A 143,363-nucleotide genomic window follows, 5' to 3' on the forward strand; every position below is an offset into this window, starting at 1 on the left:
AAGTTTGTGATTTTAAACTCTGAAATTTTTTTTCTAATAATTTATAATTTGTGTAAATTAGGGCTGGGCCATATTATACCGTTCACGGTAGTACCGGTATAATGTTAGGCAACGATAGGAAAATGAAATATCGCGATAGAATGGGAGTAAAACGCACATGCGCAGTGGCTTTGTTTTCATACGCACATGGCCGATTGTTGAGTGAAACACATGAACCAGAATTGGTTTGTAAAAATGGTGCAACTTCAGTGATGTGGAACTGGTTTGGTGTTTGTCCGTCAGATACACAACAAAGCACATTTTTTTGCAGAACATGCAAGCGGCCGTTGTTATTGTCATATTTGTCGGACTAAGATGCTCTTAAATCTGGGAGTAATCTGGGTCCTAAACTCCGTATGCTTCAGGTCAAACAACACTGCAGCATCACTTAGAGTTAAAAACTGTCTAAATTCTTTCATCTTTAATAAAACGATCAGCATTGCTGCTTTACCAGGTGTAACTATAAAGTTTAACTTCCAGGCATCCATGAAAACAAAAGTTATTACATTTAACGGAGTTAGAAGCTAGCAGGAAGCTAGCGGAAGTTAGCTCGCTAGTTTCGCTAGTTACCTAAGCATGATATAGCATGTTCTGACTGAGAGATTTCTGAAAAAAATCAAACGTACAGCTCTGCTATCACTTCCAACATAAATGAAGACAGGAAACTAAACAGCAGTGACGTTTGTAGGGTTACTGAAGTTGGGCTAGCTGGTATATAATGATGTGCTACGTGATCGCTAGCGACACAGCTATGTTAGCATAACATAAACAGTGAAGCTGGAGGACGAACACTAACACTTTTCCACTTATAAAAGTTAACGTGAAGGTTCTTCATGGTTAGAGACAAATGCAATCGCATGGCAGGATGCTGTAAAAGGACCAAACTTCAGTCAGGAGAACAACTGAGATAATCCATCCACAATACCAGGTTAGTCATTAATATACTGCAACAACATGGGAATAGAGCCGCTGCCAGAGAATTCAACATTAATGAATCAATGGTACAGAAGTGGAGGAAGCAAGAAGAATGAGTTTAATAAAGTTTGATTTATCTGACTGCTTTGTTTCGCTTAATGTGCCTTATAATCCCGTGCACCTTATGGTCCGAAAAATGCGTACTGCACACTGCAGTTTAATGTTGCAAAGCACCTCTTTTTAACTTCAGTGGATATTATACACGGTTATGCTCAGGATATGTCAGCACATTTCTACTGGAAATGCCTTTTGGTTAAACTTTCAGCAAGGAATTTGCATTTGCACTGTTACATTTTTATAAAGCTTTAATGTTCATAAAAACCAGCTTCTTGTTTAAGTGAAAATAAATGGAAGGTTTTCTTTTTGTGCTAGTAATGTTGTGGAGTTGTATTTTGTCTCGCATCAATTATATCGTCAGTTATATCGTTATCGCAAATTTTCAAATATATATTGTGATAAATATTTTTGGCCATATCGCCCTGCTCTAGTGTAAATCACATAAAGTTTAATGCATCGCAGAAAGTTCAATCAGGTTTTGGAATTTCAAAAGCATAGTATCATAGTGGGACAGTTGAACAAGCTAGACATATTTCACTGTATTAAGAAATTGCCAATGTAACAAAATGAAACATTTCTGAAGTATTCTAATGTACTGAGACACGCTAGTATAATAACACAGGGAAAAAAATCTGATAAATTCAGTTAAAAGGCTTTATTTAATCAAACACTTCTGTGTTTGATTACATTTTTTGTAAGATATGCAAGTTGTTCTTGGAGTTAAAAAAAAGAAATAGGAAAAACCCACATAAATACAGGTCTCGCTGAATGCTTTTGTAAACCTTTGTTTGTAAAACAGATCTCCAAATTAATCAACGTGTTTGTTACAACACCTAATTAAAAGGAACAAGTTATTTTGTACAGTATGGTCTTTTGATTTCTTCAGGTAGAAAGCGTACACACTGAAAAGTTGACGGTAGTGAAACTATTTATATAAAAACTATGGTACTATTTTTTTCAATACTCATTAAAGTTGGTTTGTGACAATTAGTGTCAGTGGTAATTGTACCCACATCTAGCAGATGATTTTACATTGACTTCTAAAGTCCAGTCATATTTTTGAGTGTTATATAATTTTCAACTGCAGTAGTCCAGTTGACTGGTCGAGGGAGCTCACTCTGTCTTTCCAAGTTTGTGAAATGAACCTGGAGATTGTCGTCCCCACATAGACTGTACTGAGCAGGTAGAATGTCATCAAACTGGTGCAGGATGTCTTGAGGCACTTGGAATCCACACTCTCTTCCACCATACCTTAGGTCAGTCAGAAAAATGAACAAATTCAGTCACTTCTCCAGGTACTATCCTTCAAGGTTACAGCAAAAGCGCAAAGTCAATCTTATAATTAAAAGTCAGTTCTGGAAATTGTGATTTTAAAGAATCTTAATTATGCATATATCTACATTTGTCATTTTTAGCCAAGATGTGATCCAAAGTTAAAATATGATTGTCTAACTTTTTCTTTTTGGAAAAAATATAAAAATAAAACGTATGTGCATGAAGTCAGAGAACAGAACTAATGGCAAAACACAAGTGGCAGCTTTAATTTCTATTCAGCAAAAAGGTGAAAACAACAAAAAATACTATTCAATTGCAAAAGTGTGTGTAATACCTGCTGTGAGTAACAGTTAGGGCAAATTGTTAAACCTAAATGGCATACTGCTTACTTAACTCAAGTGGTTAGGTCAAGAAAGAAAAGAGTGCACATAAGGGATGGACTGTTCCTGAACCATTTATAAATGAACAACAGGTTTAATAACAGCAAGCTGGACAGGTATCCTGCACATACAATACACTATACTGAGGAAGAAAAATTTTAGTAAAACTATGAAATAAAATACATGGACTAAATACATACCTATGAGGCAGGTGATACATGGCTTCTGGTTTACCAGATGGACAACAAGATTGGCGCACAGGTCGGATGGTGCGAGTGTTCCAGAGATCTCTGTACTCGTCAAGCTCTTTTTGCAAGACATTGAGGAAGACATATCGTAGAAGGCATTTATGTTCATGACTGCCGTTGAAAAGATGCCTCTCCCTCAGGTCACTGAAGAGTTCAATCCAGAACTGAGTTCTAATGGTGGAATGACAAGGCATATAAAATTTAATAACACAAGTAATTCAATGTAATTGTCCTCTTTAAAAAAAAAGTCGTAATCTTAAGAATATTGAAATGTGCGCAATTTCGTTCAAAGAAAAGCTTATTCACATGTTCTGAAGTGTTTCATCAATGCACTGCAGGAAAAAAAAAGCAACTTCACACAAATAACAAAATTTAACAAAATGATTAATCCTTCTGTTATTCCTGCATTTGGCGGTTGAACTTAAGAAAAGTTGTAATATACAGGTCTGTCCAGATGTCACGGGGTGGAAAGGGACAAGTCATCTAAGTTTTTCTACTATGCATGTTTTGCTGCGTTTTACCTTTTTAATATTTTAATATTGTACACTGGTTTATTTTTATGAGTTTTACTGCATGTTTTAATGGTATTTATTTGGTGACTTGTCCTGGAAAGACTCCGCCCCTACCTGATAATAAACTGATCACACCTGCGAGAGATCCCAGAGAGGCCAATAAGAGGGCCTGACAGACCAAAGGAAGGGGTTCGACCAAGAGGCTAGAGAGACGGCCAGGAGTAAGTGGTGCCAGGCGGCAGCGCCTGCAAGCCGAAGGGGCTGGTGGAGCTGGGCGTTAGAGGAGGACGGACAGCACCAGCGACTAGGGACGCGGAGCAAACAGGCGGACGGCAGTAGCAACGAGAGCCCAGCTTGTGCACTGCGGGAGAGCAGAGGCGGCGAGACAGCTGGTGCCGATTTGCAGTTTTAAAGAAGCGGCGGGCGGAGTTGAGAGCTCTGCCCACCCGGGGTAAGTCTTTGACTTAGCCCCTTTTATTGAATGAAAATTGCCGAAAAGAATAGTGACTGCCGCTCCCTCCCTTTCTTCAGCGTACCAGGACGCGGAATGCGGGGAGGAAGGCGAGGACTCCGCTGGGTTTCCCTTTTACATCACTTCGCTGGACTTTTTTAGTTCTTTGTGACTTTTATATCGTGGCGGATGCCACTGGACTTAATGTTGTGTTTTATTGCTTTTTATTGTGTTACCCCTTGGCCAAGGTTGTTTTAATTCATTTTACATTTTAACTATTTAAATATAATAAATTATATTTTTAACATTACAGTTTAAATTGTGTGCTTTCCCTTGGCGGCTCCACTGCTCTGCCCGTTTTGAGGAAGGTTTCCTTCCTTTTAAAAAACACAAAACATCTTGGAAATAAAATCAGCCTTTCCGCTCCGTTACACATATAAATGTACTATTTTGTTTCTCCATGAACACTGAAGCTGTTATCACTTGTTGGATACCACACAGAAATCCAAAAGCTAAACATCAGTATTTTTTTTTTTTTTTGGCACACAAAGTCGAAGAAATGTCTGAAACGAATGACCTCCTCTAACAAATTTCTGTCATGTTGGATCAATGTTCTTATATTACTCATATTACAGTTCTCAAATTTGAAGAAACCCTTGTTCTTTTATTTATGACTCCCTACAGGTAAACTATTTGATCTAGATGTTAGTTTGGTACTACGTAGGCACACAAATTTGAATAAATTTTACTCAGTTTTAAATACATCAATCTTTACTGATGCCATTGCCTCTAGGATTCATAATAATTTAAAATGTTGAATGTCAGTTTGTTTGTTGTTTTTTATAGTTCCTTTTTAGGACTTTTGTGGAATGTCTGAGTAGGATTTTCTTTTTGAGTGAGTTGTTTTAATACAAACAAATGTCACTGGTATACCAAACCATTTATTATATTTTTTGAAGCAGTTGTGCATCACATGAGAAAAATGTGTAGGTGACTGTTTTTCTTTCTTTGTTTGTGACTGTAATTTAATATTTGAGTATAAAACCCCACCCACAAAAAAAAGTATATCGCTGACCACGAAACACCTTCAGAACCATTCAATTTTAGTTTCAGAATATATTTTAAAAGCCATGTACCTTTGCTTTCTGAACGAAGACCACCAACTTTCAATCCGTTGATTTGTAGTTGAGGTACCATACATATGACTGTGGGCTCCTGCAAGTTCATCTCCATGGTCTGATCTTAAAGCACAGTGAATGGCTGCCATTGTGCCATTTTCTGTGCCACAGTCTGTACGAAGGCATGCTGGAAGTTGACCAAACCGTGACAAGCACTCCATATAATATTTTGCAATGATACCTGGGTATCATTTGAGCTGCCACAGCTGAGCCACATAACTTTCCTTGAAAATCCATCGACACATGCACTAATAGCAACACCAAAGGGCTTCAGCTTATCGTAACCATCCACATGCCACACTTGATTTGGTCCTTCTGAAAAATATCCTCTTCGAACAAACCTGCGTTTACAGCGACGCTTAACACCATATGGATCTAGTCTTGAGAGTATGTGCATTACATCATTTCTTTTAACTTTCAGATTATACTTTTGTCGCAGTGTCTGATACATGGATCTGTAACCCAGAAGCTGACCTGAGCCTCTCAGTTCTTGTGTAACAGTGGAAATGACAATGTCAGTGGGAGTAAAGTCTGTCCTTCTAGTCATTCCAGCATCTTTTAGCCTCCTCTTTAATGTTCTCAGACTCATACAAATATTATGCTTGTTTTCAAGAAAATCCAGGATCACTTCATATGTATGGCCCTCAGAGAAATACTTATTGATGATGTCTGTGACTGAGACTGGGCCTAAGGTTGAAGAGAAAACATGAAAAGATAATTACGACCGCAGGAATCCACAAATGCACTTAATAAGTGTTTTTAAAAAAAATACCACATCTGAAACAAGTCTCAATAAACATGACTCAAGTATTTAATCTTCTTGATGTGTGCTTAAATAAAGGCCAGCAAAAGCTCAAAGAACATGGACCAGGATTCAGGACTTATCACTCTCATTAAGACCTCTATGCTGACAACTCAAAATGAGCAAAATTAGAGAAGTTAGAAGAATTTCGTCACTGTGTACATATGCCCTATTAAGTCATAAACTAGTTTTTAAAATTATGCCGTAGAACCGGTGGCAGGCTTAAACCAGAATACAGTTCTTAGTACCTACCAGTTCATGCCTTTGCGTTTTTGGAATTCTGATTTATCTTTGCATACAGAGTCTTTAACAATACAAAAACCTTAGAATAAGCAAATGAATATAGTACTTTGGAATGGCACATCAAAAAAAGTTTAACACGCACTACTGAAGCTACTGTGGTGTATATAAGTCATTATGAAGCAATTAAAAGGTGAGCAATAAATACTAGAACTTAGGAAAGTGAAGTGCTTACCATTCTCTATAAAAGGTGCTAAAACTTGAATGTTAGTTCCACAGGACCCACAAAAAACTCCAATTTGCCCCACTAGCTGGATTCCACAATATGGACAATACATTGCCTGATGAAGACAATGCCAAATTAAAACCTGAACACATTAACTGCAATATTCTTTAATGACTTTGACTTATTAGTATTTGTTCTCGAGTTTAAAAAAGCTTCATTTCTAAGGCTACATTAAACATTATCTTTGTTAGAATTACCTTTGAATGTATATTCCAGATATCTGTAGTATTATTAGAATCATGAGATTACAACATATTTACCTCTCCTCCACTTCTTTGAAGTGTGTCCCAGTCCTAGCGCACTGGTTAGCATGTTTTGGTTCGTGCAACTGGTCCGTCGGGTTATTGTCTCCCCAGGAACATTTCCGTTGTCTTTTTTCCTATTTCCGTTGTGCTTCGTGTGCTTTTGCAGCATTTTTCTTTTTGCAAGTGTTTTCTGAAGTTGCAGTCCGTTTGGCCTCTCAGGGCCACCGTACTTTTTTGCACTTTGCAGAACACAAAAAACAAAAGCAAACACAAAAGAGTAGAGCATGTCTGCATGCATGCTGATTCAGCAGGGGTAATATTAAAGAAGGAAAGCAGAGAATATTTATTTGAAAGTGAAAGAGGATTCCTGAGAGCCTGACGACAGGAAGTTACTGATGCTCAGACTGTCGTGCCTGCTTACCATGTCCCCACAACACTAGAGCCAAAGCCACACTTATCAGAGGGCGAACAGGCACGTCCACGCCAGTTCACCCCAAATCACACGCGCAGAGCATCAAGCTGTGAAGACTGTTTGAAATCCGCTCGTGTGCAGCAGATTTACCACAGTGGAGAGGTGGGAGTGCTCAAAATGTGTACAGAAACAAAAGTGTGCCTGTGTGAGTGGAACGAGCGTGCTGGAGTAGTGCTGCAGGGCTGACAGTTTAAGGTGTTTTAGCCCCGCCTCCTGCTACACCTGAAATGAAGCCTGAGCTTCTGGCTCACATGGATTATGTGCACAGGTGACCTCGTTATCAGAACTGTGGCCATGTTTAATGCGAACATCCACCACGGCAGCAGGATACAGAGGAATAAATATATGTGAAAGGTTTACCCTCTTATGTGAACTCTGGCACTTTCTCTTCTTCAGTGTTCGGCTGTTTTGGACGTGTCATGAAATGTGCTCCCAGAACTCGCTTCAGGCCAGACAAAGTGAGAGCAGCTGGTGATCCCAGCAGATATATTGTATCCCAGTCTGTGAGCCATGGAGCAGTAAAATCCTCGCTGATTGCTCCTTTTAAAAGAGGTGGACGCGTTTCTGCTCCCGGAGGAGCTGCCGGCTGTTCTGGCAGCAGAGCGGCGGGTCGAGCGGTGAATAACAGCAGGACTCATTGTGCCTCGGCTCGGGCTCCACACCGCAGGCCAAATTAAAAATGACACGCAATGAAAGAGCAAAGGAAACGAGTTTCCCCCAGAGAACAATCTGGAAAATTACCCTCCATTCACACAGACAGGGAGAGTATTGACAGAGTGTCACACTCGCTCACAGCCAATCAGCTTTTGTTGCTTTCTATCAGAGCGGACTCAGAACATCTGCTGCTCCTCAAACGCAGCGCCTGTGTCTGCGTTACTGGAACAGGTGCTGAAGCGTGCAAACCCACAGCATGTTTGTCCTCGTGTAGCTCTACACAGGTAATGAAGTCACAGCAGCCATATTATTGTTCAGGTAATCGCGTTAAAAATTATCCAACAGGCTCCAGCAGCACAAACACAGTCCAGTTGTTCAGACAGCTAGCAGCTACAACCGCCTGTGTCGCCATCCACCTGTCAGTCAAAGAGGCCACGCCTCTAATAATGCAGAGGTCAGTTATCAGTTATAAAGAGAAATAGACTTTTAAGAGCAAAACAGTTTATCAGGCTGTAAACATGTTTATTTCTGCTGTAAAGTTTTCATTTGGGATGCGGAAAACGTCTCTATCGCCCCCTGGTGTCTGGCTGCAGTATAGGTCATAAACCCCGCCCCCTACATGTTAGCGGATGGGGCTGGGGTCAGACAAAAAAGTAATAATTCTCCTCAGATAAATTTTTTCCAAAGATTCTTTCTTTTGTTTTCAATAGTTCTCATCACGCTGATTTATGTCCAATGAGTCCTCTCTCATAAGTCTGATTCTACTTCCTACCGCGGTGATGTTAAATTGGGGTGGAACGTCATCATAACAGCTTTGACTTGCAGCTGCAGTCACGGAGAAACTTGCGTATCTCTGTTCGGCAATAGCAGATAGAGCGTAGGCTCTGAGAGGAGGGCCAGCGTTTACGCTACGAAAACACCACCGAGTGTTTTAACCTGACAGCCTGAGGTGTTCTTCAGTAAACTGGACTACCCGAGGCTGTTGGGGAAACTCATTTTGTAAAGTTTGTTTAGCTTCTTTTCTACAGTCACTGGGACCGACCTGCTGGAGCCTCTGCTGGACGTTAGAGGAACTGCAGTTTTTTGTCAGTTCCTGCATGTTTTCCCTGAAGCGCTGACGTTTGGATCCGCTCAGAGTTCTAAAATCCCGCACAGGCTTCTTTCTGTATGAGGCCTTTTTCCAAACAGCTGTTTGTTGCTTGAAGAAAACATTTTCTTACTTACTAAATATTTTGCAGAAAGATCTAAACGTGAACACACCTTTTTTTAAAGAATGTGGTGAAAGAAGCATGCAGTGCTTTTTCTTTGGAGGAAACTGGCACTTTATTGTTGTGGGTATACACACATCATGTGTTTTACATTCTTTAAAATGCTGTGAGTTTAAATGGCTGCTACCTTGGTCAAGCCTCTCTTCTAAGAGAGACGTGATATTTAAAAATAAATAATGGGAAGCACAGTTTGAAAGGATCGCTTCTGGCTGCTATAAAAAGGAAGAACCTGGCAGCACGTATTCGCGGCGTTGTATACAAGGAGCATCATTTCTACATATTTTAAGCTTTTCTCACGTCTCTCTCTGGGACTGAGGAAGCAGAGATGGGGAGATGCAGAGTTCTTTCTGATACAAATGACTCACTGAAGGAATAAACTGTCCTTCGTACCAGCACTAAAATAAGTGAACTGGAAAGAATTGGAAAGGTTTGCAATTCATATATACTTACATGTTTGTTGTTGCATGCTGTTTTCCTTCCTGAAACTTAGTGGAAACGATGATGCGTTCAAGGACACTGTCCATTTAATGCCTCTGTGTATATCTATGATGGCACAAAAGACCTCACAAAAACTGCAGATGAACATCGTGTTTGGAGTAAAGACGAACAGGCAGACGCAGTAAAACAATGGTGTCCACTGCTGTACAGAAACGTTATCGCTGTAGGATCATTTTAATGCTTAATGGACTGAAAGAGCACAGATGATACAAGCACAACAGACTGCACATCTCACAGCATCCACCAGGTCACTGGTCAACCATCCAGGGTTGGTTTGTGTTTAATGTTGCGGGGGGGGGGGGGGGGGGATAGCTCAGTAGGTAGAGTGGTTGCCCCATGATGGGAAGGTCGGGGTTTGACTCCACTGAACGGCTAACCTGAGGTACCCCTGAGCAAAGTACTGTCCCCACACACTGCCCTCCGGGCGCTGCATTGGTGGCTGCCCACTGCTTCACTGGGTGAACGGGTTAAATGCAGAGGAAGTAATTTCCCTACTGGGACTAACACATTATTATTACGTCCATCACACTCAGATAAAGAAATCTCTGAGACTTCATTGGACGTCTAACTCTGCACCTGGTGACCTGGTGGATGTTGACAGGTTAAACTATGTTTGTGAGAAAGTATTTTCCACATTATTTTGCATATTTGTCATACTTACATGTTTCCAATCAACAAACTATTTTTAATATTGAACGAAGATAAACCAAGAGAAGAGTTATCAAACCCACCTGCCCTGTGTGCGAAAGTAACTGCCCCCTAAATCTGATAACTGGCTGTTCAACCCTCGGCAGCAAGTCCTGCAGTCTCATGTTTGTGATCCATTCAGGGAGTCTTTCACATCACTGTGGAGGAATTTTGTCTTCTTTTCAGGATTATTTGAATTCAGACACACTGGAGGTTTTCCAGCATGAACGCCTGCTGAAGGTCACGCGGACGCACCTCAGTCTGACTGAAGTCCAGACTTTGACTCGGATGCTCTTGGAGTAATTTTGGAAGGTCGGTCACTCCTGGCTCGGCTCAGCCCTGTTCCAGGTTTTCTCCATGTGTGGATAACGGCTCTCACTGTGGTTCACTGAACTTCTTTGTAAGTGATTTCTGACTCAGTGTGGCAGAGAAACTCAGCTTTACAGAAATGTGGTTAATCACAGTTACTTCATGATGTATTAGGACAGTTACTTTTTCCACACAGGGAAGGTAGGTTGGGATAACTTTTTTTAAATAAAGTTATCATAAAACAAAGTTGTTTGCTTCAAAGCACAGGCTGCTTGAAACCAAATCAGGAACATCTTTTCAAAAAGTCTTAATTCAGTTCTTCAATCGGGATCCTCAGTTGGTTCTAGAAAAATCCAGATTTCTGTTTCAGTTTGGAGCAAAAGAGACGTCCAAATTTGTGAGTGTGGTTGATTACCGTAATTGTCGGGGTATAAGCCGCTACTTTTTGCACAAGCTTTGAACCCTGCGGCTTTTAGTCAGGTGCGGCTTTTCTATGGATTGTCCATGATTTTTGTCATATCGTAAGACGATTTTTGTTTGTTCCGCTGTTGTACGGCACTACGTTGCCTGGCGGAAGGGCATGTGATCAGACACACAGTATCGGGGTTCAAGAGTGGTATGTTGGTCACGTGTCCATCCGCCAGGCAACGTAGTGCCGTACGAAGTAGCGCGAAAAACAAACTTCAAAGTAGCGCTACGCGTTCAGCGGGAGGCGTGGATGATGAATAAACTTGTGAAAAGCAAGTTATGCTCAACTCCACCGGTGGATTCTGACAGCGTGGAAAAGTGAAAACATCCACGAACACCAACGGATTTCGAAGGGCTGGACTGCTGCATGATGGAGAGGAGGACACCGCCACGGCCCTTCTGAGGGTGTTCGACACTGACAACGAGGATTTGTTTGGTTTTGAAAGTGACAACGAAGGAGAGAAGCGGAGAGTGGATGACGAAGCCATCCTGAGCCTGTTCGTGTCCGACACTGGAGGAGAGGACTTTGGTGGTTTTAGAGCGCAGGAAGAAGAGAAAGATGGTGAATGACTGACTTTTCTTCTTGTTTAAGCTGTGTCACTGCACCTGAGCCTAAAAGGTAGTCCGAATCTATTTTTCTGGTGTGCTGCAGGTTATTGTTATGTACTACATTTGTTACTCATTTATGAAGCACAGTACATGTTTCCTACTTGTAATTACCGCTACTTGTACATATACCAAAAAAGTTGTGCAAATATGTACCCGTAACTTGTTTTGCAAAGTATTAATAAAAGTGATGTCTCCAAACAGCCATCTCTTTCCTGACAATTCCCTTTGTGCATATTCTCTTACATATGATAAGTCAACATTGAAACACCTGCGGCTTTTAGTCAGGTGCGGCTAATGTATGTACAAAACAGGATTTTCCCCTGATTTTAGCTTGTGCGGCTAATATTCAGGTGCGCTCTGTAGTCCGGGAAATACGGTATTTTTCAACAGTTTCTTTAAACCTGGATTTTCTGCTTCTCCAGCGCTGGGAGAACTGCCATCACGAACTAAACTGAAGAGTCTGAAACAACAATGAGGTCTGGAGCGGCTGAACACGTGTTTGATATAAGTGAGTAAATGTCCAAAGGTCACAGTGGGAATCCACAGAGGTTCAGTTCTGAAAAAAGAAAAGTACAGCAATGACATATCTCTTATTTGAAGGATAATTGTTTCTACGAGGACACGATGAGGGTGAAGTCAAAGCGCTGGGACCAAGACGTTGGTTTTCGGGTTGCACGTGAGATTTCTCCATAAATATAAAAATAGAGACACTCGTTCGTCCTGTCTTCCCTCCTTAGCTGAAGAAGTCTTTGGAAATGGCTTCCACAAAGTTGGGGGCGGACATGAGGATCCCGATGGTGCAGAGGATGGTGAAGAGCGAGAACGCCACCAGGCAGAGCCGGTCAATCACCGCCGCGGCGAACTTCCACTCGCTGCAGACCGTCTCCTCCTCGTCTTGGCCGCGGAAACGCCCAGCGATGTATCTCACCTCCTCCAGGATCTGGTTCAGCTCCGTCTCCAAGGCTGAACCCCCAGCTGCTCCCCCCGCTCTTCCTCCAGCTCCAACCCCTCCTCCTGCTCTCAGCACGTCTTCCTCAGCACCGACGGCGCCTCCAATGAGCCGTGAGCACAGGAGCTCAGGGTCAGTGGGGGATCCGTAGTGGAGTCCTTCCACACCCCTGAAGCCGACGTAGAGGAGGTTGCTGTTATTTACCTGTGGGTTGTGCCGCAGCGAGCCCTGGCTGACGCTGAGCTCCAGGCTGGACAGGCTGCCGCGCCGACGCTTGGCGGCATTGTGACACGCTGGACGGACCTTCGCTTCGCCGGGGCGCCGCATCCTCAGGAACCAGGCACACCAGTTCAACAAAATCACACGAGTCTAAAGAAGAAAGAGAAGAAAGTCATTATTTCAAAGTAAATTTGATTTATTTTTCTGTTATCAGAGTTCCAGTTTTGCGATTCTGTGTTTTGGTTCCTTGGAACTTACGATTAAGATGTCGCTTTGTGTGTTTGGCTTCTCATTCTCGTCTCCATGTTTAGTACGAATCCTTCAAGTTGTTTCCTGTTTTATCATTATTATATATTTCTTATATATTTTATCTGGCTTCTTGATTAGGGCTTCCTTCCCCTGTGCGTTCGTCCCCTACAGCTTCAAACCCGTTTGGATAATATTTGGACTTTTTGTTCACCTTTTGGATGTCATGACTTTAAACTTATAAATAACCTCATTATTGGAAACTCCTTTTCTGTTTGCGTTCTCTCTGAGCCTGCTATCTGTTCCCACCTTAAAGATTAAGGGTCATCATAACAAGTGCCTGAGGAAGTTTGTGTTACTTGGTCTGTATCATTTAAATGTTAGCTTAAAAGTGCTTGTATGAAACATGTATGAATGGGTGAATGAGGCTTGTGGTACGAAAGTGGTTCGAGTGCACAGACAGAGTTGAAAAGCACCATTTAGGTGCGAGTCCATTTACCAAGTAGGTGAAAAACATTTTCTTAGGATTTTCTGCAGCCCCGTAAAGAATGCATCCTACAATTCAGTAGCTTGTAGAACTTCCTTCAGCCAGTCAGCGGTCGGAAGGAGCTCAAATCATCATCCCTCCACCACGCTGACAGTTGCCAGGAGGTGTTTGGTTTCCTCCAAACGTGCTGCTGTGCACTGTGCTTTGTTCAGATGCAGCTTTCCAAACCTCAGCTGTTCTTTCTGTGTCTCAGGTTTCGTTTTTTAATTGAACCGTTCACAGTATTTTATTGTTCTCTGATCACAGGCATGAGGATGCTCACTAAGAGCACAACCCTGCATGCCCAGTGCGTCAGTCTGTCATTACACCGCCATGAGACTGTGATGGTGAAACAGAGCAGGGCGATATGGCCAAAAATATATATCACGATATATATTTGAAAATTTGCGATAACGATATAACTGACGATATAATTTCTGCGAGACAAAATACAACTGCACAACTTTACTAGCGCAAAAAACCCCCCATCCATTTAACAGTGCAAATGCAAATTCCTCGCTGAAAGTTTAACCAAAAGGCATTTCCAGTAGAAATGGGCTGACATATCCTGAGCATAACCATGTATAATATCCACTGAAGTTAAAAAGAGGAGCTTCAGTGCAGTTTCATGTCGTCATTAAGACGATCAGCATTTAAACCAGGAGGCGACTGCTGTTCATCGCTGGATCGTTGTCTACCACGCGTTAGTGAAGTCAAGCTACAGAAAGTCTAATTAAGAGTGTTTTCCTTTGTGCGTTAGGGCTGCTCGATTATGGCAAAAATGATAATCACGATTATTTTCACTGAAATTGAGATCACGATTATTTGACGATATTTATTTAACCCTTTAAGACCTACTATAGAACCAAGTCCACCAGAGCTTATATTATTTTTTTTACATGCTGTAGTGCCATTTGTGGGAGCATTTCAAGTTACTATACATCAATACAACTGTTATAGCCCATATTTTAATAATATGTATGCATTAAGTCCATAGTAATTACATAAATTGCAAAAAAGTGCAATAAACTACAAAAAAAATTGAAAATCGCTTTTGTTTTGTTTACATATATTTCTACTTGGAGAAGTTTAAGAGGTTTATCCCTCAAAACTTTAAATACAATAAAGTTGCAAAAAATAGTTTACAACAGGAAATTTATTTTGAGTGTCTTCATAGTTTTATTTTGGAGATACAGCAATTTTTATATACTGCAGGAAAAACAAAAAACAATCCTATGATGCAAATTTGCAAAGAAAACAGCAGGTGCATCATTTCACTGTGGGAAGTGTTACGAACAGCTGATCGAATCGGCAAAGCGTGTTTCTGGAATATTATGTTTTTGTTCCTGCAAGTGCTTTTTATGCAATTTTTGCAAAGCTATATGTGGAAGGAAACCGTGACCGAGGACAAGCTGATGGCATAAGATGTAAGTACAACTCCTCCGGTTTCATATGCAAAACAAATTATTGCGCTAGCTTACACGGTTCAGGTTCTACAGGGATTTAAAAATAGTTACGCAAAACGGAGCGTGCTGCTCTGACCGGCTTTAAAGGGTTAACAATGACTTTAAAAAAATAATATAACATAGTGTGCAACACCACTGAAGTTTTTTTTTTTAAACTCTCTTTTCAACCAACGGCAGTCACTCTCCAAATAACTTCTGCTTAGCTTTCCGAGCTTCCCTCGGGTCCTCTTAATCAGCGGTCTCCAACCTTTTTTGCGCCACGGACGGTTTATGCCCGACAATATTTTCACGGACCGGCCTTTAAGGTGTCGCGGATAAATGAGGGAGGGGCTAATAATCGGCTCAGTCATTTTTAATGATCGTTGAAAGCCCAGATCGTAATCGTGATTAAAATTCGATTAATTGAGCAGCCCTATTTTGCGTCGTACTTAACCCTGTCTCCCTGTCTACAGAGCTTCCTGGATTTTCCCCCGTGTGATTCCCGTGTGGCAGTGTCAGAGTGTGAGCCTGTGATCGTGTGTGTGGATGATCTGAAGAACGCGTGCTTTCCCCCTGGACTTCCCTGGAGACCCCTTCTTCCCTCACTCAGCTGTATATAGCACCCCCCGCACCTTCTTGTATATACACCTGGTGAATTGTAAATAAATCCTTCTTGTGAGCATCAGAACCGGAGTCCTGCGCTTGAGTCCTCCTCCAAACCGTAACATAAGTGAAACAAAGCAGTCAGATAAATCAAACGTTATTCATTCTTCTTGCTTCCTCCACTTCTGTACCATTGATTCATTAATGCTGTATTCTATCACAGCGGCTCTATTCCCATGTTGTTGCAGTATATTAATGACTAACCTCATATTGTGGATGGATTATCTCAGTTGTTCTCCTGACTGAAGTTTGGTCCGTTTACAGCATCCTGCCATGCGATTGCATTTGTCTCTAACCATGAAGAACCTTCACGTTAACTTTTATAAGTGGAAAAGTGTTAGTGTTCGTCCTCCAGCTTCACTGTTTATGTTATGCTAACATAGCTGTGTCGCTAGCGATCACATAGCACAGTGGTTCACAAACTTTTTTTGCTGGGCCCCCCTTTGTTTTAAAAATGTAGCCCCGCGCACGCACACACACTTCCTCCAACCACGCACGCCCATATTTTGCTCCATTGCGGTTTATTTCACACCTCAAACATTTAGTAAACAATCAAGCAAATACAAGTAAACTGCAGTAAATTACAGGTAGCAAGGAAATAAACCACTAACTCATTTACGCTGCGTCCGCACCTACACGGGTATTTTTGAACACGCAGCTGTTTCGTCCACGTAGATGGCGTTTTGAATCACTGAAAACGGAGATTTTTTTTTAAACTCCTTTTTTGCGTTTACATGTGGACGAGGAATACAGAGTTCATCACGCAACGTCAAAGGTATGTGCCTTTATTCACATCACGCTGTGGCCACGTTATTGTTTACATGAGATGAATTGCAGAATGGCAGATAAACAGTATTTTGTCTCTATCGGCAGGTTTTACACGCTTACATACACAGACAGCTACTGTCCCTCCATTTACAAAGGCAGTGATTATTTTACGTGTAGTTGTTTTTTCCTGTGTAATAATATTCAACATTGCGTCAATACATTTTTCAAAAAATGCCTGTCTGTGCAAAATAGGTTCAAAAACATAAACAGCTGTGGGATCCTGTTTGTCTGGTATTTGAACTGGGGGATAATTGTGGCAGGATCAGCCTGATGTTATTCGTATCCCGCTGTAACTTTACTGTATAAAGAGCAAACATCTCCAAAATGTCAGGAGTAGTTAGTCATTACAAGAAGTGTTTGTGAACTAAAAATCAAGAATGTGGGATCCTGTTTGTCTGTGATTTGAAGAGCCCAGCGCTGCTCCCGATGCAGGGAAAACCAACCCTGCAGGGAGACCTACCTCGGCGCTTGTGCAGGTGAAACCAAAGGGAATGCTTCATCTCCTGCTTTGCGTTTGTGTGGGAGCCCCGACAAAAACCTGTCCATTATGCTAGCAGTGTCCAAGCGTTGTTTTTTTCCCCCCTTTTCATACCGCGCCCCCCTCCCCCACTTTGGGAAGGTCTGACGTAGCACATCATTATATACCACCTAGTCCAACTCCAGTAACCCCACAAACGTCACTGCTGTTTAGTTTTCTGTCTTCATTCATGCTGGAAGTGATAGCAGAGCTGTACGTTTGAATGTTTTCAGAACTCTCTCAGTCAGAACATGCTACATCATGCTTGGCTAACTAGCAAAACTAGCGAGCTAACTTCTGCTAACTTCTAACTCCGTTAAGTGTAATAAATTCTGTTTTCATGGATGCCTGGAAGTTAAACTTCATAGTTACACCTGGTAAAGCAGCAACGCTGATCGTTTTATTACAGATGAAAGAATTTAGACAGTTTTTAACTCTGTGATGTTCGTTTGACTTCGGGACCTAAAAGGACGGAGTTTAGGACCCAGATTACTCCCAGATTTACGAGCACCTTAGTCCAACAAATACGGCAATAACGACGGCCGCTTGCATGTTCTACAAAAAAATGTGCTTTGTTGTGTATCTGACGGACAAACACCAAACCAGTTCAGTTGCACCATTTTTCCAAACCAATTCTGGTTCATCCGCTTCACTCAACTCTGCTTTCCCCATTCTCATTCTCGGTTACCGCTGCGCATGCGCGTTTTATCCATATTCTATCCCGATGTTTCATTTTCTTATCGTTGCCTAGCATTGTACCGATATAATATGGCCCAGCCCTATGGTGAAACGAGGAAATTTCTTCTTCAGAAGAAAAATGAACTCATTAACAAGCAGATCCTTTATACCAAAATGTTTTTCCTCATTTGTTAATTACTGATCGGTAGTTTGGATTTATTTGCTTACAGTGTAGAAGAGTTGCATAAATATCTGGGAAATCAGAAGCTCGTTAATATACAAATGCAAGCAGAGAGAAGCTCTGAAGTCTAATCAGATCACCTCCTCCATATGCATGTGAAGCGTCACATGTTCACACGTTCAGGAGAAGTCAGAGAGTAAAAGAGTCACGGAGAGGCAGAGTAATTACAGCGTGCTTATCTGAAAGTTGACTTTACAGGGTGCGTAAGTAAGGAAATATTTACGTGATTAAAATTCATTTATGCACAAACATGTTTATGCGGAACAAATGTGCACGAGTGAGAGAGATACGAGCTCCGTGTGCGACGCAGGAGGAGTGGGCAGATAAAAATAGAGCATGAATAAAGTGGGAGGGGGGCTGCTCGCCTCTCCGAGGAAATCTTCTCCAGCAGTCCAATATCTCACTGCACACACACACACTCATTAAATATTTAGCTGTCAAACGCAGTGTTGATGGACGGAGTCTGAACATCAGTCGGTCCTCAAACTGCTCAGTCTGAGTCATCCCGAGGAGCACGGACAGCACCTTAAATTACAGCCATTTCATTTCTTTCCTCTCCGCGTCCGTCACAGTCTGCCTGGATTTCCTTTCCTTTCACGTTCTTTAAACTTCTCTTCACTTCCCACAAAAGCACCGAAACCCTCCAGACTCAAACTTCTGCTCTGAAGCCGTTTCCTTCTCCCTGAGAGTGATGGTCACACAAACCTCCACAGCAGCCGCTCACATGGTTTGAATGTCAAACTTTCTGCAGGTTTAAAGAATAATGCAACATCTCGAACACCTCTTCTCGAAATCTGCATTCGTAGTTCTGCAAAAGCTGTATGAAATATTTTATTTCTAAATATCAAATCTGACGGTGCGTAAATATTTGTTTCTTCCTGATTTCTTATTTTTGTATTTGTCACATTTTCATAAACAAACTTTACGTTTTAGACAAAGATGATCAGAGTCATCATGTTTTCACACTATTAAAAAACGAATATGAATTTTTTTCCCTCATGACTCCATAACTACAGGCAGGAATATATTTAAACCAATTTTACTTCGACTCCTATCATACTGCTGACTGACAGCTGTGTTTGGATTTTAAATTCCTTCAACAGCGTTGGAATTGACCCTCCGGACCCCAGGAAGTGTCCCGGCGATCCCGAGAGGCAGACCGCCACTGCAGCCGTGTATATATGAACCATTTCTGTCCTGACGCCAGCCCTGTGCAACGACACCAGAGCAAAATGTTAACAAGTCTTAACCCTCAAACGAGTCTTTGAAGAGACAAGTTTTATAAAATGTCATCACTCTGACGGTCTTGCGTTCAGAGACATGATTCCTGTAGAGACCTGTACCCTCCTGTGCATATGGGGTCGTGCACAAGTTATGTGACCTGTGCTTTGCTCCCATCTGCTCAGTCCTCGGACCAGTTACAGAACAAGACAAACCAATAACGTCGGGTTGGGCTCGGCCTCAGTCCGTATCATAGGTCTGACTGTTACTGATGAGAACCTGAAACCTGTCAAGGATTTGACTTAACCTGGCAGTCCAGTCAGGACAGAGCCCAGCAGGACTACATGCTCAGGCTGAACGAGGCACAGGCTGTTTCTAGAAGGCTCTACTCCACCTGGAAACCAAGCAGGAGACCAAGACAACAGCAGCGCTGCATCCTCCTCTGTGGCTCTGAGTGTTGACCCATCACCAAGAAGGGCTTCACTGAATATGCGACATCTTCCATTCAGACCAGCGTTCAAAGACTGAGCTGCACAGAAGAACCGTTTGCAGAAACATCTCAGCACTTCAGATTGTTCCAGAAGAACATTTGTGAGAACACACGCTGATGTTGGACAAGAACACCTCAGTCTCCACTCTGATTTTATCTAAATGTGTTCTGTCGGGTTGGGGCCAGGACTCTTCTGCACCAAACTGACTCATGGACCTGGACCTTGCTTTGTGCTCTGGTGTGCAGTCATGTTGGAACAGGAAGGCAGCATCCCCAAACTGTTTCTACTTTCCACTGACTCTGCAGGAAGTTGGCGACCTCTGCGCCTCAGCATCTCCTCTGCGATTTACGTGGCCTACAGCCAGTGTTGGGAAGGTTACTTTTAAAATGTATTCCACTACAGATTACAGATTACATGCCCCAAAATGTATATTGTAACGTATTCTGTTATGTTACTCAATGAGAGTAACGTATCCTGAATACTTTGGATTACTTAATATATTATCATGCTTTTTACAACTACATGAATATCCTATTGCTGTGATTTATTACTGAAGGTTACTCTCCACACCAACACCAGCTAGATGCTTAAATCTTAATATAAATGAGTAACAGTAGGTGGACATTAGGTAAGGCTGCACTTTTTGCAGCGATCTCGTATAGAAAACTATTCGGCGCGTATATAAAACAGGCGGCGTCCTATCACGGTACCACACGGCACATGCAGTCTGCTCACCTAGTTTCTGATTTTATACACCTGTGGCCATGGAGGTGACTGGAACCTGAAATCAGTGATACTATTGGCAATATTTGAATATTATCTTTGGCATTCATGTCATCTGAGTTTGAGAAACCTGCAGCCAAAACTCTGGCTTTACTTTGAACACACGTTCGGTGAGTTCATCTGTGCAGCTTTTTGTTTGCCTGTGTGTGACAGCCTGTTCTCAGGTGTCTGTTCTCCTGCACGCTTCATTCATTCAAACTGAAACAAACAAACTGCTGGACTCCTCGTGTGATCGGAGCGGACAGCCTCGTCCTCCTCACAGCTTCTCCTTCACACCTCAGTGGTCGTCCCTCCTCTTCCTCAGCAGGAACATTCACATTCATAAGAGGCATCAGAGCAGGACTGTCACCTTCACACACGACCGTGACACACACACACACACGCACACACGCACACACACACACACACACACACACACACACACACACACACACACACACACACACACACACACACAGGTAAGAGTTCTGACCTTCAAACTAAATTCTGCTTTAATGGAATCTTGTTCAGAGCCCCAAGTGTGTGTGTGTGTGTGTGTGTGTGTGTGTGTGTGTGTGTGTGTGTGCTGTGTGTGTGTGCGTGTGTGTGTGTGTGTGTGTGCTGTGTGTGTGTGTGTGTAGTCGTTCTTTCTGAAGTTTCTGAAGGAAGCTGCTGTAAAATAAATAGGGTCTGTATTAATAGTCAATCAGTTCTTGGAGCGAAGCCTCTTCTTGTTCAGAGCTCGTTAAAGCACAGACCTCGTTAAGGACCTGCAGCTCATTAAAGCTGACTCGGCACAACGTAGAGACCAAACTGGACTCCTCACTGAGAAATCAGCGCATGCTGGAGCTACATAATTAAAATGCAGAAGAAGAAAAGAAGTGGAGTTACTGACCCACTGTGGCATGTGTCCTCCGTCGGGGTCGTGGTGGTGATACTGCAGAACCAGGACCGTAGCGATGACCGACAGACCCACAATCACCATGGTAGTGGCAAAGTACTGCGCTGAAAGACAGACGTCCAGAGGACACTCAGTGCTGCCCAGCTTTTACATCTGCAACATCCTCTACGCTTACGTTTGTCTTACTCGTGTGTTGGTTACTCGTCGTTTTTAATCTCCCATAAATGTGATAATTGGCAGAATTATCAGTGGAGCTGGTCCTGCAGGCTGCAGCGAGCCCTTTCTGTTCATTTTAGGAGCCAAGTGGGGTAGTGTTGGACCAAAAACACCCAGCCCAGAAGATTTTAAGCTGAATTTGGAACTATTTTTAGGTTTTCATATATATATGGTAGAGGACCCGAGCTTGAAGGATAAACCGCCCGCAGGGGCGAGCTGGGTGTTTATATATATATATATATTTTGTCCAGCATGAGTAAAATACATCATGGCTGTACTGGGAAACCGAAAGTAATGATGGAGAGTAAGTTTTCCTCAGCCTACAGCTCAGGATGGATTTTATATGGTGATTATGAGCAGCCAGCAACAGATTTCCTGTGCTGGCTTCCAATTATAACTCCATCACAGGAAGAGATGAGATGATGGAGGGATTAAGGATGAGCAGCATAATCTGAGTGAGGCTCACCTATGAGGGGAACGGAGTCCGAGGTTGCCGGCATGATCTCGGCCACGAGCAGCATGAAGACGGTCAGAGAGAGCAGCACGGTGATACCTGCAGGCACAAACCTGTCATCAGCTTCGTGTTTTTAGTGCGCTCATCAATTTCACAGTGTTCTGACATCTTTTATAATTTTATATTGAATACAAGCTTATTCGTTTGTTTCGAACCGTTTTGGAAATGTGGAGGATCTAATGTGCTGGTTTCCATTAACGAGGCTCCAGGTTAGCGTCTCTGTCAGACTCATCCACAGCTCAAATTCATCACTATTTGCTGCTCATTCATATAAGAAACGACTTTAAAGCTGGAGTAAGTGAAATCCATCATTACCTTTTCATGCCTTTCTGTTCTCACTTATGATGATGGGTTGGGATTGCAGCGATGGGCACAGATTATGACAAAGCGAATGAATCCCCTTGTAGCGCGGCCGCTGCTTTGAGAGGCTAAAACGATCTGCCGTGTCTCGCATGAATATTGTGAGAATTCTGTTTGGATCCTTGTTTCTTCTTATTAAACTCGGCCTCGCACCGTTTCCTCCCAGGTGGAGTCCTTCCTACAGTCTGCTTTTGCAGAGACGATGTGTGAACGGTCCTGTTCAGTCTCGACCCGCTGGCTCAGTGAAAGTCGGATGAACTTTGGGAGATGTGAAGAGTGATGGCCCTCTTGACATTCAAGTTTGATTAAGAGCGTAAATTAAAGTTCCAGGGGAAGATGCCGTGTCTGCCGTCAGTAGCTGGAGGCCTGCTGGCACCTCCAACTCCCTGTTCCAATACGTTTTATGGCTGATGAATATCGACTCTGAGACATCAGTCATGTCAGGTTCAGTGGACGAAGCAGGTGTCCAAAACACCCCCGCCATCCCCCTGAGAGACTGAATACTGCTAGGACGGATATTTGTAAGGACCAGCCTGAAAAAATGACAGAAACATATTTTCTGATTCTTCCAGCTGTTCAGAAATCTCTCGTTTCTGCTCTGATGTGAGGCCTTCAGAAAGCTTCACCTGAACACCATCATCTCACACCTGCAGAGCACTTTACTGCTCTTTGTGATTTGCTCTTGGAGTCATACCGTGTTTGCTGTCGTCCCTCTGTGATGGCTGCTGGATCTCCTTCTGTGAGTGTTTTTCGTGGCGGTGGTGACTGAAGGTCGTGTTAGTGTGATAGAAACCCCCGGCCCTTTCAGGCGTCTCCCTTAGATGCCGCGGGACATTACAGGAGAACTCCACAGCGACAGTCTCTCTCTGGGGGATAAATCCATGGTACACGACCTTGTGGATGTCAGGAAAAACGAAGCACACGCTTCTGGTTTCATTTGTCAGTTCAAGTGCTGCTTTCAACAGAAAGCTTTAAAAGATGCGCAGAGACGCAGCCCTCATCAGCGATGACCCTCCGGTTCAGTTCACACCAACGAGGCAAACTGGATCTGATGACATACATCGCTTCACGTGTTTCATGTCCTCCTGTGCTGACATCCTCTCTCCTGCATCCTTCTTTCCTTATCGTTCAATCAATGATTTAACGCGCAGATTCCCAGGGAGCGATTTACAGAGAGAAGCTCAGGTATGATTTTTGTCCCTTAGCCCTTTAAGACCTACCATAGAACCAAGTCTGCCAGAGCTTGTATTATTTTTTTACATGCTGTGGAGCCATTTTTGGGAGCATTTCAAGTTGCTATACATCAATACAATCATTATAGCCCAAATTTTAATAATATGTCTGCATTAAGTGCATAGTAATTACATAAATTGCAAAAAAGTGCAATAAACTACAAAAAAAAATGAAAATCGTTTTTGTTTTTTTAACATATATTTCTAGTTAGAGAAATTTAAGAGGTTTATCCCTCAAAACTGTAAATACAAAAAAGTTGCACAAAATAGTTTCCCACCACAGGAAATTTATTTTGAGTGTCTTCATAGTTTTATTTTTGAGATACACCAATTTTTATATACTGCAGGAAAAACGAAAATAAATATTATGATGCAAATTTGCAAAAAAGCAGCATGTGCATCAAAATAAACTATTTCCAGCAGTGCAATATGAGTCCTAAGCATCCCAGAAACGACACAGAAAGTCATAAAGTCAAAGATAACTTTTAAAAACACAAGTATAGGCTCATAAGGTCCTGATGGTAAAAAACTACATTTCAGCGAAAATGACGTCACTTCCGGTTTCGGGCAGGTCATGGCGGACATGGAAAAGTTTGCGCTGACGTCTATTCCAACCTAGGAAGTGTTACAAACAGCTGATCGGAGCGGCAAAGCGTGTTTCTAGAATATTATGTTTTCGTTGCTGCAAGTGCTTTTTATGCAGTTTTTGCAAAGCTTTATGTGGAAGGAAACTGTGACCGAGGACAAGCTGATGGCATAAGATGTAAGTACAACTCCTCCGGCTTTATATGCAAAAAAACTTATTGCGCTAGCTTACGCGGTTGCAGTGCTACAAGGATTTAAAAGTAGTTGCGCAAAACGGAGCGTGCCCGCTCCGACCGGTTTTAAAGGGTTAACTTTACTCATAAACAATCCTCCAGTCTCCAGTTATAGTTCTAGTGTTGGGACTGAGCGGCGTCTGTCTTTAAAGAAAGGTCCATGCAACATGTTCACAACAGAAGAAGGTGAATATCAGGTGGATGTGAACAGAATTAGCGGGCGACTCTCTTTTGTCAGGTAATCGCTGTTCCAGATGGGCGAGGGCCACTTCAGCGAGAGTATAATGGACCCGACTGTGCTAAAGTTATATTTATAGAATATGTGCAGTCTCGGGCTATTTCACAGAGTTTATCTTTCTACACAGGATGTTTAATTGTGACATCGTTTTCTGACTGGTGCAAATTTCAGCAAAACATCGAACTGAAGCTCAAACAGGAGAAGCAGAACATCTTACAGGTAACGACCTCGAATGAAAACACGTTACATCTATATTCCAGTAATGTATTCTTTCAGATCAGAGCACATTTCTGTGCCTTTGTGTGACTCGGTGTTTTGGCCTTATCTCCATCCTGCTTTGTTTCCTTCGTGTTGGACTGTTCCTGCTGCTCTGCTCACAATAAGGTGGAAGCATTGAGTCTGTTTCTGCTTCTTCCTGTTTAAAAGGACTTTTCCTCCCTGCTGCCGCCGGGCGCTGCTCATTTGGTTTTTCTCTGTAATCTTGTGCTTTTGCCTCTGTTCACACTGAACACTCTCACAGTGTGTGAATTTTACTAGTCTGGAAAGTCTTTGAGGAAGTACTTTAAGAATCGGAGTAACTGTCATCACCGATAAAGAGAGCTGAGCGCTCACCCAGGGAGATCTTCTCTCCGGAGTCGGCGGGCAGCAGGAAGACGAGGAGGGCGAGGGTGGAGATGAGGACACAGGGGATGAGGAGGTTGAGCCCGTAGTAGAGCGTCCTCCTCCTCATCACCACGGTGAAGGTCACGTCAGGGTACGGCTCCTTACAGCAGTCGTAGAAACGCTCGTTCCTCCGCCCAGGAACCTCTGCGCACAAACAGGAAAACACCGACGGTGACGTCAAAGAAACCATAAACCTCGTTCCTCTGAGGGGAAAATGATCTGCTGCCCCTCTAACATCAACATATCTCAGCATGTCTTTGAATTTAAACCCATGACAAAAATATTCAACTGGAAATGATAAAATAACTTGTTTTCTATAATCATGAAGCCAAACGTTTAATGATTACACTTAGCAGTTTAATGCTAAAATTTAATCATTTTTGTATCCACGTTTTTTAAAATGTACCTTTTTACAAAAAAGCAGAAAAATTCAAGTGCTTTGATGATGTATGTATTTACAGAACAAGAAACATCATTAAAACAGTTTCTCACAGGCTTCAGAGATATTAGTGTTTTCTTGTTTTTATCCCAGGTGATCTAATAAATGTGTTAATGTCATGTTTCTTGCTCATTGAACGCAACGTTTTGACTTTTCTTGTGCTTTGGTCTCTGTCACGCATCAGTTTAGTTACTTGTCTCCTCTCTGTGTGTCTCTGTTTGTGTGTCTGGGTTTTCCCCGTTTTCCCCTCCTCGTGTTTAGTCCACGCCTCCTCGATCTGTCGCGTGCGTTCGTCCATAGCCGTTTCCACCTCTCGTCTCGCACTGTCACTTCCCTGTTCCCCTATTCGTGCGTCTTAGTCTGCCCTTTTCCTGTTTTATTTTGACAGCCTTGTGGTCGATGTTCAGTGTGTTTAGTTTTGCTTCAGGTCTTTGTTCAGGTCTTATCAGCAGAGCACAATGATGGATGCAGCGCCTGTGTCAGAAAATGATAATAAAATTCCCAGAATACTAGGGCTGGGTATCGTCACTGATTTCTAGAATCGATTCAATTCCGATTCACAAGGTCCCGAATCGATTCGATCCACGATTCGATTTAAATCTGGGAAATTTTGACAGTCAGAAATATTATAATTCAGATCAGTACATTTACATATTTTTGTATCTATAAAAAGGAAGCTGACACACGCAAGACTTTATCACAGGTGTGAGCATCACAGCAGAGGCCTTTGTGTCAAAGTAGCTGAAGATAAAACACAGAAAAACATGAAGGTGGTTTTCCTGGCCTGGATTTTATAAAAGTATTCTGCAGTACATCAAAAACGAAAGAAAACCATTAATCAACACATGAACGTTACCTCTGAAGTTACAGCGGTTTTATTAGAGACGCGGTTAAGCGTTTTTCATTTTGAATAATTTTAAAAAGTTTAAATTTGTTCAGTATTGAACGGCAGAAATGAGGTTTTCTTTTCGGAAGAATGTTTTTGTTTTTTTTTTGTTTTTTTTTTGGCCTGTCCCGTTTGGCTCTTTTGCATCAGAATTGTTGTCTAAAGGCAAAGAAAGATGCCCAACGGATTTACTTTACCAAACTGACCATCCCAGCCTTGCCGTAATGGTCCATTTGATTCACCTTTTATTGTTTATTTTATTTTCACTTACTGAATACGGGACAGACTTGACTGGGGGAAAGAAGGGGAGAAAGAAAGAGGGAAAGAGAAACAGCTGAGAAGAGGGACGGGGGAGAAGGGCAAAAGACAAAAACCAACAGAACGGGCAGAGAAAAAAAAATGCATATATCAATCACCTGGATCACCTGCTGAGAAAGAAAAAAGAAAGCAAGCAGAAGAGAACAAGAGTAATAGAATAAACAGCATCACAATGATATATGGGAATATGACAGCAAATACTAAATATTAAACATTATTGTGCAGCACATAAGATCAACAGAACACAGTGTGCTTTGAGGTAGGAGCCAAAAAGGGTGTAGTTTGTGGGTGTGATCACCCGTGTGTACACCTGTGAGCATGGACGCGCTTGTTTTTTTAAAGGTTCCTTCATGTAATGATCTGCTAGAGGGTGTGGGGGGGCCACAGCCCCGTCCTCCAGGGCATGAAGCAGGTATGGAGGAGATCAAGACTCCAGACATCCAGAGGCCCCCAGAACACAAGAGACCAAGGAAGACCAACAGAGGGGCAGCCGCGCCACTGTCCCGGAAAGACCTGAGGAGAGTCCCAGATGAGGGCTCACTCAGCAGCCGCGGAGCAGAAGCCAGGGGGGTTGCAGTGACGCGCCCGTGAGCTCCGCCGGCAGCCAGCTGTGCCTGAGTGACCGAGCCCCAGGCCAAGAGGCCGGGGGCACCCCACCTCCGAAGTGGCCCGAGCGAGCCCCAGGCTCCAGGCCCCGATAAGCGGCCGCCAAGGAGTGAGCCGGTGTGTACCTGGACGCCCATCCCCGGACACAAAGAACCACCAACGCACCGATGTCTGAGGGGGTCCGCCACTGGCAGGGGAAGTGGTGGTAGGGGGAGATAGGCCTCCAAACCTTGGAGGGCCTGAGATGTCCCCAGAGAGGTGGCGCCTGACACCCAACCTGACATATAGACACAGACATACAGGCACACACAGACACAAACATCCATTCCCACCCTCATGCTCTCATATGCACTTACTCCACACTCAACCAACGTGGAGACAGACATAAAGAGACGCTGTACACACGATCACACTCCCCAAGCGTACTCTACAAACCGGGTCTAGGTGCCCCCGCCCCTGGAGGGGGGGACTGTACCCAGACCCAGGTGGTGTTTCCCTTTTCCCTGCGGTGGGGGGAGGCAGACCGCCCCAACTCCGCAGCAGCAGGAAGGCTCCACACTCCAGACCGCAGTCGGACGGCCAACTCCTCTTTTCGGAAGAATGTAAAAGGGAAAAAAACAGCGGCCGACAGCCTGTAAACAACGTTAGACTTGTGCGTAACAAGCAAGCGAATAATGAAGAAAGGGAAACTGTTCTTGAAGTACAGAGAGAGAGAGAGAGAGCTGTGCATCGCGGTGGAAGCAAAACAGTGAAAGTCAGAGTGAATTCATGACGATGTTTATGTGAAGCGTTTGGATCTTCTTTTGCTGCTGGTTCGGTCAATATTGTTTGGAGAGACATCAAACTAACAGCTTTAGAATCTGCTCATAAAGGGCGTGAACACAAAGCGCGGATCTGCCGACAGATCAGAGTCAGCGAGCTGTCGGCTTTCAGCCCCGACCGTGAGAAAGTCACATCTCACTGATTCTGATCTGCGGGTCGCGCTGTGTGTTTACGTCTTTGTGCAGAATCCCTGTACCTGCTCTCATTTACTGTCTTAGCTGTTTGGTGGTTCTTGAAATTTTGTGAGATGTCACCTGAGATTCTGGCATTTCGGGCAAAATAAATTTATATTAAAAAATCGATTCAGGAATTTAATGGTAAATGGCCTGTATTTATATAGCGCTTTACTAGTCCCTAAGGACCCCAAAGCGCTTTACATATCCAGTCATCCACCCATTCACACACACATCCACACACTGGTGATGGCAGCTACATTGTAGCCACAGCCACCCTGGGGCGCACTGACAGACACTGGCGCCACCGGGCCCTCTGACCACCACCAGTAGGCAACGGGTGAAGTGTCTTGCCCAAGGACACAACGACCGAGACTGTCCAAGCCGGGGCTCGAACCGGCAACCTTCCGATTACAAGGCGAACTCCCAACTCTTGAGCCACGATCGCCCACAATGAATTAATGAATCGATTTTACGTTATCCAAGCCAGAATCGATTTTAATCGATGAATCGATTATAAAAACCCACCCCTACAGAATACTTTATTTATTTAATAAAACATTGATATCTGATGTCGCTGTATTGGTACTGTGTACTGTGCTGTAGCCCCTCCTTCACTTCCTCCTCGTCCTTTTCTGCTTTTAGGTTCATCTCTGGAGGAAGTGGCAGATAAAAACTGGCGTGCAGTACGCCTGGCTGCGTTTCATTTGCCTATACATCGCAAACATTGCTCACTACATTGGTTTTAATCTCAGCTAGGTGATGGAGGAGAGTAAATGGGAAACATGATGTTGGACTTTTCAATTAAGTTCCCTTGCAACGGCCCATTGGCTGAGCAGGAAGCCTCCACGGAGGCCGGCATTCATCCTCAGCTGTCTCTCTCTTCAGTTTGTACCAAACAGAAGCTCTGAGGCTCCCCTGAGACTTTGGGTAACCCTGCGCTCATCCTCACTCTGCAACCACAGCTGTGACAGAGGACAGAGACGCTGCTGGATCACCTGCAGAAACAACAGCAGAGACAGAGAGCTCTGGACCAGAGGTCACCGAACAGACATGACAGCATCACTCAGGTCACCTGACATCAGATTTCCTTCATATTGACTGTATTCACTGTCGGGTCTCAGTCACGTGAAAAAGCCGACAGGCGTGCAGCGCAGACCCCGCCCTCGGGGTTTTGGCAAATGTGACGAGATTTGTTAAATTATTTTTAAACACATTTGAGGCGTGATCGAAAACCTAACATAAAAACTCCAGTGTGACGATCAAGCTGACCAGATCCCAACAAACTAAATGTGTAGAAGTAAATTTATGTCATTTGATACACAAAGAGGTGTTTATGAGGGTTATAGAGCTGCTGATGTTCCATATGGTGCTCACATGTTCTGATATTTACATGTGTACGCTCAGAGCAGTAACAAGTATGAGTTGAATATTCCGAGTTGGTTTTCCTGCATCTATCGTTGGAGCTGACTCCTGACTCTTGGTGGCGCTGTCACTTGGTGTTCGCTCGCTCTGTGGTAGAGTATCACTGGTCGTGGTATAATTCTCAAACACGTAGCCTAAAGCAGATGACTCGTAATCTGGAGAGGAAATGGCGTGTCACAAATTTAGAGGATCATCATTTAGCCTGGAGAAATAGTTTGCTGCTTTATAAGAAAGCCCTCCGCAAAGCCAGAACATCTTACTATTCATCACTGATTGAAGAATAAGAACAACCCCAGGTTTCTCTTCAGCTCTGTAGCCAGGCTGACAAACAGTCAGAGCTCTTTTGAGTCAACCATCCCTTTAATGTTAACTAGTAATGACTTCATGAACTTCTTCACAAATAAAATTTTTATCATTAGAGAAAAAATTACCAGTAATCATCCCACAGATGTAATATTATCTACAGCTACTCTTAGTACCATTGATGTTAAGTTAGACTCTTTTTCTCTAATTGATCTTTCTGAGTTAACTTCAATAATTACTTCCTCCAAACCATCAACGTGTCTTTTAGACCCCATTCCTACAAAACTGCTCAAAGAAGTCCTGCCATTAATTAATTCTTCGATCTTAAATATGATCAACCTATCTCTAATGATCGGCTATGTACCACAGGCCTTCAAGCTAGCTGTAGTTAAACCTTTACTCAAAAAGCATCTCTGGACCCAGCAGTCTCAGCTAATTATAGGCCAATCTCCAACCTTCCTTTATATCAAACATCCTTGAAAGAGTAGTTGTCAAACAGCTAACAGATCATCTGCAGAGGTTTATTTGAAGAGTTTCAGTCAGGTTTCAGAGCTCATCACAGCACAGAAACAGCTTTAGTGAAGGTTACAAATGATCTTCTTATGGCCTCTGACAGTGGACTCATCTCTGTGCTTGTCCTGCTAGACCTCAGTGCAGCGTTCGATACTGTCGACCATAATATCCTATTAGAGCGATTAGAACATGCTGTAGGTATTACAGGTACTGCACTGCAGTGGTTTGTATCATATCTATCTAATAGACTCCAGTTTGTGCATGTAAATGGAGAGTCCTCTTCACACACTGAGGTTAATTATGGAGTTCCACAGGGTTCAGTGCTAGGACCAATTCTGTTTACATTATACATGCTTCCCTTAGGCAGCATCATTAGAAGACATAGCATACATTTTCACTGCTATGCAGATGACACCCAGCTCTATCTGTCCATGAAGCCAGATAACACACACCAATGAGTTAAACTGCAGGAATGTCTTAAAGACATAAAGACCTGGGTGGCCACTAACTTTCTGCTTCTTAATTCAGATCAAACTGAGGTTATTGTACTCGGCCCTGAAAAGCTTAGAAATATGGTATCTAACCAGATTCTTACTCTGGATGGCATTACCTTGGCCTCCAGTCATAGCTGGACTGGTATGTCCGATGATGATTTTTCGTTTTTATGGGCCAAGGGTTTTTTGGGTTTTTTTTCGTTTTTTTCCGTAACGGTATAAACACTGAAAGGTGGTGGATTGGCCAGATGAAGGGAGATGTGAAAAAATAACTTGTTGTTTGGTGGTGGCTATTGTGGAGCTTCCACAGATTCAGTAACATTACCTTTCCTGGACTGCGCTGTGCACATTGAAGAGAACGGCAAACTCAACATCGAAGTTTACCGGAAGCCCACACACACGGACCAGTACCTCCTCTTTGACTCCCATCACCCTCTGGAACACAAACTTGGAGTAATCAGGACCCTACACCACCGGGCAGAACATGTTCCCTCTAAGCCTGAAGGGAAAAAGAAGGAACACACACATGTAAAGGAAGCACTCAAAACCTGCGGCTATCCTAAATGGGCGTTCTTAAAGTCAGCAAAGAGGCACAGAAAAGAAGACCAGACACCAGCGAGGGAGGATAAGAAGGACAGACGCAACAACATTGTCATCCCCTATGTAGCCGGTGTATCAGAGAAACTCAGGAGAGTTTTCTCCAAGCATGACATCCCGTGTTCAGACCCAGCAACACGCTCAGACAGAAACTGGTTCACCCGAAAGACAAAACGCCAAAACACAGACTTAACAATGTGGTGTATGCTGTACAGTGCAGCGAGGAATGCTCAGACCTCTACATTGGAGAGACCAAACAGCCACTTCACAAGCGCATGGCACAACACAGAAGAGCCACCTCCACAGGACAAGACTCAGCAGTCCATCTGCATCTAAAGGTCAAAGGTCACTCTTTGAGGATGCCAATGTTCACATTTTGGACAGAGAGGACAGATGGTTTGAAAGAGGAGTGAAAGAAGCATCTATGTCCACTGTGAGCGACCATCTTTGAACAGAGGCGGGGTTTACGACACCAACTCTCTGCCATCTATAATCCAGTTTTGAGATCCCTTCCCAGACGCCTTAACGCCCACTCACATCCTGGGCCATCTGACCTCAGGAAATCGCATGATAAGGTGGGGCCAGGTTTCACAATGAACTCACCCGAAACTCTGGCTGATTGGGACCCACGCCCAGTTTCCCACCTTGGCTCAGGCGATTAGAGGATCATCAGGGGTCCTTTTGTCCCTCTGTGGGGGGTCACTCCCACTAGGTTTATATCTGGGACTCTCCACCATTTGACCTTAGAACTGAAGAAGCTTCTCGGATGAGAGGTGAAACGTCTTCAAGCAACTTAAAGAAGTCCAGACGCTTTTCTTTGCAAGCTCCTTTGATTAGCAAGTGGTGGAATCCAGCATATGCAACACGCTGGCAGGTGGATGACGGAAAGGCAGGAGGAGCAGAGACCCGAGGCGGCAGTCTATCTGGGTCAGATATAGGGATGGGTACCGGTATCCGGTGCCATGATGGCACCGGTTCTGACATAAACGGTAGTAACCAGACCGAAAAGCAGCGCACATTTTGCTGCTTTTTTCCCCCCTGAGATGTCATATACTTTAGATTCTAGCCAATCATTTTACGTTTCCGAGGATAGTAGGCGGGCCCGGGTATGTACGTTCTTTTAGAGCTACAGATTAAAAATGCCCAAAGCGAAGCGGTCAAAGTCTGGCTGTACTTCACAGCAGAAGATGCAAACTCAGCAGCAACAAGTGCTTTAAGCTGATACTGTGATACTGTCAAAGGAGGTAACTCCTCGAATCTGATGAAACACCTGGAGACGCATAGCATTTTGTTAAAAGCCAAGAAATGCACCGTATTTGATAGCTTGCTGCGAGACCTCACACCGAGCACATCTACTGCGGGTGGGTTGCCTGTTATCTGACCCGGAGTTAGCAACATCCCCCAAGAACCCGAAGAGGAGAGTCCTGGCCCCTAGCCCTGCCAGTGTAGCAGAAATGATGAGGATGATGATGCAGCAGCAGCCGTTCTTCTCTGCGTGAGTAGCTTAATGTTGTTCGTGTGTAATTTACGTTGAGCAGGCTAACCACGTTATTACATTAATGCATGTAAGGTGAACTAGCAAACACCATCATAGTTACATGCGGCTGTCTTCCTGTTTGATGGCAGATACTCCCTTCACCCTGGCCAAAAAGGCTAAAATGACCAAAGAAAAAGTGGGAAACAGTTAAACATGAGAGGTTTTGGACAAAGTTTGTGTTTTCCATTGTTTAAGCACTGCTTCCAGCCAAGAGTGATACCATATATGTATGGGCAGAAATCTGTGCCATCAGAAACTGAATTTGAATAAGTTCAGATTGAATCTGAATTGTAACTTGAATAAATGCTTTTGAAAACTGAATTTGAATTAGTCTAATTTGAAATTGAATTTTATATTTTGAAAATGAATTGATTTGCTTTGAAACTGCATTTTATCCTTTAAAAATTCAGCTCTCGAATAATTTCAGTTTCACTTCTCACCATTCAGTTTCAGTTCCAAAATTCAGTTTTTTGGAACTTACATCCGGTTCCGGTTCAAGAGCAGATTAATAGAACTACGTTTTACTAGTGGACGGAAAGTGTTACTGACGGGAATCTACAGCGTCTTGAGCTGAATTAAGACTTCAGAAGTCATTCGTCATGTCGAATGACCAGCGGATAAACTCTCAGGTTGGTAATAAATGTACTACATGTATAAGAACAAGCGTCATGTTAACAAATGATAGCCGTACAGTAACTGTTATGCTTATTGTAGCTGTTAGCTAAAAACTGTAATTTAGCGTAGTTTGCCCTGAATTCAGCTTTGACAACAAATATGATCGACTGTTTCTAGTAGAATTCCAAAGTTGTCATCTTGGACCCTCTCAGAGTACCCCCTCTGTATGCTTGCAGAGACCCCTACAGTAGGGAAACATGCAAAACGGTGCCCAAACCTTTTGTATTTTAGCTTTATTTATGTCTTACACAGCATCCCAACTCTTTAGCTAACTTAATAACTTTAGCTAAAGGGAATAGTTAGTCTAATTCATTAGTGCAGCATTACTGGGTCACCTCTGTTTGAAGTGATATAATATGATATACAACTATCACTGAAACAGCAAACTTTGTAAATAAGCAAACAACACTTCTCATTCTCTAAACGTTTGGCCACAGCTGTAGATTACACTACCAGTGCTTGTTCACTCTTGACAATAATTACATTTCTAAATTTACTTTGTGCATTTACAGGTAAACAATATCTAATATTTTATCTAAATGACTGCTTTGTCTTTGAAAAGGGTGAAGAGCCTGAGGCCGGTGACAGTCCAGTTCTACTCTAAGTACATCCTTACAGTGGCTCACAGGACAAGGCCACATTCCTGTCCTGCCAGAAGAGAAGAGAAACTTCAGTCTTCATGCAGTTCAACCACACCTGTCATATTCCATATGACAGGGGTCTCAAACTCCAGTCCTCAAGGGTCAAAGTGTCATGCAACTTTTCCATGCCCTCGAGGACTGGAGTTTGAGACCCCTGCCGTATGGTGTTCATGCTGTTTTCTACCCCACAGTTACAGCATGTCTGACTGCCTGTTCAGCATATGCAAAAATATATGATGAGTTTAAGCATGTGATGACTAAGGCCTTCCATTATGGTGTTTGTCATCACATGTCACAGATATCTGGATGATCATTTGGAATAAACTAAAAACTAAAAACTTGTTACTTCATCTTTTATCTTTATTATTATTATTATTATTATTATTATTATTGTTGTTGTTGTTGTTGTTGTTGTTCTTATTTTACACTTTTCATTGTTAGGCATTGGGTTTATTTGTAGTAGTCCTTTCCAACGTCTTTCCCTCTTCCATGTTACTGTGGCAGCTTGTCAGCATCTATTTGGGTTTGGAAGTGGAACAGAAAGTAAGGAAATCCAAAGTGCCATTAAAACCAGGAGAGGTTCTTATATTTCAGAAGAAGGGATTAATTCAAAAGAAATGACCTCAATGCCATATTTTATTTAGGAACACTAGAGAGCACTTTGCAAAATAACACATTCTTATAATTTCACCCTCAGATGAGCCAAGCTACGACTGTCAGGGAAGGTGATGTAGGTACAGAGCATATGAGAGTGGTTAAGTTAATGTCTCTTGTCTAGATGAAGGCACAAGAGGGATCAATGGCAAGGCGTAGAGATTCAGTATCTTCAGTCTTCAGTGGACACTCCATTTCTGGCACAAAACACCTGTAAAAGATGGTCGATTTAGGAGGTGACCCGACAACTTCAGCCTGTCAAACATATTAATGGAGCAGTATGCTTTAAAAAAAAAAAAAATCTAATTAAGCATGCACTCAGTACCCTAAGAATTATTATGGTAGTTAAACACAGTGATAGTTGTATATCATATTATATCACTTCAAACAGAGGTGATCCAGTAATGCTGCACTAATGAATTAGACTAACTATTCACTTTAGCTAAAGTTATTAAGTTAGCTAAAGAGTTGGGATGCTGTGTAAGACATAAATAAAGCTAAAACACAAAGGTTTGGGCACAGTTTTGCATGTTTCCCCACTGTAGGGGTCTCTGCAAGCATACAGAGGGGGTACTCTGAGAGGGTCCAAGATGACAACTTTGGATAAAATGCAGTTTCAAAGCAAATCAATTCATTTTCAAAATATAAAATTCAATTTCAATTTAGTGATGATCATTTTCAAACCATAAATTCAATTTCAAATTAGACTAATTCAAATTCAGTTTTCAAAAGCATTTATTCAAGTTACAATTCAGATTCAATCTGAACTTATTCAAATTCAAATTGAACTTATTCAAATTCAAATTGAACTTATTCAAATTCAGTTTCTGATGGCACAGATTTCTGCCCATATATATGCCCCATAGCTGCAGAAAAGGCTAACATTGTTGTCTTTTTACAAAAAACACAGCTGAACATGAGAGGTTTTTGGACAAAGTGTGTGTTCTCCATTCTTTAAGCACCGGTTTGAGCTCCGTTTAAGCACCGGCACCATTTCAAAAGTACCGGTTTGGTACTGGTATCGGATAAAGCAGAGGTGTGGACTCGAGTCACATGACTTGGACTCGAGTCAGACTCGAGTCATTAATTTTATGACTTTAGACTTGACTTGAAAAAATGTTCTAAGACTTGTGACTTGACTTGGACTTTTACACCAATGACTTGGGACTTGAATTGGACTTGAACCGGTTTACTTGAAAAGACTTGATATTTTACCCCAAATATAAAATTTAACATGCATATTATATAGAGATTGAAAATGTGACGTCATTCACGGGTAGAACCGCAAAGGATTCTGGGAACTCGTGGCAAGCGGTCAAGCGGTACTAGCGCACGCAGGCTTTCAATTGAAATCAGTCACACAGCGATAAAAAGAAACACAAAAATGGCAAGAAGCTGTTGTATTATTAACTGCAATAGCCGGTCGCATGACAGCCACGGGAAGCCGACGGGTAAAGAGATCGGTTGTTATCGGATTACGTCGTTGAAGAGAAATTGTTCGAGCCATGTTTCCGAAGTAACAAAGACGCGACGGATGGCCTGGATTGCAGCCATTCAAAGATCAAATATAACGTCCCAGAACCCTCCAGCTCACAGGTTAGTCTGCTCCAAGCATTTACACGAAGGTCAGTCTGCTGTTGTAGTTAATGCGTCATTTTCATAACATAATTGGTGATATAGGTTACAAGCAAGTCTGGCGCTGAACAGAAATTGTCGCGCTATGCTCCTTTATTTATTGTGCATAAATAGTGAATTGTCCTGACACAATATTGCGTTTCGCTTCTGTTATTATGGTACACTGACAAAAGCATATACTTTTATTCACAGGATAAAACAGGTTTTTTGTATCACTAATTGCCCAGTACGATTACAGATTACAGTATTATTGTCACTGCTACATTTCTGTGATGGGTACCAGAAATTATTTCTACTACTAATTAATTACCGTTGAGCTCAAAGGTCCTATTAATAAACGGTTAACGAATGTGTATTTATGAAGACGATTTGTGAGACTGGTAAACTTATGATACGTACGATGGTCTTTACTTTCTACACGGTGCATTTCAAGGTCCTGCACCCATCCGTCGGTAAACTGTACCTGGGCTTGTTGCAGTGACCTGAAGTTACTAAACTTCATGAGTGTATGCACTCACTCCAAGAACCGTATGATTATAAATATGCATATAAATATGCTACGATGAGATAGCTGACTTCATCTAACTAGCAAATGTTGTCCAGGCTCCGTTGGTGATACAGTTTTTTTTAATATGTATGATATTTTTGTCATGCGATTTTAAAGCCGGTCCTACAACCGCATCCAAGAATAACATGCAGCTTATCTCAGAACTGTCGGTGAAAATTATTCTTGGAGCTAGGTTTAATTGAGCTGCATTTTAAAGAGGTGCAATTTCACAATTTGTGTATATTTTCTAAGTTCACTATTTTGTCATGTGTTGAGAAAAACACAGATTTTAAAATTACATGGTCTAATATTTACATTTAGCATAACTGCAACATTATTTTTTCTTTTTCTTTTTTTAAAGACTCGAAAGGACTTGAAATTCAAAATTTCAGACTTGTGACTTGACTCGGACTTTTACACCAGTGACTTGAGACTCGACTCTGACTTGCCTGACATTACTTGAGACTTGACTTGAGACTTGAGGATAAAGACTTGAGACTTACTTGAGACTTGCAAAACAATGACTTGGTCCCACCTCTGGGATAAAACCTAAACGATACCCATCCCTAGTCAGATATAAACCAAGTTAAGGTGGAGTTTATTTTCGTTGTGCTGACTTTTTACAGTCAGTTACAATAACTCGTACTGTGTACTAGCTAGCATGATGGATTTTATATACAGCTGGGTGGTGCTTTGATGTTACTGATGTTGAACTTGTTTTATCTTATTTTATTTATAAGGTTAGGTATTAGAGTTTCCAACCGTCCCATAAAAAACAGAATCGTCTTGCATTCAGAGAAAATATTACGCGTTTCTTATTGAGGTGAAAAGGAACAGTTTGTCCCGTAATTCAGCTACAATGAAAAAGACAAAGCTGCAGTTATTCTGTGTCTTTGCTGCACAGCTGCCTCTTCTTCTTTCATTCTCCCTCCTGTTGCTACTTCAATCATGAAACTGATCAATGATCAGCTGATCGGCTTTTCTCTCTTGTTTGTTTATCGCCCACTTTGTGCCAGAAACCAGCGGATGTCGCTGTTGTTAGAATTTATTTAATATTAATTTCTAGCATCAGCTGATGTTTGCTGGAGCCACAGCTGTAAAGCTGCTGGTCATGATATGGTTTGGTTATCTGGTGAGAGGGAAACATGAAGATGAAAGCAGGAGATGTCCTTACTGGATCATCAGAGCTGTGATGGAGAAACAGGTTTACCTTTTAGGTGACATGGATGAGTTGAAGTTATGAACTGTTTCTGAGAGACAAATAACACCAGGATCCTTTTCTACGTTTGCTCTGACCCAAAGTGCTGCTCATAGGGGGTCATATGATTGTTGGGTTTTTCTCTGTATTATTGAAGCGCCTTGAGGCGACTTTTGTTGTGATTTGGTGCTACAGTATATAAAATTGAATTGAATCCGAGTATAGGATTTCCAGGCTTCTGATTGGGCAGTGAAGTACCATGAGGGCCGTAAACAGGAAGTGTTTTTGTTGTTGTTGAGGCGTGCAGAGAGTAAAGCTGCTGCTGAGACAGTTATTGTCTCCATCTAATACTTCAGAGAGATTCAGAAACACATAACGAACCCTGACGTTAAACCTGGCTGATGCTCCGAACACCTGAAGGACGCGTTTTATTTCAACGTACACTAGAGGAAGCCCCGCCTTCCCCCAATAACCTTTAAAACTGTTACCTTTTGTTGGAGCTGATGCTTTGTAATCAGTTGTCTTCAGTAGAAATGAGTCCAGCTGAGCTGCAGATGTCCTGAAACACCAAGGAGCTCTCTGAGCATCACACTGCGGTTACTAGAAGGTTCCTGCTCTTCACTGTAGCTGCTTTTCTCTCATTTATGGTAATTATTTTACTGCATTTCACAAAAATCTGCAAAGACCTGCAGATTTCCACCTCATGTGACCCATCGACCGTTCTCCGCTGGCTGTGGTGACTTTCAAAAACTGTGATCCTGTTTTCTTTGTCCCACATGTTCACACAACGCTGTGAATTAAAGAGGGACTCCTGCTCACCCACTGGAGAAGTACAAGCACCTAAAAACAGGAGCTGTGCTGGAAGGCGTCTGCACGCCTCAGAGTCCAAGCAGGACATGAAGCGTTTGGTCAAATATCATGTGAGTCACAATATTCAACAGACTGGAGCTTTGGATCTGAAACTAAAGAACTTCACACAACTTCTCGGCCTCTTCCTTGGTTTTCCTTGGAATGCTTTGTGTACGGATCAAAGAGGCAGCAGGAGGAGGCTGCAGGCGAGACAAAGACATGGATTTGTAAACCTCCAGAGCTGCTCGGGTGATCCTGTGCGCTCTGCAGCACGCAGGCAATCAGGCAGCTTAAAACCTGAAACTGTGTCATCTGTTCAGGAGGAACCGGGACTCCCCACGTGCAGAGTGATGGATAAAATAATACAATGTCAATCAGTGCTCATGTGTGACCTGGTGTGTTGTGAGTATTGTGCGTTATAAAAATGAGCCAATTACAACGGAGGCTCTGCTTCAGGGTCATCGAGCTGCCTGCCCTTCAGGCCGCCGCGCTCGGAGGAGGATTTAATTACCAACGCGTTAATGCTGGATGGGAGCGCCGATATGAAACCCTGTTCCTCCGCAGCAGACAGCCGGTGGAGACACGCTGTCGCTGGCAGGAGGAAGATCCTGGATGTAAACTAATTAAAACAACTTGTCTGCGTTGCCCCGAACCTGCTGCTGCTCACTGTCTCAGTGGGAATCCTGCCGTGAAATGAGCTCAAAAAGTTTTATCCTCCAGCTGCTGCAGGTTAGATCAGGACCGAGGCTGTTTGCTCTTCCTCCATCCAGCTCATCTTTTACTATTACCTTAGATTCGTGCATGCAGTCCTGATCAAAGAGGCCTGATGGGGAAACATATCAGCAGACGTCTATCAGGACAGGACGGGTCTTTGTTAGTCTGCTTTAGGTTTGGTCTGACGGGAGCTGGACCCGAGACAGACGGCATCCAAAGCCACGCGAGCGTTGTTGTTCTACATGTGTGAAGATGCCGATGTGTCTTACCCACGAGGTCCCACTCTCCGTTGGCGATGTATCCGGTGATGTCAGCCTCAATCATCTGCAGGTCCAGAGACCAGCCGCCGTACGTCCACGAGCCAAACTTGAGGTCACAGCGCTGCACGTCAAAGGGAAACCAGCGGACGTCGATGTAACAGGTGCTCTTAAATATTCCTGAAGCAGAGACGGACATTCAGACGAGTGCTGTTAAAACAAGCTTCAGTCAAAGGTGGAAAAAAACAAGAAGAAGACTTGACAGGACAGCTGTTACTGTGCTCGAGGGAAAAGGAAGAGGGGGACGGTGAGCACAGCTGAGATTACAGTTTGTATTTGACACAAAATCTATTTCAAATCACACAAAGCAGCAACGAGGTCTCCAGTCAAAGAGGGAAACGCAGGAACAACAGAGACGGCAAACAGAAAGCAGCACATGTGAGCGCAGACGCCGTCACAGAGAAGACAAGCTGTGAAGACAAACCTCACCCACTGATTGATTTTACAGATGCAGAGACCTGAAAGCAATAAAAGGAAGTTATTTCTCATGTAAACAGGAAAAGGAGCGCAGCCTCCCTCGGAGAATCACATCGCAGCTGTTTGCTTTGCATTAACTCCGCGTGGATGAGCTGGAAAAAAGATGAATGTTTAATGATCCCGGGGAGGAATCAGGACGCCGCCGCAGCATGAGCTGACGCCTACAGCGAGGAAGAAACACCATTAAATATACAGAACACCTGAGGTTGAGACCCGGGGTAAAACACGGGGGCAAATATGGATTCGATTATTTTATAGGGCAGCAGGCTGGAGCTGAAGGTGCTCTGAAAGGTTTTTAATTTCTCAAGTTTGAGTCACACGTCCACAGTAACAAGAGGTTTGATTGGAGGAGTAAAGGTGAGGCTGTCAAACCCGAGACCAGCATAACAGCTGTCAGGCATGCTGGTGGGAGCATCGCGCTGCTTCACTGCTACATTAGACCAAGTGGATGGAACGAAGCAGGAGGACTGCCCGCAAGTTCTTCTCAAATTTTAGTTTCACATTGTAATCCTGGAGGTTTGCTCCAGGACACTCCAGCAGGACTGTGGTCTCCAAACAGCTGTTACTGATTTCTGATTGGACGATGGCTTTCCTTTCTGCTTCTGGATCATTACAGTTCAGCTTTGAATCATTTGCAGATGCATATTGTTTGTCTTTTACTGTAAAGCATCAGTTTTTCTCATTTCACGGTGCTCTTTGTGACTGAATCAATTTAAAAACAGGGACAAACATCCCAGAATCATCTTTCAATCAGCGCCGCGCTAAAAGACAACGTGAGTCTCGGGCTGTGAATCACGACCATAACTCCTCCAGATGACCTCGGGACCTCATGTTGAAGCCCCCACCAACACACACACACACACACACACACACACACACACACACACACACACACACACACACACACACACACACTTTGATAAAAATGCTTTTCACAGCCTATTCACACTTTGATGTCCAGAGTTTAATTATCTGAATCAAACATCGGATTTAAAATTGAAAATCCAGTCTTTGTGACGTCCTGCTGCTTCCACCATCACACTGTGAACAACAGTGAAAGACTCTGAAACAAAGGGATGCATTTTATTTTTATTAAAAATATTCACCCTGAATTATGAAATTAGATGGATGGAGAAGCTTTTTATAAATCTGTAGTCACTTCAGCATCATTGAATAAGTAGAACCACAAACTCCTGTTAATGTTAAACAGCTGTGATTACAGGTGAATTCAGGACTGTGTAGTTGTTGTTGATGGGAGGGGCTTGTGTGTGTTACCTGGTGGCAGGTACTGGCAGTAGCCTGTGGAGTTGACCAGGATGTTGGTGTGGAATGAAGCATCGAACCTTTCATCAGCGCTGTGGGCAGAGACAGATCCACAGTCAGGGTCCGTCAGCAGCCATGAGCGTTGAGCAAATCATAGTTTCATCAAGACGACAGCCGAACGCGCACACACGTGTTCTGTACACGTGCAGCCTCGGACACACAGAGCTGTGTATTTATACCTCTGACCTTCATTAGAAACTCTTCACTGAAACAAACCACATCTCCATCGAATAAAATTAATATTTAAATAATGTCCACTAATTCTTACAGATGTCGTCAGGGTTCATTTTACCTGCAGTGATGCTTATGAGCTGAAAAATATTATTATTAAATGACTTTATTGCTTCAGAACTTTCTCCTTTTTAATGTTTTGTTTACAAAACTCCTCTTGTTAAATGTCCTTCCTTGTCACTCTGTGTTCATCAGAGCTCAGCCCACAAGGAGCTCAGACTCTGGGAAGAAGCTCCAAACATGTCAGCTGTTCCTCGGCGGCGAGAGAAGCTCGCCGGGACGGCTCTGACGGCTGAAGAGAGAAATCTTTCAGGGCCTTCTGTGGAGGTTTTATTGTTGGAACTAATTGGAGGGAGAGCCCAGAGCAGACATAGAACATGCTGGTAGTATAAACCAATCAACCACAACAATAAAACCACCTGCCTAAATTGTGTAGGTCCTGCTCATAACCCAAAACACTCCTGACCCACAGGGGCGTGGACGTGGGCCTCGTGGACTGTCCAGTGTTTCAGGAACAGTTGAATACAAGTCGGGGCGTGGAGCCGGCTTGGATCAGGCTTGTCCAATATCCGCGTTGCTGCTTTACCAGGTGTAACAATTAAGTTTAACATCCAGGCATCCATGAAAACAGGATTTATGAAGTTTAACAGAGTTAGAAGTTAGCAGGAAGTTAACTCGCTAGCTTCTATCTAAACATGATATAGCATGTTCTGACTGAGAGATTTCTGAATTCAAACGTACAGCTCTGCTATCACTTCCAACATGAATGAAGACAGGAAACTAAACAGCAGTGACGTTTGTAGGGTTACTGAAGTTGGGCTAGCTGGTATATAATGATGTGCTACGTGATCGCTAGCGACACAGCTATGTTAGCATAACATTAGCACAGTGAAGCTGGAGGATGAACGCTAACTTTTTTCCACTGGATAAAAGTTAACGTGAGGGTTCCTGATGGTTAGAGACAAATGCAATCGCATGGCAGGATGCTGTGAGCCAGCGGTGTCAAACTCAAATACACAGTGGGCCAAAATTCAAAACTGGAACAAAGTCGTGGGCTAACATTAATATTTATTGAAGAAAAAAAAAATCTTCCTCCAGATATAAGAATGAAACTTTTCTTATGGACTCAAACAAGTTTTGCTGAAAAACTGAATATGGAACAAGCAAAGCTTAATACTAAACAATATATATATTAGCTGTATAATACCAGTAGGCCAGCTCTGATAGTAATTTGGTATGGCTTCGCGGGCCAAATTTGGCCAAATCCAGTAATGCTGCACTAATGAATTAGACCAGGGCTGCCCAATCCCAGTCCTCGAGAGCTACTATCCTGCAGCTTTTAGATGCATCCCTACTCCAACACAGCTGAATCAAATGAATGGCTTGTTATCAGGCCTTTGCCAAACACGATGGCATGCTGAAGAGGTAATCAAACCATTTGATTGAGCTGTGTTGGAGTAGGGATGCATCTAAAAGCTGCAGGACGGTAGCTCTCGAGGACCGGGATTGGGCACCCCTGAATTAGACTAACTATTCACTTTAGCTAAAGTTATTAAGTTAGCTAAAGAGTTGGGATGCTGTGTAAGACATAAATAAAGCTAAAATACAAAGGTTTGGACACCGTTTTGCATGTTTCCCTACTGTAGGGGTCTCTGCAAGCATACAGAGGGGGTACTCTGAGAGGGTCCAAGATGACAACTTTGGAATTCTACTAGAAACAGTCGATCATATTTGTTTGTCAAAGCTGAATTCAGGGCAAACTACGCTAAATTACCGTTTTTAGCTAACAGCTACAATAAGCATAACAGTTACCGTACGGCTATCATTTGTTAACATGACGCTTGTTCTTATACATGTAGTACATTTATTACCAACCTGAGAGTTTATCCGCTGGTCATTCGACATGACGAATGACTTCTGAAGTCTTAATTCAGCTCAAGACGCTGTAGATTCCCGTCAGTAACACTTTCGGTCCGCTAGTAAAACGTAGTTCTATTAATCTGCTCTTGAACCGGAACCGGATGTAAGTTCCAAAAAACTGAATTTTGGAACTGAAATTGAAATTATTCGAGAGCTGAATTTTTAAAGGATAAAATGCAGTTTCAAAGCAAATCAATTCATTTTCAAAATATAAAATTCAATTTCAAATTAGACTAATTCAAATTCAGTTTTCAAAAGCATTTATTCAAGTTACAATTCAGATTCAATCTGAGCAATTCAAATTCAAATTGAACTTATTCAAATTCAGTTTCTGATGGCACAGATTTCTGCCCATAGAACTGGAGCCATCTGCCAATAAAAGCTCAGATGCAGATGTATTGGTATCAATGAATGTGTCCAGCCAACATGTAATAAGACTGAAGTACAGCGATGCAAAGCTAAATGTTATAAGGTCTCATCCAACAGAAATGGCAGACAGGAAGTTTGCTGTAAAAGTGAACCCACTGGCTGATAATCATTCACCGTCAGGCTCTGGTCCTGTGAGCTGGGTCTGCCTCATTAAAACCAGCCGGGTCAATATTCCCTCTGACAACCACCCACCCCCTCCACTTCCAAGGATCAAACTTTGCAGCTCGGTTAATGAGCTGAAGCGCCACCAGCAGAGAGCCTCCCACAGCCCCGATGTTAACAGCGAGGTGTTCATGCTTACAGGAGAGAGCCTAACTTTAGCATCTATAACAGGATGGCTGACTCGGCAACAAAGAAATAAAACCTCAAACTGAGAGATGTCTTTGGCTTCCACCAGGAGACAAACTGATTTCTGGTTTATTGATTTCTTTCAGAAACTTTGCAGATCAACCAGAAGACGAACGATCGTGACGCTCCAGCTCCGTTCTGACATTTTTCATACTTGGGGCAGCTACACCAGGAAACTTTAGTCTGTACGTCCTGCTCTAAAGATCGGGTTAGAGGTTATCAGCTGTGCAGCTAACACACTGGGATACATTTAGAACAAAGATGGAGTAATCTCTTCCCGGCTCCGTTACCGAGTGGTTCGGCTGCTCTCCCGCAGCACACAGGTACCTGTTGTACAGCAGGATGTCGGGCCTCCAGATCTGGCTGTCGGGGAACCTGACGTTGGTCACGCCTGGATAGTCGGACGTGTTCCACTGCAGGTAGAAATCTGTCCAGTACTGCAAACACGCATACAAAAACCCCATGTTACCAATGGACCGACCCACCTCGTACCCACATGTGTTTGTGTGGAGTCGCAGACTTTATTTGGCGCTCTGTGCATTCAGTGAGTTACAAAGCAGGATCTCGACACTGTGATTGTCAGACTTCACATGAAGGTCATCCACGTCAACAGCAGTTATTTTTAGCCCCCTTCAATAGTTGGGTTGCGGTCACGTGGTTCTGATGACGTGCGGAGGCAGCGCGATTTTTGAGTGGAGGGCGGAAGTAAACATGGAGGACACTGTGGAGAGTCAGGAGAGCAGCTATTGTGCAACTTTAGACCCCGTTTCTCGGGAGAGATATAAATAGATAGTTAAAAAATATATCGGACGTGATCCGTATTCTTTGAAAATGTCCGAATACACCACAGAAGTAAAGGATTTGCCTACTATCGAGGCTGTGGATATCACCAACTACTTGGTCCTCCAGACTTCTTACTACACTAGGCAGCAAATGAAAGCTTTCAAGAGTCTGGAGGCGTACAATTTTTTTGTCAGCGGGTGGGTCCACAACCTTGGAACAAAACGTCTCCGTGATGGATACAGTTTGGTGTTTGCAAGGGTGAGTGTTTGTTCTTATATTGCTTTATCTTAAACACGCTAACAGTTAGCGGTAGCGGCTTTAACGTCAACAAACATGCCACATCCTTAGGACTTCGTTAGAGTGACAGTTGTTTGTTTCAAGGTAAACCATTCTCAGCGGTCTAACGAGACACCTCTGAAGACTTGGGTAATTGCAAAGGAGGATGGAGAAGTGATTGCAGCTCATTGCAATTGTATGGCAGGGTTAGTAGCCTGTTCTCCACTGTCACTAGGCTCAAATCCGGGCTCTCAGCCGTCTGTTGCATATCCAAAATCGCCTCTGCACATCGATGCTGTTCTGCCTTAAGCTTCATTCTTTTCTCTCGTTTGAGAACTGATTCCGATCTGGGTTTTCGTTCGTAGCCGAGATTGACCGTCGGAGCCCAGTCCTCCGACTCTTCGTCATCCAAAGCACTTGGGCAGCCTATAGTCCCAATCAAGTCAATATTAGACTACTAACTTAAAAGCACTAAGTAAACGAGAATTTAACGACAACCTAATGCTAATAAGTTCGTTTGCAAACATAACATTACCTCTGACGAAGTGGTCGCTGCAGACACGGGCATTGGCAGACTCTGCTCCTCCCGACTGTAAACGTAAATTTAAAATCCATTTTTTCCTACGTTTTTCGGTTAGAATTTTCCATTTTTCTCCTCTTCGTTGGGCTATTTTTGGTACCCTAAAATACCGTTTATCAGTTTCTCTGGTCGACCTACTGGAGCATCCGTAAACACAACAGGACATAGGCATTTTGCGTACTGTCTGTCTGTGATTTTGCGCTTATCTTTTTCACTTCCGACCGCCAGTCAAATTTCGCGCTTTACGTCGACGTCACGTCTACGTCAAATGAAACCTAGCTATAGCCAGTATTATAGTTTTCCTGCCATATTACCATAAAAGGCTCCAGTATGATGATGCTAACATTAACACGTGTTGGTTTCCATGCTGAAGAACGGAGCAGCTTTGCAATAATATTATTTTAGCTCAACATTTCTGCTCAGAGCCGAACGGATCGTTCGTGTTTTTCAGCTGAGCTAACGTGTACACTCTTGCTTTTAATCCTCCAGGTTTATAACCTGTTTGTTTGGGTTTAAATAATATGTATGTTGTTGGCTAATGTGTCCTGTTTTTGGGTCTTTCTTAAAAAAAACTTGTATGTAAACATTTGATGACATGAACACTCCACCGATGCTTAAAGTAACCGGGAACAGATTTATTAAGTGACCGACGCGTTTCGGCATCTTTAAATAAAAAACAGCAAACAGAAAAAAAATACACATGGACCAATCACACCTTCACAAATAAACCAGCTGAGGTGGTGACAGCTAATTGGTTGAGCCACAGCCCAAATAGATTCTGGACTGAACCATTGCAGATTAAAAGGGGGAGAAAATAAATAAATCAATAAAATAAAAGCATGTCTTAACATAATACGTACTCAAAATTACACAGAAAAATGCAAATTAGTTCAAATAAAAATAAACACGGTTTTCCACAAATTCACTGTATTTCTGTGAAACCTGCATAAATGATGGGCTAACAGTAAAATCACACAGATGTGATTCTTCTGTGTGATCAGCAGCAGCTGGCTCCTGTTTGCCTGACCTCCAAATCTCAGCTGGTGAAATCCAGATTACATTGATGGATCTTATGTAACAGCCATTGTTAGCTCCGGGTGTTTGAGAGAGGACGGAGCGCCGCCAACAATCGCCTCATTTGCATACTTGGCTCCCCGGCAGGCTCAGCCCTCGTTACGTCTCCGAGCTTCTCCGAGTTCTGTGGTCCGTGCTGACGGTTTGAGGCTGTGGTGACTGAAAGTCGCACATCCCTCTTCATCTTGTTTACTTCCTGTCACTGAGTTGAAATGTTTTTCCCGGAGGACTCCACTGAGAGCTGAACTGTTGCAGAGATATTTCCCCTCAAAAAGCCTCTGACTTTTGTAAAAAATGCAGGGCGCATCTGATGTTTGACAAAAACGTGACGCTGTGCATATAATAACTTTTAAGTTATGACACAAGAAACATAAAAGTGTCACTCCATTACCATTAATGTCCTTTCATCATCGCGTCTGTCAAAGACATGTCATCACTTATTTTGTAAGCATCACGTCAGAGTAAAGCAGCCTCACTGGTTGGACGCACTGATGGCGCGTAAACGCCCACAGGCTCAGTTACTGCTGCATCACTGCAGATTTGTTCATCTGACAGATCAATAAAAGTGTGTCACTAACAGTTAGACTTCACCAAATACACATTTCCAACCGTGTCATGGTGTAAAACGGGCTCTCTTCTCACTCTGTAATTACTCAGCATTATCAGGGATCACAGCTGGATTATTACATTCACACCAACAACAAAGCTGCGGATCTCAGCTCTTTTATCCGGTGTTAAGTGATGCCGAGAGTTTGGATAATGGGGTTTGGTATTGTGTCACCCTGAGTGTTAAAAACAAGGCTGAGAATTCTTGTTCTTTGAATGTGGTCGTGCTCCCCTCGTTTTGCTTTTGTTATGACAGTAGTTTACATCATTACATTTAGCACAGCGCAAACAGCTCGTTTGCTCCCATCTGATGTGGTGTTAAAGTGATATTTTGTTTCACCAGTAGGTGGCAGCGGCACAAAGAAACGCAGGCCAGCTATTGTAATGGAAGCCATCATTAACCCAGAGCTGCTGTTTTACTGTTTCAGGTGAGAGCAGTAGATACATTTATGTAAAGTTGATACTTATTTAGTTATAAGTAAATAACGTGACCAAATAATGCAGGAGGCTAGCTAAACGACGTTAGCTCGACTCGACTGTAACTGTCAGCAAAGCTGGAGAAACTGGGTCAAAGGGTCACAGACGCACGAGCGTGTAAAGCAGCAAAGCTTAAAGGTGATTTTCAGCCTGTTTTTGAGACGTACGGAGCAAACAGAGAAGCCTAAATATTTTATTTTTTACTAATTAAATATTAAGATTAATCCAATTGATTTTCCAGTTTGAGAGATTTGGTGATTTAGATCAGAGCGCTTTCATCCAAAGGCCTTCAGTTTTCATTTCACATATTCAATTCTTGCGACTGTTGAAATATTAAAAGAGTTGGGATGACGTTTTACTTCTTAGCTTTCAGGAGGAATATGTTGACTCCGTGAGGTTTGCTGAAATACGTAATAAAACACAACATTAACTCCTCGCTCCGTTAGCATTAGCATGGAAACCACTGAGACTACAACATGTGAGAAACTTCAGAACACGCCGAGGAAGCCGGTTTGATTCTGAGAGCTCACAGGTAATTTCAATGAGCAGGGAGGATGTTCAAAGCCTCCAAAGCTTCACAAGTCAGAGCTGCATAAGACCAACAGAAACCTGCACAGTACAAAGGGAGAGGCCGACTGATCCACGAGATAAGGTTCAGAAAGAAAGAGAGAAATGCAGCAGCTCAGAGACAAGGCCGGATATCACCGCTTTTATTCTGGAAGATTTCAGGGAGACTCTGGAACTCTGAAAGAGCCGCTGATTATTATAAGACCTCTCCAAACACTTTAATTATTTGTTTCAACACGACTAAACATGTAAAAGCTGCTGAAGAGCTGAAGATGATCCTGTCGTCACCACAGGCGGATGTAAGCAGTAAAGCAGTAAAATCGTGAGGTAAATACAATATTTTAGATATTTTATTTTAATGGTTTAACTTCGAGCTGCTGTTATTTTATTACAAGAAGAAGAAGAATTTCATGTTTATTACACTCGCTGGCCACTTCATTAGGTCCAGACGCTTATTAACACGAGTAGCTAATCAACCAATCACAGGGCAGCATGTGAATGCACACTTATGATAACAACTTTTACTTTTTTTGCCCTGAATATTGAATCAACTCTAAACATTTTTATCCTCATCAGTCATTTTGATGCAGTGATGTCATGACAGTCATCAGAGTCTGGACTAAATACCTGCGTGTTACATTGTTGCATTCATTGTGGAAACTAACTGATGTCATGTGGCTGTGTGTGTCATTAATCCCAGAGGACGTTCAGACCCAAACGCAGGACAGAGGCGTGGAAGTCAACGCGATCATTAAGGCTGATCACCCAGGAAATAACAAAATACCAGCGTCCCAGTTTCCAGCGACAGAGATGGCGACCAGCGGGGAGAACCATGCGTGATCGAGTACGGCTGTCTCCACTGTTGTTCGCCGGGAGCAACCGTGTTGAGGGTCGGCATGGCTATTAGCCAGGCCAGCTTCCCAAGCGATGGTTCTAGCCAGAATCTGTCTGTTGTCAGGGCGATGACACGAGGGAAGAGGTGATGGCAGCGAGCGAGGGACCGATTGCGGAGTGCAAGGTGGAGGGACGAGACGGGAGGCTTCTCCTCGTCCTCCTGGGACTAAGCTGATCCCCGCTCTGGAAGAGGAATTCCTCTCCTGTCTTTAACCGCTTCGTTGTAGGTCGTAGGACAATCGTAGGACTGTGTGAGATTTTAGTGCATCGATTTTATTCATTATTATTTGGTTTGTTTCATTCCTGCTTTCCCCTTCGAGGAATAGTCTTTCTGATTAGACCTGTAACATCTCTGTGCCCTGGGTTTGTGACTCTTTAGTGTCTACATTTGCACCTCTGACTTTGACCTTGAGGTCACTGATATTCAAACTCTGTGCTCTACAGCGTCTGCTGCTCTCGACCCTCCAGCAGCCTTTCATGGCTGAGGGCTAAAAAGTATAAAAAATACTGGAGCTGAAGATAAATCTCAAAACCAAAACTTTAACCTGAGGGCCAAAGACCATCACAGCTAATGTGTTTAAGGCGGTAAATATCCTCACTGCTCATTTGCTTTGTTCATTAATGAAAAATCATTTTAAGTGGAGTAACAGTTAAAGTACAGCGTCATTTTTCTGTGTTTACGCTCCTTTATGCTGCTCTGAGTCTGTGCGTCTGGGTACAAACAGCTTGTAAATGAGACGAATGCTCAACAAAATCATTGCAGAATAAACGTGAAAGCTCTTTCCGAGCCCCTGAAGGAAGAAATGTGATCCAGGAGGCAGTTTTTACTCTCACGGTGAGTCAAAGTTTCTCATCTGCCAGGAGGAAACGAACAAAAGCTGCAGGAACACTGACATTAAAAAGCCTCCCAGCTCCGGCTGCAGAAATGTTTCTCCTCGCTTAAAGACATTCTTCCCCTTCACAATAAAACCCTGAACAATGACTCCAGCAGCAGCAGAGGAGGAGGAAGAGGAGCTGAAGCCAAATTAAATTAAGCCAAAACAGTCATTGGTCCTGGGAGAGCCTCTGGGGAGGAACCAACCTTTCCATCCGAGAGGAGCAGATTAGGCCGGATTAGTGCAGCGCCACCGTACAAACGCACATTCCACAGGCCCTGATATGAAACCTAATTAAATTTGGACAGCTGTGTGAAGTGGGCTTAAGGAGCTCTCTTAATGGATTCCTGCGCTCGCCATTAGCTTTGACATTCACACCAGAGTCAGCCCTGCCCGAGGAAAACAAAGAAAACTGGCTTTCCTCCGAGCGAGAACGGCTCAAAGCGAACGGAGAAGATGTAAAGCGTCAAAGAGCAGGAGGTGGCGAGGCTCACGGAGCATTCTTGGAGACAGAGAGGCGGCGCTGGCGCTGCTTTTTGGAGTTTTTCTCCATCACAGCAAACTCACTGTATCTGGGTCAAGTGGCAGAGCTGGAGTTCATCCTCTGTGGAAGGATGGGGCGGCGTGGCTGCAGGCTTTTACTCATCGTCAGTGTTTGCTCGCTTTATTTTACCAACAGTCAGTTTGCTCGCCATCCCGACTGCCACCGATACTCCCGCCTGCGACGGCTGGCGGACACCCTGCGTTAACTCTCTGCAGGTGACGGCAGGGGGAGGCTGGGTGGAGGGCTAGCTCATATCTTGAACTAATCCTCCGGCAGTGAGTTATGGATCATTACACTAAACTCCCCCCAAAAAGGGACGTCCATTTCTAAATGTCAAAGCTGGCACAAACATACCCTCAAGATAAAGTTTGACATGTTGGGAAATACACGGATTCTCACTGAGGCGTAGAACGCGCTCAGCCTCGGCTGCAAATGTAAAAACATATAAAAAAGACAGAAAAGAGGAAAAAGACTCGAAACTACGTCTCCTGGAAACCGCTGATGTTTCCAGCGTGCCTGACAGGTAAAGGCGGCTCACCTGAGCACCACAAGCACGAGCTCAGAACAACATTAACAGATGTAATATTCATGTGCATCTTTATACAGTCAGTGGGTTGAAGCTGTGAAAACGAATGTTTACAGTTGGTGTAAGAACCGTCTGGACCCTTTTCTACGATCATCTTAATCTTTTACCAGAAAGAAAACTCACCAGCTGTAGCCAGATGTTGGTGGTCAGCACCTGGTTCTTCTCGTCCTGAAACAGAAAAAGAAGAAAGGCGATCAACGCCTCGGTTACAATGAACGGTCCATCTGAGAGGTTAGGCTTGCTTTTCTACAGGTACAGTTGCAGAAACCAGGATAGAGCGCGCATCATGGTGTGAAGAGGACAAACCAACAAAATGACTCTGAAGATGTTGAAGGAAATCTTATCTGCTCATGATGTCATTCTTTGGGCTTTGGGGTGGTGACCCCCACCTCACACTGGGGCAGTTAAATGAGCCTGTGAAGTGGGGTGAAGGAGAATTAGCACCCTCCAGTCTGAGGTGGGTGAAGTGGACCCACCCTGGACCAGCGTTTAGGTGTCTCGGCGTCCTGTTCACAGGTGAAGGGAACTGACAGCAGGTTTGATGTGGCGTCAGGTGTGATATAAACGCTGCACCGCTCCGCTGTGCTGGTGAGAAGTTAATGAGAAGCTGTCGATTTACCACCTGTGCCACGAGCTCTGAGTAGTGACAGAAAGAACAGTTTAATGGACGCAGGTGGTGGAAATAAGCTTCTTTGACGCGACGCCTCTCCCTTAGACACAAGGTGATCCTTCATTACGGAGCGACTCGGAGTAAAGCTGCTACTTTGTTGACGTGGTTCAGGTGTGTGACCAGGACGAGACGAACACCTGGGCCTCTCTGCCTGGAACAACGCCCCACAAAAATGTGCCTTTTAAAGTTGGGATTTAATTTTACAATAAAACCAATTCTGCTCTTTGCTCTGTTGCACTTTGAATACGTTCCTTTCCCCGACTCCTGTGAGAGAAGCTTCACAGCTCAGTTTCATCAGCAGAGATGCCCGACGGCAAACACGTTACAGACATTTGTCTGGATCCAAAGAAAGACACCCTCACAGTGTAGATTGCAACGTGGCCACTCACTGAGACGTTATTCAGACGAGTCGTAACAGGTTTCTGCCCATCAAGCTGATGTTCTTATGCAGCAGCTGCAGCAATGCTGTCTTCTAACAGATAATAGTCACATGTTAGTCACATAAATGCGGTCAAGCCGCAGGTTTACATGCCGGAGACGTTGGTTTGTGTCCTGCTGGTGCTTTTATGTGTCACGTCCCCCTCCTCCACACGGATGTGTTTTCACTCACTGGTTATTAGTAGATGCTAGCAGCACTCTGAAGCAGGGGAATGTTGGTGCTGGAATAACAGCGGTGGCCACAGAGCTGTTTCCTCAGTGCTCTGAACCAGAACAACTTCTGCATAAAGAAGCCGGCTGCAGAGAGGCATAACTAACAAGTTCACAACAACTTTGCAGACGCACATGAGGATCCTGCTGCTGGCGACTCAGACTCAGCTGAGTAGGATGAATCTCTGCTTCAGTGGGGGGGTTATGACATTTTCACAAAAAATACGCAAAAAACAAACTCTGGGTTTGAGCGGCGCGAGAGGCTCGGTGGTGAATCTGGAGTCACGTGCGCTTCAATTTCCCAAACAGTTCATAAACTTTGCTGTTCATAAAAACTGGAGGGACATGAAATGAAGACTGAACACATGAACTCATATGTATTGGTGATTCCTACAGTCTCAGGTGAGTTCAGCCGCTCTGAGCTGCTGATGTTAGGAAGCAGGTGTTGATCGCTGATCATCTCTAACTCGGGTTCATAAGGGCTTTGATGGATTGTGCGGTCATCTTGGCCAAAGATGCTTTTGGGTTAAAGGAGCTTCTGTTGTTTGCATATGACTGAACACTCCTCTGCAGTCACGGTTAAAAGACAGTCTATTCTCCAGCGTTTCCTTCGTCCCTGTAAATTAATCTTAAACATGTGGAGCGCCGGCAGAGGGGAGGATGAATGCGAATAATGTCACTTTGATGAATGTCCAGCCTGTTAATACATTCTCAGGCAGCCGAGCGTACTGAAAGAATTAAAAGATGAGGATGTAAGCAAGTGGCCGGCACGTTGGAGGAGGGAGAGTCTACAGAGGAAAGAATATTAAAAGTTTAAGGACTGACCTCCAGTTACTAACGAGTATTATCTGTATGCTAAGCTGACTGCAGCCACATGAAAAACAAAGAGTATGCTTGAACAAATAAACCTCTTTGAAAGAACGCCTACATTTAAAGGTCAGACAAGTTCTTTCTTGCACCAGGAAACCATATATTAGAGCAGGAAATGCACCTGGAGAGCAGATTGTTTGATATGAAAAGAAGCCAAAACTTCCTCCCAGGATCTGCAGGACGCCTGCAGTGGTTACACAATCGCTCTCACTATGCTCCTGCTGAAAAGCCTGCAGCAATGAGCCAAGAAAACTAGAAAACTTATGTAATTTATAGCTAAAGGTAGAAGTTATCTGCCATTAAACTATGAAATGATAACGTTTATAACTGGTTGATAACTGATTCTAAGAAAACTGCTTGTTCAGTTATTGCTATGCTAGTTGTTTGGTTTGGATCAGGAAAAGCTCGTGTTTGGTTACAGTTACAGTTGTAAATGTAATCGCAGGTATTTGTCCGTAGAGTGCAGATTGCAGTCAAACGTATCCTGTTTTCTTACTCCAGCTGTATAATCCTCGCTACGATGGCAGTCATAGAACAAACCTCTGTTTACCTCGACTCCATTTACTCTGGATGAGGCTGTAAAGTGCCCGTGGCGTCGTCGCTTTCCTTTGGGTTTTCATTTCTTTGATGCTGAGAACAGTTTCTCTGACGATAAAGCACAGGAACATGGTAGCTTCCATAAACTGCAAACCCACTCGTATGTCTTTTTAATAGGTTAATTATACGTTTTTAAAAATCCATCAATCTGTGCTGATGTCACCTGGACCCACAACACCATCGCCCTGGTAACGAAGGCCCAGCAGCTGCTGCACTTCCTCCGTCTCCTGAGGAAGAGTAACATCTACAGCTCCTCAGTGGAGAGCGTGCTCTCCTCCTGCCTGGAGTTTGTACTCAGGGGCCACGACCGAGAGCAGGAAGGCTGCACAGAGGGTCATTAACACCATCCAAAACACTGACTTTGCCCCCCCCGGAGGCTCTGGGTGGGGCACATAGCACACTCACACAGACTCTGTCCAGTCCTTTTGCGCTTCTTTCAAGCACTTTGAAACTGTTCTCTAATGTGCACCTCTCTCTTATGTTTGTCTATATATCCTGTTTTCCTGCTGTCTACTCTTTATATTTAATTCCAGCCCAGTGGGTGTGGTCACCCACCATTTCATTGTATATGTACAATGAAAATAAAGTGCTATTCTATAAAAGAAAACCAGGTACTCTCATACAGTAAGGAGAAAAGCCACAGTAGCAGCAGCCTGACGGAGAAACCAGGGTTGCCCTTTTCTCAGCCTCAATCTCACCTGTGACTCACAGACCAGACCGACCAGTCAGCCAGAAGGAAAACCCACCAGTGTGGATATAAAACTCGGGAGCAATGGGGCAAAACGGCAGCAGCTGTGAAATGGTGCTCAGCAGCTGATGAGATGATACGAGCTGATGAAGCCCAAAAATCACAGTGGAGGGGGGTGGGGAGGGGTGGGGGGATGAGAGACGATCACGAGCCGAAGACGTACATAGTATTATATATATTATACAGCTAAATGATAAACTTAACCATCAGGTCATCAGCAAACAGTCCATCCTGTAATCCTGGACAGTAAAGTAAGTACTGAGGCTGGCTGCTTTAGCTCCTCCCACTCCTCTGATAGGCTGCCCCTCACATATAAAATATTTAAACAGCAGGTAGGATGGCACTTTATCCCATCGCCCAGAACCAAGAGTTGAAAAGACTGAATGAAAACGAGTTTTTATAGAGATTACTGCTCTTACTGTGTGTGAATGTTGATGTCAGGAAGATGGAGGCAGGTGGAGGTCCTGCTGGTATCCAACAAAAAGATTCAGCAGAGTACAGACGATAAATGAACAACCTGATATCCAACCCTGCAGCATCTTAAATCTGTAAAAAGGCTGCAGGAGATCCTAATGTTACGAACGAAACCGCGTTTCCCAGAGGAAAGATGAAGTCTTTTAAAAATGGATGCAGACTGATCAGGCGAGCTCAGATGGGCTGAGACGGAGGAAAGTGTCTGATGAATGGTACCACGAAGAAATAAATGATGTTAGGAGTGGATGAGGACTGGAGTCGAGGAGAAACCAGCAGATAAAGCAACAGATGAACACAGAGATACTTTAGTGGGTGATTAAAGGAAAATGGTGTTTTGCCCCAAATAGCAAAATTGGTATGGCCTGGATCTGGCCCACACAATGTGCTTACACATGGCCCACATACCGCAAAGAATGACGGCCCTTTGGTGGCCCAGATCTGGCCCACACATGGGTCAGCACAAGGCCCTGTGTTGGCCCAGAACAGTTTCAGCTCTGGCCCCAGATGTCAGCTTGATATGTACCTTAATCAAGCCATGTAATAACAAAATGCGCCGGGACATAATAATGCAGAAGTAACATGACGAAACTCAGACACTGATTCTTACACAGCACTTTTCTTCTCTCCCGGGTTACAACATGCCACATTCACACACTTTCTCTAAGCTGAGTGCTCTAACTACATTCATACACATTCTCACTCTTGACATGCAGACTGGAGCAGTCAGGGATTGAACTAGAGATGGACCGATCCGATATTACGTATCGGTATCGGTCCGATACTGACCTAAATTACTGGATCGGATATCGGAGAAAAATAAAAAATGTAATCCGATCCATTAAATATCACGAAAGCACCTCACAAAACTTGCAACACGCCGTAACTCACCTCAGAACGTTAGCACGTCGGAGCAGTATGCATCACGTGGTAGAGCGGCTGTGGCATGCCGGACCTGTCGGTGGTCTGGATAGCATGTGGAGCTTCGCTAGCAACCCGGCATTTCATCTCCGACAAAGTTATCCCCGAGAGAAGTAAAGCAAGTGTGTAAGTCCATCTCTGAATGTTTGTAAAGCATTCCTGCGTTAAGCTTAACAAGCGACTGCCTCTCCTGCTGCTACTTCAATCATGAAACTGCTTAACGATCAGCTGATCGGCTTTTCTGTCGCGAGTCCGTGTCTCTAGTTTGCTTTTGGCCCACGTTGCACCAGAAAGAGGAAACCAGCGGCTGAACAACAGCAGCACGTTTAAGCTTGATAAGCTGTTGTTAGAATGTATTTAATATTACTTTCTACTCGAGGATCTTTTTCTACGTAGCTGACGCTGGTAACTGTGCAGGGGCGGATCTAGCAAAGTTTAGCCAGGGGGGCCGATAGGGCATTAACAGGGAAAAGGGGGCACAAAGACATACTTTTCTTTCTTATTCTCATTTAAAATGTCGAGCTTTTAATAAATAATTATCTGACACCCAAAGTTTTAATTTGATGTAAAATGAATAGAAGTCAATTACTGTATATAGTAACTATTAAGTCTAATATATATACCCTAGTAAGCTATAGTACTTTTTCCTTTGGGAAGGTACCATCTGTGCAGTCTGCAATTTTGTTGAAGAAAGATGTTGAATCTATTTAATATTTCTTGAAAAATAATTGATTTCTGTGCATTTTTTTTTCACACTGCATCAAATTAAGGTTGATTACGTCGATTAAGCATCATGAGGTGGCGCGTGAGGGGTGGTTCCCTATTTTTTATTTATTTATTTTTGTTGTTGCTGGGAGTTGGAACCCTATTAGTTAGGTTGCTTAATATTTATGCTAAGTACTCTTTAAAATACCAGAATAGGGAGGATGGTGTAGGTTTAAGTTTATTAGATTGATCAGTATTGCTGAACTATGAAATATTTTTTTTTTGCATACAGGTATAACAGAATAGCTTTAGTGTAGTTGTTGTTTTAAACTTGAGTATGAACTTATACAAAATGCAGCAAGATATTTAAAAAACAGTTTTGTTGATTAAAAAACACTATATCGGATTCATATCGGTATCGGCAGATATCCAAATTTATGATATCGGTATTGGTATCGGTCATAAAAAAGTGGTATCGTGCCATCTCTAGATTGAACCACTAACCTTCTGATCAGCAGGTGACCTGCTCTACCTCCTGCGCTACAGCCACCCAGTGGTAACAATGAGTAAACTAGGTTTTCGATAAAGTGTGCACTCACAAACCTGCAAAACCTGCATTTGAAACGTTGGCTACCACAGCAGTATAGTATTGCAACATGGCATTGAGGTCTACTAACTGAAATAGGAAAATAGGAACATAAACAGTGCCATCATTGCCAGACCTGGCCCACATCTGGTTGACATAGACTCTGCCATGACACCAGTCAGCCAGCAGTGCCGGCTTGACACCAGATCTGGGCCAGACCAGCTTGCTATGTGGGGCAGTGAATGTTGAGCTGTCTACGTGATGAGACTGCTGGGTCCATATTTCGGTTACATCCTGGTGCTATGGGGAGATCAAGAACCCAAAAACAAGTTCAAACTTAGGATTTTGGATGTTTTCCTGTTAAACTTGAGTCAAACCCTCAAGTCTGTAACTTTCTATCAAACACGTCGCCAAGGGAAACGGCACCTTTCACCTTCGGGGTGGAAAAGCACCGTGCCGGGATGGTTGCTGCCAGCGATGCAGCGGCACGCAGACAGAAGTGATGCTGGAAAATCCTCCTAACAAAACCAAAGCAGATATTTGAAACGACAGATTCGCTTCAGATGAAGCTGCAGAAGTGAGAAATCATGACATCAGGTAATTAAACGCTCGGCTTCCTGCCAACTTCACGCTGAGTCATTTATATTGATTAAGAACCTCATCAAGCCCACCCAAAAATACGTTTCCCTCGCCGTGTGCTGTGGAACGCCTTCGTCACCCCTTTAGCTAATTAGCGTGTTCCTGCTAACAGGGAGCTGTTTGTGAACTCTTGCTACTTCTGAACGTTTACGTGCTGTTAGACTCAGATTTAAACAGTATTTCTTACATTTGTTCCTTATTCTGATCCACATCACTTGTTACCATGGCAACAGCTATTCTTCCTGAAGTAAAGAAAATAGAAAACATTAAAGAAGCAATACATCAAAATGAAAACAAGTAGCTCCTTCAACAACAATCGTTAAAGATGATAAAAAACTAAAATATTACGACTGGTTCGATTCCTGAAACGAGCCGGCTGCTTTCTCCCTCCTCACCCGACCTCCCCCCCACTCTGTCCGAGCCTCTGCTGGCGCTCCCTGCTCCAAAACCCACACTGACAGGAAGTGAATTTAAAGTTCATGTAAATACCAACGTTGTGTAAAAATAAGCTATACTTTGTCACGGTGAGAGATTTAGGTCCGATTCAGGTTTCATGAGTAACTTGTTTCTCCGTGGGACTGTGGCGCCCCCATAAATTCAGACAGAAGGAGGCGGGAGCGATGAGAGACACTGTGGGGGGCGCTCTCCACAATCACTCAATCCAAAACCCTCACACATGCAGAACAGCACCGAGGCCACGCCTGGGTCCATATGAAGGTGGAGCTGCTGCACGTGGAGCACGATCGCATCTCCTCTGTGTGCACGAACACACACAGACACGAGAGCAGACCCATGAAACACACACTCACTGCACATCGGAGACAAAAGGCAGTTTTAGAAAGAGTGTGTGTGTGTTAGCTGCCCTGCACTGTGGTTGAATAAAGTTCTGCAGCCAGGACTCTGACATGTCTAATAATTGATGTGTGTGTGCGTGCGCGCTTGTTGTCACATGCCATGATAGATGAAAGATGAAAGTTGCCTCCTGCTGTGGCTGCTAGCAGGGTGCAGAGCGAGTGTTTGTTAAACTGGCTGTAAGATGTGCGTGAGGTAGAAACGAATGAGCTGAGCTCGTTTAGTTCCTCACAGCATCCGTTTGTTTGAGTTTATGTCTCAGCCTCACGGTCGGGCCGCGCAGCAGGAAAGTTCATCCCTGAAGTCGGGCTAATTGGAGCAAACGTCCACTCTGAACCCGCAGAAACGTCGAGGACTGGGAGCTTCTGAAGTTTGTTTGTGTGAAAAGCAGAAAAGCAGTAATCTGAGGTGCGTCTCAGATGCAGCTCCACCAAAATTATTGTGGCTGTGGACAACAAGGTTCAGCCAGTCTGCCACTGAGTGGAGTCAAGTTGGCAGTTATATGCAATCTGTTTGTGATAATACACAATTAACTGTAATAAATGTGCAAAAAATGGATTTTTCTTCTCAGCAAAAGCAGAAATTCACTTTAAATTCCTCCACGGTGACGTAGCTGCTGCAGGACGGTCAGCTGGGAACAAGCTGCTGCAAAGAGCACTGCAGCGGAGCTGCTCGTCTGTGCAGACTGCAGCGTGTCGGCGACCCGTCTGAGTTTATTCATTCAACTCTACACAGCAAAACATTCAGTGCAAACACAGATGTTATCTGGATATTTCTGCTCCTGCTTTCCCTCTTTCCCTCCCTCATATCCTGGTTAAAGTGTTCATGATAGCGTTAGAAGATCACAATACCAGATCTTCATTGCATGGTTATCATATGATATGTCATATGTTGCCCTTAGTCACAATCATCCTTCATTTATTTGATTTATTTAACTTTATGAATTCACACTGGTTCCCAGTAAGACCTGCAGTCATAGTTACAGTGAGGAGGCACCTGTGAAGTTTATCTAACGCAGCTCAGATGCTACAATACAAACAGGAAGCAACAGACGACGAGGAAGCTGTGATTACACTGATGTTTACATATCAGTTAATGTTATTATTGGTACAACATGTGCACCAGTACATGCACCAGTACATGCACCAGTAGCTCACACTCTTCTAAAGATCCCCTTTAAGCATTTCTTTCTTGGTCCTGTATGAAGTCATCTAGTCTCTGATCTCACACACAGATGCCGTAATAATAGGGATTATTAACAGTTCATACTGAAGCAACAGTTCTTACCACGTCCATGATCTGCAGCAGGCTGAAGCTGAAGTGGACGGTCAGGCTGTGGGAGTCATTGCTGACCGGCCGCTCTAACGGGTTGTAGTTCTTCATCAGCTCCTTGTAGAGACGCCGCTGGTACACGCCCTGCAGAGAGCCTGGAGGGAAACAGGAACGACTGTCGTCAGCACGCATGACCGCTCCAACAGTTTAACTGAGGTGGAGCCGGTTAAACCACTGACGCTAACGCAGGCTTTCTCTCCCAGTTTACAGCTGAGAACCACTAAAGTATTCTGTGGAGCTGCCCAGACTCTCCACCATCCCCATCCTGCCAGTCCAGAGTTTCCTCCTGGACTCAGAGGTTGCTTTGACTACATCGCTCACTCTGTTCCAGGTTTTTGTAAAATATAAAAATGAGTTTGATGATCTGAGACATGAAAGTCTGACAAATATGTGAGAAATGTGAGAAAACTTTCCCAGCACTACATTTGTTCTGTTCATTATCTGTTTTGTACGACTGAAGTGCTGTAACGCTGGGAGTGTTGGCAGGTCGTTAGCGGTGCCTCTTGATTGGCCGATGCAACTGAGCGGCTGCTTGAAGTGTGCAGAGCTCTGAATCTGCCATCGGGTGAGATCTGTGACCCACGTCTGGTCTGACAAACATCGATTTCACCGCATTTCTCTTCCTTTTGTCACCTTTCATCTGAGGCAGCCCAGAGTCGCTCAGAGACCGGGGGTCTGGAAGGCTTCAAGGAGACGGATTACATCAGCCTTGGTGGAGATGAAAGCTCATCCGGATGACTGACAGGTGCTCGGTGAGACCTTGGCCGAGCGTGGGGGGAGGGGCTGACTGTCAGGAAATGAGCTCCAGATAACAGAAATATTTTCTGTTCCTTTGTCTGCGTTTCGTGCTCTGACTGCTCAACTAAAAAACCCAAACGCTGGTAGAAGTCAACAAATGAAGGGATCTGAATTTCTGAATGAATGTAAGTGAAAATGAAATTATTTTATTTACTGTCAACATGAAGAAGTGCAGAGCTGTGACTGTTACAGTGATGCTGCAGCTTCTGCAGTCAAACGTTTTACTTTTACCTGGACTTCTGATCCTCGGGTGTATTATAAGTTTTAGTCTGTAGTCCAGTCTGTTACTTCAGTCCTGCATTTGAAGCTGTTTCTGTGGGTCAGTCTGCAGGTTTCTATTAATAGAACTGTTGTTTCTATTTCCCCCGCGCTTTCACGCCTGCTCTATCTTCTAATATAATTTCTCTTCATGGTTTATATTCTCATCTTGTTGTTTGAGTCTTTTGTTCTCGGTTGTAGTTACTGTTACCAACGCTGTGTTTTTGTCTGTGATGTCTCCTGTGTCACGTTAATCTTGTTTATCCTCATTCAGTTGTGTCTTACTTCCTGTTTTACTTTGATAGCGGCTGTTATCAATGCCTCATGTGAAGTTAAACGTTCCCCGTGTCTCTTTATGTTGTCTCCACCTGACCCGTGGAGGCACGGACCCTGCAGCTCTGATGGAAAGGTGTCAGGATGCACAGAGCGTGATTCTGGGGAATCTGGAGGCCAAGTCAACACCTCAAGCTGGTTGTTGTGCTCCTCAAACCATTCTGGAAACATTCCTGCTTCCAGTGCCATCAGGGAGCACTGTTTCCATCGCCCAAAGCATCACGCTGCTGCTTCCTCTGGCTCACCGTCTTCCCATAATGCATCCCATTGTCGAGTGTTCCCCAGAAAAGCGGCGCACACGCATCCATCCAGCCTTGGTGATGTAAAAAACGTGATTTGGACCAGGCCACCTTCTTCCATTGTTCTGTGCTTTAGTTCTGATGGTCAGCACGCCCACCCTGACTGGTCTGCAGCCCCATATGCATTAAACTGGTGCTCTGTGCATCCTGACACCTTTCCATCAGAACCACCTGACATGGACAGTTTGAGCTACAGCAGCTCGTTTGTTGGACTCGTGCAGACTGGAGACAAATCTGCAGTTTTCTACATGTTCTGACCCAAACTGTCACACTGACCCATTTCTCCTGCTTCTCCCATCATTTTACAGGTTCTTGTTTCCTGACATGTCCCACCCACTAACAGGTGCCAGGATGCAGATCGGTGTCATTCACTCCACCCGTCAGCGTGTTAAGGCTGATCGGTGTATCGCTCTCTGATTTTGCATTCCCAGCCTCGCTCTTCGTGTCTTGAGCTTTTGTACGTTCTCCTCATTAACCTGCATTAAACGCTCACTTTGAGCTCGATTCCTGCTGCCCGAGTCAGCGACACAGCTAACTCTGACACTCATAAACATGTGAAACACAAATATGGAGTCTACCCAGTCACGTGACTGATGCAATGTTGTGTAGGAGAGCTGATGTGAGTGAAGCTGATATGTAAATGTGTCAGACTGCTCCAATAAAAGCCTTTCATGCTGTTCCAGCAGTGGCACCCCAACCCTGCACGCTGCATGTACCAAACCAGTTCTTTTCCTTTGTTTTTTGGCATATTTCTCCTGTTCCAGGTGTGCATGTTCATATCAAACATGACCAAAGCTTCAGATGATGAGCTCAGTGTCTGCACAGTGAGCCAAAAGCTGCAGACTGCTGTAAAAACACCGTTTTTTCACCCTTTTATCTGAAGTATGTTGTGATTGGGGATTTCCTTAAGTGCTCTGATGTAAGGCAGGCGTCCTCCATCAGTCTGCTCGGGGTACTGGAGGGTGGGGCACGTGTTGAGAGACAGGGGTGGTTTTCAGAAATCTGCATATAACAGCTGACCTGCAGCATGTGTAAATGAAGAATGCGTGAAGAGTCGGTGCATTCAGGAAGCTAATGCTGCTGCGCCACATGCATTCATTAAAGACAAAGGACGGAATCTGAGTCTCAGCCAACCGTTGAACAACAAACAGAGATTCTGCAAAATCCCAGATTATGATATAGGAAGCGAGTCTGTGGAGGAGATGGAAGGAGTACTGAGCAGCTCATGAATAGAAAATGAGAGTGAGAGGACGGGTGGAGGAGTAATAATGATGAAGAGAGGGCAGCTATGACGAGTGGGACGGTGGTGACATACATGTGGAGGTGTGGAGATGTCCAGGAGAGGGGGCGGTGGACTTTAACCAGACTGTTAACGATGATTTTGGAGAGTTGGAGGATGATGAGGAAAGCAGGTGCATGATTACGTGTGTGGTAGGAGAGACAGGTGGGTTGAAGGTGGGAGTACATCAGGGATCTGCTCTGAGCTCCTTCCTGTTTGCAGCGCTGACAGATGAGGTCGAGAAAGAGGAACAGGTGGAGGAGAGCCTGGAGAGGTGGAGGTATGCTGGGGAGAGAAGAGGAATGAAAGTCCGTAAAAGGAAAACGGACCATGTGTGAATGAGAGGTGGAGCGGTGCAACACAGAGATAGTGTCGCTGCAGGAGTTTAATGCCTGGAGTCAACCATCCAGATAGAGATGAAGAAGTGAGTGCAGGCAGGGTGGAGCGGGTGGAGATGAGTGTCAGGGCTGATTTGTAACAGAAGGAGAGCAGCAGAAGAGAAAGGGGAGGTTTCAGGATGGTGGTGAGAGCTGCTGTGATGAGTGGAGATCAGATTTAAAGGGAGAAGCTGCTCAGTGACTCCGCGTGCTGTGAAATAAACACTGTAAAAACACCACCCACTCTGAGTGTGGTGGTGTCTGAGTCAAACCGAACACTTCTGTGAAGACGTGAAGCTTCTGGGCTCTTTGTGTGTTTCGCACTGATCTCAGAGCTGTGACTGCCTGCACGATAACCCTCGAACCTTCAAACGTCTTTAAGAGAAGGTGGGAGACACGGTTCAACAGTGAGGCGCCGCAAGGACGCCCCACAGACGCTCACTAACGGGAACAAAAGATGTTTTATTAGCTTTAAAAAATGCTTATTCTTCTTAGGAAACGACCAAGAAAACATGATTTAATTGGCTGAGTTATTTGAACAGCTGTGAAAGGTCAACATTTCCTTTGGGGAAATAACATTTCAAAAGATTTAAAGCGGCAGCTGCTGAAGAAGACGTCTTTAAACCTTAAACTGAACCTCAGAGCTGATTTCACAGCGTAAATACCAGAATCAGCACAGAGACGTGAAGTAGTTCAAAACGTCTTTTTCTAAGAAGACATTTATGACCCCGGTTTTATGCAAACGAGCTCCTCCAGCAGCGAATAATCTGAAGCCTGAAACCTGCAGCAGGCTGAAGACGTCCACAGACGGTGTGAACAGACGATGTTCATAATAAAGATCTGTGATAATATGCAGGCTAATAGAGAAACTGTAAACCTGAAAGAGTTGATACAAACAATCCAGATATGAACTGGTGACTTTTTTAATCTCTTCTACGAGATTACATTAAAAATAATCCCACAGAAAAAATACGTTGACAGATAAGTGAACACTGCTACCACAGGGCAGCTCGTTTCACTCAGATTTAATCTGACATGAATCATGAAAACCTGATAACACGGCCCCGTTTAATCTCCACTGGACCAGTCAAACATCTGCCTAATAACCAGAGATGGGCAGTAACGCGTTACTGTAATCCGATTACTTTTTTCAAGTAACGAGTAAAGTAAGGGATTACTATTGCAAAAACGGTAATTAGATTACAGTTACTTTCCCGTAGGAACGCTGCGTTACTGCGTTACTAAAACCGTGATTTTTTGCGAGAATGTCTCACGACAGTGACGTAAGCGAGTGCGACGTTAGTGACAACAGCTGTGTGCAGATCAACAGTGGATCACATATCGAGTGCAGAGAGAGTATGAGCGTGCAGCGTTTAAAGCGTGGAAGTACTGACCTTACTTTGAGTTTGATTCCATAAAAAGTGACAAAAACATTAGTGTCCGCTGTGCGTGGGAAGAAAACTTCTTTTTACAGTGAAAAAAACCCCTAAACTTCCAACAAGCACCGAGTAGCTATGACGTAATGGGAAACTCACAGAGAAACTCGCGGATTCTTCCACTGACCGCGGCACACCTGCACCAGGGTAACCCTCCGCCTACCCCACTCCTGCTTTACAGGTGAAAATAGAGCAACAGGACCGCTGAGTCTTTGACTTTATTTATTTTCTGCTGTGTTTTACTTGCATCTATTTGAAAGACTGAGTGTAAACACAAAAAAATTTTATTTTATGTGCTGGAATGTGCAGAAAATAGGTTTAAATGTTAAACTAATTTCTTCCAGTCAGAGAATGTTGCAGATAATTAAATTTTTGCTTGATGCATAAAGTTAAAAGATTAAAACTAATAAAACAAGTTTTAAAAAGAGACTTTTCCATTTGATTACATTTTGTATGATGGATTATGCAGAAAAAGTAGAATTGGGCTGAAAGATCTATCACTTTATTACCTATTCAGGGTGTAAATCGTGTTTTTAAAATGTAACTAAGTAACTAAGTAACTAAATAATTAATTACTTTTGAAAATAAGTAATCAGTAAAGTAACGGGATTATTTTTTGAGGAAGTAATCAGTAATTAGTTACTGATTACTTTTTTCAAGTAACTTGACCAACACTGCTAATAACCCAGTAAAAAAACAAAACATCCTTACTCTGAGTGCATAAAAGTTTAACTGCACATTTAATCCTTGAGATGTCTGATAAGAAAAAAGATTGCAGCGACACTCGAGACGGGGGCGGGGTTTAACAACAGGCGAGTCGTTTATTAGGCTGGGGGAAGGTACAAACAAAGACTACTAAAGCTAAACTGAACTGGAACGAAACTGGGAGAAAATAGATACTAAACGGGACAAAGAACATGAAAAAGACCTGAACACAGGAAACACGTACGCTGGGAAACAAACACAACAGAAGACCCGACAACGACTGACAGAAAACTCCCACACTAAATCCACAGAGAGGAGACGAGGGGAGCGGAAACACAGCCGACTCAAATGAATGTGACTAAACACAACCCACAAGCATCGCAGAAAATCTACTGTTTCTTCTTGAGTGAACCCAGGAAAACTCTGCTGCACTGTACTGTGACACGTGGCTGAGCGTGGATGGTGTCAGGAAGAGGAGCATAAATCTGATGAAGATACAGTGAGAGGTCCAGCTTTGCGCCCTTCTCCTGTGAAATGTTCCCAAAGACTCGCGGTGGCCCAGACTGGACCCTTTGACGGCCTGGTTCTGGCCCGCGGGTTGCATGTTTGACACACCCACCCGTGGAAATGTTAATGCACAGATGCAAAATTCTTCTTCTTCCTTTTTCCTCCCTTACACCTGGACTGCACGAGGATCACCTCCCACTGATTCTCCCTCAGCAAACAGCAGGACGCCGCATGCACAGAATCAAACTTCTTATTTAATCTGCAGATTAAAGTTCTGTTTTTGATTCACTCCAAAGACATAAAATGTGACAGAAGCAAAATCTGATCACAGCATTTGTTGTTAAACGTTTATTCTAATCAAATCAACTTCTTATTCACTTTCTGTTTGAAAAACGCATCTTTGAAATGTCTGCATGTGCATCAAGATGCAGTTTAAAGCTGGAGAGCTGGTTTTAGTCCACAGGTTACAATTCTTAATCCAGATAAGTGTCCTCACAGCCATAGACGACCTGTGTGTGTGTGTGTGTGTGTGTGTGTGTGTGTGTGTGTGTGTGTGTGTGTGTGTGTGTGTGTGTGTGTGTGTGTGTGTGTGTGTGTGTGTGCGTGCGTGTGCCTACCGTGGATGAAGCTGCACAGCGTCAGGATGAGCGGGGTGAAGACGCGAGCGTCCATCATCAGCAGCGAGTCTCAGAGAAGCTGAGCGGAGTTCCTCCTGAACCGACGGCAAACACGGAGAGAACGAGAATCAACAGAGGGTTCGCTCTGAGAGGAGACGGGGTTGCTCCTCCCCCCAAAAAGCATCCAAAGGAGTAGATTCAGCAGCCGGAGACACCGAGGAGAGAGAGAGAGAGGTCTGTGAGTGTGTGTGTGCACATGTGAGGACAGAAACGTAGAAACAGTCATAAAACTGAGCTTTACAGAACAACACACCTTCATCCACTGCTGGATGTTTACCAGTTTGTAGTGGTTTTTTTTCTTTTTGTTATCTGGGATCTGTATGATGTCATCGATTGGAGATACAGTTGTAGCCAGAAGTTTCCATCCCCTCATCTCAGGCATGCATGCTGGTAATGTTGGGCTTTTAATCATGTCTTTGCACTGTTGTTTTCCCAGGGTGGATGCAGGCTCAGATATATTTTATTCTACTGTATATAGTATTTTATTTTATTCTATTCTGTACAGTTGTGTACTGCAGAGGTGGGACCAAGTCATTGTTTTGCAAGTCTCAAGTAAGTCTCAAGTCTTTATCCTCAAGTCTCAAGTCAAGTCTCAAGTAATGTCAGGCAAGTCAGAGTCGAGTCTCAAGTCACTGGTGTAAAAGTCCGAGTAAAGTCACAAGTCTGAAACTTTGAATTTCAAGTCCTTTCGAGTCTTTAAAAAAAAAAAAGAAAAAATAATGTTGCAGTTATGCTAAATGTAAATATTAGACCATGTAATTTTAAAATCTGTGTTTTTCTCAACACATGACAAAATAGTGAACTTAGAAAATATACACAAATTGTGAAATTGCACCTCTTTAAAATGCAGCTCAATTAAACCTAGCTCCAAGAATAATTTTCACCGACAGTTCTGAGATAAGCTGCATGTTATTCTTGGATGCGGTTGTAGGACCAGCTTTAAAATCGCATGACAAAAATATCATACACATAAAAAAAACTGTATCACCAACGTAGCCTGGACAACATTTGCTAGTTAGATGAAGTCAGCTATCTCATCGTAGCATATTTATATGCATATTTATAATCATACGGTTCTTGGAGTGAGTGCATACACTCATGAAGTTTAGTAACTTCCGGTCACTGCAACAAGCCCAGGTACAGTTTACCGACGGATGGGTACAGGACCTTGAAATGCACCGTGTAGAACGAAAGACCATCGTACGTATCATAAGTTTACCAGTCTCACAAATCGTCGTCATAAATACACATTCGTTAACCGTTTATTAATAGGACCTTTGAGCTCAATGGTAATTAATTAGTAGTGGAAATAATTTCTGGTACCCGTCACAGAAATGTAGCAGTGACAATAATATTGTATGCTGTAATCGTACTGGGCAATTAGTGATACAAAAAACCTGTTTTATCCTGTGAATAAAAGTATATGTTTTTGTCAATGTACCATAATAACAGAAGCGAAACACAATATTGTGTCAGGACAATTCACTGTTTATGCGCAATAAACAAAGGAGCATAGCGCGACAATTTCTGTTCAGCGCCAGACTTGCTTGTAACCTATATCACCAATTATGTTAAGAAAATGACGCATTAACTACAACAGCAGACTGACCTTTGTGTAAATGCTTGGAGCAGACTAACCTGTGAGCTGGAGGGTTCTGGGACGTTATATTTGGTCTTTGAATGGCTGCGATCCAGTCGGCTCTTTGTTACTTCGGAAACATGGCTCGAACAATTTCTCTTCAACGACGTAATCCGATAACAACCGATCTCTTTACCCGTCGGCTTCCCGTGGCTGTCATGTGACCGGCTATTGCAGTTAATAATACAACAGCTTCTTGACATTTTTGTGTTTCTTTTTATCGCTGTATAACTGATTTCAATTGAAAGCCTGCGTGCGCTAGTACCGCTTGCCACGAGTTCCCAGAATCCTTTGCGGTTCTACCCGTGAATGACGTCACATTTTCAATCTCTATATAATATGCATGTTAAATTTTATATTTGGGGTAAAATATCAAGTCTTTTCAAGTAAACCGGTTCAAGTCCAATTCAAGTCCCAAGTCATTGGTGTAAAAGTCCAAGTCAAGTCACAAGTCTTAGAACATTTTTTCAAGTCAAGTCTAAAGTCATAAAATTAATGACTCGAGTCTGACTCGAGTCCAAGTCATGTGACTCGAGTCCACACCTCTGGTGTACTGTATTTATTCTTATTGTATTCTAATTTTTGCCTCATAACTTTTGCACTGTCCACTTCCTGCTGTGACAAAACAAATTTCCCACGTGTGGGACTAATAAAGGTTATCTTATCTTATCTTATCTTATCGTTCATATTTGTAGAAATGTCTCTGAGCAGGCTGCGCCTCGAGCACAGTGTTGTCGCAGCTATGAACATGAACTCAGGCTGATATCTGACTGCTCCTCTTGGCAAAACTGGTGGACTTCATTTAAATTGCTTGGTTTCCTGGGATGGACCACATTCAAAGACACTCTGAAGCTGCGTCGTCCACACCAAAACCAGTTCTGATGTGTGTTTGGACTTTTGTCCACACAAAAGCATCACACAGCTTCATCTACACTCACTCAAATCTTTTAATAACAATTCATTCGTGTGACAGCACTCGTTGGATTGACCGGCACTCCGAACAAAGTCCACCCAACTCAGTGAAGGAGAAGTGCAGATTTACACAACTACAGGTTCTTCTGATGTCGCGTCCCTTTGCCGAGGTCTGGAAGAAGTCCAGCCCTGTCACTGTGAAATGAGAGGAAAGCAGTTATGATGTTCAGGAACCAACCAGGATCAAGCTCGCCATGAACAGGAAACTGCAGAAACACCAGAGACAAGATGCATGTTTGGAGGAGTAAAGGTGAAGCTTTCAAACCTGAAAACACCAACTGTCTGCTCTGTTTGCTGTCAGGGAGTGGACGTTACACTCAGCGATGGAACAATGAGGGACGATGGCTACTTCTCCTCAAATCAGCACATAATAAATAACATTCAGTGTTGTGGCTGAACGGTGCAGCGACACCTCCCAGCCGTGAGCTGGACTCTTCATCGCTCAGCTGTCACACCTCACTGAAACCAAGTCTCAGGGACTGACAGCCCGAGGTCACCTGCAGAGTCCATTCACACTTCTGACTGCAGCGCCATCACAGACACGAAAACTGAGAGACGCTTAAAGAGACGCCTGGAGGAACAAAGTCACAGCCGAGTTCAAATATGTTGCAGAAAAGAACACGCTTTCCTTTACTTCCTGTCATAGATCTCCTGTTCCTGTGGACGATGCTCAGCTTAAATATCGTGAAAGTTTCAAATAAGTGCATCAGGCTACGTACAAGTACTCAAAGTCAGAACCAAAGCTGCAGACCCTCACTTTCTCACAGTTTTTCTCTTTTGGATCTGTGTGATGTCATAAAGAGCCTGGTCCTTTCAGGTACTCGGCAGCGTCACCAAACTGGTGTTCAAATCTTGACCTAAAAGGGGAGGAGCTAAAATTATGGATGTGATTCAAGCAGCCCGCGGTGGCTGACGACCCTGCTGTAAATAAAGATTATTATTGCGGCTGTGTGCAGGGAACTTGGGGTCTCGTTGCCTTGGAAATGGTTCCCTCAAAGACTCGTCTGCAACCACTCACAGTCAGCTGCAGCTCTGGCAACAACACACCCGTCTGCTTTCAGCTTCATATGAAATCTCTTTGTGATAATACAGTAATTATCTGTGATGAATAAGCAAACAATCTCAAATCTGTTGTTGTCCTTTTATACGGAGATTCACATTAACTGCTCAGACCTAGATTAGAAATCTGCTTTTAAATAGGAAAATCACTAGAAACCAGCTGCCAACCAGTTCAGCCTCTGTTGCAAAGACAGGTTCTGCACACATCTGTGCAGACGGACTCCCACAAAGGTGACATCCACAGGCTGGGGGTGTTGCATGCTGAACTTCTGAACAACCGCCAGTAAAATAAATTCAATGCAATGATTTTTACTTCTCATCTAGTCTAACTGAACCGTAACCTTTGACAGCTGGAGGATGTTAAGATCCATGAGGACTGACGGTGGTGCGGGAGCACCAACTACATCCTGCCAGCTTCTCACATGTAAGCACAAGGTGTCCTTTGTCTGCACTGCATGGCATTAAAGATTACACTCCTCACACATGGACACGTGTGAAGGACTTCAAACATATTTAAACCCTGGGTTTTACAGCCAGCATCTAGTGGCTGTTAGCGGTACTGCACACGAACTGCCTTTTATTAAAAGTCATTTTAAATTTCAGCATGTCAACATTTTGTTTACTGTCATGGAAACTCTGAATAAAGAGTCGAGTCCCCAGCGTGAAGGCGTTTCTCCGCTCAGCTGAGCGTGATACAAACTCCTGATTAATTTCCTAATGAGGGCTGAATAATTAGCTCGCTTTCTTAATGACTCTCTCCATTAAAGACAGCGGCTGGCACAGAGAGAAGAGCGACGTCTGCCAAACTAAAGCCAAACTGTGGCCAGGATGATTATCCTGAGTCTGTTTGAGTTTAGTCAGCCCTGACAGATCCATCGCTGCTGTCACACAACGAGAAGCTTTACGCATGGAGACAAAGACTTAGTCATTCCTCAGGGCTCTGTGATGGGACTTTTTATTATACAGGTTTCCCCCAATACTATAATTCATTATTATCAGGATGTCATTCATTGGCTTCCTGTTAAATCCAGAATTCAAAATCCTGCTCCTCACATACAAGGTCTTAAATAATCAGGCCCCATCTTATCTTAATGACCTTGTAGTACCATATCACCCTATTAGAGCACTTCGCTCTCGCTCTGCAGGCCTACTTGTTGTTCCTAGAGTATTTAAAAGTAGAATGGGAGGCAGAGCCTTCAGTTTTCGTTCCCTTTAACACCAGCTCCGTGTTGTAATCTTTGTTTTGATCCCCGTGTCGGGGCTTTGCTCGGTGCAGAGGTGACTCTCCTGTCAGTAATGAACTTCTCTGCTGCTGTTTCTGAACTTTAAATAAAAGAAACCCATTCCTCTTTAAATAATCACCCAGCTGGGCACAGACTGTGAAGATATGAAAGTTTATCATTGGTCTAGGTAAATCCCCTGGATCAGGTACCAGCCTTATAAGCTGTATGCAGCCAGTTAACAGTAAGACACTGAAACACTGATTATTGGTAATATTTCTGGTAATATTTGAGTTTTGCGCAGATGTTTTTAATCCCAGCATCCTCAGCTCAGCAGGCTCGGTGCACTCTGCAGCTTATTACCAGCTCTGCCTGCAGCAGAGATGAGCACAAATGCTGTAACACATTCAAAGGAAATGACACGAGGAGCTGAAACAGCTGATCATTACACAGGCCTGGACTGCCACCTAGTGGAGGAAGAGAGAACTGCCTCTCACGACCGTTTGCGAGGAGCTGCAGGCAAAAACATCCTGAAATTTCAGGCTGTTTCACTGCCGTGGAGCCAGCTGGGTTCCAGACTTTTCTCATTTCACACTCATTTAACATCCCTGTGACTCTGGGCCTTACTCCACCTGGCCTCACCTGTGCACCACCTCTATTTTCTATTCCTCTACAGAGACATGGTATGCAGTGGGGACTGTGAGATGTCATGCATGTCTCCTTTTTGAAGTTATTCACTCAGTTTCCAGAACTGAAAAATGAAGCCAATGCTAAAGTGCTAAAAGCTGCAGTTCCTCTAATGTCCACTAGGGGCTCCAGCAGCGAGCCAGGCCCCTGGTCGAGACAGCTCTGGCCTCTGTGGGTAGCTCCAATCTTCATAACTGTGCGGTGGTGAGTCAGCGGTCTGAATGGTGTTTATGCTGAAGGTTTGCATTATTAGGGGCGTGGCCTGACAGGTGGATGGTGGCAGAGGAGGCTGTAATGAAATGCACTGCGTTTATGCTGCTGGAGCATTTTTAGTTAAGTGTAGTGAAAGATGTCTGAGTGAAAGTCGAGATTTATCTGATCTTACTGAACACGGACGCGCTGGAGTTACAGGAAACACCCAAAGTAGTTGAAAGAGCATGTTTAATGTTCACGTTCATGTGTTTCTACAAAGACTTTGTGCTTATTTAACCACCGATGAGCCAGGAAACTAAATCCTGGTCACCCAGTGAGAAAGAAATCATCCATCAGGTGAGAAGGACACACGGCATTTTTCTACTAACACATCCTGTACATCCACAGTGTTTCCTGTCGTTGGCGGTTATTGATCACGACGATGCTGCGGCCAGGCAACGATCAGCTGCCCAGCCTGTCGCTCAGGTAGCTCGACGTCTTGGCGTCCTGCAGCAGCATCTTGGTGATGTCGTGCAGGTTCTGCTGGTACGCCAGCCTGTAGCGGCTGTACACGTCGTCGCAGTAAGTCAGCAGGCGCTTGACGTTGGAGGTGACGCTGCCGGGAGCGCCGTCCAGCCTGAAACACACACACTGCAGGTCAGTCCACGTCAAATTTTGGCTGTTGTCAGGTCGTTTTTCTGTGGTAGGAGTCTTACTTTTTGAAAATGTCCTCAAACAGGGTGGAGGTGAGCGGGCGGTGGCGTTTGAGCTCTTCCAGGTAACCGAAGTCTCCGTTCAGGACGACCTTCTGGTACAGAATCTCCGCCCAGTCCGGACTGTAGCCGTACGCCTCCGACACCACGAACACCTGAGACACAGGAAACACCGTCATGGCGGCTCCGCCGATAGTACGCAACATTAGAACCACCTCCCGAGTCCCGGGATCACATGTGGAGAACAAATCAACAGCTTGAACTTTTCTTCAAGTCCTTAAATTTGAAGCGCCCTGCTTCCAACCAATCAGCTTCAAGAAGTGATGGAGTTGCTGCTTCAGACAGGTGGAGGTTTGTGGAAGGAAGGACAACAGGAACCCACCTGGTAGCACCGCGGCAGCGCCATGGCGGCGCTCAGCAGCTCAGCAGGTCGCAGGTTGATGATGCGCAGGTCTGATCCCTGATTCAGGAAGTGGAGCTGAAGAGCGACCAGCTTAGCTGTGCGGATGCAGCGAGTCGCCTGACGCACACACGAATCCTGACACACACACACACACACACACACACACACACACACGCACACACACACACACACACACACACACACACACACACACACGCACACACAGAGTCAGGTCCTCTCAGGACGTTAAAGACAGGAACAGGAAGCTGTGGGAGGAGCTCGGGTACCTTGGAGAAGCTCTCTGCCGCGTCCTTCAGCAGACCCAGCACTTTGGCCAATGAGCTCTTCAGCTCCGGCGTGATGACTGAAACACAGGAAGTAAGACTGGGATCAGACCAGAGGAAAGAACCAATCGTGGAGGCTTTGGTGAGTTTTTGGCGTTGGCCGGCTCTCAGCGGGCGCTCGCTCACCCCAGGCCTGAGACTCGATCATCTTCAGCTGCGTCCTGGCGGCTATTTCGTGGTTTTCTCCGATCTCCCTCCTCATGGTGAAGCACAGTGCCACCATGTTGTACTTCTCACTGTCTGCGGGGAGGCAGCGCTTTATGTAGTCCAGCAGAGCCGACTTCAGACTGGAGCTCTGCAGCGAGGGAGCGAGCGACAGCGTGAGTTCACTCGACTTATGGACACGCTGCAGGATGTTTCCCCATCCAACTGTTCCAGACCAACAACTCTCTGCAGTGCTCTCACATGTACCCAGGTAGAATCATCAGTAATTAGTTATTATAGACCTGTTTCTACTCTTTCCTGTCACCGCCCTTACAGTGAGAGCCAGTCAGGGTTGTCTATGAAGGTCCTCAGTCGTCCCGCTCATCGTCGTCTGAGGAGCCTGGAGAGAAAAAGCGTCCGGACTTCTTTAAGTTTCCTTCAAGACTTTTAATCCGAGAAGCTTCTTCAGTTCTCAGAGGAACTGTGTCATCTGTGTCCACTGTGAGCGACCATCTTTGAACAGAGGGCGGGGCTTACAACACCAGCTGTCTGCCACCTATAATCCAGTTCTGAGATCCTTCCCAGGCGCCTTAACGCCCACTCACATCCTGGGCCTTCTGACCTCAGTGAGTCACATGATGGGGCCAGGTTTCACCTGAAACCCTGGCTGATTGTGACCCACACCTGTTTTCACACCTTGGCTCGTGTGATTAGGTAGAGGATCAATAGGGGGTCCGTGACCCTCTTGGGGGGACACTCCCACAGGGCTTAAATCTGGGACGGTTTCTCTGTACAGCTTCTCGGATGAAACGTCTCCAAGGAAACTTAAAGTCCGGACGCTCTTCTTTCCAAGGTCCTTAGACCAGTGAGTCAGAACCAATCAGAGCGCAGGAACAGCTCTTACTGAAGTCATCCATGAGCTGAAGCTCAGCAGATTCAGCTGCGCTTCTTCTTGATCTCTGCTGATTTTAATCCTTCGTTGGTTTAACAGGTCAGGTTCTTGATTGGCTCTCACTCGTGTGCAGACTCGCTCGTCTCAGCAGCAAATCTCTGAACTTTCTCTGAGGAACAGGCTGCACGCTGACCTGAGATCAGTTAGAGCTGATCCACATTCAAAAGCAACTCTGTGTGTGTGTGTGTGTGTGTGTGTGTGTGTGTGTGTGTGTGTGTGTGTGTGTGTGTGTGTTGACCTGTCCTCTGTCCGTGTCCACCTTCTTCCTCAGCAGCATCTCGAAGCAGTGGTTCTGATGCAGCAGATCGAAGACGTACGTCATCTCGTTATACCTGCCGATACCTGTCAGCAGACGGACCTGCACACACACACACACACACACACACACACACACACACACACACACACACACACACACACACAGGAAAACTTACTTTTTTTCGTCTGTAATCCAACTTTGAACCCAGTAACTGAGTAGAAAGTATCCACGGCTGGTTTGTGTAATGATAGTCACTCAAATCACTCAAGCATTTTTTTCTATCAACTGGCACGACGTGTACACACCGGGACGCTACGACGCAGTAATTAACATGCGTGCAGCAGCACCAGCATGAAGGGGAACAGTGGATCTGTGTTTGGGAGCTCACCAGCAGGCTGTAGTGCCCTCCTGGAGCCAGGTAGGTGTGGCTGAGGTGACGGGCGGCTTGGAGCACTCTCACGATCCCCTCCATGTTGCAGGTGAGACTGAAACAGTCGTGCGCCACGATCAGCAGCTCCACAACTACAGGAGACAAAAAGGAAGGGGGCTTGCAGTTCTTTTCAAAATAAGACGCCGAGCCTCGTAAAACCACCTCCCAGCTGGAAATGGAAGAACTTGAAGCATCCTGATCAGACTCTGAAAGTCCAACCGCACATGTGCAAAACTCATCCCACAGTTTTATTATCACAGTTTGTCATATGAAGCTTTTATACTTTGTCACTGTTTATGAGTACGTGTGTAAATGTGCATTAGTGTGCATGACAGGACGAAGCCATAACAAGGTAAACATTAAAATCAAGAACATTTCATGCTTCTTATTCAGAAACCAACACTGTTCATTTGCTTTGTGGCCTCTTGGGGGCAGCAGAACACAACAAAACAGCTCTTTACACTCGAGGTGTATTTGTGTGCGCGCGCATGTGTGTTTGTCGTACTGCAGTTCAGGTCCCTCAGAGGAACAGAGTTGAGGTGCTCCAGCAGTTTGAGTCCCACCAGGTTCGGGTCGTCACATAGTTTGATCAGCTGCACCAGCGCGTCCCTGCCCTCCAACGGTCTGAAAATGTGCTTTTCCACCACTAACACACACACACACACACACACACACACACACACACACACACACACACACACACACACACACACACTACCTGGATGCTGAGGCCTAACACTGGAGAACTTTTCAAACCTGAGACGTGCTCTCTCACCTGGCTGCATCTCCTGGGTGGAGGCCAGCAGCGCCTGAACCATAGCAGAGGAAATGAGCTCAGCCACGGCGTCTGCAGACAGACCCTGAGCTTTGACGAAGGCCCGAGCCTTCCTGAAGCGCTCCGGCTGCTCGGACAGCAGCAGCTTCTCCAGCACCGAGCAGGGCTCCTCCCTGCAGATGCTGCTGAAGGAGCACTGCAGCTCCTGAGGAGACGGGGTCGGACACTCCGGTAAACTTCACACAGTTTTATAAAGAAACGAGCAGAGCAGACGGTTCTGCAGGAACGTTATCAAATCACCCGACGGGAGCCGGTTAGATACCTTGGAGAGCTGGTAGAGGCTGAGGACTTGTTTGCAGTAGTTGTTGCCATGGCGGCACTGATCCACCAGTTTCTGGAGCTGGACGGCGACCTCATCTTCGGGGAGGGGGAGCATCACAAAGGAGGACAGGCTGCTGACTGAGGGAGCTGGAAAAGATGGTATTCATACTGTAATTACTGGATTAAAAACAATAACAGTTTGTGCCCAGCGTGTAAACTGCTGCCCGCATCGAGTCCTACGTGTATTTATGAGCTGCTCTGCCACCGACTCGTCTCAGATTTGAACCCTTGTGGTGTGTTCGGGTCAAAAACGAACCCTAGGTGTGTGGCAAACAAGTGTATGGGAATCCTGAGGACAACACAAGGATGGAGAGGATTTCTCATGGCAGTTAAAGGTCAAAGGTCGTTGAGTTCGGTGGCCTCGGGATCTCATCTCTGCCTTTTCTGGATAATGTGGTTCTGCTGGGTTCATCGAGCGACGACCTCCGACTGCACTTCCATGAGCTGAAAGGACGACACCACAGATGGAAGCAGCAGGAAGTGGAGCTGCCGTTCCTCCACAGCTGAGGTGGTTCGGGGATCTGACCGACATGTGTCCTGGATGAACCTAGGTCAGGTGTTTTTGGGGCATGTCCAACCAGGAGGAGAGCAGCACAGACCCAGGACAGAAACACAACATTACCAAGCTGGGAGAGGGTCGCGTGGGTGGTTACCGTTACTGCTGACCCCAAAGACAAAGACTTGGACAGATGGGAGAAGATGGACGGATGCATGTTGTCCTATTACACGAGTAGTTGGAATGCAGTTGAGAAAAATAAATATACAGCATCAAAAGCTTCAATATTTTGTGCTTAATTAAAAAAATCTGTTTTCTGGAAGTTCTGCTCGGAGGATATGTGCTTTATGTGAACTGAAGGTCAGAGGTCACTTACAGCTCGTGATGCTTGCCCTCGCGGGAGCTTCAGAGTCGTCCTCCGGCGGTTCGTCGCTCAGCTCTCCGGATGCCAGGCCTCGGCAGCGCAGCACCAGCCACACGTCCGGGTGGTACAGGGAGAAATAACGGCACACCCGGCTGGCTTCATGGATGCTGCCGTCGTCTAACAGCTGACCAATCAGAGCGGCCAGAACGCTCCTCTCCTCTGGACTCAGCGCCGACTCAGCATTAGGCTCCACCTGCTCGTCGGAGGGACCGGGCAGTCCCTCCAGCGCGAGGTACCCCTCGGTGTTCAGCTGAGTTATGTTGGAGAAGGAGAACTCCTTCATCAGCGCCTTGTGCGTGTTCATTTCAGGGTTGACGGCCGGCGGCGGCAGGTTAAAGACGCTCTCCTTCTCCATGGCGACGGTAAGGATGCGTCTGCGGATCCGGCTGAGCCACTGCTCTTTCTCCAGGCTCTCCAGTTTGTCCACGGGAGCCGGGGTGATCCGGGAGAGCCAGTGGGCGGTGAGCCCGAGCAGCAGGCAGTGCTCCTGGATGTCCAGCAGGTCCTCCGGAGCCTCCAGAGACCCTGGAGCGCCGGCCTCAGCCTGCGACAGGAAGAACTGGGAGGCGGGGTCTGGATCGGTGGCGTCGGCCTCCAGCTGCTCGTGACATTTCTTCCAGAAGCCGGCGCGGGTCTCGAATCTGCCCCACTGCCGCTTGGACCTCTGAGAGCTCACCTCCTGAAGGAGCTGAAGGAGAACCGAGGGAAGCTGCTGTTAACTTTAAAGGGAAGCGTCTCAGATTCCTCAGCCACACAGCACAAAGACTTTATACTGGGTAAACTGGGCCACATTTACAACAAACCAAACAGAGGAAATAGAGCTCGACTCTCAGTGGTGTGCAGGACCTCTCGTCTTCTGTGTCAGTAAATCAGTTTTTGAGACGTCACAGATAAATGATAGATTTTAAAGCATGCACGAAGAAGACCGAGTGTGCAGGTGGGTCGCACCTGGCTGAGCAGCAGACGGTGCACGGGCAGGCCGGCCAGCTGGGCCACCTGTCGCGCCTGGCTGTAGCACCCGCTCGCTTGCAGAGCGTCTACGGTCGCCTGGAACTCCTCCTGCTGGACGGAGGGAGAACTGCTCTGCAGGAGCCTGGGAGATATGCTGACCTCTGACCCCTGAAGCAACTGACTCAGCTGGTTCAGCTTCCTGAAATCTGGACCTTCAAATGAAAGAGAAAATGAGAAACTCAGGTTCTTCCAGAGAGTTGATGAAGCGGGTAGCTGCAGACCGTCGGGCACAGCTCACCGTTGGATTTGAGGAGTTTGTCGACGTCGGCAAGGAGCTGCAGCAGCCGGTGGATGTCGTACTGCGAGGAGCAGCGCTGCAGCATCGTGAGGAGCAGCACCGAGGCCTGGCTCTCAACCCACTGCAGGGGGAGGCCACCAGGGGGCGCAGGACCACCGTTTCTCAGCTACATAAGGAGAGAGGCAGATTAGAGACCCTTTGTTTAAAAAGCTGCTGGGTCGGGCTTCTGTCCCTGAATGACCCATCAGTTCAGAGCAATAATCACCAGCATCTACTGGAACAGCAGCAAGTGTGAGAAATCAGTTTGTAAGTAGCTGACAAATGTGACGTAGACAGAGTAAAAGTTAAAAACAGAAGCTCAGTTCTCGTGGTCGCTAACAGATGATGAGGAAAAACATGCGTTCAGGTAAACTAAAGGACGGATGGACTGATGAGGAAGGCCTGTCTTTGTCTTTTGTGTCGGGCACTGGAGCAGTCGGCCGGACTCACAGCGATGAGGGTCCGTTGGAAGTCCAGCAGCTTCGACTTGGCCTCAGCGAAGTTTCTGTAGTCGCAGCACAGCTCAAACATCCTGAGCACCAACACCAGAGGACAGTCCTGAGAGTCAGACGGAAAAACAACGAGTTTGTTGTTTTTCTGATGCGACGAAGTGTTGAACGTTGACCACAACTGCAGCGGTCAGACCAATGGTGACTGAGGCGTGTTTTTACCTTCTGGAAGAGCTCGAAGCCTCGCAGGAGGGGCCTCACGAGGCTCCGGCCCAGGAGCGTCTTCCAGATGATGGAAAGGTCGTGCACGGTCCATTCGTGATGCTGCGGCGCCTGAGCCAGGTGGGAGGTGGCTTCCTTGGCGGTGACATCATCGACAGAGGTCAGCACCCACACACAAAGGCACGGCAGCAGCTCTGCTCCCTGAAAACATCAGGTTTCGAACATGTTTGTACTGCGGTACATGCATCCCAGAGGAGCCTGTACAGGTGAAGGTGCAAACAGCACTCTCTCTGAGCACTTGCTCAAGTTTTACGCAACTTGTTTTCCACTGTTCATGCTCCACTGGATGCATCAGAGAGTAACTTGCTCCGATGTATCGTAGCACAGATCAAACCACCAACCTACCGATTAGCAAACGGCCTGCTCTACCTCCTGAGCTGAGCCCTGTAACTTTGATAATGACTGGAAAGGATAGCTGGGTGTGTTTCGCTCCCTTACCTGCATGCAGGCAGCCAGTACCGCCAGCGTCGGGCAGCGCTGCACCAGCGCCTCCTGCAGGAGGTATCTGCAGGGTGCCGGCTCCTCCTGGCTCTGCAGGAGCACCTGGAACATCTCCCCAGGGCGCTCCGGGCTCCCTGAGACCGCCTCCTCAGTTCTCAGAACCGAATGCTGCTCATCAGAGTCGCAGCTCTTCCGCTTACAGTAAACCTGCAGGTCCTGAAACGCCAAGCTCAGGTGGGCCTGGAGGGTGGGGCCAAACTGAGCTGCTAGCGACCTCACCTGGAGGAAGAACCAGACGTAGATGTTTGAGAGAGATTAATGTTTATGAACCTGCAGGGCCAGGCTGACCGTGCAGAGGGTGCTGCTGTGTGTGTGTGTGTGTGTGTGTGTGTGTGTGTGTGTGTGTGTGTGTGTGTGTACCTGCTGAGGCGGGAAGTTGTGCAGTTGGACAAATAACAGGAAGTGGATGAACTGTCCGTCATGGGCACAGTGGGCGGGGTAAACGGAGCTCAGCTGCAGGTTGTGGAGCTGACAGAACTGAACGGCCAGCGCCCACTCCTGAGCCGCCTCGTACGACGACCTGACACACACACACACACACACAGAAACCTCAGCCTGTGTTTAAGGTGTATGAAGTGCCCATTTAACCTTTACACAAAAACAGGAAGCAAGCCTTGTACTTCCTGTTTAAAAAATACTTCAATAACACAATAAAAGTCTATTTCAGACATTTCCGAGCTGCAGAGCACGTCACACTACAATGCATCAACGAGGCGGGGCTGACCTGCTGATGCCTCTCTGCTCCAAACTGTCTGTTACTGCAGCTTCCAGGTAACCAATCAGCTCCTCTGCTGCTCCAGGCTCCGCCTCCACCAGTTTCACACCTTTAGACACTTAATGAGACAGCAGAGGGGAAATGTAAAAGCAAACACCTGCAGTTCCTCTAATGTCCAGCAGAGGTGCCACAGTGAGTCCATGTTCAAACTACAGCCTGATAGAAAAAGCTCATTTTCCCCCATTTGAAGGCATCGGCTACTTCCTGTTCACCTCTCAGTTTCCTTCCTGCTCAGTCAGCATTTTGCAGGTTAAACTCAACTGTGTGTGTGTTTGTGTGTGTGTGTGTGTGTGTGTGTGTGTGTGTGTGTTTGTGTGCGTGTGAGTGTGCGTGTGTGTACCCAGAGTGTGCAGATGCTGTGTCGGGCTGCTGTGTGTGTTGCGTTGGTTCCAGTGCTGCAGGATTGCGTTCATGGCTCTGATGTCGACCCTCAGCTTGAGGCTGCAGACTCCCAGCAGCTCACAGAAACAAACGGCGGCCGACGCCACAGACGGCGCATTGAAACGCTGCAGGGCCGACCTGGACGCTCGCCGCGAGGCCTCCTGCAGCCTGGGACACATGACGCTGATGCTTAGCAGAAGGACGATGTTCCTGCGTGGTGTCCTCGCACCATTACACTTTCCTCACAGAAGCTCTGAAACGAGCGTGCGGTACTCACGTTAGCCTGACGTCCCCGCTGCCGCTAAGCTGCTGGACGAGGAAGGTGGCGTAGGCGAAAGATGGCCGACCGTGGTGGAGGAAGTAGAGATAGTCCAGATTCTCTTTTAGAGCGAACCTTTGGACCAGGTGAGGGCTGGAGAAGTGAGGCAGCTCTGATGTTTCTGTGGAGAATCATCACAAACAGGAACATTTAAAATCTTACAACATGTCAAACGTCTTCAGCTCATCCTCCGCCACATGCACCGCCTTCACGACCTCTGCTCCTTGCAGCTTCACCTTTCCACCTGTCTCCCTTCCTCTACAGCACCTCCCCCTCTGCAGGGTATCTTTTACCTGCTTCCTACTCTCACCACAGATCACAGTCACACTCAATTTAAAGAAAACATCTGTTTTCTGCTTCTCAGTTTCCAAAGTTCAGAGGTTTTTGGTGGTGGGGCTTCCTGTCACCACCTGAGCCGTGACCTTCGTGCTGGCTTTCGGGTCTTACCTGTGGAGTTGAGGGTGTTTGCTGCCTGCCAGCCAAACAGCCTGGACGGGTCCAGAGGGTGGAGGGACTGGAAGGAAACACCAACGGGCCGTCAGAATACCGACAATAACGAGGTGAATACTAATGAGCTGGCAGGTGACGGGTGGGCGTTTACCTGCAGCAGGTGGTACACGGAGATGTCGGAGGGCGGGCCGTTTCCTCGGGGGACGGCAGGGAACAGGGCGGCCCTCAGTTTGGGATGTGGGGCCAGCGCCATCTTCAGCAGCTGTGGGTCGACCGTCCTCTCTGACCTGCCTGACCTTTGACCCTGAGCCATCACCTGAAAGCACGGCGAGGAAACACTTCATCCTCCACCCTTCTTCATGTTTAACACCTGTCAGGGTTTTGTTTCCACACAGAGCAGCAGCTTCCTGACAGGAGCAGAGTTTACCTGGTCAATTCCTCCGGGGGCGAACATGATGGCGGCCAGCGTCAGCAGACTGTGACCCTCTAACAGCAGACTGCTGAGAGACGCCTGGCTGCCAGGTAATAACACCTGAGCACTGGTTAGACTGGCCTGGAACACCAGTCCTGGATCTGCAGCAGAGAACGAGGACAAAGCACGATGAAGAAAGGATTGAGGAGCGAGGAGGACGAGGAACGCGCTCAAACTGAGAGCGCAGAGTTCGGTTCCCACCTGACAGATCTCTGGTGATCTCCTGGATCCGCACCAGCATCTCGAACCAGGGCTGCCGCTCAGAGAGGCTCTGACTGCTCAGGAGGGAGCAGTTTCTGGGGGTCAGTCTGTGGACAGGAGGCCAGAGCTCATAATGGGGTCACCATAAGGTCGACCCAACAACAACACATACGGAGACAAACCCAGCAGTCATGTGACGCCCTATGAGTTTGGCAACAGTGAGAAGGAAAAACTCCCTTTTAACAGGAAGAAACCTCAGACAGAAGCAGGCTCAGGGAGGGGCGGGGCCATCATCAGCACTTACATCACATCATATCACACACCTGTAGTGCTCCAGGTAGGTGTAGAGCAGGTACTGAAGGTTGTGCTCCAGACAGAAGGTGATAAAGACGCCGTGGAGGTCGAGCCCGAGGGGGGAGCGGTACTGAGGGATGGGAGGAGAAGAAGACATCACGCCTCCACCCTGAGCCAACCTCCACAGCAGCTGCTCCAGGTGTGCCAGCTCGTCCGGGATGAACACGCCTCTCCTGCAGGAAATAAAACCCTGTGGTTATTTTCTTGCACCGTGCCAGCTGCACAGCTGATATGCTGGTTGGTATCAGGCTAAACTGGAGACGGTGGGCGTGCGGTGTCCCGGTGTACACGGGAGCTTCTGGTCACGTCTGTGTGGTCAGAGTTTGGTCTTTTGGATGCAGGTGACCTCATCGCTGCTCACAGTGGAGCTGTGATGAACCAGGACACCTGTGCACAAACGTCTGTGTTTGTACCTGGCCAGCAGGTCCAGGATGTTCTCCCTCATGTAGCTGCTGCAGGCCGTGCTGTCGTTCACCAGTTCTGGGGTTAAGTCCGGCCACCGGGGGGTGCCAGAGGTCTCCGTATTCTGGATCCAGTCGACCACGCGGCGCTGGTCGTGCAGGGCGGTCAGATAACGCCACAGCACTGAAGCGTCGCAGGCTCTGAGCTCTAACGGAGAAAAGGAGGTTAACACTGAACGGAGACTTATTAGAATCTGACCCCGACCCGGGTTCTACCTGCGTGCTGCAGTCTGGACAGGAGGACGGCTGTCCGGCAGCTCTGGTCCCAGTTCTTCACCCAGTCCAGTCTCAGTGTCCTCCAGAGACCCCCCCGCTCCTCCTCCTCGTCTTCCCGAGGCCTCCTCTGCACCTCCAGCTCTTTCAGAACCTCCTCACCGCCTCCCTCCTTACGAGCCATCCGAACAGTCCCGGAAAGTTTTTGGATTCTCAAAGTCAAAAACAAAGAGTTTGTGTTTACTCAGAGGTTTAACGTCTGAAAGAGTCGAGGGGCGGGTTAGAGGAGATAAAGAGAGAATTCGGAGGGTTCAGAGGAGGGCAGGTAACAAAAACAGAGCCGAAACAAAGCAGCTGAGAGCAGGATGGGGATGTTTGTAAGATGAAACAGGAGGCTGAGGAGGAAGCTGAGGAGAATTAATGTCTGTTCGTCCTTCATAACCACGGTGGGAGGAAGCAGAGTCAGAGCATTTATAATGCAACTACCTGACCAATAATATGGCTGCTGTGAGGTTACCGTGCCAACAGACTGTCCAGTCAAATTATAGCATTGTGATTGGATGTCACAGATTAGCAGGTGTCTGTGTGATGCTCGCAGTCTGCTGGCTCCACAAACAAACATGGCGGTTAAACATGAAGCTTTAAAACCAGCTGATTGCCTGACGGTGAATGTGCCATTTTCCATTTACAGTTTATGCATCTACACGACAGCAAAGACCTCCGAGGAATATTCAGACCTGATTTTCCATAAATGTGTTCACAGTGTTTGAGATCAAATGTGAAATAATGTAATATTTGACTGCTTTATGATGACTGGTATGATGAAGCCCATCAGCCAACGTGGATGTTTTTACTGATGGAAGCTGATAGAGCAGAAACTTTGTGTATTTTTCAGTTAGAAGTAAACTAGGCTTTCAGCGTGACCACAGTCACATCACAGACTGTGGAAAAGTCTGAAACTCCTCACATTAGTCCCACCTGTAGGATGGAGCCCTTACACATCTTACCCAGGTGTTACCTATGACTAGGGCTGCCACGATTAGTCGACTAGTCACGATTAGTCGACTATCAGAATCGTCGACGACTGATTTAATAGTCGACGCGTCGTTTGAAGCTTTGTAAGATCCTGAAAGCCGCAGGAATAAGTAGCAGGATTTAAGAGTGTAATAACGGACTGAAACAGAAGATGGCAGCACTGCATATACAAGGATGTCAGCTGCCGTTAAACCCCGAAGAAGAAGCTGTGTCCCAGAATTCATAGCGCAGCCCTGCTCAGTTTCCAACAATGGCGGTAGCTAGTTAGTTTTAATATTACTCTTATTATTCTTTCTGGGTCACAAAATAAACGTTTAACATATTTTCAGGCAGGAATGTAGCTGTGTAAACCTCAAATATCTGCTCAGTTTATCAAGACACCGCATATTTTCAAAAGCGCTCCGACGTTTTCGGAGACGTCTGTTACCCACTAGCTCGATAGCGAGCCGGGGGCTAGGCTAACTAGAGCCGTGAGAACACCGGACTCCCGGCTTCAAACCCACCGCCGTCTTTCACTACTCAGGTTAAACATGATATATGAGTCACTTAGATAACTTAAAATGTTGTTGTTTGGCTTTTTTTTAGTATTTTATTTGTTCCTGAGTAAATCGGTTTGTCTGAGATTAAAGTTATAGTTTTTACACAGCTGAATAAACGTCAAGCAGACAGCTGATTATCAGAAGTGTGAGATGCTGGAGAATATACTCCGGTGTCCTGTTATATTTTAGATAGCAAGGAGTTTATTAAACTTCACCGAAACAATCTGCAGATTTCATTAAAAATTAATAAACTATCATCTTGTCTTTATTTTTAGTTAGCACCTTAAACACTTAAAGCTGTAAGCTAATGAGAGTTATATAAGAGCAGATGCTGCTGGTGCAATAAGCTGTACGTTTACGTCCAATGGATGATGATCTGACTAGTCGACTATCAAAATAGTCACAGCCCTACCTATGACCCTGAAAAAGCTCAGGATTTAGCTGTAAGCTGTAACATCTGTGCAGCATACTAACTACTAGGTCGGCTTCCAGAAGCTGACCAATCAGAAAGAAGCAGGTTTTTGGGTGGGCGGTGCATAAAGAGACAGGAGCTAACACGTCCACAACACAGACGTCTGCAGTGTGACAGAGAGCCACTCTGATTGGTGGAACTCTGTGCTGTGGATTCAGCAAGCAGCTGTTTACCCTTGATGCGAGGTACTTCCTGTGCAGCGGACAGCCGGCCGCGACCCCAGCTTCTCCATCTCCCCGATGAACTCGACACTCTCCTTCTCTTCCTCTGGGAAGTAACTCCGACTGGACAGCTCATCCACCTGTGCAACAAGTAGGAACAGTTTAGAGGTCGGACGGGGACGAACGTAAACATTCACAGAAACAAACGGAGAGCATGCTTCAAAGTAAAATAGCGGGAAACACGCCACACTCACCATCAGCTCCCTCAGCTCCTTGTCATCCGTGTGGAGGCAGATAAGGTGGAGCTGCTGCTTCACACTGAAACCCTGCAAACCCAAACACAGACCGCTCAGCCTCGATGCAAAAAGGATCGACGAATCGGCTCGCAGAGCCGGGGTCCAGGCCCCGCTCCGTTTGAGACTGTGGACTCAGAGTCTCTGTGACATCATACAGATCCCAGAGCAGATAAACTGGCCCACAGGCTTTACTCCTACACCCGCGGCCACATTATTAGAAACGTTGGTCGTGTTTGCTCAAACAGGAGATAAAAAACAATCGGTACTTTTGTCTTTACTTCTCTTCTATGAGGCTCATCTTTGCTCTTTTCCTGATAACCTGTAGTTGAATGTGTGTGATGTCAGCTGCTCTCACCATGTTGGCGAGGAGCGTGTTGGCGGTCTGCAGGTCTCGGCGCCGCAGGCAGGAGGAAACTTGCCGCAGACCCTCCCTCCTCAGAGCCGGCAGGTGACATTCGGGCCGGTTCTGCCTCCGCAGGACTGCCTGAGCTCTTGGGATCTGATTGGTCAGGATGGACTGATGGACCACTTCCTGCAGCATGAACACAGAACAACACTTTTCAGATTTTCACACATTTTTTTAGCATCACAGGAAGGTTACTGCGGTTATGGGACCAAAGAAAAACGTCTAAATCTGACCTCTGCTGAGAGCTGCTCCCACTCGTCCCGCTGAGCCTCCTCCTCGGCCGGAGCCGCAGCTCTGGTAGCCGACACATCGGGCCCTGCAGCCCAGGGGAATCTCTTCATGTAGCTCCTCAGCTCGGCGACGTATCGATCCAGAACGTTCATGCAGCTCTGCACGCCCGAGTCCTCGTCTGCAGACGCAGCAGAGCAGCGTCAACTCGGACACCTGTATTAATGCTCTGTGTGTGTGTGTGTGTGTGTGCTTGTTCTCTTACGGTGTGTGTTGGACAGCACGGAGCGGATCTGCGTGTTCACGAAGCTCAGGGTGATGTTGAGCAGCTGCTCGGAGAACTGTCGGCTCTGAGCTTCGCTGTTCGAGTCTCTGACGGCCGAACACAGCAGGTCTAAGGCGGGACACAGCTCCTGCACTCCTGCAGGGGCGACGGCTCGTTACACACAGGATATCACAAAAAAATAAGAAATCAGGAAGGGGACAGATATTTGTATCACAGCAGTTTACCTCTAAGATTATGTGTTTTCTGATGTTACAGACTTGTTGTTAAACTGAACGATGCTTTGTGCTGTTGCTTCGTGTAATAAGCACCAACAAACTCTTTCCTGAACTCGTTTCAGGGAAAGTTGTTTTGGAAGATTTGCATTCAACGGCATCCACGTGCATCTGCGAGCAGTTTGCACGCTTCTCTGCTTGTGATCTAAAACGTGTGCTTGTAACGTGGCGTGCACGTACTGTCTGTGAGGCTCAGCGTGGAGGCGGCGGGCTGATCAGCAGAGCTGAACGCTGCCGCCGGAGGGTTCAGGACGTTTTCTTTGCTCTTCAGGTAGAAATCGACCGTGTCCAGCTGACGGTTCTTCAGTCCAGTCTGTGCAACAACAAAGAAGACAAACTGTTTGATGCAAATGTCATAAACAGTGGAAACAAAGTAGAATTTGTTTTTACTTTTCTTAATGAATAGATAACAGAGTTTTTTGTTTCAGGATTTTCTCTCTCACAGAACCATCAAAGATCTCAAAAATGTTTTCCTGTGATCAGAACCAGGTTTAATTAGATATACAGCTGTTTGCTACCTGCAGGGCGTGGATGGGGATGGAGCAGCGCCCCCAGCTGTTCAGGTGGCAGACTGCGTCCACTGTCGCCGCGCTGCCGAACAACATCAACCGGCTGAGCAAGTCCTGCTGCGATACGGAGAACAGGACCTGGAACACACCGGCCTCTGACACACACACACACACACACAGGATGTGAGGTTACTGGAGGCGGGGCTTGCTGATTTGATGCGGTCCCTGCCGTCTTTCCTTTCTTTCACAGAAACACGAGCTGTCAGGTGATCGCGCTGCTTCGACACAAACTGCAAGTTTTTGAAAATTACTTGGACAAAAAACCAAGTTGGATTCATTTGTGCAGAGTAACCGTGTGAACCTTTGGCGCCCTGTCGGGCTGCTGAGGCCATCACAGCAACAGTGACCTGGAGCGCGGCGACTTACTCTTCAGCAGCAGCCGATGCTGCCGCTCTCCACAGCGCTGGACCGGCGCTGCCTCGCCCGCCGCCTGGTGGTATCTCACGTTCCCGTACTTCATATCCCACAATGCAACTGTGGTCTGTTGGTTTCCCGGGTGGACGAAGGTCAGCAGAGCGGAGAACTCAGAGACGGTGAGCTGAGATGAAGCGGACGATTCGGGGACGGCGAAAGTGACGGTCATCCCCCCCGGAGGCACTCTGCTGTGGGACGAGGATGGAGCCAGGTGGGAGTCCAGGTGGGGGAGGGAGGAGAACCAAGAGGAGGTCCTGGGAGGCTGAGATGAAGAGAAGCAGGAGGAGGAGGAAGGAGCAGTGGCCTGTTTTGCTCTGCTGTACATGGAGTTGAGACGAGCCTCCCAGGAGCTGGAGTTGAGGTCAGAGGTGAAAGGTCAGAGGTGGACCTTTCTCTTCTTAAAATAAATAACTATTTTAACAAACAAAAATCAAGAAAGTTTCGGTCACAGCTCATAAATCCAGACGCTCCGCAGCTTACCGGTCGGTGCTGAAGGTCGCTCCCAGGGCTGAGACGCTGAAGCTGGAGCTCGACAGGCTGTCCTGGTCTCTGGGGTGCTGCGGCTGAAGAGGGGGGCGTGACCGAGGGGCGGCGCACAGCAGGTGGTCCGGAAACATCCTGAAAGACAGATCATGACTCTGAAGTTTGCTCTGTGCCGTCTCTGCAGTGCAGAGCGGGATTAGCTCGCAGACGAGTCGGCGCCATTAGATTTTCCCTGTTTGATGCAGTTAATCGGTTTAATATTCCTCCAGCTGAGCCGGGAACCTCACGCACAGGATCAGAGCGCCGCAGACGAATCCACCCCGCCCTCGCCGTTTCTGCTTCTGTCACCATTCTGAGAATCTTTTCAGCACTTTATGGCTTTAATGTGACGCTTTTCACCTGAATCCCCACAAACAGACTCTAACACAGACACTACTCATCGAGATGCCTTCTACGTCATTGCACTGACTTTATACCTGAAGTAGTGGTTGAGGTCGACGGCGATGGCGGCGTGGGACTGAGTGACGGCCACGGCTGTGCTCAGATCAGCCGACACCTGGAGGAGGCAGAAGGAGGCAGAGGAGGAGAAGGGGAAAGAGGTGAGCTCGTCCTCTGCTGGGCTGGAGCTCAGGTAGGCGGGCAGGCTAACGCTGGCCAGCAGAGTGCCATCAGAGACGCTGCACACAGCTGGAGGGGGTGGAGTTAAAGAAAAGGATGTATGGACAAAAACGAGGCGCTTTATTTCATGCATTCATGAAAGTTACACTGCAAAAAATTTGAGAGGAATGTATTTAAATGCTTCATAAAAAGGAGAACTCCATCATCGATACACATCCCTCTTTCCTGTCTCTTAACTAAAGGGACGCTCTCTTGGACGTGTGCAGAGGACGGAGAGTGGATGATGAAGATGGAGCTGCCAGGCAGGAGGAAAACAGGAAGGCCTCAGAAGAGGTTCGTGGATGCAGCAAAGGAGGACGTGGTACTGGGATGGACCATAACAGCAGCAGCTGCAGGAAGAAATCACCCAGCGATGTCTGTTTTCATGAATTATGTTATTGTTGGGGGATCATCTGCAGGACTTCCACCGCCCGTCAGTGCACATTTGCCCTGATCTCGTGCTATGATGCACTTACTGGTGTTGTGACCTTCTGCACACTGTTACTCGTGCTGACCTGTTTAGGACGGTGTGTGAGTCATGAGCCATGTTCTCAGTGTGTAGCAGTGAGACCGTGAAGGATACATATGAGTCCAGTGGAGCTGAGGGCAAACAGGGTTTCCATGGAGACGCAGTGATGGACAGCAGAGCACGAGACGCTGTCGGCCAGCTCGACTCTGCAGCAGGATAACGTCTGAGGCTCCTCCTCCTCCTGCTGCCACTGTAGCTGCAGCAGCCAATCAGAGTTCAGCAGAGCGCAGCAGCGGGCAGTCACAAAGGACAACACCTGCACCGCCTGCAGCTCGCTCACACCTGGGAGCAAACACTCGGTCAGCTAATGCGACACGTTAATAGCCGCGGGTGGTCTAGACGGTTTTGGTACTCACTGGGGTCCTGGTCTCTGATGGTCTGCAGCAGGCGGTCTGCAGGATACTCACACACACAGAGAACGGAGGTGAAGGCCGACCGCTCAGCCCTGACCTCCAGCAGCTTCAGGTCACCCTGAGATCCCACAGCCAGCAGCCTGAAGCCGCCGACTCCCCGAGAGTGGACGGACACCTCCTCCCACGAAAAACTGTGAGCAGAAAGAAACTTTTAGAAAATCTGCTTGTTTACCTGCAGTCCTGGGCAGCCCTCACTAACCGACACAGCACAGGGAGGACGTCTGCTGACCTCCAGCTGCAGTATCAGCTGTCTTTGGAGGCATTTTACTGGCTTTTTGTCTCCGTTTGTGCAGCTGCACTCCACAGAGAGCCACGCACTGCAGTGCTTCAGCATACAAACACATGTTGGTGTTTTAGTAATACATGCATTTATTTTCAGCCCATTTTCTTATTGTGTGTGTGTCACATTACCCAAATCATGTAGATATTTTAGCAAACATCAAATAGTCAGAAATCACAGTTAAATGTTAGCTGGACAGTGCCAGGAGGAGCTCTGTTTGATGGCTTCTAGTTTAAACAGAGGATGTCTCAGATCCAACGCATTTTAATGTTAAACCAGTTACTCGGAGATTATTCAGCGTTATCACAGTCACTATCTGTGCGGTTCCTGCTGACTCACTCTCGGTAGCTGCCCTCCACTGCAGCCGGAGAAGCCTCTCTGTCCGCCGGGTCCCACACCACCAGCTGCCCCCGGACCCCCAGACATCCGAGCAGGGAGCCTCCAGGAGCAAGCTCGGCTTTCCGTACGTCCGCTACATCACCACAGTGCTGATTTTCCGGGATCACAGCTACCTCCGTGGATCCAGCCTGCAGCCGCTGATCCGCTTCCAACATCTTCGCGAGGTGAACCGGGACCGGAGAAACCGGATTAAAGGTCTAACTGTGAGCTAAGAAGACATTTTAGTTTCAAAAGAAGAATAAATCTGCTGTCGAAGCTCTTTGGATACTTCCTTTTCTCATGTAAACAGCTGCTCGGTTTCAGTTGTCACGTGTGCTGCCTCTACTGTCAGCTGACCTCCGCGGAAACTCATGCGCAATAACGTCATCGTGGATCGATTGCTTTTCCCTGGACCCAGCTCTAGAAAGCGACACGCTAATTGGCTGAGACTAACACCGCCGATCTGTATACAGTTTAGCAGTTAGCGCTCATGCTAACTGTAGCTGCTTGGTTCCATTGTCGCAGATAGAGATCTGCTGAAGGCGCGCTGCTGTACGCTAACGGCTGTCATTAGCTTTCCTGCCAAAGTCACCGCGAAAGGTCCCGTTTATTATGGCGTTTTCTAAAACATGGAAGCAGTGTTGAGCCTCGTGTCGTTAACTGTCACGAAGGTTTTACAGTTCTCCGGACTGACGGACAACTGGAATGCCCCGAGGGCCAAAAAGATGGAGGAGAAAGCGTTAGAAGTGTACGGTACGTTCAGCCGGTAATGGAGGCTAATGGAGGCTCTGGTCTCATAAACAAGGCTCTACTGCACTGTCAGCTAACCTGTCTACGTACTGTAAGTCTGTAAACCCACGGCCAGGATACTGACAATAAATACCAACGACTGTAAATAATGTTAAACACATGCAGTCAGTGATGACTACCGCCACACTGTAAGAAAAACTATCTGAGTAAGAGTTTTCTGTCAGCTTTGCTCGCAGATGATTAAATTACGCGCCGAAGTGTCGACCGTGTAATGAGCTTTAGCAGGTGTTATAGATTAGTAGTAAAAACGTAAACTGTTGAAGATTAAGTTAAATGTGAGATTATTGAACTGGAGTTTGGTGCGACGAAAGAAAAGATTTGTCTGGTTAAACATGTGGAAAAGGTTAGAGAATTAAAACTTACGCTCAACATTTGACCTATTTTTAACTGTCCTCCTCAGTAAAACTACATGAAGTTTCCATCCACTCGTCACAGGCTTGAACCTCACAGTCATTTTGGGCTTTTAATGATTTCTTTGAACGGTTCTTCTTCCAGCATGGACAGTTTTAAAAAACTTAAAAACAGGATCTGGGTGCTCAAGTCTGAATTGATTTTGATGTTTACGTGCACATGCTGAAAGCTTGTGATAAATGATGTTGGAGGTTCTACAATGTCTTTAAACTTGGCCGAGGCCTGTTAGCTTCTCATTAGTGATCATGGTTAATTACGACTGACAGATTCTCTCTGCAGCATAAAAAGGATTTGTTTGACAGCATTCACTGGATTGACCAATACTGGGAACAATGGGAAAGTCCAGCCATCTCAGTGAAGATCTGAAAAGCAGAACTGCAGATTTACACAAGTTGGGAAAGTCTCTCTGAGCCGTTTCTGAGCAAGGATCCAAGATCACACAAGTACAAGTTACTCAGATCTGTCCCCACTGAGGTCTGGGAGACACCCAGACTGTCCCCCTCAGCTCAAATGAGCAGCTAGCCGAGTGAAACGGGGACACAGTCAGGAGTTCCAACAGGACAACGATCCCAAACACACAGCAGAACTGGTTTTGGATAAAGCAGGCTAACACTGGGCTTAGCATTGAGCGTTTCAAACCCCTGAAAATTTGTGGACCAGTTTAAATGAACTCGACTGATTCAGCAAAGGAGAGCAGTCAAATATCAGCCAGACGTGCCAGAAGCTGGTTGATGGATACAAAAGCATGTGGTTGAGGTGCATCTTGCTAAGAGGCATTTAACCTGACATTCGTGGGGGTGTATGTATATATCTGAGCCTGACAGCCTTGAGACTCACTTCCTTCACAGTCACCTTCCTACAGGTCTGCTCTGCAGCAGGAAAAACTCAGAATTTCTTGGACTCTTCGTATCGTTCTCAGTTTGTTTCAGCGGATCCTCAAACACGAGGCTTTGCCTGTTTTCTCACTTTAATCTCGCCATCATGTGACTCACGTTTTCTTTTTCTGCCCTCCATCAGATGTGATCAAATCGATCCGTGACCCAGAGAAGCCCAACACCCTGGAGGAGCTGGAGGTGGTGACGGAGAAGTGCGTGGAGGTGCAGGAGCTCGGAGAAGACGAGTACCTCATCATCATCAGGTTCTCCCCCACCGTCCCCCACTGCTCCCTGGCTACGCTGATCGGTGAGTCGATGATTGAACCAGTCTGAGTTATTTCAGCTCCTGTTAGGAGGACAACTCAAAATATTCCAGATAATCTATTTCTAAGGTTTATGGAAAATCTTTGCAGGAGACGCTTACAGGAGGAACCGCATTTGAAAAACGAATCTTAGCTTCAACAAAAAGAAACCAGAGTGAAAGATCAACATGAGCCTAAAGACAAGACTGAACACTCAAAAATGAAATCGAGCTAAAAACAATCAGGAACTAAAAAGTTCAAACAACCACCAGTCACACAAGAGTCTGTGATCCACCCGAGAAGCTGTTAGTTGGGATGCTGTGTGCAGTGTAAGTAACACTGCAAACCTCATAAACTCCTGTTTTATCTCCTGGAGCACAGAGACATGTGTCCAGTGTTTAAACTGAGAAAATGAACCACTATGATAAAACAATGAGCTCATTTTGAATCTGATGGCAGGAACGTGTTTCTCACTGCGTCCGCTCGTCTTTTACATCAGTGCATAAATGTCTGAGCCAAAGAGAGCAGCTGCTCGACGTAGTTTTGTGCAGATTGTGAACCTCTGCTCGTCTTTCCTTCTCACACTCTTTTTATTCCCAGACATGTTACTGACCTGCTGCCAGTGACCCGATTACCTCGGCCGAGGTGACCCGCTCTGTGTTTGGTGTCATTCTGTCTGTGGACGCGTAGCTGGATACACTGTGTCAGGGCTTCAGGTAGAGCAGGGTCAGGTTAGTTTCCATGATTCTTACAGGTGTGTTGTCAGCATATAGAAAGTACTGTCTACAGATTTCAAAGTATGTAAGTGTCGTCAGGTTAGTCAGAAATACACTGCAGTATAATATTATATAATACTACTTAGTCCTGCATACAGTTTGTGTAATCAGAGTAAACCTCTGTCACACTGCCCGTATCTGCAAACTTGTTAAAGTAGATTTAATAAGAGCAAAGAAAACAAATGAACATGTAGAAAACAGCCTCGTGCTCAGAGAGCGAGCTGCCCCGCTGCTTCTCCTTCTTACAAAATGTTCCTCTCTTCCATGGAGAACAGTAAAAGTCTCAGTTTAAACATTTGATGTCTTTTCTCTCTTCTGTTGGGAATAAAACATGAATATTTATGAGAGCTGCACATCACTGAATTCTTGTGCAACGGGGTCGTAATCACCTGATTTATTTTAATTAGAAGTTTGTTTCCCTTTTAATCACAGTCCAGTCTCTCCATCACCTCTGTAAGGCCGCCGTGCTGGCAGCCACAGAGCTCGTACTTATTATTCTGGACGTCCTCACAGCGGCGGCGCTGCAGTGACAGAGTCCGCCCGAGGACGCTCTTAATGTGATGAGCAGCAGGAAATAACCAGCGCCTCGCTTTTAGCTCAAAGCGATCTCTGGAAGGTGTGTGTGTGTGTGTGTGTGTGTGTGTGTGTGTGTGTGTGTGTGTGTGTGTGTGTGTGTAAAAGCAAATAAAGTTTTAACCAGACAGCGCTGCTGCATCATGGAGAGCCTTTTAACACAACTGTGGGGGGTCCAGGATGTTTTATCGGCCCGCTCCAGCTCCTTTTCCTATTTCTATCAAACTGTCGGAGCGACAGAGTGAATCTACTTCAAGACAGACTATATAAAACCTGATATATGCTGTGGCAGCTGAAGACATCACTGTGGGACTATGATTAATTTAGCAGCTAATGGCAGAAGTTGGTTCTTTTTGAATGGGAGGCTGCTCTCACGATGTGTTTATTGTTGTTAAATGTTGTCACTGTTGTGCTTCAGTTTGTAAACCTTTTCTTAAACGGCATGTTTAGATATTCTTTTGTTCTCCTCCCCTTGAATGGTGGGGGGGCCGTAATGTTTAACTACAGGCACAACTACAGATTTCCTTATCTTGTGAAGGATGTTCAGCCCCGGCCATTTAGGGGCTCCCCTATGCTTGTATATGGTGAACCATTAAAGTTAAGCTGTATACAGGTGTGGGGAGATGACCTTTGGATAACCAGGAAATGTGGTTAAACAGTTGTAAGCATATATTGTGTGGCAGGAAGTCATGTATACAGAGACACACACAGACACATTCATTCATACATGCATGCTCACACACACACAGTGCCTTAGTTTTTATGGCACGTGCTTCTTCTCATGTTTGATGTTCCTGTTTGCTGTTTTCCTCATCAGTAAACTCTGACACACACTCGTCTAATCTGCTGCTAACGTTGCTCTTCGTCAGTGTCTGATGGGCTTCTTCTGTGTCTGCAGGCCTGTGCTTACAAGTCAAGCTCCAGCGATGTTTGCCGTTTAAACACAAGGTGAGTTTCAGCGTGACATAAGCCGCTGCACCCAAACCACAGATGACACATTTTCACCCCGGATTTGAACCTTTGTGTTTAGCAATTGGCATCACCTTTTCCCCCGCCCACTTTCTACTTTTGGTCAGGGTTTAGGCGGAGCTCGTCATGGTCTAGGTTAAAATGCGCACCCGCTTCTCAGTGATGCCACAACAAAGTGGTCAGCTGACCTCTGCCAAATGACACCTTTGCTTTCAGCCATTTTCTGTATAGAGCAACTAGCAATATAATTATAGAAGTTTCACCCGGTGCTGTTTTTGTGTGCGTAGACGTTTGAACTGCCTTCCAAACTCAGACGTGACAAAACAAATCGAACAGAGAACAAAAGGAAGCGGAGGAGTCGAAGCTTCCTGGACAGACACAGCTGTTCTGTCATTAACACATCAATGAGCGGCACTCGGAGAAACGGAGGCAGGAATACCGCTGTCGACGAACCCTCCGCTGGCCTTGGCAGCCCGTTAGCGGTTTATTCATGAGCTCGTTGGAGAGGTTTCAGCATCAGAGATCGAGGAGTTCTTGGACTGCTATCAGACAGACCGGAGAGGGTGCAGGCAGGTGGAGAGCTGCAAGCTTCATCATTAAAGCTGCTTTACAAACGAGTCGAGTAGCCTCTTAATTAGAGGAGTGATTTTAATCAGCAGTGCTGGACAAAGCAGCTTCACACTGGCAGAAAAAGTTATCAGGGTAATGAAAAGTTTGTTTAATGGAGCCTGATTTCTGCAGGAAGCTCTCACTGACTGTTTGCATAGCAGTTAATCCAAACCACACAGGAACATTAAAAATACAGTGAGTGATTATTTCAGGTTATTTGCTACAAAAACTCATATTTGTATTATTGGTATTTAATCCTCTCTTCCTGATTCTCATGAAAAATAAACTCACCTTCTGTTAAACGTATAATTAATAGGTAACACATGAAAAGTGCATAAACATGCTCATTTATTCCTGATGTTGTCCTAATTACTTTTTACCAGCAGATTAGACAAGCCTGACGAGCACTGGTTAAACAACAACAACAACAGCTGGTTATAAGCTAACACTTTTCATGTCTGTTCTTCTCATTAACAGTTTGATTTTATTCTCACATCATGTGAGAGTTCATTTACTTAGTGTTCGAGTCCGAGAAAGTTGCATCCACTTCAAAAAAAGTTTCACTAATGTTGCCTAACAGAGACTGACGATGCCCGACAGAGGCTAGCAGTGCCCGACGGTGCCCGACAGAGGCTAACAGTGGCTAGCAGTGCTCGACAGTGGCTGACGGTGCCCGACAGTGGCTAACAGAGGCTAGCAGTGCCCGACAGTGGCTAACAGAGGCTAGCAGTGCCCGACGGTGCCCGACAGAGGCTAACAGTGGCTAGCAGTGCTCGACAGTGGCTGACGGTGCCCGACAGTGGCTAACAGAGGCTAGCAGTGCCCGACAGTGGCTAACAGAGGCTAGCAGTGCCCGACGGTGCCCGACAGAGGCTAACAGTGGCTAGCAGTGCTCGACAGTGGCTGACGGTGCCCGACAGTGGCTAACAGAGGCTAGCAGTGCCCGACGGTGCCCGACAGAGGCTAACAGTGGCTAGCAGTGCTCGACAGTGGCTGACGGTGCCCGACAGTGGCTAACAGAGGCTAGCAGTGCCCGACAGTGGCTAACAGAGGCTAGCAGTGCCCGACGGTGCCCGACAGAGGCTAACAGTGGCTAGCAGTGCTCGACAGTGGCTGACGGTGCCCGACAGTGGCTAACAGAGGCTAGCAGTGCCCGACAGTGGCTGACGGTGCCCGACAGTGGCTGACGGTGCCCGACAGAGGCTAGCAGTGCCCGACAGAGGCTAGCGGAGCCCGACAGAGGCTAACAGAGGCTAGCGGTGCCCGACAGAGGCTAGCGGTGCCCGACAGAGGCTAGCGGTGCCCGACAGAGGCTGACAGAGGCTAGCAGTGCCCGACAGTGGCTGACGGTTCCCGACAGTGGCTGACGGTTCCCGACAGTGGCTAACAGAGGCTAGCAGTGCCCGACAGTGGCTAACAGAGGCTAGCAGTGCCCGACAGAGGCTAGCAGTGCCCGACAGAGGCTAGCAGTGCCCGACAGAGGCTAGCAGTGCCCGACAGAGGCTAACAGAGGCTAGCAGTGCCCGACAGAGGCTGACGGCGCCCGACAGAGGCTGACGGCGCCCGACAGAGGCTGACGGCGCCCGACAGAGGCTGACGGCGCCCGACAGAGGCTGACAGAGGCTAGCAGTGCCCGACAGAGGCTAGCAGTGCCCGACAGAGGCTAGCAGTGCCCGACAGAGGCTAGCAGTGCCCTATAGAGGCTAAAAGAGTTTTTAGATGTGTCCTTGATCCATCACAGCTGATTTAAATGGCTAAATGACCTCCTCAACATGTCCTGAAGTTCTCCAGAGGCCTGGTAATGAAGTCATGTGATTCAGGTGTGTTGACCCAGGGTGAGATCTAAAACCTGCAGGACACCGGCCCCAGATGTTCTCTTGGACAAAGCTCTGTTAGTTTCCAGCGTTGTCTTCCTGCCACATGATAGCGTTTCTCTGCCCATTGGGGACCAAGTACTATCACTGAAACCAGTCATCTGAGAGCGGTCTCAGTCATCGAGAGTTCACGCTGTGCACCGTCAGATTTCAGTTTTATCACACTCTGAGCAGCGTTCACGTTTCAAAGTTGAGTTTTAAACGATGAATGGCGTCTGTTGTTCTCTGAGCCGCAGAAATCCTGCTTTATTTCTGCTCTCCGAGTTTCTAATCCTAAACCACCTTCCTCTGTGTTTCTCGCTTTTATGTAGAGCCGGGCTTTCAAATCCTCTGTTAACTGAATAAAAGCTGGATAAATGATTCTGAAACAAGCAGCCCGTTAACAACGCTTCTTTTTCTTTGCCTTCTCAGTTGGAAATTTACATTTCGGAAGGAACACACTCTACTGAAGAAGATAGTAAGTCTGCCTCATTTATTTTTGAAAGGCATTTTCATGGATTGTGTGGAACTAGACGTATTCAGCAAAGACAGCAGGGGTTCAGAAGGATCTGAGCTTTTAGAAACTACAGATTGTCTTTTACCTGAATCTGCTGTTAGAAGCCAAGACGTTCATGGTATTTACTTTACACGTCTGACTTTGCTCCTAACCCTGTCCTACTGTTTTAGTCACATGCTACCCCGGCTCTGCACAGGTTCCTATGGTTACTATTATTTTGACCGTCTTTAGGTTTAATTTACACAAAACTTAAGAACTATGGGATTAAAGTGCTCAACGTGTAAAGGTATTAGCATGTAGACGGTGCAAGATAAAAAAATAATATCAAGAGATTATCTGTACTGACAAGTTACATGAACGACTTTTAAAAAATGGAGCAAACTGACAAAATACAGCAACAGGTGAGAGTGAAGAGCTAAAAATCCCCACAGAGCAATAAAGTGCAGAGACAAGAGGCTAAAATGCTGCATGAACATTACAGCACAGACATGAGCAAGTGGTTCAGAGCACATGGTGTCATTAACCATTAAAACCCTGAATCTGAAACCACAGCACTGATCCCACTGACGCTGATACCTGACCCAGCTCTGAGTTACTCAGAAATGTGGTGAAATCTTTACAAAGACTCAGATAAACCCGAGCTGGGAGCAACAGCAGAGGTCCTAGAATGGAGCCCTGAGGAACACCCCTCACTGAGATGATATGTTGGAGCTAAGCAGCGCTCTCTGAGGTTATTCCAGCTCAAACATTACAGGAGGGGGCGGCACGTGTGCGGGTTTCCGGTGTGGTCCAGTTGTCAGAACGTTTGTGTCGTCTCTGTTTTTGTCTCAGTTAACAAACAGATCAACGATAAGGAGCGAGTGGCGGCCGCCATGGAGAACCCCAACCTGAGAGAGATCGTGGAGCAGTGTGTCACCGAGCCGGACGACTGACTGCTTGGACCGTGTGTGTGTGTGTGTGTGTGTGTGTGTGTGTGTGTGTGTGTGTCCATAGTGCCTGAAAATTACACTCAGAGGACTGCTGAACGCTCGCCTAAAGGCGGAGCCTCGTGTTGGCTCGCCGGACCGTGTCGGGGGGATTTGGGGATTTTTGTTTTGGAGGCTCCTCACGGGGAACTCTGAGCCATAAAGAGTCAGAGGCTGAAGTCAAACAGCACGTGTGTGTGTGTGTGTGTTCACTTTCTCATCATTCCCTGCTGGAGGGACTCTCCCTGAGCGGCAGCGTTTCCTCGCTGTCGTCTGCTAAAGGCGACGCAAGATGCTGCAGGCGGAAGTGGGTGGGGCAAACAGAGACTGTCCTACTTCCATGTCATCGTGCAGACTGGGTCGTTCTGTGGAGAATCAGAATCTGTGGCTTTACCTCCTTTTATATACAAGAAGAGAGACGCACAGATGTTTCCAGCTTCTCTTGTAATGGTTGTTTTTTGGCGCCTGTCCTTTTCTAAATGCACTTATCGAGATTTATCTGAGGGGGTCGTTATTTTTAATGAGTGAGGTGTAAAAATCTATATTACTAAATAACCAGGTAATAAAATTAGATTAAAAGTGGACCTGTTTTCCTCGTTTTGTTCTTGTTTCCTGTCATAAATCTCCCGTTCCTTCATATTAACTTGATCAAAGTTTGTAATAATGAGCTCAGTGTATGTACAGTCATCCCTGTGAGTGTGGGTCAGGCTGCACTCACTCATTTTATCAGGCTTTTCTATTCCTGGAACTTTGTGATGTCACAGAGAACGGTGGAGCAGCCAGAACTGAAAGATCTCCCATGTACAGGAGTATTTTTTAATAGCAGACATTTTTTTTTTTTCCAAGTTCATGTTGATAAACATCTCAGTCGTCAATATTCTCTCAAGTGCTGCCGAGAGCACACTGCGGGTGTCGATATCATCCCAACCAATCAGTCCGTCAGAAACAAACAAGAACGCGGCCCACATGATGTCCAAACGCAGAGATGAAGGTTTACTTTCAGAGTTGCAAGACTAAATTTCCTGGTTTGGGAAAATCTTCACCTTCACAGGAGTTTCTCAAAGACCGCGCAGAGGCTCAGTGTGAGCTAAGTGATTATTTTGAACTGCATATCATGCAAAGCTGCTAGTGAAGCACGGAGCAGATGAATCGTTTCATTTACGACTGCAAAGCTACAGCTGAGAGCCGCCGTTACAGACAGGAAGTGCTGGACAACAGCGAGGCTCTAAAGTCTGCTCGTAGGATCGATTCGACCAATAGCGACATCTGAGCCCGACTCCTGTACTAAATATCTCTCCCTTATACTGGGCACTGATCCAGCTGCTGTCAGGTACTAATGAGACAACAGCTTTTTCTTTTTTTACTGCGTAATAATAATAAAAGTAATTGTGCTGAAAAACCTCCACCGGCAGCTAAAATCACTGAAAACGCTCCAGAAACTTCTCAAAATTACCCTCAAACTGTAACTACAACTCTGGCCACCAGGGGGTGACATGTCACCAGCAAACTGTTGCAATCTTTCCATCTTCTACTTCAGTTTCCTCAACAGATTTGATCCCAGAAAAAGGGTGTTCTTAATAACCTGTTTAATAAAGGTTGCACTGGCTCGCTGCACCAGGTTGTGGTACGAATGATGTTACATGAAAGTACAGCCCAGCTGAAGTTCATCCTCAGACAGGTCCACACCTGTCGAAGCTTCAATAAAACCAGATAAATGCACAACTCTTTGTTTCAAACTTGAGCGCCTCCCCTCAGGTGGACCTGCGTGTGAAAACTGTGTTTTTTCCACTGCAATGATGTTGCATCAGCTGCTGGGGGCGCTGTTGGTCTTGGGTGAAGATCCTGAGAGGATGTAAAATGATAATTATACAGCTGTGTTATTTGAGGACCTCAGATCTGAACAATCAGGGCCGACTGGTCGACGTTTTCATCGCGGCTTTATCCGCTGATGCTCGTTAAGAAGCAGCCCTTTTGACGTCAGAGTGAGCGTGTGGGTTTGTGAGGTCCTCAGGCTGCTCAGGCTCGTTGTTTGGCTGCAGACGGCACTTTCTGAGCTCTGCAGCTGAAGGGCTGACAACAACAACACAGAGGAGGTTTTAGACCTCTTCAAATCCCCTCACACCGACTCATCACGCTCACAGCCACCACACTGTTGTTACCAGGACTGAACACCGATTGCTGTTTTTCTCTTCCTCTCAAGAATGGAAAGTTTAGACGATGAGCGGGGAATACAAAGGTCCAGAGGTGCAGGAAAGAGCAGAGAAACAGAAAGAGGCGATCACACTCAGAATAAAGCCTGAAATGTCATTTTTCTGCAGTCTACTGCCGATGGACTTCTCAGGCATCAATAATGCTTTTGGCTCTTTTCCTAAAGCAATCTATATGTTTTAAATTGTGAATCTAATTTTGTTTTAGTTTTCATAGTATTTATAAAACATACAAAGTACATAATTACAAAAATATTCTGTTTTTTAGGAACTTTATTTTAAAACAGTTCTGTTTAAAACGATATTTAATGACAGCTGCTGATTTTAAATGATAATGAAATTTAAAATGTTCAAAATCGTTAAATTTGTGTATGTCTTCATTGATGTCTTATTATTACTTTTCAACAAGTTTATCAATTTCTTTGTAGAATTAATTGTCTTTGCACACAAAATATAGTTTTCAAGATACAGAACTCACGAGTAATATTACTCAGTTTATTTATTTTCAAAATAAAACATTTTATTATTTGCACTTATGACGTGCTGCTGTATCGTTGTTTTCGTTCTTTTTTCTTTACAGTGAAAACATCCAATAATAACTGATCTTTGCGCGATTACACAACTCAGACCTCTTTCTGTATAATCTTCTCTCAGGGCATCAGATGTTAGATTTTTAGTTACAGCATTAAACTAGAATTTAACATTATTTCTTTTTACATAAAATCACATGTGTGTGAAATTGTGTCTTTTTTGTGGGAGTTTTCAGTTCATGTTTATTCACAGTTATGGATTTTTCTTTATTTTGTACGACATTATTTAAAATTACAGGAAAATTCTGTAAAATTACAAATCTTTTTCTCCGCACTGAATCAAACACCGCGTCAGTCGCGCCTGTGAAGGCCAGCTGACTGCTGCGCCCTGATGCTGATGGTCCGTCGGTACAAAGGCATTATTTTTGCTTCCATGATAATAACAAACACATATAAGAGTGAAAGTTCTTGAGATCTTTTTCGGAGTTTAGATCAATTAAAAATAGATTTTGTCTCAGCCTGAGGCGATTTTCTGTTTGTCCCACGAGGTTTAACACCAAGGTGTCCACTGAGTGTCCAGTCAAAAAACACACCATCACCGTGAAGGTGGTGAAACTGTCCCGGGTGGGCGCAGACGGAGACCACCACGTGGCAGGTAGAACACGCTGAAACAGACCAAACTGAGCCAAGGCTGAGATGATCCATCCACGACACAAGGTGAGTCATTATCTGCTTCTGTTTGGATTACTGCTCATCCTCAGCTTAATGCCCACGCTCACACCTCGCTCAGCCCGAGAGGGATTCTCGGACGGGCCGAGAGTGACGTTGAGGGTTTTTGTGTTAAAAAGGTGAAAATGAGGCAAAGACAAGAAAGATCCCGATTCAAACCCCCGGCTGGTGTCTACCGCCTGCCTCAAGGCTCCAGCGCTCCTCCGTGGCGATCAAAGCCAACCAACACTGGCACATCCGCGGGTCGAGGGTGGCACACAGCGAGCAGCGCTGCTTCTGCTGTGCTGAATCATCGGCTCGTCTGCCAGCGGAGGCTCAGAGTGCCGCAGGGACGCCTTTGATAACAGGGGAAGGGGAAGAGGTGATTTGCATTCAGTGTCAAAACATAATTTCCAGGACTCCAGCAGCTCAAACACGGCTGCATCGAGCTGATGGGAAGCACACTGCTATTTTAATTTCACGCTACACATCCTGGACCCAGCTCTCAGAATAGAAGCGTAATGATTTTGTGCTTTACTGCGACACGTTTGTTCTGATCAGCTGGTTCACAGCGAACAGCTTTTACGTAACCGGATTATGTAAATGTCACGTTCTTCCTAATATCCAAGATGACTTCAGGGTAAGTGAGCGTGATATTATTCAGTTTGTGAACTTTGCCTTTTCTGTCTTCCGTCGCTCTTTGAATTTACAGCATCTTTATGTGAGGAAACATCCCACACGCTCCCCAAACACCTCAGCCCGAGCATCGCAATGCTGAGCAGGAAAGATGGCAGAGGAGAAAAACGCAAGTTTCACCACAAACTAGTTTCCACGTGAAACGAGGGGAAACACGCAAATGCAGGACGCTCAGAGAAAGAGCAAAAACAACAAAGGTCCGTGAAGAACACGAGGGATGTTGGAAGGCCTGGAAACCGAGCTAGATCTGAACAAGAGCCTCACGGCCACTTAGGTACAGCAAGTATCTAATAAGCCAATCACGTGGCAGCATTTAGGCACGCAGACGTGGAGAAGATGACCCGGAGTCCAAGCTGAGCAGCAGATATCAGCGACTTTGACTGATGCGTGGTTGTTGGTCGGTTGGCCGATTGGAACGAGCAGAGCTTGACCCGAGCGTCCCGGTAAACGCACACTCACACGTGTGGCGCCTGCTGTGACCGCTTGACTGCTCATTGCTGCACGTGCAGGTTTGTGGCAGTGAATACCTGCGCGCGTGGAATTGTTAGTGAATACGTTTGATCTTACGCAACATTTAAACAAAACTCTGACTCCATAGTTTTGTCTCTCAGATAGCTCGGACCAAATCTATCTTAGCACTGCTAAGTCTCAGATGTGCATCAAACTTTCATGGTCCACATTTCTGATGTCTGTGCGCGGACAGCTCTGATATTTAGCTTCATATGTCCACCATATCCACCCATGTTCATATTTCAGTGTGAAAGTGGGTCGATGGGCCTTTTAAAAAATAAAAAGCTTCACAGCACTCATTATATGTGCCCAAACTCTGGACCATAACATTTTTAGCTAAAGCAGAAAATGTGATGATATGGGATGAAATGACCCCTGTAGTGAAAGCTGTAATAATATTGAAGTTTAGTATTATTTTCTGATATTGTCGACGGGGAAGAGAAGAACAGGGAGAGCTGCTGTGTGGTCTGAAGACGTTTGTCCTGACAGAGGACCAGGACACGTCCTAACCAGTTAAAGCTGTCTCAGCACCCACAGGATGAGGATGGAAAACGAGCCTTCGCTGCTGTATCAACACATTTGTGAAGGGTGGAGTGAAAAATTGTAGAGGCACTGAGCTTGTTTAATAAAACATGAAAGGACACAGTCACACGGGGACGGTGGCGTTTGGAAACGCTACAAAGCAAAGCTATTCCAAGGCAGTGTTTCCCAGCTCCCGCAGACAGGAACAGCTAGCTCTGCTAAAACAGACGAAAGGAGGGAGTACCTGCAGCGCGTCGAGGCAGTGACCTGCATGTAAGCACACAGTGCCGTGTTTAGATCATGAAGAACTCGCAGAAAGTCACAATAAAAGCTGTCTCCATAACTTTGTTGGAGCAGTCTGATTTTGTGTCAGAGGGGTGTACACCTCACAACGACATGACAGAGTGCTGTCCAGGAGAGACTTCAGGATCTACACCACTGTGGCTGACGAGGCCAGAGATGGGAAGCACACATTTACCTCCAGGAGAAGCAGAGAACGTGGTGCTGATGTTGTAAGACAAACGACACAGTGTCGGGGGGATGTGTCCCGGCATGTTTCAGGTTGTGGTGTTTTTGGTAGTTTAGTTTCTATTAGTTACTCTTTGCTTTGATTGGATGCTGTCTCAGCTCGGCGTCTCGTCTCCACCATCTGTAGTGTACGCCCATCATGTCTCGTTCCCTCTTCCCTAGAGCTGGGCGATAGAACGATAACGATATGTATCGCGAAATAACTTTTTCTTGATAGAAAAATTAAACTATTGCGATAGACCTCGCCGCTCTTGTCCTCTTAAAAAAAAAAAGAACAGCCAATCCAAATGAAGTAGCGCAGAGCCGAACCAATCACAGCTGCAGCGTCACGTCACGTGACTTGTTACGTACAGCACAAGTGCCAAGCCGCACGTGTGTATTTGTTTTGGGAAGCAGCCAGCCGCCGTGCCGCCGGGTAATGGAGGAAATGAGTGTGCCGACTAGAGAAATATATATATATATATATAATATAATATAATATAATATATATTATATAATATATATATTATATAATATATATTATATAATATATATATATATATATATATATATATATATATATATATATATATATTATATAATATATATTATATTATATTATATTATATATATATATATATATATATATATATATATATATATATATATATATATATATATATATATATATATAATATTATATATATATACATATATATATACATATATATATATATATATATATATATATATATATATATATATATATATATATATAATATAATATAATATAATATATATTATATAATATATATATATATATATATATATATATATATATATATATATATATATATATATATATATTATATAATATATATTATATAATATATATATTATATATATATATATAATATATATATATAAAAAAAAAAAAAACACCCAGCACGCCCCTGCGGGCGGTTTATCCTTCAAGCTCGGGTCCTCTACCAGAGGCCTGGGAGCTTGAGGGTCCTGCGCAGTATCTTAGCTGTTCCCAGGACTGCGCTCTTCTGGACAGAGATCTCCGATGTTGTTCCCGGGATCTGCTGGAGCCACTCGCCTATCTTGGGAGTCACCGCACCTAGTGCTCCGATTACCACGGGGACCACCGTTACCTTCACCCTCCACATCCTCTCGAGCTCTTCTCTGAGCCCTTGGTATTTCTCCAGCTTCTCGTGTTCCTTCTTCCTGATATTGCTGTCATTCGGAACCGCTACATCGATCACTACGGCCGTCTTCTTCTGTTTGTCTACCACCACTATGTCCGGTTGGTTAGCCACCACCATTTTGTCCGTCTGTATCTGGAAGTCCCACAGGATCTTAGCTCGGTCATTCTCCACCACCCTTGGGGGCATCTCCCATTTTGACCTCGGGACTTCCAGGTTATACTCCGCACAGATGTTCCTGTACACTATGCCGGCCACTTGGTTATGGCGTTCCATGTATGCCTTGCCTGCTAGCATCTTGCACCCTGCTGTTATGTGCTGGATTGTCTCTGGGGCATCTTTACACAGCCTGCACCTGGGGTCTTGCCTGGTGTGATAGACCCCAGCCTCTATGGATCTTGTGCTCAGAGCTTGTTCTTGTGCTGCCATGATTAGTGCCTCTGTGCTGTCTTTCAGTCCAGCTTTGTCCAGCCACTGGTAGGATTTCTGGATATCAGCCACCTCCTCTATCTGCCGGTGGTACATACCGTGCAGGGCTCTGTCCTTCCATGATGGTTCCTCGTCTCCCTCCTCTTTCTTGGGTTTCTGCTGCCTGAGGTATTCACTGAGCACTCGGTCAGTTGGAGCCATCTTCCTAATGTATTCTTGGATGTTCGTTGTCTCATCCTGGACTGTGGTGCTGACACTCACCAGTCCCCGGCCCCCTTCCTTCCGCTTAGCGTACAGCCTCAGGGTGCTGGACTTGGGGTGAAACCCTCCATGCATGGTAAGGAGCTTTCTTGTCTTTATGTCAGTGGCTTCTATCTCCTCCTTTGGCCAGCCTATTACCCCAGCAGGGTACCTGATCACGGGCAGGGCGTACGTGTTGATGGCCCGGATCTTGTTCTTACCATTCAGCTGACTCCTCAGGACTTGCCTGACCCTCTGCAGGTACTTGGTGGTTGCAGCTTTTCTAGCGGCCTCTTCATGGTTCCCATTCGCCTGCGGGATCCCCAAGTACTTGTAACTGTCCTCTATGTCTGCAATGTTGCCTTCTGGTAGTTCAATCCCCTCAGTTCTGACTACCTTCCCTCTCTTTGTTACCATCCGACTACACTTCTCCAGTCCGAACGACATTCCAATGTCATTGCTGTATAGCCTGGTAGTGTGGATCAGTGAATCGATGTCTCGTTCACTCTTGGCATACAGCTTGATGTCATCCATGTACAGGAGGTGGCTGACAACTGCTCCGTTCCGTAGTCGGTATCCGTAGCCAGTCTTGTTAATGATCTCACTGAGGGGGTTCAGGCCTATGCAGAACAGCAGTGGGGACAGAGCATCTCCTTGGTAGATCCCGCACTTGATGGTGACTTGTGCTATGGGCTTGGAGTTGGCCTCTAGTGTTGTACGCCACATCCCCATTGAGTTCCTGATGAAGGCACTTAGGGTCCCATTGATCTTGTACAATTCTAGGCATTCCAGTATCCAGCTGTGGGGCATTGAGTCATAGGCCTTCTTGTAATCAATCCAGGCAGTGCACAGGTTGGTCAGTCTGACACGAATGAACATGACGCCACAGGGAAGGAAAACTAAACACGCTGAACATGGAAACACAAGACTTTCAAAATAAAACAGGAAACACAGAGAGACGTAAACCGGGAAACACAAGCTTGGTACGAAAGACAGAAAGAGGGAACGAGGAGAACGAGAGAGAAAGGGAAGAGTAGAGCTGGGCGATTTTTTCATATCACGATATGTTTTTTTCATTTCAGGCGATAACGATATCTATCACGATATAAGCCTATATATATATAAAATATATATATATATATTTTATATATATATATAATATATATATTATATATATATATAAAATATATATATATATAATATATATATATATATTTTATATATATATATAATATATATATTATATAATATATATTATATAATATATATAATATATATATATAATATATATATATAATATATATATTATATATATTATATAATATATATATTATATATATATATTATATAATATATATATATAATATATATATATATTATATAATATATATATTATATATATATATAAAATATATATATATATATTATATAATATATATTATATAATATATATATTATATATATATATAAAATATATATATATATAATATATATATATATAATATATATATATATAATATATATATATATATTTTATATATATATATAATATATATATTATATAATATATATTATATAATATATATAATATATATATATAATATATATATTATATATATATATAAAATATATATATATATATTATATATATATATATTATATATATATATATTTTATATATATATATAATATATATATTATATAATATATATAATATATATATATATAATATATATATATATATATATTATATATATATATAGGCTTATATCGTGATAGATATCGTTATCGCCTGAAATGAAAAAAACATATCGTGATATGAAAAAATCGCCCAGCTCTACTCTTCCCTTTCTCTCTCGTTCTCCTCGTTCCCTCTTTCTGTCTTTCGTACCAAGCTTGTGTTTCCCGGTTTACGTCTCTCTGTGTTTCCTGTTTTATTTTGAAAGTCTTGTGTTTCCATGTTCAGCGTGTTTAGTTTTCCTTCCCTGTGGCGTCATGTTCATTCGTGTCAGCTGTGTTTCCCATGTGTTTCCACTTCCCTCGTTATTGTGTAGTCCTGTGTCTTCCTGCGCCCAGCGTCAGGTCGTCAGTTTGTGTTTCTTCATGTTTTGCTTTACCTTCAGCAGCTCAGGTCATATTTTAGTTTGTTTTTTGTCAAACTTCCGTTCTGCCTCTCGTGTTGTCTGCTCCACAAACACCCGGCGTCCGGGCCGTGACACGCAGCGTCCCACAGTGTTTCTGTTTGAGTGACGAGGGTTAAAACATAAACAAGGATCCAGCTGAATATTAGTTCCCCTGAGACGCTCACTGTGGATCAGTTCAAAGGAAAACGATTACCCCGAGTCCCTCTCGAACGACCGAGCTGCTCGCCCCATCTCTGAGGGAGAGCCCGGGCACCCTTTGAACGACGTCACAGATGATGTGTTCTTCTGTGAGCTGCACACCAAGCTCAGGAGGACCACAGAGCAAAGCTCCAAAGCTGTGATGTCGGCTGCACACGAGGGACAGATAGATCTGCTTCATCGAGAGAGACGCTGGAGTTATGAGGGAAAGAAGGTTTAAGTGAAACCGCAGCTTAGAGTAGACGGTTTGGATTTTAGGGGGAAATGAGCCAGTTTTACATTTACGTGATATGTTATTAATACCATTGCAACTCTAGTTTGAGCTGAGCTCTGCTGGGGTGAAAGGCACACTCCATTATTCATTTTCCAAACAACAACAAAAAAAGGGATGTATTCATGTCTGTCTGAGCCCATCTCACAAACCTCCCCTCCTCCTTACTCCACGCCTCCTGCAGAGGCTTCCCTGGCTACGAGCTGTGTGAGAATAAACTCCGAGCGAGGCCTGCATCCCTGCTGGAGACCTTCAGACACGCTGAGCCTGGCGGGAGGCGATTGTGGCCGGTTAGCTCAGCGTCTTCACCGCGCCATCGTCCTCCGCTGTCGCCGTGCTGTTCAGACACTCAGTGCAGCAGCAGCAACGCATCTGTCTGCACAGTCCTCTGGGACATCATCTGACATGGTGTCGACACCTGTGACACCGCCACGTTTCCTCCCAGGAATTCCTGCCCCAGCCGCTTTTAAGGACCTGAAACAGGTCCGTTTGTTTTATAGATTATAGAGACGTGTGATGTACGCCGCAGACAAACTCCACCCCCCTGCTGTCCTGTTCATCAGTCACGTGAAGAAGCAACAAAATCAGACACAGGATGGAGGTGCTGTGTTCCAGACAGCACGGCGAGAGCCGAGGGCTCGCCCGCCTTTACTTTTAGAAAGAACCACAAATAAGCCTGCAGCCTGACAGAGAAGTGCTCTATTAGCATAATATGGAGCTGCTGGGATATGATGGGGCCTGATTATGCAGGGCCGTATATGTGAGGAGAACGGTTTGAAATTTAATTCTGGGTTTAACAGAGAGCCGGTGATGAGAAGCCAGCATTTGAGAAATACGATATCTGTTTCTAGCCGTCTCACTAATGTTATTAATGCTCTGCATATGAGGTCACGGAGCACTCTGAGGGCTTCGCATAAACTAAGCAAACAAACTCAGAAATAATTGGACCCATCAGAGATATTCAGGCCTCTCTGATTGGTCCCCAGAGAACTTTCAGGAAGCATCACTGCTGCCAGCGCAGAGACTTCATGTAGATCCTCCAGAGGTTCCTAATCGTTTCCACGTGCTCACGCCGCAGCATCACAGCACACATACGTGATGTTCATCTCCAGCAGCTGTTCGCGGCCATGCAGCCGGTTTGCCCACCTGAGGTCACGTGTTTCAATCCTCAGGACATCTGTGAGGAGGACAGATTTCTAAAACCTACAACGTAAACATCGTTAAACAACTCGTGTTTACGTGAGCGGAGGATAAGTGCGTGTAGTCGTGTTTGTGTCTCAGTGAGCGGGAGCGCTGCTGTAATGCGCGCTAGAAACTGCACTGTTTATAACTTCAAATACATTTTGAGATATTTCGGTCTGGATCAAAGCGGTGGTCCGACGGACTTCGCCGTCTCTGTGAGCCACGCCACTGGCATGGCTTCAAAGGAAGGGTCAGAATCAAAGCAGAGGCCCAGATATCCAGTGGCACAATTGCTTTCCTCTCTGCACTTTCATCCTACTTCATATTCAGTTTCTCTGCATAACTTTGCGGTCACTCAAGTTCATAAACGGAGCCGAAAAGCACCGATGTGAGTGCAAAATACAGCCTTCTTTATTTATGGCAGTAAAAACAACGTGCTAACCACCACGTCAGCCTGTGCAACGACCGTCAGCGACGTCAAACATCCGGCTGCCACAGAAACCAGGAGGCCTGTTTGTGCGTTTGATTGGCTGAAGAGCAAATACAGATACTGAGTACTGTCCAGCTGGTGGGTTGGATCAGACTGAGAAAAATATTATGTAAAGCTACCATACATAAAACTGTGCAGATGAGGTTTTTGTGTCAAAACACGGTTAATTATCTGTTCTTTCACTGAGCTGAGAGCAACCACGTCAAGTGAAATGTCATCTCTGGACAACAAATGCTTCATCTCATTAGCAATGAGCAGTGCGTGCTCTAGCAGCAAGTGATCCTTCATCCCTCCTCCAGGCCGGCTGATTATACGCACAAGAAGGGCAACAAGCAGGGCGAAATAAGCCGTGTGAGCAGTGCTTCAGCGGGAATCAGAGCTCCTTTGTGCTGTGACATTTTCACTGGTGTAACGTCAAGACGAAAATGGAACAAACAGAATCCTGAACTCGGTGCCTGCTGGCCATCGTGAACAGGAGACAAAGAGAGGCGCTTTCTACAAACCGCATTACCTCGGCCTTTCCGACACACCTGAAGGAGCGCAGACGACGCTCTCATCTCCGTGCGGCCCGGGCTCGCCTTCAGCTCTGAGCCCGCTGGAACAAAAGTTGTGTCGCAAGTTTGGAAAGTTTTCATTCCCGCTCCTGTGACAAAAACAAATTTGTTTTTTGGTTCTGCTGTGCCGCTTCATGGTATCAAAGAGGCCCAGGCGGACAGCTCAGAGCTGCGAGATCCAGCGTGAGCGCTGGTCTGGAAAGACTCGAGGAATTATTCTCTAAACTTACAGCTGAAGACACATTCATCACGAGGAGCATACATGTGACACTGGTTGATTTATTTTCTTTACAAACTCGTTGACATGGATGTTTGTGTGGCGAGAAGCTTTCTTGGCTGTTTGTGAAGCCAGAAAATATCTTTTCCAAGTCCTCTGCATGCTGAACAGTATTTTTAAAGCACTGCAGGAGGTTTAAGTAAAGTAATGCAATATATCAAAGCACACTAGTCAAAAAAAGAAATGCAGGGTTTATGTTATGAAATACATTTTCAATCACTGTTAGAAATCCATCTCAGTACAAACACGTTCAGTGCCGGCCTGTCGGCGTGCTGAACGCCGGCATGCGTGTCGCTGTGCATTTATGAGGAGGTGGTTAAATCTCTGAGGAAGAGTTCAGGAGAACAAATGGCCTCCCGTTCATTTCGACTGTGACAACGTCCGAAAACTGAATAACAGAGAGCAAAGACGGCCAAATAAACACAGTGCTGTGAAAAGTTTCCCGTATTTGGCACACATGCATGTTTCATAGCAAACGTTAATATTAGAGAAAGATAAACAGAACACCTTGTGTTCTGGGGGCCTCTGGATGTCTGGAGTTTTGATCTCCTCCATACCTGCTTCATGCCCTGGAGGACGGGGCTGTGGCCCCCCCACACCCTCTAGCAGATCATTACATGAAGGAACCTTTTAAAAAAACAAAAAACAAGCGCGTCCATGCTCACAGGTGTACACACGGGTGATCACACCCACAAACTACACCCTTTTTGGCTCCTACCTCAAAGCACACTGTGTTCTGTTGATCTTATGTGCTGCACAATAATGTTTAATATTTAGTATTTACTGTCATATTCCCATATATCATTGTGATGTTGTTTATTCTATTACTCTTGTTCTCTTCTGCTTGTTTTCTTTTTTCTTTCTCAGCAGGTGATCCAGGTGATCGATATATGAATTTTTTTTCTCTGCCCGTTCTGTTGGTTTTTGTCTTTTGCCCTTCTCCCCCGTCCCTCTTCTCAGCTGTTTCTCTTTCCCTCTTTCTTTCTCCCCTTCTTTCCCCCAGTCAAGTCTGTCCCGTATTCAGTAAGTGAAAATAAAATAAACAATAAAAGGTGAATCAAATGGACCATTACGGCAAGGCTGGGATGGTCAATTTGGTAAAGTAAATCCGTTGGGCATCTTTCTTTGCCTTTAGACAACAATTCTGATGGCAAAAGAGCCAAACGGGACAGGCAAAAAAACCCCCAAAAAAAACAAAAGAGAAAGATAAACAGAGTGAGTACAACGCAGGTTTGAAACAATGATTTCATTTATTAAAGTTCTATCTATGCTGTCAGCAGTGAGCCACAGTGAGAGCATCACACACATTGCCCTTTGGTTTATCAGAGGTGAGAATCACCATACATCCCACGATACGATATTATCACAATACTTAATGCACGATACGATATTATCACAATACTTAACGCACGATACGATATTATTGCAATTTTTAAAAAATATTTTGCGATATTCAGATTCTGTCCATAAAGGTAAACTTTATCAATATTCATTTTATCTAATAACAAAGTCTCGCACTCAGTCTTTCTCTCATTTCAGTTTTATTGTTGACAAACTGAACGGTTTGTATTACAGTCTAGTCCAACTTAACTGAATGCAACCATCTGGTACAATTATTAACTATTAACTATATATAACTATATTAACTATTCTAAACTATGCAATATGAAAACTATGCAGCCCCTTCAGCAACTGAAGAAAGTAAATTAAAACAAAATATAATTTTACATTAAATAAAAGTTTTAAACTTAATTAAAATAAAACATGTCTTAAATTAAAATAAGGAAACTGTCATGTTTATTGCTGCCATAAAACAAGTTAAACACATTTGGACAGTGTCAGGATTCTTGCTCAGAAAAAGGATCAACATGCTCTGAAGTCAGAGCACAAAAACCTTTTTTGTAACAAAATATCGATTTCTGCTGTCCCTGTATCGATACATTATTAGCAAACAAAATATCACGATACTACACAGAATCGATTTTTCCCCCACCCCTATGGTTTATGTTATTTGCATATTAATTCAAAAATGCTGATCAAACTTTTAATATTAGACCTAATAAGAGCAAAGAAGCTGTCCAAACCTACCTGTCCTATTAGAAAAACTACCTGTTACAGAGACATTTCTAAGGCTCTGGGACTCCAATGAACCGCAGTGAGAGTCGTTATCCACACATGGAGAAAACCTGGAACAGTGCTGAACCTTCACAGGAGCGACTGGCCGACCAATATTACTCCAAGAGTCCATCGACGACTCATCCAGGAGGTCACAGAAGAACCCAGAACAACAGGGGTGTCCAAATTCAGGGGCCGCATCCTCCTGAGGCCACATCTGTAGGCCGATTACATCACAGCGACGCGATGAAGGCTGTCCCAATTCTTAGAATCCTTAGCGTCCTCCGTTTCCCCAGATTTGAAGGATGGGTTGGGTGTATCCTTCGTGGCCCGCCACATCCCAGAATTCATAGCACGGCTCAGCCAATTCCAGTTTCCAACATTTTTCAGTGTTTTATTTGTTCGTGAGTAAATCGGTTTAGCTCAGATTAAAGTTGTTAGATTAGTCAAAATAAAACTTTATTAATCCCCCAGGTGGTTTTCACACAGCTGAATAAACGGCAAACAGAAGTGTGAGACGGTCGAGAGTTTACGCCAGTGTCCTGTTATATTTTAGATAGCAAGGAGCAGACGGACGGGTTTATTTATTTATTTATTTATTTATTTTTTTTCTTTTTTAAATGACATCAGAAACAGCAGTATGCGACATTACGTGATGGCAGAGCTTCAGTTCATCCTTTGTCATTTTTTTTTTTTTTTTTTTAATAAATAGGACAGGGGGAATGAATGAGAGAGAGAGGGGGAGAGAAAGAAAGAAAACCAAAGGGGAGAAGAGACGGTGAGAAGGGGGGGGAAGAGAGAGAAAAAAACAACAACTCCTGGGTCACCTGTATGGAGAAAAAAACAAAACAAAAAACAAACAAACAAAAACAAACAGAGGAGACAGCAAACAACAAAGAGCAACATAATAATAGAGAAAACAAAGCACCATCACAATAAACTAGCTAGTCATAGATATCAGTATTTACTAAGTAATAAACGATATTGTGCAGCACGCAAGATAGACAGCGCACAGTGTGCTTTGAGGCAGCAGCCAAGAAAGCTTTAGTCCACGTCTGTGAATACCCATATGTGCATACCTGTGTGGATCAGCATGCTTGCATTCCAAAGGTTTCTCCATGTAATGATCTGCTAGGGAGTGTGGGGGGGCCACAGCCCCGTCCTCCAGGGTGTGAAGCGGGTATGGAGGAGATCAAAACTCCAGACATCCAGAGGCCCCCAGAACACAAGAGACCATGGAAGACCAACAGAGGGGCAGCCGCGCCACTGTCCCAGTAAGAGCTGAGGAGAGTCCCAGATGAGGGCTCGCCCAGCAGCCGCGGAGCAGAAGTCAGGGGGAGTTGCAGTGACGCGCCCGTGAGCTCCGCCGGCCCCCAGCTGCGCCTGAGTGACCGAGCCCTAGGCCGAGAGGCCGGGGGCACCCCACCTCCAAAGGGGCCCGAGCGAGCCCCAGGCCCCAGGCCCCGACAAGCGGCCGCCAAGGAGTGAGCCGGTGTGCACCCGGACGCCCACCCCCAGACACAAAGAACCACCAACACACCGACACCTGAGGGAGTCCGCCACCGGCAGGGGAAGTGGTGGTGGGTGGAGATAGGCCTCCAAACCTTGGAGGGCCTGAGGTGTCCCCAGAGAGGTGGCGTCTGATACCCAACCTGACATATAGACACAGACATACAGGCACACACAGACACAAACATCCATTCCCACCCTCATGCTCTCATATGCACTCACTCCACACTCAACCAACGTGGAGACAGACATAAAGAGACGCTGTACACACAATCACACTCCCCAAGCGTACTCTACAAACCGGGTCTAGGTACCCTTGCCCCTGGAGGGGGGAATTGCACCCAGACCCAGGTGGTGTTACCCTTTTCCCTGCGGTGGGGAGAGGCAGACCACCCCGACTCCGCAGCAGCAGGGAGGCCCCACACCCCAGACCGCAGTCGGACGGCCAACTCCTCCTACTAGCCCTCCCGCTCCAGCAGGCCGCAGAGAATGGGGGTGGGAGAAGACTCCAAACCTCCCTCCACCCGCTCATTGTAGTGTTGATGCATATGTGTTCTAAGGTGCAATTAAAACCCAGGAGGGCATGGAGCTACCTGCCAGAGAGCAGCAGGTAAGCGCATAGTCCCTCCTGCTAACCCTCAATGTCTAAGTGTATTTAAAATTGAGAGGTGGGCAACGACGTCAGGGGTGAGGTATACACCCTGATGGTGATTTGGACTCCGTGATTGTGCCCACCCCCAAGATCCTATATGTATGTGTAATGAGAGTGTGAATAATGTGAATGTCTAAGTTGTGGGATAAAATTGAGGCAGAGGCAGCCAGAAGGGGACGGGGGGGGGTAGCCTCCTCTGCACCCTGGTGACATACCCCCACTCCAAGGCCCTGCATGTGTGGGTGGTTGTGGAGGAGCGGGAAGAGGGAGGCAGCTGGAGATGGGGAGGGAAGGAAGGGAGGGGCAGGTAACCCCTCCCTGGGGCCAGCTCCCCCGCTGACCCCAGTAGGCACTCCCACCCTCCGCGACCCGCCAGGGAAGGGGGGCCCAGGCCCATCAGACCGGGGCCCAGTGCAGTAGCGCCCCCCGGCTCCACAGAGCCCTGGACAGTCCACCCAACCCCACCACAGAGAAAACTGCACCCACCCCACCAACCACACATCTTCCAGACTACATAAGACGGTAAACGCCCAGGCTGAGATCTTCCTCCACCTCTCCTGTATCTCCCCCTCCTGCAGAGAGTTCCTGAGAGAAGAAAGCTCCTGCAAGATGTGACCATCCCCCCCACCAGTTGAAGAGCCCCCCAGGCGGCTCGATGCACCGGCGGCACCCTGCTCCAGGGCCGGGCCCCCATGCACCCACCCGCCCACAACCCCGGCAACACACCAACCAGGACCCGAGCCCCCGAGGCCCGGCCCGGGCCCCAGCCCAGAGACGGAGCGCCCCCAGAACCTCACGCCCATCCCGGACCCACCCAGGGGCAGCCAGGTTGCCAGGTCAGTAACCCACGTCCGTCAGCACAGACCCTCCCCTAGCCCCGCTGCACGCAGCCGCGAGGAAACAGTCACCTGAGAGCCAACAGAGCCCTCAACCGGACGTGACCGCTACCCCGGGTTGAGCCCCCCAAGGAAGATGCCTCCGGGGAACCCCCCGACGCCCTAAGCCTGTCCCTACCCCCTCACCAATCACAACAGTGAAGGCGGGACCAAACTATGACCCCCCACCCCCACTAGGTGATGGAGCTGATAAAAGGGGCCCAGAGCAATTGATCTAATGTGGTGGCAGAGGCTGTGTCAAGACTAATGTAATCTAATAGATAATTTCTATATTGGTTAGAATTAAGATTATTTTTATTTTTCCAGTTCATGAGGACTGTTTTCTTGGCTATGCATAGGGCAGTGAAAACCATATGGGCGATATTCTTTTCTGAAGTGACATTATCTAAGCTGCCCAACAAACACACTAAGGGGGAAGTTGGAATGTTACATTTCAGACATTTTGATAAGTCTTCACATATCTCGCGCCAAAACTTTTGCACTGGTGGACAGAACCAAAGAGCGTGGATGTAATTGTCTGGTGTATTGCCTTGACAGTGTGAGCAGTTGTTGGAAGATGTAAAGCCCATCTTGAACATCCGATGACCTGTATAGTGCACTCTATGAAGTATTTTGTATTGTATTAATTGCAGACTGGGATTTTTAATTAATTTAAAAGTTTTTAAGCAAATCTGAGACCAGAAGTTTTGGTCTAAGCTGACTGATAAATCTGCTTCCCACTTTGCAGTAGGAAGGGATATTGATTCATCTAATTTAGAAAGTGTTCTGTATATTTTAGATAATAATTTGGGGGATTTAAGAGTAAGAAAATGTGCCGCACTTAGTGGTGTTTGTAATTCAACTTGACTGAGGTTAAATTTCTTTTTTACTATGGATTTAATTTGTTGATATTCTAAAAACCTTGTCTTGTTGATCCCATATTGTTCAACTAGTCTGTCAAATGGAATAAATTCTGTTCCCTCTAATATATGTTCTAAGTATTTAATTCCTTTACAACTCCATTCTGGGAAATTAATCATATTATTGTTTTGTAATATGTCAGGGTTATTCCAGATAGGTGTACGTTTGCATGGGATTAATGAAGACTCCGTTATTTTTAGAAACTCCCACCATGCTGTTAGAGAAAAGCTGATGTTGATACTTTTAAAGCATTCATGTCTTTTGATGTTTGAGCTAATAAATGGTAGGTCTGAAATCTCTAGATCCTTGCATAGTGCCTGTTCAACATCTAGCCAGGGCTCAACTAAGAAGGTATGTTTTAACCATTCTGAGATGAACTGAAGCCTGTTGGCTAAGAAGTATTGGTGAAAATTAGGCAGATCTAATCCTCCTCTATCCTTGGTTCTTTGTAGCGTTTTTAAGCTAATACGCGGGGGTTTATCTTTCCAAAGGAATTTGGAAATATATGAATCCAGAGATCTGAACCAATCTTGTGATGGTTTGTTAGGGATCATCAAAAATAAGTAATTTATTTTTGGCAAGATCATCATTTTTATAGTGGCGACCCTTCCCATGAGTGATATGGGTAAAGATTTCCATCTAGTCAGATCGCCTTCTACTTTCTTTAGAAGTGGGATGTGGTTTAGTTTAGTTAAGTCTGAAAGCTTAGGAGAGATATTAATACCTAAATATTTAATATTTCCGGATTGCAGTGGGGCAGAGGAAGAGTTATGGAAGGAGCAGTTAATGGGGAGAACTGTAGATTTTGGCCAGTTAATTGAATAATCTGAAACTCTTGAAAACCAGTTTATTAAAGTAATTACCTCAGAGAGGTTGGTTTGTGTGTTTTGCAGAAAAAGCAACACATCATCCGCATAGAGACTGATTTTATGTTCTATGTTCTTACATTTTATGCCCTTAATTGTTGTAGCCTGTCTAAATGCTGCTGCTAGAGGTTCGATAAAAATTGCAAAAAGTGAGGGGGAGAGTGGGCATCCCTGTCTGGTGCCCCTCAGGAGACAGAAGCTGGAGGATGTCTGGTCATTTGTTCTGATACGAGCCGTTGGGGAATTGTATAATATTCTTATCCAGTTTATGAAAGAGTTTCCAAAACCAAATTTGTGTAAAGTTGCGAATAAAAATTTCCAATTAACTCTGTCAAATGCTTTTTCTGCATCTAGAGATAATATTATGGCTTCGATGTTTTTATCGTATGAGTAGTCTATTAAATTAAGTAATCTACGAGTGTTTGTTGAGGAGTGCCGACCTTTTATGAAACCAGTTTGGTCAGGATGAATTAAGAGGGGGGTCATTTTCTCTAATCTCTTTGAGAGAGCTTTGCAGATTATTTTAAGGTCTACATTTAAAAGAGAAATTGGACGATAGCTTGAGGGAAATAAAGGATCTTTGCCTGGTTTTAGCAGGAGACTAATGTTGGCAGAATCCATATTTGGTGGTAGTCTGCCCTTTTCCTCGATTTCCTGCAACATGCTGTGGAATACTGGTGCCAAAATTGTCCAGAATTCTTTGTAGAATTCTGCAGGGAAGCCGTCTGGACCTGGAGCCTTATTATTGGGCATACTTATCAGGGCTTCCTGGAGTTCACTTGGCGTCAGTGGCGAATCCAGTTCCATTGCTTGACTGTCTAGTAATTTTGGAAGAGTTACGTTGTCAAGAAACAGATCAATTTCATTTTTAGATGGGTTTATTTGTGGTGAGTATAAAGTTTCATAGAAATCCCTAAAAATGTTGTTTATTCTTCCAGGATCATATATTGTGTTCCCCGATAAATCTTTAGCAGCACATATAGTTGTTTTTTCTTTATTTATTTTTAGCTGGTTAGCTAGAAATCGACCTGATTTGTTACTGTGTTCAAAATTCTGCAAGCGAAGTCTTTGTATAAGGAATTGTGTTTTTTTATTAATAGTTTCATTTAATTCTAGTTTTGTTTTGCATATTTTGTTCAATGTTTCCTGATCTTGGTGGGACGCGTAGGCTTCTTCTAGTGATTTGATGTTTTTTTCTAATTCCTGAATATTTTTGTTTTCTTCTTTCTTTTTGTGTGATGAGAAAGAAATTATTTTACCTCTCATCACAGCTTTCCCTGCTTCCCATAGAACAGAAGCAGATATTCCGGGAGTGTCATTAAAGTCTAAATATGAAGTCCATTCCTTTTTAAAGTATTTAATAAAGTCTTCATCTTTAAGTAGTGATATATTACATCTCCAGTTTTTACTTGGCGTAGTATTATTCTTGTGCATTAGTGTTAAAGATACAGGAGCATGATCGCTGACAGCTATAGGATGAATCTCAGTGTCTGAAATGTCACACAGCAGTGAGCTGCTGACCAAAAAATAATCCAGACGAGAGTAGGAGTGATGAACATGCGAGAAAAAAGTATATTCCTTACTGGTGGGGTGAAGAGAGCGCCATGCATCGCAAAGACCAAAGTCGTTCATATACTGTTTGATTATATTTGTGGACTGCCAATTACGCTGAGTTCCTGTTGTGTTGAGCCTATCCATTTCTTCATTTAGTCCAAGGTTGAGGTCACCGCCAAGAATTAGTGTGCAATCAAGGTGTTCAGAGAGTGCACTAAAAAAACCGTGGAAGAATGAGGGTTCATCAACATTTGGACCATATATACTAACAATACATAGTTTTTTGTTCAATATTGATAGTTTAATAATTAGAAATCTACCCTCTGGATCTATAACTGTATCGAGTACTGTAAAATTAACATTTTTATGTATTAAAATTGCTACTCCCCGTTGTCTAGAATTATAACCGGCTGCAAACACGTTAGGAAACTCAGGTGTTTTAAGTTCATTTAAACCTGTGACAGGTTTGTGAGTTTCTTGTAATAAAACAACATCTGCCTGTAGTTTTTTAAGCTGGTTAAATATTTTTAACCTCTTTCCTCTGGTGCCAGCACCATTTACATTCCATGTGACAAACCTCAGCATGCCCTTAATTGTGCGTGTATGTTTAATGATGTATGCTGGGTGTTTCGTTTAGACAGGTGGAGAGAATATGGAAACATCCCTTGTTTGTAAATAGAAAGAGAAAAAGAAGTGTGGTGAGAGGCTCCATAAGTCTGACTATGTGTGTGAATATTCACTAATATGAACAAACGTGGCTTGCTTATGTGTCCTGCAAGTCTGTGCGTGCTGTGAGGCTGTTGTGAATGTGCTGCCGTTGAGCTGATGTGTTTGCGTGATCGTGTTGTGAAAATATGGAGAAATAGAGGGTGTTGTTTGTAGGTGAGTGGGGGAGTAGGTGACCACAGCAGTGAAAGACAAGAGAAAGAAAGAAACCACATGAACTGTGAGCGACAACAAAAAAAAAGAGACGAAACGGAAACATTCCAATTAAAGCAATGACGGAGGGTGACGGTGTTATATCTGCTATGACATCCTACTGATATTACTAGGTTAAACACATTTTAAAGGAGAAAGTGTGAATGAATAAGAAAAGAGTGTAGCGGGTTCTTATCTGGAGTGCAGTCAGTATAACCACGGTGTGGTGCCGGGGTCGCGGTACAGCTGTCCGTCCACGTAGAGCCGGTCCACAGCGATGACAGCACGGGAGCCTTTCTGGATAAAGCTACGTCGAACTGGGAACAGGACCTTGCGTCGTTCCAGGATCTCTTTGGGGAACTGGTCGTTCACGCTGAAGTCCGTTCCTTTTCAGCTCTCTGCCGCGACTCTTCACCTGTTCCTTCTGTTTGAAGCGGACGGGTTTATTAAACTCCACCGAGACAGCGGTGACGCAGATCTGAAGGCTGGACCGTCACATTTCACAGCCGTTTACTTCCGGCCTACCCGACCTTCTGAGGACCCGGCCCACGTAGACCGCGAAGGCCGGGTCCTCAGGAGGATGCAGCCCATGAATTTGGACACCCCCAACATCTACAGACCTGCAGGCCTCACTCAGATCAGCAAAGGTCAGAGGTCAACGATAACAATGAGACAGAATAAAAATGGCCTCAGTGGGAGAGTCCAAGGAGAAAACCACTGCTGAGCAAAAACATCCCAGCATACAGACGACTCGCTGCAACTGACAGAACTGTGGCCTGAAAACCCTGAAGGAGGATGTCCGCCCATCAGTCCGTGCCCTGAAGCTCAAGAGCACTCGGGCAGAAGGACAATGATCCGAAAGCAGCACGTCCACCTCTGATTGGCTCACAGACACAAAATGAAGGTTTAGGAGTGTCCGAGTCAAAGTCTGGACTTAAGTCAGACTGAGATGCTTCAGAGTGAACTTAAACATGCTGGAAAACTCCAATGTGTCTGATTTCAAACAACTCTACGAAGAAAAGTGGGCTGAAATTCTTCTACAGTGATGTGAAAGACATGAAATAACTTCATGTAGAGAACCTTTCATGGTGAAAGTTGTGTTGACACTGGGAGACTTTCTAGCAAGCAAAACTTTTAAAGATAAGCTAGGATAAGATAACTCTTTATTGCCATTGCAGAGTCATACATAGAACAATAGCACAATGAAATTGGAAAACTGTCCCACGTTGTCCCACAACAACACGACACAGTAACGTAACTTTTATTGTTATTATTGCACATTAATTATTATTACACCTTGTTTTTTATAAATATAAACATTATTATTGTTGTTGTTGTTGTTACCCCCCCAAAAGTCCAGGCAGGTAGCCAATCAGGTCAGCTGATATCATTGATTAGGGCTCTTGCCCCTCTGTAACAGCTGTCCTTGAGTCTGGTTGTCTTTGACCTCAGCAGCCTGAACCTCCTGCCAGACGGCAGCAGCTCAAACAGCCGGTGTCCTGGGTGTATGCAGTCCTGTAGGATGCTGCGTGCCCTCTGGAGGCAGCGAGTGCTGTACTGGTCCTTCAGGGAGGGAAAAGGATGTCCAATGATCTTTTGGAGACGCTGTTAGGCCTTCTTCAAAACTGCAGTGGTGTTTGAGCTCCAGGAGGTCTGTGTCTATGTGCACACCCAGGAACTTGAACCTGGACACCGTTTCCACGCACTCCCCGTTGATGCTGATGGGCTCCAGCTCGGACTTCCTCCTTCTGAAGTCGAGTACCAGCTCTGTTGTCTTGGTGGTTTTGGGGTCCAGGTTGCTGTCTACACACCAATCCAACAGCCTCTGAACCTCGGCTCTGTACGCTGTCTCGTCTCCCCCAGAGATGAGCCCCCACACGGTGGTATCATCTGTGAACTTAATGACTGTGTTGTCTGGGTGGGAACTAACACAGTCGCGTGTACAGTACGGACTCACACCGCCTTGTGGAGGGCTGGTGTTAAGGCTGAGGATATTAAATTTTTATATTAGGGTTTAAAACAAAAAGCAGCTCAAAGAAAAAAGTAAAAACCTCTGTAACGATCGTTAGCCTCACTTATCAGCATGAGCTCTCCTTCTGTGACAGGTCGATGAGATGAGTCACTCAGGTGTGGCTCACAGTAGAGACGCTGCTTCTCCACATTCAAGGACGTAGCTGAGGTAGTTTAGACGTGATCAGGCTCCCTGGAGAGATCACTTTGTGTTCGAGTTCCTCCAGGTTACCTGTTCAGCAACATGAGGGGCTAAAAATGAAGTGAGCGTGCCAAAGCCAGCAGATACAGTGAGGCCCGCATGTAAAATATACATTCTATGCTTCATTTCCCCCATTCACAAAAGGCTTCAAGTTTATATGTATTAGGGGCGTGGCCTCTTTGATTGACAGGTGGATGGTGGCACAGGTGGCAATAGCTGCTTGGAGCCTTTTTAATGACTTTATCTGACCAACAATATCTCTGCTGTGAGGTTACTGCACCAACAGACCCACAAGTCCCAGCTCCGGTTTGGTGAGTGAAATGTAAGGATTTTAGCTGCTAGTTGCTCAGGATGAATGCAGCCTGATAAGCAAGCAGGCTAGCGCTCCACACCAAGATCCAGATGTGGTCACTTCTGGATCCTTAAACCCAACAGGCTAAAATCATGAACATGCACTCAGTCACATTTTCCCAAACTTCTAATGAATATTTAAAAACAGATCAATTATTCTGCTCGCAGGACCAGATCGTCCTTGATGCTTTTCTGTTCTCCTCAGCTCTACGCAGAATGTTAAACAAACGGCTGATGGGACATCTCTCCGTGTACGTTATCAGGGGCGTTTCCAGTCGTTTCTTCAGTGCTTCACGTCGCGATGAGGCTCAGAGGACTTTACAAGGACAGGCTGATGTGATCTGATTTAAAACGCAAAACAAATGACTTAGTAATTGATCTGTTTTCCCCAGTAAGCACTGGAGGTGAGTTCAATGTCTCGGCTGTATCTCTTAAATCAGCTCGAGAGAGAAAAACATGCTTTAAATACTACGCATAGAGGATGCAGCAGAATGTCTAATGAACCGCATCGGGCTCGTTTTCAAGACAACAACAAAAATGACGTCTGTGAAACAGCCTTCACAATAAAAGCACAGTAACATCTGGCTCGCAGCAGGTGGCGCTGATTGAAACGCTCCTCTTTAATTGAAATCGTTATGATGAATAATTTATCATTTTGTGAACGTTCCTAACCAGAGCTTAACTTTTCTGTGGGGTGACAAACGCTCCCACTGCTGCTCTCAGGTGGAGCTGCTCTCAGGTGGAGCTGCTCTCAGGTGGAGCTGCTATGACAGGTGGAGCTGCTCTCAGGTGGAGCTGCTCTCAGGGGAATAAAGAAGGCGTTTAAAGGAGGATATCTGGTGTGAAACATCCATCAGGACTCAGTGAGGAAGGTCAAATGTTAAAAAAATATTTAAAGGTATCAAACAGGAAGGACAGTGAAATGGTCTCACAAAGGAAAGCCCAGCAGTCAAACTGTGCCAGTCAACATATTACATCTGTTAGAGCTACGATGCTGCGTCACTGATCATCAGACCTCTTTTTAAACAATATCACACCTTTATTCAGCAGCAACAACCAGACCGGTGGCAAAGCGTGAGCCACAAAGCAGCCAATGAAATGAACACGTAACAGTAACATCAAAGAAAAATGGGACTGAACTGAAATGATGAGCAAATGATCACATCTCCATGACCTGAAATCAGACTTAAGTCTACATGGACATGAATCAGTGGACACAAACGTGTTCATGAAAATGAAGAAAATTCAGGATATTTGAAGGAAAAATGGCAACAACATATTTCCATATACATCAGTAGGTTTAATGAGCTCGGTGAGTACAGCTGTATCGTGTTTGGTTTAGTAGCACCGTGTCAGTCCTTCATTTGGAGCACAGCTAAGGACAGCAAGAACTAAACTCTGTGGACCCGTCGTGATAAACACGAGAACCAGTGAACCTCAGAGACACCTGCAGGTCTCACTCCTGTTTTATCCCAGCACAGAACAAGATGGTGAATCTGGGTTCAGACAGGAAATATCCAGTTAAAGAACAAATTGGAGAAATCTTTATTTGTAGTTAATGCTAAATCCATCCACACAACAGGAAACAACAAGGACAGAGGACAAGAGAGCAAGGTCAGGAAACTGGAAATTCACGAGAGAAAGGCCTGATTCTCAGCAGGCTGTTGAGGGTGACAGCAACCTGGCAAAGAGTGGAAGTTTCACTCGGCATTTAGAGCCAGAGATCTGACCAGCAAATAGAAAACAGGTGTCCAAGCTCACTCAGGAGACACGGCAGACCTGCCCGTGGGCTGAGCAGCGAGCCAGAGCACTGCCCAAACTCCTCCTGACTGTTAGAGTGCCAGCACACAGCCATTTCATAACACTGACAGGAACAGAGGAAATAGGAAAAAAGGACCCTGACAGTTATATTCACAAGCCTGCCATTATTTCGGTCTCCTCCTGAGTTTGTGCTGAAACACACCAACATTAGACTCCCTTCACACACCCATTTATCCCTGGTTAGATAATAGATGGTATTAATGCTCTTTAGTCTATGGTATATTTGTGAGACCACAGCATGCAGGTGCATTAGCAGGCTAGCCAGTTGGATAGTTAGCAGTCATATATATATATATATATATATATGTAAAAAAAAAACCCAGCACGCCCCTGCGGGCGGTTTATCCTTCAAGCTCGGGTCCTCTACCAGAGGCCTGGGAGCTTGAGGGTCCTGCACAGTATCTTAGCTGTTCCCAGGACTGCGCTCTCTTCTGGACAGAGATCTCCGATGTTATTCCCGGGATCTGCTGGAGCCACTCGCCTAGCTTGGGAGTCACCGCACCTAGTGCTCCGATTACCACGGGGACCACCGTTACCTTCACCCTCCACATCCTCTCGAGCTCTTCTCTGAGCCCTTGGTATTTCTCCAGCTTCTCGTGTTCCTTCTTCCTGATATTGCTGTCATTCGGAACCGCTACATCGATCACTACGGCCGTCTGCTTCTGTTTGTCTACCACCACTATGTCCGGTTGGTTAGCCACCACCATTTTGTCCATCTGTATCTGGAAGTCCCACAGGATCTTAGCTCGGTCATTCTCCACCACCCTTGGGGGCATCTCCCATTTTGACCTCGGGACTTCCAGGTTATACTCGGCACAGATGTTCCTGTACACTATGCCGGCCACTTGGTTATGGCGTTCCATGTATGCCCTGCCTGCTAGCATCTTGCACCCTGCTGTTATGTGCTGGATTGTCTCTGGGGCATCTTTACACATGTCATTTATTAAAAGTATAAATATATATTTTAACTCAGAAGTACAGTTTTTAAATTTAATGTTGCTGAAACAACAAAGTGATAATAAAACAAATCTTTCTGATTGAGGAATCACTCATCTTTGGAAAAGAGAGTTTATTACAGAGAAATGGCTCTTTCCAAAATAAAAGCTCTACTATACACTTCTTCTGGGCTATATTCTCAGCAGCATATTAAACATATCAGGTCCCCATAAGGAGAATCCTGTGCTAACGGCTGTCTAAATGACTCGGCTAAAGTTTGTAGCATGCGTGCTTGTTGCTTTTGTCTGCTTCCACTTGTCTTTGCACTAGGATGATGTCGGCGTAAATGTGCAGTCATATTCGTTGTGTTCCCACTAGTGCTGTCAGTGTTAATCTGAAATGACGTTAACGCCATAACGCGGCAAATCTCCGTTAACGAGCTACCGCGGATCGCCCGTGCGTGGGGCTGGATGACACATTAACGAGCAAACTGCGCTAACGCACTAGTTCCCACCCATGTAATTGAGCATTGCGTGGCACATCCAACATACTGTTTTACTTTAGTCCATGACTCGCTTACCTTCAGGGTCATACGTCACATGAAAACCAAAATAGTTCCAAACGCCAGATCTGAATCAGGGTGGGGGGGTTCAATTTCGGGTAGCGTTGAAGCAGTTGCCATGTTGCAACGAGAGCTTAGCTTCTGTCTTGCTAGCTTGCGCTGCGCTCAGTGAATCTGCGTTCGACTACTCATACATATGCGTACCGAACCGAAAGCACTGTATCGAACGGTTCAATACCGATATGAGTATCGTTGCACCCCTAATATATATGTATGTATATATATCCTGATAACCTACACTGTTAAAAAAATCCGTAAATTTAGGGGTCCCTTTACCGTGGATTTGCTACGGATTCGCTCCGTTTTGCGAAATACGGAAAGTTTGCTGTTGCGCGAGGCAGAATTTTCTCCCCCAGCCAGAATATTCCGACGCCATTACTTTCAGTGCGGTCAGTGCCTACCTAAACTTCTGCAAGTCACAAGGAAAGTTGGAAACAGGTTGGTTGTGTGGAATGAGAATGAGAATGAGAATGGAGTGCCACCTTGTTCCCCCTCGTACATTAAATTGGTCTCGATAGGCAGTTGGTAGTGGTGTGTATGTGAGTGGACGTTTGCTGCTAGCTGCGTTAGCATTAGCCAGCCGCCTGCGCTTCGTAAGTACGTCAAAAACCATTTTTTCCCTCCCTCTTACATGAAATTTGGTCTCGATAGTCAGTTGGTAGCCGTGTGTGTTTCATGGTAACATTTGAATGTGTGGGTTTTGCGTTATTTTGAAGCGTGGTTTGCCCAACTAAAGTTAACGTTAGCCCATAAGTTGGATGCGCGCGCTTGTGTGTGTGTAAATTAGCCACATGTGTGTATTGTTATAGCTCACTGTGTTACGTTAGCATGCAACTGAACATGGTAATAATTAAAAGGGGTGATAGTTAAGTAGAATCAGATTTCATTGCAGAAAACATTGCAGCCCAAAGAGAGTGGCCCATGCAGCCCAACGCAGATTACTTATTTGAAGGTACCTGAAAAGTGAATGTGCTTCACTGTGCTGATATAAATTTATTGTTTTCATATTGATTCTGTTCTGATTCTGGCTATCCGTCAATTGGCAAATTCAATCTCTTAAAAATGTTGACTTGTAACATTTGTGGCTTTAACGCTCGGTCTTCGACTGATTACTTGAAACACTGCCGAACACACAGAAATAATAATAATGTATCTTTTTTATGTGGCCATAGGGATTGCAGAAGGAAGTTTAACACATACAGTAGCCTTGCTGTGCATATGTCACGAGCTCATGTAGACAGAAGGAGCACACAAACATGGAACCGTAATGTGTCTGTACAGTTAAGGTGCTTGTTTAATTTTTGCAGCAGTGAATATGATGATCTTAAAACTTTAAAGTGTCATTTGAGTGGTCACATAGATGAGGGTTTGACTGTAACGTGTCCCTTTGATGGATGTTCTAAGACATTCAATGTAAAGTCATCATTTTTAACGCATATTTCCAGATACCATAAAGGGTGGGATGTTACCAAGATAGCCCCAGTTCATATATGTGAACTAACAGAACGGTCTTTCCAAGGTGAAGGATCACATGTAGAACCTGAAGAACCTGAAAGTTTTAACATTGATGCAGAACAAAGTGATAATTTCTGCAGTGATCAAGTGAAAGACAACTTCACAGAGAGTCTTGCTCAGTTTTACTTGGGTTTACAGGCAAAATATTTGGTTCCAGCCTCCACAATAACAGAAATAGCAAATGAAATGAGAACTATAAGTGATATTCAACAGGAATATACTGTGGATGCACTAGCCTGTGAACTGGGGCAGTATGGTGTTCCAAGGGAGACTGTAACATCTCTTGGGAATAGTATATACGAGCAGAGCCCTATGCACAAGGCATTACATTCTTATTTTAAAAGGTGCATTAGGGCAAGTAAGAACTTCATAAATGTAACCAAGTCTCTGGCTGAACGGCACCAGTTGCTTCAGGCTTATCAGTCTTGTGGTACCTTGTTTCGTTCCCAGGTTCATGTCTCAGACTCAACACGGTTCTATCCAGAGCTCTATGACCAGAACATAAAGACAGTGGTTGGAGAATTTGATTTGAACTCAAGTAACTCAGTTGTCACAGAGAGTGTGCAGGTTAAAGGCACTACATATGCAAATTGAATGCTGGTCTTACTGAGCTACGCAAAAGGACTACTGCAGTTAGGACAAATAGCAAGCATTTTTGTAAAAAATGAAACTACTGTCCTACTTTTGCTTCGAGGGAAAACTGCCAGCTGGATACCTGATCTTGGACTCTATGAACTTGATGAAAATGCTTCTGACCTGTTCAGTTGCCATGATTTGAACAAACTTGATGATTATCATCCACTTTATTCTTACCAGAGAGGTACTCGGTGGCTCATTCCTCTTAAACACACACCAACATGGAACTTGTGAAAAACTATGTCAAGAAAGCAATGCCATCGCTCAGTAGCGATCAGATGGATACACTCACGGCTAAACTGGAGGAATTAGGAGTTCTCTCTGTAGATGACCTGAGCCTTGTGGACCCGGAGGACATTAAAGACACTCTGCCATTCATTCAGTGCAAAAGATTCGTCAGAGCTGTCAAAGCATTGGAAGCAGGTGAGTTTTTGCCCCTCTGTTTTAATGCAAGTTTTCTGAAACTACAAAGGTTTATTCCAAAAATGCAAAATAAAAGTTGCCATCAGCTGTACATGGCAATAATTACTCTATAATTGGTTTTCATAATTAGGTCCATTTGTATTCCTGGTTGACCCAAACTGGACATTGAGGACCAATGTATTAATTGATTTGCAACAATTGTGATGTGTTTAATTTATGGAGATGTTTGTCATGTCATCCATAGATTCACAAACTCCACCGCAGTTCACCCGGCCTGGCCCCTCATCAACACCTGAACCACAGAGGTTTCAGCTGCCCTCAACACCACCTGAGACAGCCGACTCCCCATCCCAAGACGCATATTCAGTACCATGGCACAAATTTCCCTCAAAAGTCATGGATGAGTTGCGTGAAAAAAAGTACATAATGGGGAAAGACAGACGAGAGATGGTTCGGATCGTCGCTGAAGATTACCTCCATAAACACCCAGGAAGACCTGGTAGACAAAAGCTGAGGGAACTCGCCAGTATGATTGTAGGACAATATCCTGCCTCCTTCAAGCTGACAGAGCCGTTTGGAAACAAACCTTTTGCAAAAGATGGTTCTGAAACTCTCTTTCGTCAGCTGGAACACAGAATTGAAAATATGAAGAGGCCACAAAGCTCACTGAAGAGGCAAGCAGGGGGTGAAAATTCAACAAAGAAAAGGCCCAGGAATTCAGATCTGTATGGATGTGTGGCGTGGGATCCAATCATTGAGGGGGCCGTGTGTAGAGAAGACCTGCTGTCTAAACGAGATGAGTTGAAACGTGCCTTTCAAACCCAGGATCTTCAGGTGGGTCTGCAATCATCCATTACAGATACAGAAAGCTTTATTAATCCTCGAAGGGCAATTCGGTTCCTACAGTCCACCATCTAGACATACAACCATTCACACAGCAATAGTATATAGCAGGAGTAATGCGATAAGGTCTGGGTCCAAGTACAATTTAGGACACATTGTGAAATTGTAGATCGTCTGTAGATCACTATGCCCATAGTCAATTGAAATTGATACCCTGTTTTATTATTTTAATTGGTTAGTTTGACTAACTGTTCGACTGTTTGTCTAACTGCCTCATATCTTTAGGAGTCATCTGTTCGAAAATTGATGACTGAAACATATCCCATTCAGCGTGAAATCCTCAACGATGATGATACCACTATTGTCGTTGTAAAGGACGAGTGGCCGTTCCTGTTTGAAGTTCCTCACCTGTTTGATCATGCATCTAAACTCCTTGGCTTCTCTGTACAAAACAAGCTGGCACAGGTGTGTTGTTATTGTTATTATTATGATTGTGCTGTGCTGCTCCATATGGAGAGAATTTTGTCTTTATTAATCAATCAGAAAAAGATTTGCAACCAAAAAGAGAGTTGAGACCAAAAAAGATAAACTGGCAACCAATCAAATAGAATAACTTGGATGAACAATCAAATGGAATAGATTTGAGACCAAAAATCAGGAAGTGACAACCAAAAAAGCAGGACATTTGAGATCAAAACAGAACAGGTTGCAAATGAAAATGAAATAATTCATTTTTATTTTTATTTTTTTCAAAATTCTCTCCATAGCTCCAAACGAAAATGAGTGTTAGTCTTATGTACTTGTACAAAATTAACACCTTGAACCTTGAACAGGAACTTTCCAAAAAAGAAAAGGGGATCAATGACTTCCTTGACTCCAAAGGGATGAAGATGGGCGAAGGTCCAATACAGCTCATCTGTGGCATTTCAAAATACTTCAAGGAAGACTCTTATAAACTCTTCCACAAAAAAGAGGTAGATGTTGTAGATTTTAAACTGTGTGCAAGATAATTATTTGCATCCAGTGGTGAACCAAGTAACCAACCACAGTAGGAAGTATAGATTCCCCTAATTGTGCTGCTGATATTCTCTATAAACTCTCTATCTATAAACTATTTACATTAATGTTTGTGCATAATGGCTACCTCTGTCTGATGAAGACACTAGCAGATAGTCAATTTGCCAGCAGGTTTGTGTGTACTGGAAACATTAATTCATGTATCATGTCTGTCACCAAAACAGATCTCTGCAGATCCTGAAGTCGAACTCCCAGTGACCCCATGCATCCTAATCAGAGGTTTGTAGTTAAATCTTTTTTTGTATCCCAGCAAGCTGTTGTTAGCTGTTGTTGTGTCATATTTATTAAAGAAATGTTTTGCTTGCCTTAAAATATAGGATTTTTTTTTTTTTTTGTAAATGGTACATGGTTTTTATCTGTGTTTAAGGTGACCAGCAATTCAAGATTGCTGTTGATGGGTTACTTGTCAATGACCACATCACCTCTCCCATTGTGGCCTTGAGCTACGTCTTCTCCATGTTTTATGTCTGGAACGTCCAATACCCACCGGAGATGGCTTTTACTCTCGAATTCATGCAAAGGTAAGCACTCATTGTTTGGAAATACTTTGTAAATGTGACTTTGCCGTGCCTTTCTGCACCTGACCTGCTTTTTGTCAATCTACACTAAACCCGTTTGTCTGAGATGTACAAGCTCAAAATGTGTCGTCACATGCTGTGAGCTTTTAGATCAGCTGTTATTGGCTTATGATCCCCCTGAATATGGATTTGTTCAGAGATTTTGTAGCTCCCTGTTGAAGACTATTGTTGGAATAAATGTGTCATATCTTTTTAGAGGGCAGGTAACATGCTTTTTGCTTTAAATAGTGTCCTAAGTCAATCAATAACAAAACAAACATAACATGATTCCAGTTGGGAAATGGAGCAAAAACATATTTTTCTCAGAATGGTTTGTTGACACAAAATTCGTTTGAGCTATCTCTTTAAAACCATTAGCACCTGAGACCAGGTTATGTCAGTGGTGGTCAAACCTTTTCATGTCAAAGACACACAAACTGAAATTTATTTGGCTGCAGACCCCAAACTCAAAATATGTTGTTCCAGGGACCCCCCCCCCCGAAGGAAAGACTAAACATATTAATTTAAAAAATACTACATAGTGGATTCATGCCCAAATGTTAATACTTGTACTGATGTGTAACGTGCACTGAATGTCACAGTTTCTCCACTCCATGTTTGAATAACCCCCAGGACAGTCCGTGTTCAAATGTGCTGTTACACCTTTTGATAGGACAATGTCAACTGTGTTTTCTATCCCCTTCTGTGTTCTGTGCATTTATAATATCCCTGCATACACATTGAGGATGCATGCTGTCATGTGTTGGTGATAAGCTGACTTCTCACCCTTGCAAACATTTCTGTATATGCACAGTGTGAATGCATGTGTCTTGAAAAGACAAAGGAAGAGAGCTTAGCCACTGGCACCAGCACCACAACAACATTGGGTTCTAGACAGATGGTCAACTAGAATGATAGAGAGGTTCACACATAGGGGCATATTGAAGAAAACAAATGTAGGATTTTATTGAACTGCTCCACTCCTGTCAAGCCACACTACATGTGCAAACTTTGTCTGCATATCACTATTGTTTTTTTTTTCCCTCAGAGTTTTCTTTGGGGTCAATCCTGAGCGAGGCTCCAAGGCAGAGAAGAAGGGGAAGAAACGGCACTTCATTCCTCCACAGGTGTGCAAGCTGGTTTCTCAGCTGAAGGAATCTGAATGCAAGCAGAAGGAATCTGAATGGGCCATTTGAGCTGTTCTCAGAGCTCAGAAAATACCTTTTTGGACTGAATGTACACACACACACACACACACACACACACACACACACACACACACACACACACACACACACACACACACACACACACACACAAAGGCAAATCCAAAAACATGGGGCTTGGGAGTAGAAATACAGATTTTTACAGTATTAGGTGAGTTCAGATGTTTTAACTAGATGCCCACAACACACATGCTGCAGTTTCAAATCCCCCATGTTAAGGGGGAGGGAAGGTGGGCGATATTTGTCATTCCAGTTAAGCTTTTCCTGTCATTGTGGAGTTGGAGGTGTAAGTTTTAATTTTTTTTTAGTTTTAAGTTGTTTTAAGAGTTTTAAAAATCTCTTTATGGCATGTTGCACAGTCATCCTTCTAAGGTCATGGTTGTTATTGCTGCACTGATGTTTTATAGAAAAGTTGTATAATGTAATACTTCTAATGTTCTATTTGTTTTTTGTAGAAAGGTCAGCCACTGGTTGCAGAGCTCTGCCTGTCGGTGTGATATGTGGAGTTGGAGGTGTAGGTTTCTGCATCCTCCTGGAGGGGGCTCCTCATTTTGCACTGACAGGTGAGACAGCAACAGCAATGCTGGCAGTTTTATTGTCTTATTTTGTCATTGTCTTTAACAAATCAATTTGTTATTAATGCCTGTCAGCCTGTGGATGCTAAAAAGTTGCTAGATTTGGCATCTCCCTGTTAAAGGACATGGCTGTACTTCTTTGAGAAAACAGCTGGTTTATGTATGTAAAATTTCTCTGAATGTGAAGGTGATGTTCTGAATGTTTTAATGGTTGTAGTGTAAATATTGCAAATCATTCACCACAAAAAGTGAAATCACTTTAAAGCACTGGCAGCTGTTAAAGGAAATAAATAATTGCTGTGATTCTACATTTGTGCTTTATTGATGGTAAACGGTATAGAGAATGGTACAGAATTAAACATTTTAGGATGACTGAAGTGTCCGTAAATGGTATGGATTGAGTACTTAAATAATACGAAATATTCCATTTTAGGTTTGATGGAACTGTCCGTAAATGGTAAAGAAAAAGTCAGGTAAATCTACGGAAATATCTGTTATAGGGTTTACGGAATTGTCTGTGCAATAACGCTGAAATTTATGGAAAATACGGAATTTTCCATTTTAGGTTTGACGGAAATGTCCGTCAATGGTACAGAAAAACTCGGGTAAATCTACAGAAATATCCGTTTTAAGGTTTACGGAAGTGCCCGTACAATAACGGAAAAAGTGCTGGTAATTAATTACCAGCACTTTTTCCGTTTTATAACGGAATTTTTTTTAACAGTGTACCAGTGGCTGGACTGAAAGACAGCACAGAGGCACTAATCATGGCGGCACAGATCCATAGAGGCTGGGGTCTATCACACCATGCAAGACCCCAAGTGGAGACTGTTTATAAGTAGTTTTAAACCTTGTGATCCACAAAACAGCACTACAGTAAAAGAACTGACTTCATTACAGTCAGTGCCGGAGCGGTGGCTTCACTCATACGCGATTCATTTGCAGTTTGGACGCACAGGTGTGAACGTCTCCTGCCCTGATAGCAGCGAGGGGAGGACTATCCTCCGCCCGTGAGCGCTTTGGCACGGGTGAGGTGACCACAGCAGCACCGCTGCTTGTTCACAGTATGAGCGATACGCCCTTTCACGTCAAAAAGTCGTCATAAATAAGTCTCCAATAACACCAGAAAAAGTCACCAGATTTGTGGCTAGTCGCTTTTTTAGAAAAAAAGTAGCTAAGGGGCTCTGAAAACTCGCTAAATATAGCAACAAAGTCGCTAACTTGGCAAGGCATCTCCGAAAACGTTAGAGCACTTATGCAAATATGTGATGTCTTGATGAATCGAGTAGATATTTGAAGTTTACACAGCACCATTCTCGCATGAAAATATCTTAAAAGTTTATTTTGTGACCCAGACAGAGTAATATTTCAAACTCTGCCACTCTGTGTTCCTCCGCCACTGCCTCATTTGAGTTTTGGACGAAATGCATTCTGGGATATTGCATTTTGTCATTTCGAGCTGATTGGAGACCAGAACAGCCAATCAGATTTTTTTGCATCCAAGTCTGTGATTGGCTGGTTTTGTGGCACAAATATAACGGTGTAGAGAAAGAGTTGAGCACGCACGGGCAGAAATGTTGAGAGCGCGAGCAACACATCGTGAGCGAGCGCAAATGCAAAAACTGAGCGAGAGGGGCTGCTGTTGTGTGTGTTTGTGTGGATAATAGCAAACACGGAAATACATTTTTTGCACGCAGGAATGAATTTTGTTCACTCAAATTCAGCTTTTCTTCGCTCAAAATAGATTTCTCCTCAAAATACAACAGTTGCACCTGCAAACTTTTTTTACGTGTGCTCCAATTTTTTTTAAGTGCGCTTAGAATAGTGGCACAAAAATAACGCCATAGTCGGTGAGTCGGGAACTATCGCCTGGATGCCGAAGCTCCTGGTAGCCAGGAGAATGCAATCTGCTTCTACTGCGAGTGAGTGGTAATCCTTCGAGGCCAGGAGCGGGGGGTTGATGAGCTCACACCGGCAACTGTCTGAGAAAGACATGAGTGAAGAGGAATCCACCGTCATCCGTTCCTAGCAAGGACAGCGTGCTCTCCATGAGCACGGTACCATCACCCAGGCCCGAGAGAGAGAGGAGTTTCTCGGCCCGCTCTGCATCAGAGAGGGAGTAGCGCCGTAGCAGCAGTGCCTTGTATGGGGGGGATCCCAGAGGAAGGTCACCACACGGCGGGTAGACAGAGGATCCAGCGAGGCCACCACATGATGGTATTTTGTGTTGTTGGCTGAAACACCACAAAGAGCAAACTGAGCTTTGACGTGCACGAACCATGAAGGAGGGTTGTGAAGCCAAAAGTCCTGCAGCTTAACCGCCACAGCAAAGATTCAAACGTACAGCTCTGCTGTCACTTCCAACATAAGTGAAGACAGGAAACTAAACAGCAGTGACGTTTGTAGGGTTACTGAAGTTGGGCTAGCTGGTATATAATAATGTGCTACGTGACCGCTAGCGACACAGCTATGTTAGCATAGCATAAACACAGTGAAGCTGGAGGATGAACGCTAACTTTTTTCCACTCGATAAAAGCTAACATGAGGGTTCCCGATGGTTAGGGACAGGAAGAACGAGATCCGGGCTATCAACAGCTACGCCCTGCATGTGATCAGGAACGCTGCTGGGATAATAAGCCGGCTAAAGGAGGAGATAGAAGCCACTGATATCAAAACACCCTCGTGACCACGCATGGAGGGTTTCACCCAACTCCAGCACCCTGAGGCTTATGCTAAATGGAAGGAGGCCGGGAACAGATGAGACAACAAACATCCGTGAGTACATCAGTAAGAGGGGAATAAAAAACACTCAGGAAAAAACAATCTTGACTCAGGTTCTCATGATTCATCCATGAAAGGGTTTTAAAGGGAATCATCTGCTCCTCCAAACTTTGCTTTTAAAGGCGCTCCAGGTTTGAACAGGCCTGCGAAAAACTGCATAGATAGAAAAACAAGTTTAGGTTCAGATAAAATACTTTGAAACCTCCTGAATTCAACGTCATGCAGTGAAGGACAGATGCAGCCTTTTGTCTTGTTCTCGAGAGGCCGTGGCAATGTTTTGACTTTGGCTGCTATCCTGGTCAGGCCTCTGCTGGAATACAGATTACCTCTCAGTGGGACTTCCTGATTAAATTAAGGTAAATAAGTAAATATGCATGGAGCTGTTTTGATTTAACACAGAAGTTTATTCAGAAAGTGAGAAGCTGCACTTTAACCACTTTTCATGTCTTCTCTTTAGTGAGAGATTAAACGACTTCATTTAATAAAGCGGTCATCACAGTGGGAACTAAAAAATCTTTTTTGAGATGTAATTTAAGACGACAAATAAGATTTCTTACTGACATTTTTCCAGTTCCACTTCCTCTCTGTGTTTCCTAATATGGATTGGGCTAGCTTCTCCATTTAGCCTTTTAGTCTGTGGAGACAAAACATTGCAAAGTAAAAATGTGGGTTGATATAAGGAGCTCGTTAAACTCTCTGATTGGTTAAAGACACATAAAGCGGCCCCGGATCCTCTGAGTGTGCTAACATGGGTAATTCTAGCATCACTGCACGTAGCCGCACTATCTCACGTTAGCTTGTGAAAATGTTAGCACCCAGCAACACTAGCTAGTTAGCATTTTTAGTGAGCTAATGTGCTCTTGACAAATAAAGCCCAGTTGCATTTAAATATGTGGTGTGTAAACACAGCTGTTACCACATCACTTCCTGAGTGAGAGAAACAGGTTGATCGAAAGCTTTCGGTCCATCATTCCTTGTATTACTTCCCTCTGGAGATGACGCCACATTTCCGGCCTCTTCAGTATCTGATTGCTCAGATTGTTGAATTTAAACAATGACTGCACATCTCACCATTAGACGTTTGGTAAAGTCAACACTGTGAAGCTTTGTAGGGTCCAGTTAAAATCACGAGTATTACACAGTGTCTGACACATATACTGTTACTTAGAAGCAAACGGGTCACACGAGTTCAGCACTTGTGGATGTATCTGGATCTCTGCTTGGACCTCTTTTAAGCCGCCTTTCCTTTCTGTGAGCTGAGTGATGGTTTAATCCTGACAAAGAGAGCAACAAACATTCATTAAGAAATCTGTTCCTTTCTGCAGCTGTAATCGAGCAGGCCAATATGTGGGAACAGATAATCAATACCTCAGCTTCAGGTAGATGATTCTTTGAACACTGATGGGGCATTTATGGTCTAACTTCCTGTCAGTATGTCCTCATATAGGATATTACATTCTGGCTTTTCTGCACGAGTTGTCTCTCTCTTTGGCTGTAGCTCAGCAGGTAAACCAGGTGACCTGCTAATCAGAAGGTTGGCGGTTCGATCTTTGGCTGCACCCTTGGGCAAGATACTGAACCCCGAGTTGCTCTCCAATGTGTTCATCTGTGAATGTTAGAAAGAGTGGCTTTATGAATGAAGCATGCTGTATAAAGTGAGTAGAGCGAAACTGATGAAATGTCCCCCGAGTGAGACGCGTTTTGGGATTTCTTTACTTGGATTACTGAGCGTGCATGAAGACAATCTCTTTGTTTTTGCACTAAACTTTTCTTTTTCCTTTCAAAGCGAGCTGTAGTTTTCAGAATGAAACTCGGAGCATCCATGAAAACATCAGGAAGACGACCACCTGAGATGGTGCTTGCTCATAGGGGGTCGTGTGATTGTTGGGTTTTTCTCTGTATGTATTATTGTAGGATCCACCGCCTTGAGGCGACTGTTGTTGGGATTTGGTGCTGTATAAATAAAATTGAGTTGAACTGAATTGAGAGCGAACAAGAACATCTTCGTATAGACTACAAGTACCCAGGTCCCGATGGGAGACACCACTAGTTCCACACAGACGAGCAGCTGCTGACCACCTGACACAGCTGCAGAGGAGCAGCTGTTGTGACAGATGCAACAATCGCAGCATGGAGCAGAGAAGTACCAGAGGCTGAGGGAGCAGCAGATGTGGAAGGTCCAGGTGTTCCCTGTAGCAACAGGAACGTTAGGAGCTGAAACTGAATGAAAACACTGATTAAGTTACAGGACAGCAGCTGTATGTTGACCTGAAACTACGTGTTCTAACCGTGTTGTTTCAGCAGCTCCAAGGGTCCAAACGTAAAAATACAGAGCTCATCAAATGAAATAAAATAACACGTTTGTATATTTTTAACTGGTAAAAGAAAATCTGAGCATAGGACTCTGGTTCTGGCCTCCTTACACTGGCTTCCAATTGAATTTAGGATGTATTTTAAAATCCTTTTACTGGTTTTTAAATCCTGAAATGGTCTGGCGCCGTGTCCCCCTCGCTCGCTCAGCTGAGCAGTTGTTGCTCTCAGTCCCTCAATCACGGCTGAAACTTGGAGCGAGCGTCCTCTACTGTGACCCCAACGCTTTGGACGCTCTTCCTCTGCCTGTTAGCTTTTTTCATTTTTACTCACTGGCCTTTGACTCAGTGGGTAACTGACAGTTATTTTATTGTATTTATTATTCTTTTTGTATTTTTTATATTTCTGCTGTACAGCACTTTGGTTGGCCTTGTGTTATTTTTAAAGTGCTATATAAATAAATTATGGCTATGATATTTTCCTGCTGGACAGATGGTCCAGCTCCTTTCCTCCCCTTAGTTTAGGATTCCTGTGACAGCAGTAAATTCCCTCCATCCATCACATTCACTTAACACATAAAAAGGCCAGTTTCTGACTCGGAGGAGACACAAACCCATCTTCAGGGTGGAGGCTGTCCTGCAGCTATCCTTATGCGTGTGCACGCCTGTTTGGCCCTAAATATCATTAGAGTACAGTTATGCTGCCTCTCGGCCAAATCGCTTCAGTAAAGGATGTTTTTAATCTCAGAGAGATGTTTTTACCTGGATGAATGCAAACGTCTCTCTGATCTGACAGCAATATTCTGTCTTCAAAATGACTCGATATCTTTCATGAGCCATATGTTTGGCATGTTTCACAGATTATAGGCTAATATATAATTTACTATGAGTTCCTCTTTGGTCACAGCCCGGATAAATGGGAGGGTTGTGCCAGGAAGGACATCAGGTGTGAAGTCTGTGCCAAATCGAGCACAGGGATTCATCTCTGCTGAAAGCACTTCTTCTTCATGCCTGTCTGAGCCGACAAAGTAAAGACTAATTGATTGGTGGGAAAATGAACAGGAGCAAAGCTTTAATCCTTTTAATTTAGCTCCTAATGTTGATTTGGAGACTTTCTGTAAAGCTGCTGCACAGATGCTCACAGCTGTGCAACTTAAGTGTTGAAAACAACGGAAAGCACACGTTTAGCTGATCTGCACCGTTCTATCACACACGTGGAAGGTTGGGTGGTGCCATGCTGTGGATGCATGAATCCATGAAGCTCCCTCCATCCTTTATCCTTTTAAGGAGGTGATAAAGGTTCTCTGATGCTCCTCTTTTTCATATTCAGACCATTCAAAGAGATCCACTCATTTCACTCAGTTTGACTGCGTTCAGAGATCCAGCTGGAACCTGTGAGGTGTGCGAGGACTATAAGGGACGTGGTTGTGACCGATCATTCGTCATAGTTTATTTAGATCAGTGTGATTCACCCGTGGCCTCCCTGCCCTCCATTCTGAACGTATAACCAGCCAAATACATTCACATCCTTTAAAGATAAATGAGGCGCACACACATCTCAGCAGAGACTCATCAGTATTCACAAGTTCTTCTGAATCCAGTCCACTTCCCTGCAGGCCGTACTAATATATTCCTGTTAAATGTGAAGTATTCCACTTCA

The 143,363-nt window shown here is 44.8% G+C and overlaps 4 protein-coding genes and 2 long non-coding RNA genes across 13 annotated transcripts; 3 read left to right on the forward strand and 3 right to left on the reverse strand.

Annotated features, from left to right (window-relative positions):
- Nucleotides 1–1,523: 1,523 nt before the first annotated feature.
- LOC146666910 (uncharacterized) lies at nt 1,524–7,168 on the reverse strand. The gene is made up of 5 exons (XR_014912819.1): nt 6,704–7,168; nt 6,393–6,498; nt 5,074–5,802; nt 2,927–3,145; nt 1,524–2,322 (listed from the first exon to the last, which is right to left on the reverse strand). It is a non-coding gene; the product is annotated as an uncharacterized LOC146666910 (long non-coding RNA).
- Nucleotides 7,169–11,522: 4,354 nt separating this feature from the next.
- On the forward strand, nt 11,523–12,529 carry LOC146666911 (uncharacterized). The gene is made up of 3 exons (XR_014912820.1): nt 11,523–11,663; nt 12,076–12,161; nt 12,391–12,529. It is a non-coding gene; the product is annotated as an uncharacterized LOC146666911 (long non-coding RNA).
- On the reverse strand, nt 11,657–68,921 carry LOC146666912 (neuronal acetylcholine receptor subunit alpha-7-like). Its single transcript, XM_085415041.1, has 10 exons — nt 68,363–68,921; nt 61,709–61,848; nt 52,838–52,882; nt 45,780–45,889; nt 42,477–42,556; nt 40,677–40,844; nt 25,331–25,525; nt 22,023–22,109; nt 21,335–21,444; nt 11,657–12,971 (listed from the first exon to the last, which is right to left on the reverse strand). Exons 1-10 carry the CDS (start codon nt 68,418–68,420, stop codon nt 12,387–12,389), a joined length of 1,578 nt encoding a protein of 525 aa, XP_085271167.1. The 5' UTR covers nt 68,421–68,921; the 3' UTR covers nt 11,657–12,386.
- Nucleotides 68,922–74,426: 5,505 nt separating this feature from the next.
- spg11 (SPG11 vesicle trafficking associated, spatacsin) lies at nt 74,427–93,407 on the reverse strand. The gene is made up of 40 exons (XM_085415042.1): nt 93,038–93,407; nt 92,362–92,549; nt 92,060–92,287; nt 91,296–91,506; nt 90,817–90,954; nt 90,289–90,686; nt 89,872–90,017; nt 89,534–89,666; nt 89,061–89,216; nt 88,801–88,976; nt 88,517–88,693; nt 88,120–88,191; nt 87,878–88,005; nt 85,662–85,870; nt 85,398–85,593; nt 84,954–85,157; nt 84,631–84,737; nt 84,385–84,530; nt 84,109–84,273; nt 83,955–84,021; nt 83,466–83,628; nt 83,148–83,356; nt 82,757–82,865; nt 82,393–82,552; nt 81,970–82,251; nt 81,472–81,672; nt 81,251–81,358; nt 80,762–80,927; nt 80,461–80,675; nt 79,465–80,200; nt 78,534–78,679; nt 78,212–78,416; nt 77,942–78,082; nt 77,395–77,528; nt 76,986–77,105; nt 75,778–75,946; nt 75,595–75,671; nt 75,287–75,442; nt 74,908–75,059; nt 74,427–74,828 (listed from the first exon to the last, which is right to left on the reverse strand). The coding sequence occupies exons 1-40, from the start codon at nt 93,250–93,252 to the stop codon at nt 74,654–74,656; spliced, it is 7,284 nt and encodes a 2,427-aa protein (XP_085271168.1). The 5' UTR covers nt 93,253–93,407; the 3' UTR covers nt 74,427–74,653.
- Nucleotides 93,408–93,559: 152 nt separating this feature from the next.
- On the forward strand, nt 93,560–102,320 carry ciao2a (cytosolic iron-sulfur assembly component 2A). Of its 2 annotated transcripts, XM_085415043.1 has the most exons (5): nt 93,560–93,829; nt 95,315–95,479; nt 97,722–97,771; nt 100,687–100,732; nt 101,603–102,320. In XM_085415043.1, the coding sequence occupies exons 1-5, from the start codon at nt 93,706–93,708 to the stop codon at nt 101,701–101,703; spliced, it is 486 nt and encodes a 161-aa protein (XP_085271169.1). In that variant the 5' UTR covers nt 93,560–93,705; the 3' UTR covers nt 101,704–102,320. The 2 variants fall into 2 exon arrangements, with proteins under 2 accessions (XP_085271169.1, XP_085271170.1); XM_085415044.1 differs by lacking the exons at nt 100,687–100,732; nt 101,603–102,320 and adding an exon at nt 98,080–99,197.
- Nucleotides 102,321–130,086: 27,766 nt separating this feature from the next.
- Nucleotides 130,087–136,921, forward strand: LOC146666915 (uncharacterized). 7 transcript variants are annotated; one of them, XM_085415048.1, is made up of 8 exons: nt 130,087–130,199; nt 132,093–132,335; nt 132,580–133,169; nt 133,464–133,643; nt 134,012–134,152; nt 134,420–134,474; nt 134,623–134,776; nt 135,861–136,921. In XM_085415048.1, the coding sequence occupies exons 2-8, from the start codon at nt 132,134–132,136 to the stop codon at nt 136,006–136,008; spliced, it is 1,470 nt and encodes a 489-aa protein (XP_085271174.1). In that variant the 5' UTR covers nt 130,087–130,199; nt 132,093–132,133; the 3' UTR covers nt 136,009–136,921. The 7 variants fall into 7 exon arrangements, with proteins under 7 accessions (XP_085271174.1, XP_085271176.1, XP_085271171.1 ...); XM_085415050.1 differs by lacking the exon at nt 130,087–130,199 and having other exon boundaries at nt 130,230–132,335; nt 135,861–135,939; nt 136,494–136,921; XM_085415046.1 differs by lacking the exon at nt 130,087–130,199 and adding an exon at nt 130,292–130,358 and having other exon boundaries at nt 131,727–132,335.
- The last annotated feature ends 6,442 nt before the right edge of the window (nt 136,922–143,363 follow it).

The sequence above is a fragment of the Rhamphochromis longiceps genome, linkage group LG7 (assembly GCF_057381845.1).
Source record: "Rhamphochromis longiceps isolate RC_006_pf linkage group LG7, R_longiceps_female_GT1.1, whole genome shotgun sequence".
NCBI lineage: Eukaryota > Metazoa > Chordata > Actinopteri > Cichliformes > Cichlidae > Rhamphochromis > Rhamphochromis longiceps.

Coding starts and splice junctions, on each gene's coding strand:
- LOC146666912 (XM_085415041.1), bottom strand. CDS start 68,420: ATGATGGACGCTCGCGTCTTCACCCCGCTCATCCTGACGCTGTGCAGC. Junction 42,557..45,779: donor GACATCCTGCTGTACAACAG/GTACCTGTGTGC, acceptor CTCTGCCCACAG/CGCTGATGAAAGGTTCGATG. Junction 21,445..22,022: donor GGACTCCGTTCCCCTCATAG/GTGAGCCTCACT, acceptor TCTGTCTTTCAG/CGCAGTACTTTGCCACTACC.
- spg11 (XM_085415042.1), bottom strand. CDS start 93,252: ATGTTGGAAGCGGATCAGCGGCTGCAGGCTGGATCCACGGAGGTAGCT. Junction 90,687..90,816: donor GCGACCTTCAGCACCGACCG/GTAAGCTGCGGA, acceptor CCTCAACTCCAG/CTCCTGGGAGGCTCGTCTCA. Junction 78,083..78,211: donor CACCCAGGAGATGCAGCCAG/GTGAGAGAGCAC, acceptor TGTGTGTGTTAG/TGGTGGAAAAGCACATTTTC.
- ciao2a (XM_085415044.1), top strand. CDS start 93,706: ATGGAAGCAGTGTTGAGCCTCGTGTCGTTAACTGTCACGAAGGTTTTA. Junction 93,830..95,314: donor GAAAGCGTTAGAAGTGTACG/GTACGTTCAGCC, acceptor GCCCTCCATCAG/ATGTGATCAAATCGATCCGT. Junction 95,480..97,721: donor CTCCCTGGCTACGCTGATCG/GTGAGTCGATGA, acceptor CTGTGTCTGCAG/GCCTGTGCTTACAAGTCAAG.
- LOC146666915 (XM_085415048.1), top strand. CDS start 132,134: ATGGAACTTGTGAAAAACTATGTCAAGAAAGCAATGCCATCGCTCAGT. Junction 134,153..134,419: donor AACTCTTCCACAAAAAAGAG/GTAGATGTTGTA, acceptor TCACCAAAACAG/ATCTCTGCAGATCCTGAAGT. Junction 134,475..134,622: donor CCCATGCATCCTAATCAGAG/GTTTGTAGTTAA, acceptor TCTGTGTTTAAG/GTGACCAGCAATTCAAGATT.